Below are 144,179 nucleotides of genomic sequence, written 5' to 3' on the forward strand. Positions count from 1 at the left end.
CCATCCATCGTCCCTTTGATGCGGTGCAGTTGTCCTGTCCCCTTAGCAGAAAAACACCCCCAAAGCATAATGTTTCCACCTCCATGTTTGACGGTGGGGATGGTGTTCTTGGGGTCATTCCTCCTCCTCCAAACACGGCGAGTTGAGTTGATGCCAAAGAGCTCGATTTTGGTCTTATCTGACCACAACCCTTTCACCCAGTTCTCCTCTGAATCATTCAGATGTTGGCAAACTTCAGACGGGCCTGTACATGTGCTTTCTTGAGCAGGGGGACCTTGCGGTCGCTGCAGGATTTCAGTCCTTCACGGCATAGTGTGTTACCAATTGTTTTCTTGGTGACTATGGTCCCAGCTGCCTTGAGATCATTAACAAGATCCTCCCGTGTAGTTCTGGGCTGATTCCTCACCGTTCTCATGATCATTGAAACTCCACGAGGTGAGATCTTGCATGGAGCCCCAGACCGAGGGAGACTTGTGTTTCTTCCATTTGCGAATAATCGCACCAACTGTTGTCACCTTCTCAGCAAGCTGCTTGGCGATGGTCTTGTAGCCCATTCCAGCCTTGTGTAGGTCTACAATCTTGTCCCTGACATCCTTGGACAGCTCTTTGGTCTTGGCCATGGTGGAGAGTTTGGAATCTGATTGATTGCTTCTGTGGACAGGTGTCTTTTATACAGGTAACGAGCTGAGATTAGGAGCAGTCCCTTTAAGAGAGAGCTCCTAATCTCAGCTCGTTACCTGTATAAAAGACACCTGAGAGCCAGAAATCTTGCTGATTGATAGGGGATCAAATACTTATTTCCCTCATTAACATGCAAATCAATGTATAACTTTTTTTGAAATGCGTTTTTCTGGAATTTTGTGTTGTTATTCTGTCTCTCACCGTTAAAATACACCTACCATTAAAATTATAGACTGATCATTTCTTTGTCAGTGGGCAAACGTAAAAAATCAGGAGGGGATCAAATACTTTTTTCCCTCACTGTACATATATTTCTAAATACTAATTATTATTATTGGCTATTCATACCCTGACAATCACAATTTGGGATTTGATAACATTAAGGAGTTTCTTGTAACCTTACAATAGGTTCTTAAAGGAAGGATATTCAACAAGTCCTCAGTGCAGAACCTGTAATGGAAGTGTTAAATATATTTCAGGACCTATTTTTTGGATTATTATTTATAATAGGTGTGGCATTGGTGTCTACTGTGAAAATACCCAATGGAGGCTTAAATGGTAATATGTTGTGAGTAAACAAGACTCTTAGACTATTTGATAAAACTCTCACAGCAATCACATTTTAGGAAATATTTGCATATTTTATAGAGAAATTCCCAAATATTTAACCTAGCCTGGATTATTTACATGTTGTGATAAAGTTGGGTACAGAGACCAGAGTAGCCCCCTGGTGGAAGGATGAGACCTTGTGAAAATATATTTTTCATAAACGAAATGTTGTATACCATTACATTTTATATTATGTTAAAGATAGATAATAGTAAATTAATCCTAATAAATAAATAAATAAATAAATAAATAAGCATTTAGCAACCTGCTTTTGAAAGCATTTTAGGGAATAGTATCTGGGAAACATTCATAGAAATTTTCATTTTCATAGTATTGTACAACCCATTGACTCCCCTATTTAGTTAGTTTGTTCATTTAGTGAATTTTGAATGAAAATGGCCTCAGTATTGATCAATTATGACAAGTGAGAAAAATATAGTATACCATAGAGTTATCTACAATAATGAAGCTGTAGTTTTCTCCAGGAGGCTGAACATATCTCAAACGAGAATGTAGGCTCATAATACTCGCAAGGTGTTTATTTACAGTTTATGGAGGTAATTATCATCTGTACAAGTATAAAGTCCTGTTTGTCAGACACGGTTTTACTGTGGCTTACTGCTGGATGCCGATTCATGAGCGCAGTACTGCATTAAAGAGACGGAGCTTCCTGGCAAAGACTGAATAAAGTGACTGGATAATCAAGCTGAGAAATAACTGCTTGAATTTGACCGATGGTCTGATGCAGTAGTTTTTGAAATGGGAATAAATCTCACAAACTAATTTCATTATATATACTGTACAGCAAGTGTATTTCACATAGATACTGTTACAAATGCTATTAATTACCCACACTGCAGTAACCCCACATATGTTTGCAATTAAAGGATTAATTATATGATTACATATGTGTACTTTTTATTCTGTACCCATTGATAATGTTTCCAGAAATTAATAAAAACAGCATTGTAAAACAACAACATGAAAAATACTATTAATATTATTATATTACCTTTGTCAAAAATCATTTAACCCCCCTCAGTTTCTCACAAGCAAAACGGGTGAAAATTTATAAAAAATGTATTAGTACAGTTAAGTATTTGAAAACTGGGTTTCAGACTATTTAAGCATACTAAATCTATATAAGCCTATACAACAATGGAATTAAACGTTTCTTTTAATATATTTTATATTTTGTTCTCTTTATGTAGTCATTACTGGCTGTATTTTAGGCTTACCTTCTTATTCTAGTTGTCTGTGTTCCTGATAGCCACTAGGTGGCAGAATGTAATTGGTAAAATTGCACGGGTGGATTCCACAATGAACCAAGTGTAAATTGTGTCTTACCCAGATATGCCAGGAGAATGTAATAAGTACAAAAACATGTAGATTGATATTACACTATGCAATTTTTACCCAACCTTGTGGATTCAAATTTCAACACCAATAAATGCATTATTTAAAAGTTAACAGATTATTTAAAATTTGAAATTATATATTTTTTAAATACATTTTTCTATCTTCGCCAAGTTGTAAAACTGAGAAGGTAATATTTGCGATTCTGTTAGTACACCAATAGCAATATATAGAGACCATTTATTTTAGCATTGCCATTAGTGAGGTATTTAATTATGCACACAGTCTTTCTTAAATGAAACCCTGATGATGTAGAAACAGGTTTAACCTGCCTGTTGTGTCTTAATGTGCAGTTTTAACACTTATGTGGGTCTTGTATATTCTCAAACTTGCATCTCCCATACAGGATGTGAAAACTGACTTGCTAGAAAACCAGATCACTGTATTAAAATTATTTTAGTAATAGTAATTATTTACTTTTTATTATTAATTAGGCAATTGTAGCTCATTTAAATAATTTGAAAATGTGACAGGACAGAGCTTAAACAGAGCTTATCTGAACACCTTACAATTTGCCCATGACATCATCATATTTGCAAAAAACACCTGAAGCCCTGCATCTTCAATTTCAAGACCTCTTAAATGGAAGCGAGAAAAGTGGACTTAAAATGAACTTGAGTAAAACCAAAATCAATGTTAACACCCTTGTCAAATCTGAGAAAATGTAAGTAGATCAAGGGATACTTGAAGAAGTCATGTCCACCTTGGACAAAAAATCTACCCATTTGCATAGAAAGATGTACGCTTGGAATAACAAGAAAAGGACTAGATCCGAGAACAAAACAAAAATATGTGATGTAGTGAATATGTTAAAGTGGTCACTTGCTAGAAGAACAGGTCAAAGATGGATAAAGAAAGCTATCAAATGAATCCCAAGAGATGAAAAAAGTTGTGAAGATTAAATAATAAACTTTGCTCATGTGACATGGAAAAGAGAAGCTATTGGTCGAAGTATATACATTCATACATACATACCAATTGTGATCATAATTTATCTTCTTGCTATAAATATAATGCAGTTAAAAATAACAGTGCATTTCTGTAGGAATCAATGCCCATGTACTTTACTTTTAAAGCCCATTTATTTGACCTGGATATTCACTTGGCAGAATTAAGAATATTTCCTTTTGTGGAAAAGAGAGAATCATAACTATTTAAAAAGTGTTTGATAAATTTCACACAATAAAGCACCAAGACTTTGTAACTATATTATGAAAATGCTCCTTTTGAAATGACTATCACTTTGTCCCTGAGAGTGTGCAATTCATTAAAAGTTCCCAAGGCAGTCTTGAGAACAGACATGAACCCACAGCTGCTACTGGTAGGGGAAGAAAGTTAATTAGTTAAGGCTAAGAGCTGAGAATATTGTAAAGATAATAAAATCTGACATTGTGCCCCTTTTCCAACAATAATTAAAAGAGGGGTGAATAAGATGAGTTTTCTCAATTTTGTATCTGATTTAATTAATCTGTAATGGGTGTCTACTATTCATAATTTTTTTTAGCATGTATAGATGATCTATATATATATATATATATATACAGTGAGGGAAAAAAGTATTTGATCCCCTGCTGATTTTGAACGTTTGCCCACTGACAAAGAAATGATCAGTCTATAATTTTAATGGTAGGTGTATTTTAACAGTGAGAGACAGAATAACAACAACAAAATCCAGAAAAACGCATTAAAAAAAAGTTATACATTGATTTGCCTGTTAATGAGGGAAATAAGTATTTGACCCCTTCGACTTAGTACTTGGTGGCAAAACCCTTGTTGGCAATCACAGAGGTCAGACGTTTCTTGTAGTTGGCCACCAGGTTTGCACACATCTCAGGAGGGATTTTGTCCCACTCCTCTTTGCAGATCCTCTCCAAGTCATTAAGGTTTCGAGGCTGACGTTTGGCAACTCGAACCTTCAGCTCCCTCCACAGATTTTCTATGGGATTAAGGTCTGGAGACTGGCTAGGCCACTCCAGGACCTTAATGTGCTTCTTCTTGAGCCACTCCTTTGTTGCCTTGGCTGTGTGTTTTGGATCATTGTCATGCTGGAATACCCATCCACGACCCATTTTCAATGCCCTGGCTGAAGGAAGGAGGTTCTCACCCAAGATTTGACTGTACATGGCCCCGTCCATCGTCCCTTTGATGCGGTGCAGTTGTCCTGTCCCCTTAGCAGAAAAACAGCCCCAAAGCATAATGTTTCCACCTCCATGTTTGACGGTGGGGATGGTGTTCTTGGGGTCATTCCTCCTCCTCCAAACACGGCAAGTTGAGTTGATGCCAAAGAGCTCGATTTTGGTCTCATCTGACCACAACACTTTCACCCAGTTCTCCTCTGAATCATTCAGATGTTGGCAAACTTCAGACGGGCCTGTACATGTGCTTTCTTGAGCAGGGGGACATTGCGGGCGCTGCAGGATTTCAGTCCTTCACGTGTGTTACCAATTGTTTTCTTGGTGACTATGGTTCCAGCTGCCTTGAGATCATTAACAAGATCCTCCCGTGTAGTTCTGGGCTGATTCCTCACCGTTCTCATGATCATTGAAACTCCACGAGGTGAGATCTTGCATGGAGCCCCAGACCGAGGGAGACTTGTGTTTCTTCCATTTGCGAATAATCGCACCAACTGTTGTCACCTTCTCAGCAAGCTGCTTGGCGATGGTCTTGTAGCCCATTCCAGCCTTGTGTAGGTCTACAATCTTGTCCCTGACATCCTTGGACAGCTCTTTGGTCTTGGCCATGGTGGAGAGTTTGGAATCTGATTGATTGATTGCTTCTGTGGACAGGTGTCTTTTATACAGGTAATGAGCTGAGATTAGGAGCAGTCCCTTTAAGAGAGAGCTCCTAATCTCAGCTCGTTACCTGTATAAAAGACACCTGAGAGCCAGAAATCTTGCTGATTGATAGGGGATCAAATACTTATTTCCCTCATTAACATGCAAATCAATGTATAACTTTTTTTGAAATGCGTTTTTCTGGAATTTTGTGTTGTTATTCTGTCTCTCACCGTTAAAATACACCTACCATTAAAATTATAGACTGATCATTTCTTTGTCAGTGGGCAAACGTAAAAAATCAGGAGGGGATCAAATACTTTTTTCCCTCACTGTACATATATTTCTAAATACTAATTATTATTATTGGCTATTCATACCCTGACAATCACAATTTGGGATTTGATAACATTAAGGAGTTTCTTGTAACCTTACAATAGGTTCTTAAAGGAAGGATATTCAACAAGTCCTCAGTGCAGAACCTGTAATGGAAGTGTTAAATATATTTCAGGACCTATTTTTTGGATTATTATTTATAATAGGTGTGGCATTGGTGTCTACTGTGAAAATACCCAATGGAGGCTTAAATGGTAATATGTTGTGAGTAAACAAGACTCTTAGACTATTTGATAAAACTCTCACAGCAATCACATTTTAGGAAATATTTGCATATTTTATAGAGAAATTCCCAAATATTTAACCTAGCCTGGATTATTTACATGTTGTGATAAAGTTGGGTACAGAGACCAGAGTAGCCCCCTGGTGGAAGGATGAGGCCTTGTGAAAATATATTTTTCATAAACGAAATGTTGTATACCATTACATTTTATATTATGTTAAAGATAGATAATAGTAAATTAATCCTAATAAATAAATAAATAAATAAATAAATAAGCATTTAGCAACCTGCTTTTGAAAGCATTTTAGGGAATAGTATCTGGGAAACATTCATAGAAATTTTCATTTTCATAGTATTGTACAACCCATTGACTCCCCTATTTAGTTAGTTTGTTCATTTAGTGAATTTTGAATGAAAATGGCCTCAGTATTGATCAATTATGACAAGTGAGAAAAATATAGTATACCATAGAGTTATCTACAATAATGAAGCTGTAGTTTTCTCCAGGAGGCTGAACATATCTCAAACGAGAATGTAGGCTCATAATACTCGCAAGGTGTTTATTTACAGTTTATGGAGGTAATTATCATCTGTACAAGTATAAAGTCCTGTTTGTCAGACACGGTTTTACTGTGGCTTACTGCTGGATGCCGATTCATGAGCGCAGTACTGCATTAAAGAGACGGAGCTTCCTGGCAAAGACTGAATAAAGTGACTGGATAATCAAGCTGAGAAATAACTGCTTGAATTTGACCGATGGTCTGATGCAGTAGTTTTTGAAATGGGAATAAATCTCACAAACTAATTTCATTATATATACTGTACAGCAAGTGTATTTCACATAGATACTGTTACAAATGCTATTAATTACCCACACTGCAGTAACCCCACATATGTTTGCAATTAAAGGATTAATTATATGATTACATATGTGTACTTTTTATTCTGTACCCATTGATAATGTTTCCAGAAATTAATAAAAACAGCATTGTAAAACAACAACATGAAAAATACTATTAATATTATTATATTACCTTTGTCAAAAATCATTTAACCCCCCTCAGTTTCTCACAAGCAAAACGGGTGAAAATTTATAAAAAATGTATTAGTACAGTTAAGTATTTGAAAACTGGGTTTCAGACTATTTAAGCATACTAAATCTATATAAGCCTATACAACAATGGAATTAAACGTTTCTTTTAATATATTTTATATTTTGTTCTCTTTATGTAGTCATTACTGGCTGTATTTTAGGCTTACCTTCTTATTCTAGTTGTCTGTGTTCCTGATAGCCACTAGGTGGCAGAATGTAATTGGTAAAATTGCACGGGTGGATTCCACAATGAACCAAGTGTAAATTGTGTCTTACCCAGATATGCCAGGAGAATGTAATAAGTACAAAAACATGTAGATTGATATTACACTATGCAATTTTTACCCAACCTTGTGGATTCAAATTTCAACACCAATAAATGCATTATTTAAAAGTTAACAGATTATTTAAAATTTGAAATTATATATTTTTTAAATACATTTTTCTATCTTCGCCAAGTTGTAAAACTGAGAAGGTAATATTTGCGATTCTGTTAGTACACCAATAGCAATATATAGAGACCATTTATTTTAGCATTGCCATTAGTGAGGTATTTAATTATGCACACAGTCTTTCTTAAATGAAACCCTGATGATGTAGAAACAGGTTTAACCTGCCTGTTGTGTCTTAATGTGCAGTTTTAACACTTATGTGGGTCTTGTATATTCTCAAACTTGCATCTCCCATACAGGATGTGAAAACTGACTTGCTAGAAAACCAGATCACTGTATTAAAATTATTTTAGTAATAGTAATTATTTACTTTTTATTATTAATTAGGCAATTGTAGCTCATTTAAATAATTTGAAAATGTGACAGGACAGAGCTTAAACAGAGCTTATCTGAACACCTTACAATTTGCCCATGACATCATCATATTTGCAAAAAACACCTGAAGCCCTGCATCTTCAATTTCAAGACCTCTTAAATGGAAGCGAGAAAAGTGGACTTAAAATGAACTTGAGTAAAACCAAAATCAATGTTAACACCCTTGTCAAATCTGAGAAAATGTAAGTAGATCAAGGGATACTTGAAGAAGTCATGTCCACCTTGGACAAAAAATCTACCCATTTGCATAGAAAGATGTACGCTTGGAATAACAAGAAAAGGACTAGATCCGAGAACAAAACAAAAATATGTGATGTAGTGAATATGTTAAAGTGGTCACTTGCTAGAAGAACAGGTCAAAGATGGATAAAGAAAGCTATCAAATGAATCCCAAGAGATGAAAAAAGTTGTGAAGATTAAATAATAAACTTTGCTCATGTGACATGGAAAAGAGAAGCTATTGGTCGAAGTATATACATTCATACATACATACCAATTGTGATCATAATTTATCTTCTTGCTATAAATATAATGCAGTTAAAAATAACAGTGCATTTCTGTAGGAATCAATGCCCATGTACTTTACTTTTAAAGCCCATTTATTTGACCTGGATATTCACTTGGCAGAATTAAGAATATTTCCTTTTGTGGAAAAGAGAGAATCATAACTATTTAAAAAGTGTTTGATAAATTTCACACAATAAAGCACCAAGACTTTGTAACTATATTATGAAAATGCTCCTTTTGAAATGACTATCACTTTGTCCCTGAGAGTGTGCAATTCATTAAAAGTTCCCAAGGCAGTCTTGAGAACAGACATGAACCCACAGCTGCTACTGGTAGGGGAAGAAAGTTAATTAGTTAAGGCTAAGAGCTGAGAATATTGTAAAGATAATAAAATCTGACATTGTGCCCCTTTTCCAACAATAATTAAAAGAGGGGTGAATAAGATGAGTTTTCTCAATTTTGTATCTGATTTAATTAATCTGTAATGGGTGTCTACTATTCATAATTTTTTTTAGCATGTATAGATGATCTATATATATATATATATATATACAGTGAGGGAAAAAAGTATTTGATCCCCTGCTGATTTTGAACGTTTGCCCACTGACAAAGAAATGATCAGTCTATAATTTTAATGGTAGGTGTATTTTAACAGTGAGAGACAGAATAACAACAACAAAATCCAGAAAAACGCATTAAAAAAAAGTTATACATTGATTTGCCTGTTAATGAGGGAAATAAGTATTTGACCCCTTCGACTTAGTACTTGGTGGCAAAACCCTTGTTGGCAATCACAGAGGTCAGACGTTTCTTGTAGTTGGCCACCAGGTTTGCACACATCTCAGGAGGGATTTTGTCCCACTCCTCTTTGCAGATCCTCTCCAAGTCATTAAGGTTTCGAGGCTGACGTTTGGCAACTCGAACCTTCAGCTCCCTCCACAGATTTTCTATGGGATTAAGGTCTGGAGACTGGCTAGGCCACTCCAGGACCTTAATGTGCTTCTTCTTGAGCCACTCCTTTGTTGCCTTGGCTGTGTGTTTTGGATCATTGTCATGCTGGAATACCCATCCACGACCCATTTTCAATGCCCTGGCTGAAGGAAGGAGGTTCTCACCCAAGATTTGACTGTACATGGCCCCGTCCATCGTCCCTTTGATGCGGTGCAGTTGTCCTGTCCCCTTAGCAGAAAAACAGCCCCAAAGCATAATGTTTCCACCTCCATGTTTGACGGTGGGGATGGTGTTCTTGGGGTCATTCCTCCTCCTCCAAACACGGCAAGTTGAGTTGATGCCAAAGAGCTCGATTTTGGTCTCATCTGACCACAACACTTTCACCCAGTTCTCCTCTGAATCATTCAGATGTTGGCAAACTTCAGACGGGCCTGTACATGTGCTTTCTTGAGCAGGGGGACATTGCGGGCGCTGCAGGATTTCAGTCCTTCACGTGTGTTACCAATTGTTTTCTTGGTGACTATGGTTCCAGCTGCCTTGAGATAATTAACAAGATCCTCCTGTGTAGTTCTGGGCTGATTCCTCACCGTTCTCATGATCATTGAAACTCCACGAGGTGAGATCTTGCATGGAGCCCCAGACCGAGGGAGACTGACAGTTATTTTGTGTTTCTTCCATTTGCAAATAATCGCACCAACTGTTCTCACCAAGCTGCTTGGCGATGGTCTTGTAGCCCATTCCAGCCTTGTGTAGGTCTACAATCTTGTCCCTGACATCCTTGGACAGCTCTTTGGTCTTGGCCATGGTGGAGAGTTTGGAATCTAATTGATTGATTGCTTCTGTGGACAGGTGTCTTTTATACAGGTAACGAGCTGAGATTAGGAGCACTCCCTTTAAGAGAGTCTAATCTCAGCTCGTTACCTGTATAAAAGACACATGAGAGCCAGAAATCTTGCTGATTGATAGGGGATCAAATACTTATTTCCCTCATTAACATGCAAATCAATTTATAACTTTTTTGAAATGCGTTTTTCTGGATCTTGTTGTTGTTATTCTGTCTCTCACTGTTAAAATACACCTACCATTAAAATTATAAAATTTCTTTGTCTGTGGGCAAACGTACAAAATCAGCAGGGGATCAAATACTTTTTCCCTATATACACTCACCTAAAGGATTATTAGGAACACCATACTAATACTGTGTTTGACCCCCTTTCGCCTTCAGAACTGCCTTAATTCTACGTGGCATTGATTCAACAAGGTGCTGAAAGCATTCTTTAGAAATGTTGGCCCATATTGATAGGATAGCATCTTGCAGTTGATGGAGATTTGTGGGATGCACATCCAGGGCACGAAGCTCCCGTTCCACCACATCCCAAAGATGCTCTATTGGGCTGAGATCTGGTGACTGTGGGGGCCAGTTTAGTACAGTGAACTCATTGTCATGTTCAAGAAACCAATTTGAAATGATTCGACCTTCGTGACATGGTGCATTATCCTGCTGGAAGTAGCCATCAGAGGATGGGTACATGGTGGTCATAAAGGGATGGACATGGTCAGAAACAATGCTCAGGTAGGCCGTGGCATTTAAACGATGCCCAATTGGCACTAAGGGGCCTAAAGTGTGCCAAGAAAACATCCCCCACACCATTACACCACCACCACCAGCCTGCACAGTGGTAACAAGGCATGATGGATCCATGTTCTCATTCTGTTTACGCCAAATTCTGACTCTACCATCTGAATGTCTCAACAGAAATCGAGACTCATCAGACCAGGCAACATTTTTCCAGTCTTCAACTGTCCAATTTTGGTGAGCTTGTGCAAATTGTAGCCTCTTTTTCCTATTTGTAGTGGAGATGAGTGGTACCCGGTGGGGTCTTCTGCTGTTGTAGCCCATCCGCCTCAAGGTTGTACGTGTTGCGGCTTCACAAATGCTTTGCTGCATACCTCGGTTGTAACGAGTGATTATTTCAGTCAAAGTTGCTCTTCTATCAGCTTGAATCAGTCGGCCCATTCTCCTCTGACCTCTAGCATCAACAAGGCATTTTCGCCCACAGGACTGCCGCATACTGGATGTTTTTCCCTTTTCACACCATTCTTTGTAAACCCTAGAAATGGTTGTGCGTGAAAATCCCAGTAACTGGGCAGATTGTGAAATACTCAGACCGGCCCGTCTGGCACCAACAACCATGCCACGCTCAAAATTGCTTAAATCACCTTTCTTTCCCATTCAGACATTCAGTTTGGAGTTCAGGAGATTGTCTTGACCAGGACCACACCCCTAAATGCATTGAAGCAACTGCCATGTGATTGGTTGGTTAGATAATTGCATTAATGAGAAATTGAACAGGTGTTCCTAATAATCCTTTAGGTGAGTGTGTATATATATATATATATATATATATATGTTTTTAACCAACTGAAAATGTCTTGTTTCAATATTTGACTAATGTGCATTTATTTTCTTTGGCATTACATAAAACCTGTTCAAAATCCTAATCAGCTTTTCCGTTTTTAATGCGAGTATGTGTAACAAAGCCTTCTACCCCTCCCACGCTAACAATCCCTCCTCCTTCAATCCCTCTGTGCCTCTGTGTTTGCCTTCACCACAGTAGTGACAATACCCCAGTGAGGACAGTCAGTAATGTGTAGGTTGTGTCTGAAGTTGCAGAGGATTGAAGATATGTTCGCTAGCCAAGAATTCAAAGGTAGTTCAGAGCCTTTGAAGGGTGGTCCAGCTGGCATTCACACAGTGTCAGTTTTTTCTCTGAACAGAATCATTTACTAAACATGGACAATGCAATCTTTTGATTTGTCTAGGGCCCGTTACTTTTCATTACCTATTGTACTGGAACAAACTGAACCAGCTCCAGCTCTGGAGTGGCTCAGGTGCAGCTCCACACTGCGGCTCCAGCTCTGGCTGCTTTTAACCAGCTCCAGCTCCGGAGCCACAAAAACAGTGCAAACTATGATGCGATCATTATTTATATCGTTTCCATTTTTACTTTTATGTAAATAACTAACAAAACCAAAATATGAATAACAAGCTTGTTTAACCATTCAAACATGAAAAAGTAGAAAATTGTAAGGATGTCTGTGGTAATTAGGGTTGCCAGTCGGCCAGTATTTTAGCAGACTGTCCTGTATTTGTACACTACATGGCCAACAGTATGTGGACACCCCTTCTAATATGTGTATTTGGCACGTGGGAGACTGAGACCAAGTAGAGGAAGATTCTCTGGTCTGATGAGACCAAAATAGAGCTTCCTGGCCTCAACGCTAAGCGCTACATTTGGTGCAAGCCTAACACCGCACATCATCCTGAGAACACCATCCCTACCGTGAGGCATGGTGGTGGCAGCATTACACAAAATGGATGCAGCAAAGTACAGAGAAAAACTGCAAGGGAAAATGAAGGTGTCATGTAATTACAATTAATAAAAAATGATGTATTCTGTACTAATAGCTGGAGTGAGACCTGATTGAATGTGTTTTATAACCCCCAACACACAACAATACCTATGAAGTTATACATTTTGTTAATTTAAGAAAACTGGACTTAATATCTGGTTGAGTTTAATGGAGGTGGCGAATGAGTGGAGCAGCTCCATGACCTCAGCTCCGGCTCCAGCACTCCCAGATCCAGCTCCAGCTCCTCTCTGGCTCCGGAGCACAACTAACACAAACTGTCTAACTCCACTCCGGCTCTGGGCTCTGGAGCCGGTGCACGGCCAACCCTACTTTGGACATAACTGATCATGCAGTCCTACCCCATCACCTGGATGTTTTATCTGGCACTGCGTGTACCTGGGAGAGACTAGCTGTATACCCAGAAGGAGGCTCCTGTGGAGTTCCCCAAGGTTCCCTTCTGGGGTCTGTGATTCTTAAGTACTATATACTTTTACTCTGAATCGTGACTGAACTCCTACCCAAGTCTCTGGCAGCATGTCTTTGGAAGGTTTATTTTTTTATTGGAAAGGAAAACCGTACTTACTATACAGTAGTCCCTTACATTCAGGTGCAGAACTTTTGCATTACATACATAAGATAGGTGCCCCATTTTCAGCCCTTACAATAGCTGGAACCACAACCTTAGCAAACATGAAAATCTGATTCTCTGATCAATCAATCTGGCAATGCTAACCAAGCAGAAATGCTACTCTAATATTCATGGGAGTCTGAGTTTCTGAACCTGGCCAGAGTTAAGTCCTGAACCAATCCTGAATAAGATTATTAGACAGGATAAGGACAAGTTTATAAATGTTAATTTCTCATTTCAAACATCCACATGGGATCATATACACTCACCTAAAGGATTATTAGGAACACCATACTAATACTGTGTTTGACCCCCTTTCGCCTTCAGAACTGCCTTAATTCTACGTGGCATTGATTCAACAAGGTGCTGAAAGCATTCTTTAGAAATGTTGGCCCATATTGATAGGATAGCATCTTGCAGTTGATGGAGATTTGTGGGATGCACATCCAGGGCACGAAGCTCCCGTTCCACCACATCCCAAAGATGCTCTATTGGGTTGAGATCTGGTGACTGTGGGGGCCAGTTTAGTACAGTGAACTCATTGTCATGTTCAAGAAACCAATTTGAAATGATTCGACCTTTGTGACATGGTGCATTATCCTGCTGGAAGTAGCCATCAGAGGATGGGTACATGGTGGTCATAAAGGGATGGACATGGTCAGAAACAATGCTCAGGTAGGCCGTGGCATTTAAACGATGCCCAATTGGCACTAAGGGGCCTAAAGTGTGCCAAGAAAACATCCCCCACACCATTACACCACCACCACCAGCCTGCACAGTGGTAACAAGGCATGATGGATCCATGTTCTCATTCTGTTTACGCCAAATTCGGACTCTACCATCTGAATGTCTCAACAGAAATCGAGACACATCAGACCAGGCAACATTTTTCCAGTCTTCAACTGTCCAATTTTGGTGAGCTTGTGCAAATTGTAGCCTCTTTTTCCTATTTGTAGTGGAGATGAGTGGTACCCGGTGGGGTCTTCTGCTGTTGTAGCCCATCCGCCTCAAGGTTGTACGTGTTGTGGCTTCACAAATGCTTGGCTGCATACCTCGGTTGTAACGAGTGGTTATTTCAGTCAAAGTTGCTCTTCTATCAGCTTGAATCAGTCGGCCCATTCTCCTCTGACCTCTAGCATCAACAAGGCATTTTCGCCCACAGGACTGCCGCATACTGGATGTTTTTCCCTTTTCACACCATTCTTTGTAAACCCTAGAAATGGTTGTGCGTGAAAATCCCAGTAACTGAGCAGATTGTGAAATACTCAGACCGGCCCGTCTGGCACCAACAACCATGCCACGCTCAAAATTGCTTAAATCACCTTTCTTTCCCATTCAGACATTCAGTTTGGAGTTCAGGAGATTGTCTTGACCAGGACCACACCCCTAAATGCATTGAAGCAACTGCCATGTGATTGGTTGGTTAGATAATTGCATTAATGAGAAATTGAACAGGTGTTCCTAATAATCCTTTAGGTGAGTGTATATTATGAGAAGGTAATAACAAGAAAAATCTAAATCCCTGTTACATAAATATTGTTATTTCTCCAAATTATGATTTATTTAAGTTGGTTCCTGCAGTGACGTGGTCAGCAGGCCTACCTTTGCACATCTTGCTTATTGTGCAACCTTCTCTCTATCGCCATTGTGAATAATTCCTGCTGACTACTCTACTGTATTTGGTGACACCAAAGTCCTAAACACACTAAAGGAGATTCTTTGATTGTGGCAGCTCTCTCCTGTACACTTGAGGGAGGCCCCTTCACGTTTATTACCTCGTGACCTTGCCCCCTCTTTGCCAAATACTGTTAGAGAACTCTCAACCCACTCCTTTCTCAAGTCAAATATTAACCACATTTCTTATCCCTGGCCTTCCCATGGTCCCTTAACTGCCTCTTTCTGATTGGTCTCTTATTTAGTTGACTTTGCAATTTGCACTTTCCTTGACAAGACTGTGACCTTTATGTAAAGCTAGATTTTTAAAGTGCTTTGTCCTCTAGCTATGGCTTATGAGCCTAGTGATGCTGTAAGTTTGTATAATCAGGGGTGGTACATTTTGTATGTTCTACTCCGTTCTGCATTAGTTTGCTAGCTATCTTTCTATAATGTTTGTGTGTGTGTGTGTGTGTGTGTTGGGGAGGGGGGGGGTTGCAGGTTTAATATACAATTATTTACATCATATACCGTGTATAATAGTAATGCACAATGTATGCTACATAACTAGACTTTAGTCTATATGAATGCATAAATGCTTAAAATTATAATCACAATCTCTCCATCACACCCTACTATTTTATATTCTCAGTTGAAATGACATGATCCAGTTCCTCATTTTCCACCCATCACACCCCCCCCCCCCCCAGCAGTCCAGCTCAGAGATCCACTCCGGTCCTTAGCAGAGGCCCGGCCTGTCTACTGCAGGGAGGAGCGCTGTCGAGCACCCGGCGAACTGCCTCCCAGAAACGGGCAAACACAGCACTTTCATCGCTGTACCGTTAGGCATCTGCAAAACAACCCCCGGCGCCGCGACAAAACCAAAAATGATTTCGAAAGAGAGCAGTTTGACATCGACGCCCTGCTCTTAACACCAGACCTGAGCCCTCAGACTACAGTGGAAGCGCCAGACAACCAGTTTCCTGCAGCTGAAGGCATGCACCAGCAGATCCATCTCTGGTAAGAAAAAATACTAGCTCTATGTAGGTACAACACAATCCTTCATTACTCTGTGCTCAGGCAGCGGAGAGTGTATTTGAAGGCGAAACTAACGCAGCCCAGGTGGATGGAGCAGCTTGGAACCCTGTGTTCTAGACTGGTGTTCTAGAATGTTGTTCTTCGATACGTGTGATTTGGGAGACCTGTCGAAGGGCTGGCACTGGCAGGTGATTGTGACATTAGGTCATAGAGGGGGTAGGGACGGATGCTACCGAAGCAATGCTGAATTTTAAGAGGGTGCAGGTGCTTGTAAAGGCATATATCATGAGGCCAAATATGTGTATATGAGCTAGTTGCATTCTAGTACACTAGGGGGGGAAATCAAGCAACCATGGCACATTTTCAACAGAGGCAATTACCTACAGCAAAATGAGTTATGCATCAGCCATTGACGGAGGTTCTGTTTTGTATGTGTATGTGTGTTTGTGTGCATGTGATAGAGAAAGTGTATGTATGAATGGAAGTCTGTGTAGGTGCATAGAGATCATGTGTGCTCTATAATATTCCACAAGGTAGTGTAAGTTACATACAGGAACACTGATTTATTTATTTATTTATTTATTTATTTTTTACTGCATTCCCCTCCAAAATATTTAACCTGCATTTCTTTTTTAGACGTGTGTGTTTCTAGTTCCTGAATGTTTACACTATATGGAAAAATGCTACTTTGTTTATTCTGTGTTTTTGTGTTTTTAATTATTTACAATCAACAAAGCAATGAATTGTTCATTTGGACTACTTATGTATTTAGTTTATCTCGATTTATGTCATTTCTGAAACTGCCATTTTTATATATCAGTATTATTGCAGTGCCAATCTTGGTGGAAAAGGAATAATCAAAGACATTTAATTTACATATTTGAATGGTTAGTGTACAAAGCCCTTCAAACTGACAAGAAAATACATTAGTGCTGTATGCTTATGTTTATACCAAGGTCAAATGAAAAATGTCAGTCTAATATAACAAAACTGAGCTAAAATTTCAGATAGGCTTTAGGCAAACTTTTGAAATCAACTTATTTGATCAATTTAAGAATTTATAGACACATTCTGTAATCATACAAAAACTTGCTCTTCTATTGTGTCCAAATCCAATGAAGTGCTGCAGAAGATGGATGTTCTCAATATGTGTAATTGTGGTTGGAACAGCCCTGAAGCATTTGTCTTGTATAAATCATCACATGATGCATAAAATCCAGAAGGTGACAAAAATAAACATAAATGTTTCCTTTTCCTACTCTTTGTGAAATTGAGATTATAAGCAGTACATTTCATTTTTCTCCCTATGTTGGTCTAATTCTTGTAGCACCATGTCATTCTCATTCACACTTTTTTGCTAAGCATGATTGTATTTTAGATTGTATGTATAGGGTGTTATTGTATACTGTAAATATCATTATGATAGGTGATAGACAGATAAATTACCCACAATGCAAGTGGATATCGCAAGAATTTCCTATTCCAGCTTTCCAACTGCTTTACACTTCAGTCATAAGCCGCATTTCTCTAGTTGGTTATTTATTTGCTTTTGCCTGAAACATTAGTAAATTGTGCCTTATTTAATCAAATTGTGCATTAACATTTGGATGCATTGAGATCCACAATACAGCAGGCTATACTGGTCTCTTTAAATCACCACTTGCATGAGACCTAAGAAAGGGGTTAAATTGGTTCAGTTAAGTGAATAATTAGTTCAGTTAACTCATTAGGAGCTCAGGTGGAATGAAAACAAGAAGATACTTTGGCCCTTGAAGACGGGATTTGAAGAGCACTGGCTTAGAAGCTTCGGCCGTCTCCATCTGGCTGAGACTCTTAACATGTCATGTGATTAGATTGAATGCATCCATCTTCCTAAATAATTGAGATTTGTTCAGAAAGCATAGTTTCTTTAACAAAGGTGTAAGGAAAAAATGACTCGTCATTTTCTCTGCTTGTGGCAAGGCGTTATTGTGGTGTAAAACTCCAATGTGTCATTCTACGCTAGGATTCTGAGATTCATTTCATGAGACAGCAATAAGCAGCGTATGCTACCCAAAACCTGGAGATCAACACCATCTTTCATGTATTTTTGGTCACTCCCTTACTTCTGGGATGCAGAGACAAGACATGGGAGTCTTTGCCGTTGGTTTTGGTGGAGCCTTTTTGGTGCTGGCCTAGAATTTTGTAAAGTCTACTTAGGTAAAGTACTTATTCCTAGATTAGTGCTAATCTGGGTGTATGGTACCTATAGACAATATGGGTTAAGACAATTACTAAATCAGGAAATGGGGAGCAAAAGACATTCAGGGGCATTCAGACTTCCACTTATTTAGAATTAGTTTTTTGGTATTCGTTTCATTGATAAATTGGAAAGCAAGGTCTGCCCTCAATTTTAGATTATCCGTCTGTGATTTGTGTTTCTACTCTTGAAAGAGAGATGCATTTTATTTCAAAGGGTATTATTATCAATATGGATATGTATAATTACATTTTCACACGTTACTAAATAGTATTGTTAAAATGTGGAGAATAACTAAGCACTATAGGTTCAATAATGCCAGTGAGAAACATGTCCAACATTTTATATTTTATCATTTAATGTATTTTTACACTTTTGAATGGATTCAAGTGTTTTTAATTAATTAACTACTGCTGACCTTGAAATAGCATTATTCATTCAAACTGAAAAGCTTAGGCCTATATAAAAGGTTTGTCACCTTTTAGTCACAAAATGTTAGCAGTTCCCTTTCAATCAACTATTAGGTAATGAGCTTTAAAAATAGAATTTCTCATGTTTCAGACCGAAACAAAGCTATGAGTCTTCGTGTAATTTACTTGTAAAGTGATCCTTAGGCTGGGAGTCTGGTTATTACATTTAATTATGCAACAGAAGGATAATCAGCATGAATTGAATAACAGACAGTCTGGCCTTTGGTGTAATATGAATTTTGATGGAATGGTATCTTAATTCTCTCTAATGCTCTGGATGGATATGGATTTATCTGAACTAAAAGCATATTTCTGGATACGGTTAAAGAGAGATGTTATTAATTCTGTTCATTGCTGTTTAATTTCACAGGAAGTGTGACTGAGTAAATAATCCTTCGTTTGCTGCTGAATAGATCTGTAGTGCCATACAGTACACTGCTGGAAAGACTACAGTCTGTATCGGGCAGAGTCGTTAGCCTTATTTCAAATGGGAAGAGCATAGTCTTTGCTGAGTTTGCAGTTAACACGGGTAACTCTGTATTTAACGTTACGTGGCAATAATTAACAATAAATATAGAAGGGGAAACAAAAAAGCCCCTTTCATTGCCTGTAGACACCGCAGCCTTATTTGACTATCATTTTAAGCTGCTTAGTGAGCTATAGGTTCTCAAGGTATTTGGAAGGAGCAGCTATTTTGAGCTCCTCTCACAAGCCCTGTCCCTACCGTGGGGTTGGAAAGCAAAGTTTAATCCAGGGATTTTTTGCTTGAACTGCAGACAGAACTCTTAGTTCACTGTTATGTTCCATGACAACATTGATAGGGAACCAAAAGTGGCTTCAGTTGAATGTAGGCTATATCCCCTGCAGAGGTATGAGGTTTCTACAAGAGTATAATACTCTCAGCCTGGCCTACATAGTAAATTATACTGTAAATGGCTTCTGGTTGGTATGGCATTTGTTTATGCTTACATTTTTTTAATTATATTTGTACGATGATTAAAATAATAGTAATAATATTATTATTTAGCAGACACTAGTTATACAAATAAAATGACTGAATATAAGTCTTCAGTTACTTGCAGTTACAGACTACAACTGTTTAAAACACTGTACAGTATCGTTATGTTCTGATAACAAGACTTATAGCGGATTGCACTTAAACAATAGATTTACAGTACCTGTCATTTTTATTACCTAATGTTACATTTGTGTCACTGTATGTTCTCATATTCATATTTATATTATTACATTAGTTCATAAAGTGATAAAACAGTGTATGATATAAACTGTATATACACTGTAACAATACATCAAATGATAAAACAGTGATTCTCCCTGTATATATAAAGGAGTCAATATTCTGGAGCCACACACACCTTATTGAGACTACAATTGTGCATAAAACCTTTGCTTAACCAGTACACATTACTCTCCCAGTCAGGTTTACCCGTGACTCATTTCTCTGAATTATTCTGCAGTGTCTCCCCAGGGAGTGTGTTTAATGCTAATTGAAGAGTGAAATGGGATTTGATCAAGACTGATATTCCTTAGGAAATTATCTGCTTTCTCTAAGTCAGAGAAGCCACTTTTGCTTTTGTAGAAACCTGTTTCTAACAACACTGCATTGTAATGGACAGTTAAATGTGCATTTCAAGACATACAGTAGATATTAACATATTCTGAAATCATGCTTCATATACCAGCATTTATATCCATATGAAGCATACATATCTAGGGCAAATCATAGATCCCAGAAGTGTATCCACATATTTTTTGGTTGGTGGCAGAAGGTGGAGTTTTACGATATAAGCATATGTATTTATGTATGTAAAATATATTTGAATGTAAAATTATCTGTATTTAAAATGTTCTGATTTGCTTTTTGAAGTAGCATCTGTACAGTATGTATTTGAAAGAAGTAAAGACATACTATTTACAACATGGGAATTAAAACACATTTAAATTGGATGCATTGAACATGTATTGAAATGTTCCTAAATTTAATTATTATGAATAACTATCCTTTTATTTCTCTAGAAAAATAACCTTCTTGTATTTGTCTTCAATATTTAAGGGTTTTATGAGGAATAATCCTCTCGGTTTTAATTTAATAAATTATACAATTATATTCCTTGCATAATGAGCAATAGCAGGACTTTAATTTGATGGCTAAATACAGCAGTTCATTTGAATCATGGTCTGTTAATCTGAATTTCTCATCTGTTTCCTGTTGGCAATTTCCAGTTTTGTGAGCGATATCTTAATTTTTCAAAGCAGGGAAGTCTTGGGGCCTGAATGTCTATTCCTCTTCCTGGTTCAGCCGTCCACTGCAATTTTACAGGGCCCTTTGAATACCCGGCTTGTGATGCAAAAACTCCTTTGAAATTTGAATGTTTTTTTGTGTTTGTGTTAATTTTAAATTTTAAATTTTAAAAAACAGGAGAGATCATACAAACATCTGACAGTGGTGCGTTTATTTCAAAAGGGTCTAATCACAGGATTATACATGGATGGATAGGAAGTCGTATTATTATTTCATAGACATTTTAATTAAACCTTATTTTGAAATTAGCGAATTCCTGTCTGAATCAAATTGAGGCACAGAGGTTATCAGTTGAAGGTTATTATTATGTTTAGTCATAAGTGTTTGTGCACTCCGACGTGTTGCTAATGGGAGACAATCAATTCTGATTAGCCCCCCCTCCAAACAATACACAATAACATGTAAGTACATTGCATTGTCTAAGGCCTAGAACATCCAATGGAATATCGTGTTTCACATTCATACAAGTACATCCACTTTTTCTTTGAGCCATACTTGTGTTATAATCAGTGTTGAATTAAAATTCCTCCTTATATTCTTTCACACACACATTAACAGTCTGCTGCAGAACAAGTCTTTTGAAAGAGCCTATATGAAATGCGTCTCATGCTACATAAAAGTCAAATAGCTTGAAAAAAAAGACAACCTTGGTGATCAGTTGGCTGCTTTTAAAAATAGACTGGGATAAAAAAAATTCTGCACCTTATTTATTCATCAAATGTAATCTGTCTGGAATGCCAGCAGTCATCTTTAAAATGCAATTGTTTCGAATGTTTATGCTGTGCCGTATAATACTGCGCCATGTTTCCCAGTAGGGCACGTATGAAAACAAGTAGCTGGAGGTCATACATTCATTCATTTATTCGTTTTATTGTTCTGGAAAAACACTGTAAATCTTATACACTCAACTGTGCAGCAGAACTGACTGCGTGATTCACCCATTACACAGTTTCTCCAGAGAGCCTTCCTGAGTTCTTTTGCAAATTGTGCTGAGTCATTGAGTAACTCCCAAACGGAGCCTGTCCATGTGACACTGTGTGCATTACAAAAGTTTATATGCAAATGGAAACAACAATGCCGATTTGTAGGTAATGTACAGCATCATTTCGTGATCGGAACCATGGTCTTTTTAGGATAATTAGTTCCACTGCAATAGATGCAGTTGTTACTAAGCAACCAGTAAGGTGACAGGTGGCTCCTATAGTTGCAAACCAAAAAATTTGCAGCTGAACCTATAACATCCAGAACAAATGTATTTATTATGATGACGATTTTGTATTTATCCATGTATTTATTATGCACTTGCTTGTTTACCAATAAATTAGGCAGGCAGCATTTAACACCAAGTTGAATGCTTAATTTGATATGTATATAGAATCCACAGCATACAGTAATATGAATTCTTGTAGGTATATTATTAAAAAAAGAACACAGTAAATTAATTAATCTCTGTTTTAATCTCGGCAGTATGCTAATAATTAAGGATTTTGACTGGAATGGGAAATTAACCACTTTATTCTTGTTTCAAATTTGAAATGTGTGCTATTATAATAGAAATAAAGAATATCTAAGGTTGTGAACATCCGAAAATCATCAGAACATCATTATGTGAACAGTGAAAGCTTGAAAAGTGTTTTTTTACTTTTTCAAGCCGTGTTATGTTTGGACAATACAAGCCAGCTCCCGTGTCCCCTTCAACACCCATTCACAAAGGAAACCTTCTGCAGCTGTAATAAGCCCAGGTGGTCTTTGTTTTGTGTTTGATCATATTTTGCAGGCACATCTGAAAGGACTTCCTATCCATCCATGTATAAATATTATATTTTGATATTGTAAAATGTCATTTTTAGATTCAGAATGCTATATTACAAAGCTCTATTACAATTTTGAGGAAGGTACACTTTAGAGGGTCATAAAAGCATAGAGTTCTCTAACATGTTTGTTTGACAATAAGTCAAAAAAGCAAGAGTTGTTCTATTTTTATCTATATTTTTTAGAGTGATTTGAATATGGCTGTGTGGCTCTACTATAAACATTCAATATTATCCATTGTAGCCAGTTGTTAATAGGAAACACTTCTCAAGAAACCCACAATGGTGGTAAATGATGAACACTGTAGTAAGACACATGACAGCACATAGTTATTCAGCATAATTATTTGTCGTGACATTTTACAGGCTTCAAAATACTGTAGTAGTCTGTTACTAGACGGTGATTCATTGATACTCAACTGCAAGGCAACAACCTTTATTTCATGGGAACAAGACTGCAGTGACAGTGTTTATAATCAGCGTGGTCGTCTAATATACACAGGCCTGCGGTTCAGAGCCAGGGTCTCGGTTTCTTTTCCCCCCCCCTTTCTTTCTCATGTGAATCGAGTCTTCGCTGATTCCGTGATGCACAGTAAAACGTCTTGAGTCACATTCCACTGCAGTCTGAGGCGGGGGATGGGCGGACAAACAATGTAAGCAGTAGAGAAGGTCAATGTATGATAACAGTCAGTCACAGACACATTTTTGTTTTTGAAAGACAGTACAATATGCATTTTTCCTCACGCATATTGATTTCCCTTGAGCCTACCATATGCACATTACAAGAGTTGGCATACAGGTTCCATTTCCAGTGTATTGCCTTAATTTTAGGCAGTTATAATTCATGCACACACTAAGGAGAAATTGTCCATAGTTATGTTTTATGAATGCACAATGTCGGTGCATGGCTAATCTCAGATGTTTCCTGCTAGAATTTGTCTGGATAGAAACTGTAAATGAATTCACTTAGCATAACTAATTAATTATTTTCAGGATGGGAGTGCTAACTTCAGCTGTGAAATACAAAGTACAACTAAAATATTGCACTAAAATATAATATTTATGACACATTATGAAAGGCTTGATTTGACTTCTTATGCTAGGCATGTCTCAATAATCAATTGTAAAGAAAAAATACAAAAAGGATTCACTAGAGGAACACTGACTATTCCTGCTCAACCATGAACACAGATGCTACAAAAACACCTTGAGTGCCTAGTTTGCAGTATTTTGTTCCAAACAAGTCGGAGTACTTGTACATTGGGGCCTTACTCAAGAGGTACACTGAGGTACTCTTCGATTTCACAAGCAGTGGCCCCATTGCTTGTGGTATGGTTATAAACCTGTTTTCTTTATTTGTTCCTTTCTTACCATTACATGGGTTTAAAAAGGCAGCATCTGACTCTTTTGATACTGTGACTTGTCCTCTACTGTATGCATGTGCAGCCAGTATTTGAAGAATTACTGTAAAGCGTGTCCAAGCCCCAGTTCACCATCACCCCCGGCCACTGACTCGCTGTCCACGGCTCCGTGGGGGGTTTCAGTTCTGCAGGCGGAATGAAATACCAGGTCTCTGATTGGCATCCCTTCCAGACTTTATTACATCTCCCCTCAAGGAGTTTTAGTAACCATCTGCATCCATTGTATATTACCATTTCATTAACCTTCGGGACAAGGTTTAAGAAAGTTGATGACTCACCGCTGATTCAAGATTTTTTTTCGTCTTGCAGTAAATCGGTTGCTGAGGCATTCAAAATATACGGGCGTTCAATGCACTCAGCAAATATTAAATACCGGGTTGTACCCCTTCCCGGACTTTGGGAGCAAACCATAACCCACCTGATCTATACCTAGCATTTATTTTGTGTGTTACTACATTATTACGTATCATGCCAAGTTAATGTACTTTTGGATTGGGAACTACTGGGAAGGTCTTCCCTTATAAATTTAGTTGTTTAAGGCTACCCTTCTATTTAACCATGATAATTAAGACATCCACATAAAACTGATTTAATAACTAACAAGTGTAATAAAGCAATTGTATCTGACAGCTATGGAGGATTTCTGTAAACATCATTAAATGTCTCTTAAGCACTAACAACTGTTGAGCAGAAGAATATGTTGAAAAATGTGTATTTATTGCTGTTTAGTGTCAGCTCTAATTACATAGGCATGTCTTTGATATTGTCTTACAAGGTTTCTTTTCTATTCCTGTAACACTTCATAAGGTGTATAGGAAACTTAAATATCACCGGCTTTTTTAACGACTGTACTCCACCTATTACAAACATTACATTACGTGGGTGGATACCAAATTAAACCATTCTTTTCCATCTATGTACAAATAAGCCTGAAGTAGCTCCGTTTGTGTTTAAATAGTGCACTACACTTCTATTCCTTTTGGCACATTCTGTGCACATTTTGAGTGAGGTTGTAGCAAGTGTACAGGCTCCTGAAAGTTAAAAGCAGTCTCTATCTTAAGGACATGGATGGAGTATGTAATTTATATTCTTAGCATAGGCTTATATATTCAGAGGCTATCAAATTGATTAATTATGCATGCATATGCAATGCTTAGTCCAGTCTCACACAAGGACAAAGTCGAAAACATTAACATTTCCTTCATACCACCAGTTTACAGTAGATTAATTCCGTCAAAAACTGAATTTCATACATTTGGTTAAAAGTAACTTGTGTAATTCTGATTTAAATAAGTTGGTTTTAAATGTAACATGATTTTATTTGTTCTTTTAGTGTATAAGTAAGATGTATAGCATTAGATCTTCAAAATTTTAAACTTACCAAATTACGGCGGATGTCAAAAGCCAGCATGTGATTTCAGGATGTGTTCTCATAACTTCCTAGGACTGCGTAAAAACAACAAATTTACCGGATTTGTCTTCTCATGATTTCATCATGCATATTATTAGACTTATACAAAGCAAGAAAGCCTGATGTTCTTACTCAGTGTCATCCATCCAGGTCAGTTATACTAATTCTAGGAAGTTAAGGCCTGATTTTACAATACTACCAGTTTATCTTCTATAACTGCCATTTTAAATATGTTTGAATCTTTGAATTGCTGCTCAGTTGCATATCTCCCAAATAACTTTTTGTAATGTGTTTTGTGCATTGGCCCATTTAAACAATGAAAGAACATTTCCTAATCCAACTTTGACTTTGAATTTTGCATGGAGCATTCCACTGTCTTTCTCTTCTCTATAGGTCAGTGGCACAGTAGTAGTATTGTCCAAGCCTGACAGAGGGGACTGAATTCTCAGTGAAGCAGAACTCATGAAAGACCAACATTCAGTGGTGAATTTCACATTAATGTGAATTAGAAAAAGCACTTTGAATCATAGCTTAGTTTTACAATTATAATGGATTTTTTAGGAACTGAGAAAAAGTGTGTGTGAATGCTCATGGATGACTTTTATAGAACAGCGTGCAGCTGAGTTCATATTTCTAAAAGGAGGTAGTGAAGCTAAGCTTGTTAAAGCAACAATTGGCAAGCTGGGGGTTGCGACTCAACAGTGGGTCATTGTGAAAGTAACATTATAAAACAATTGCCAATCATGATTCATAACTGTGCATTAGGGGTAACATATGCAGTAAACATTTTTGTACTGGGCCACATCGCTGTTATTTGGGTTCAGATTACCCCCACCAACCTAATCACTATTGAATATATTGATGTACAAAAATGTAAACAATAGAATTGCCTTTATTTGCAGCTACAGTTAAAATAAGGGATTTTCCACCCTAATGCACTCATCTGATATAGTCCGTTTTTCTCTGCACTGCCTACTCTGTGAAATATTAGATCATGTAGGTAGTAAGTTATTATCAAGTGATAATTTGGCAGATTTGAATTTGAGTTAAAAAAATAAGGAACAAAATTCATTAATATGGACAGATCTACTGAAAGAACACACTGTTGTTTGAGTCATAAAAGATGTTGTATTTAGTTTTGTTTGTTTACTATTTGGGATGTCGGGTTAAAAAGCTTGAAAAGGATTGGCTTGGAGGATTTGTTTGTGTATGCTACACTCCCCTCCTGATGTATAATTTGGGTATAAGTCGGCAAGTCCCAGCACACTTTTAAACCAAGTCAGCCAAATATACATGCTAGTAATGCAGCGGACGGTCCAATCATCCAACCACTCCTTAACTAAGCACTAGGGAGGACATCTTGGGTCTTCTTGACTCTTCATTTCTTGTCAGGAGAGACTTACCACTGCAGCTGTATGTGGAGATGAGACGCAGCTTATTTTTGCTGGAATGTAGGCTGCACCCTTTAAAATCCTGCTAGCCAGCACAGTGTACAGAAAGAAGGTAATATAAAGAAAATATGCCAAAGTAGAACTAATAAAACAAAGGCATTTGCTAAAAAACATTGCAACTTGAGTGGTACTGATCAGACATACTGGAAGACTATATATATATGTGTGTATATATATATATATATATTTTTTTTTTTTTCTGTTTTTCTGTTTGTAGACAGATTTTCCTTTGCGCAGCCGGAGATAAATATAATCAAGGGAATTATAAGATTACCCGTGAGCCTAATTGAATATGGACAGGCGGGCTTCTAATGAGGACACACGCGTGTTAGTCACTAGCTTTTCTTGTACTTGCTTCAGGTCTTCCCCTGGTCAGCTAAATCTTACTCTGGAAAAGTAAGTAGTTAGGTTGTGGTACTTCCTTCTTATATTGAAGTGGTGTAAATACCAAAACATACTGCTGTTTTTTCTCCTTTAAAAAAAATCTTAATATGAATATATAATGATAGGGATTACATACCATGGTTGTTGGCTCCATATTATGTTTTTTAATTTAAATACCATTTTACTGAATGCTTCATTATCACACATCCACCCTGCTGTTAATGTTTCAGAAGTGGTTGCAGTTTCCTAGTCATTTATAGCCTTGTTCATTTTCTCTCCTCCTATAATGGTGATACTTATTTGTGTCTGCTTGGTCATAAAAAGAAATGAAAGAAAGGGTGGGAAGGGAGCCTATCAGGGTTGAACAGAGCAGTACCTAAAGCCACAAACGGCAGTGATGTGTGATGCTAACTCACTTCCTGTAAAAACTAAAGATTAACATGGGAAATAATGAATGCATAAACAAGGCACACAAGAAAGCCAGAACATGATGCAATAAGAAAGAGTGAATTTAAACAAAAAGAAAGCCAATATTATATAATTTAATCCTGGAAGAGTGATCAGACATTAAGAACTTGATGTCATGGATCACAGACTTTAATTATTTCTGTCAGAAGAACGAAGTGATCCGAGCATCCTGTGCAAGGCATGACATTCACACCGAGAAGTCATAATTTTGTAAGCCTTAATCAAATTATTTTATCTGCATTAGGTGTCTTGTCCATTGTTCCTTTTTTAGCACATTTACTGGTTAATTAACAATTAGGCTACATTATCTGAACTGCAAGGCAAATGAGCGTGATATTGTGTACAAAGTCACAGACGGTGATACATTTCTCATTAGGGAGGTATGGGCGATCATTGCACCAATTTAAAACCAGCAGATGTATTTAATTTGCTGTTTCACTTATGATTTTCAGGAGTTATTGACTGAAAGCATCATGAGAGCAAAACAACTTGTGTTTTGTGGTATCACTGTTTCCGAATATGGCTTACATTCTGTTCAATCAAACCCTTTTTAAAAAGAACAATGACTCTTTAACATTCTGTTGAATTTGTGATATATTTAGTATCTTACATTTTTCCCTAATGGACATTGAAATAGAAGAATGCCAACCTATTAGAAGGCAGCCAACAGCTCGCCAAAGTTTCCAATTAAGAGGAACCGTGTTGCACATTTTGAAATGTCTGTTAAGCCCGTGGAATGCAAATGGATAATGTCTGGGTCCCGTATATAGAGACAAGGAAAACCTGCACCCTATACTTATTTAAAATCCTGTTTGTCTAATAGGGAAGGTGACTCTTTGTTATGAGCAGATATATTTGTGGATTGCCACCACAGCCACACCCTCCAGCTGTGTGGCGTGAACCACACCCAGAGGAGATGCATCTGCATTTGGGCTGTGTTTGTGGTTCTTTATCAGAGAGCTTAGCCTCAGCAAGGGTCTGAAACACTTTGAAAGTGCGTTTTCTTAAGCCTAAATATATTTAGAGAAATGTACATTTACTGGTGGGTTCTGGTTTGGCTTACCTCATATTACTTCAGCTTCCGTGTGTGCTTGTGCAGTTGGGGAGGCAGAAACACGGATACATATCTACCCTGCTTTATCTGGAGTTGTTCTGGTATTCATGTAAGTTGTGCTACTTGTGGTAGGAACCTCACTCAGCCAGATGTATCCTGTTATCATTCATTGTTGTCTTAATTAAAATATACACCATGAGTCCGAACAAAATGTTTTTATTTTAAGGACAAAATTGGAAACTAATGGTCTTGAAAATGAAAACCAAGAAATGCTTGTTCTACATAAAATAAATTCAATACGCTGGTGGTTGTAGCGTATAGTTTACAGATGCTCTGCTTCTGTCATATTGTTTGTGCATTCACTGATTCAGAAAGCATTGTGCCACAGGATCCTGCACATTTCAAATATTTTCATTATACAATTCCTAGACATTAAAAATATTTTACCCATTCAGTTGAAATTTGCTTTAAGATGGTGTGTGAGTGAGTACTACCAATGAAGTTAGAAGCTGATATCCTAGAATCGCCTTATGTATTCTTCTGGCTCTCATGCCCTTCCAGTCCTATTGCAGACATTCCAAGTATTTCCAAAAAACTTAAGTCTGTTTAGAGCAAAATGTGTTTTGGTTCATAGCTTTATTTTGGTTTTATTTATCCCAGTGTAGCGCTTAAGTTTGAACATAGAGACTCATAGATCGTTTATTATTCAGTCTGGTATCTCAAGTGATCTTTTTTTTGTCTCTTTTCTATACAGGAATGGCCTTTCATGATAATCAGAGAAGCTCAAGTTTAAGTAGCTGATCTGACAGGAAGAACACATTTAATTGCCTTTCTTTTTCATTTTCTGCAGAACTTATTGCCTTATCAAATAATTAGCAAAAGATACGTGTTATATATTGAGATGTAATTTCACATTTCATTTTAAAAGCTGGTCTTTCAACAGTTTTTATGTTCTGGGGATATTCAGTACACACTTTACAGGTTTTTGCACCTTAAAGGAAATCGCAATTTGAGGAATAATTTAATGAAACAAATATCAGAAAAACTAACAACAAAACTAAAATCTACCTTTTCAAAAGAATGACACATTCTATGCTTATTTTTAGATGATAATCTTTAATAATGCTATGGCCCTTTGTAATTTATTCTTACACATTATTTTTTCTCTTTCTGTGTTAATTAGCTAGCACCAGTTTAGTTTTTTCTTTCAGGAATCGTTACACTCTTGGCTTGAGAAACCTACTACGTGTGCAGTACTACAAAGATTGCACCATGCAAAGTTGTTTGCTTTCCTTCAATTGACCCATTAATAAAGTGACACCTTTACTTATTATAGATTGCAATAGGGTGAGTGTGCTGTATAAATACATGGTGCATTAATCACATGCCAAGATTGTAAGACTGGAAACGGATCACTGCCAAAATTCTTCCTGGCATTAGAATGCTGCCTAAAGCACTTTCTCTCTGCTATTGAAAGATGTTGTAACACATTGGGGTATGATATGCTGATAAAGACCATGACCTGGATACCTTGCATTTGGATTTTGAGAATGAGGTAGGCGATAAGCCAATGTACATTCCCCTCAAACCTGTCCAAGTTTCAGAGATTTTACAATATAATTGAAAAGCCTGATAGTTTGGAACGACTGCATTTAAAATCTACTATTGTATGATTTTGCATGTTTGTGTGTGAAGTAATTCCGAGCTTAAATACTGGTGATTGTTTTATAGCTCCCATTTAATTTCCACATTTCTGCACATTTAATGTTATTGTGTTTGGAAGTGTTTTTTTTTATTTTGCAGATTTTCTAAACGGTACATAAATATGTTGTATTATAATAGTGGTCTACTGAATGAACTCTAGGTATAAACTGTATATATCAGTAATCAGTAATCTGTGGGCTACGTTTAAAGTGATTATTTTCAAGCCTTTGATGAGTAGAAATGCTAATTTTGACCCTGTATCTTATTCTCTGAATAACAAAACAACTTGAAATCGTAGCCAGGCATCGGTGAGTCATTCATTAAAGGCGGGCTGCTGGGGGAGATCTGTGCGGGTTATGGATCGGACTGCTAAAGAAATTACAGGAGCTCAGAGCTCAGATGGCATCAAGGATGATAGAGATCTAACTTCAAATGAAAACCAACAAACACTAATTGCAAGGCTGATTCAATAACAAATATTATAATAATACATTACTAGGATGCACGTATTAACTTATTTAATATATTTTGTCTCTCTTTGTTCTTTTTTTTTTTTTTTACGTACTGTACCCCAACACCATGTTTTCACCGATTTAAGCCGACTTGGAAAAGAAAGGGTGTAGTGCTCTGGGATTTCTTAAAATAACTCTGCTGTTTATTTCAATATGGATTAGTTTCTGTTTATAAACATAGGGTTTATATAGATAAATCCATGGTATCCTGTTCCATTCCATTCCTACACTTCCTGTAAACTGTTAGAATGTATTTTTAATTTGCTTTTGCTTAATGTGTATTTCTGCCCTATCCAAATCGTGTCTGCCTAAGAAAAACGACGTTCCCAGGATGATAGTATTGAAATGTCATTAAAGACAAGTAAAGCTATAAGCAGAGCTGCTGGCGAATGGCACGCTGATGACTTTTCTTCTCCCTCTGCCTTAGGTAAAACAAGTGGGAAGGTGGCACACCGTGAGACGGGATCTTCTTTCCAAGCAGGATAATGCTCTTTAATTTTCAACGGGCTTCTTGGGATTCAGTCTTCTGAGGCAGGACCTTTGTGGGATCAATGGCGTACCAGCATCGTGGCCCCCACCCCAGGGCCATGAGCACGGAGGAGAAGTCGTCCACCCCCGTCCACAAAACATCCACGCCAACGCATAAGAGTGCCTCGTCTTCGTCCTCCTCCCAGAGAGACAGCAGGCAGGTAGGGAGATCCCCTTCTGATTGGCCTGAAAAGGCTTCCAGAATAACAGAAGTGCAGCAGCGGTTGACAAATTGACACGTTTTTATTTCACTGGCTTTCAGAAAGGGAAGGAAAAGTAATTGGCAAGAGCTGCTTGAAATCCACTTCCCTCTCTTCACTGCAAACTAAGTCACATATAATAAGGCAGAGCGGTACTTTTGTGTCGAGAGAAAGTAATAAGCTTTTAAAATAACAGAAGCAGTAGTTTGAAGGGATAGTTTGCTGTGTTGAGAAGCAACATGTGTCTCAAATCAGAATTCATTATTATTAAAAGTCAAGGCTGTGCTGTGCTAATGGTGGGTTCAGTAGTGTATTGTATTGCATAATGGCTTTTGAATGAGTTCCTCATCCTCATGAGGGACATAACTAGCTTTTTTTTTTAACATAATAGCATAAGAAGGAATAACAAATGAGAGGAAACCATTTAACCATTGCTTGCTTGGTAACTTTTTGATCGATCTGTTAATTTTGTCAAGGAACTCTGAGAATGTGATTCAGGAATATGGCTGGGGAACAAAGGACAACTTCTCAGTTTCCACATGTGTCCTTGAATCCTTGTCTCACTTTTGATCTTGCAGTAGATGTTGGAGGTTATTTTTGTCAGTAGTGTTCAGGATTTTGAATTATTAAATTATTTAATTATTATTATTTATTATTTTATTCCACTTGCACTCTCCTCTATTCAAGACTGGTTCCTTTTATCGGTCCACATATGACATTCCTTTAAATATTACTCCTCTTTGCATTGGTTACAGTAATGTCCTTTTTGTAATGTGGTGGTCATGACTATCCATAGACATGGCTTTCTGGAAAACAAAACAAAAAACATAAAACATTTTTATTGAACAAGGCCTCTAAGCCCCCTTTGCTGGTTAATATTGTAGTAGGTTATTGATCCAAAGACCTCATTAAACTACTTTTGATTGATCCATGGGAATCTGCTTCCACATCTTATGAGTTACTCTCTTCTAAACACCCGCAACTCTTTCTGTCAGGCCCAAAGTCACTTTGTAATTTCCTCAATTTGAATACCAGGTTCCAGTCCCTGTTTTTCTTTCTTAGTATATCAAATCTAGCTGTGCTTAGTCACCAGAATGAAGACACTCTTTCAGGAGGTTTTGGTGCTACACACAGGATTTCCGAGGATAATCCAGAATTAATTTTTCAAAAATTCCAGGAAGAATTAATATTTTGAATACTCATTCCAAATACGCAACATGCTGACTAGCAAAAGGATTACCAGTTGCTGCCAAGAAATGCACATCCGAAAAGTTAATTTCCATGATGGTTAAGACCAGTTGCTGCTGCTGCTGCTGCACATGTTAAGGGTCTTTATTGAACCAGGAATATACAGTTACTTCAAATTGGTACATTGAGATCTTACCTTTTTATATCCAGCCAATGAGGCTAAAAACCTGAGCTTCAGCTGAGGATGTACTGTCTGCCGTATCAGTCAGACTGAGAATTTGCAGTATGTATAGGAAGCTTCCCGGCAAGGAACCGAGGAGCAACTGGAGGCTTGAATAGAAGCTCTGACATCACCACTTTCCAACGCCTGCCTCTGAATCATTGATGAAGGAGCAAGAGAACCCTTCACACACAGCCATGAATAAGTAGTACGGGTTTTGCATTTCAGGTAACCATGGGAGATTTATTCAGACGAAATCCCCTGTGGGAGGTAACATGTAAACTGAACAAATAGTGTGGGCTGAAGGCAAACTACAAACATAAGCACTGATTATATGTGCCCGGTTTAATAAGATATATTTAGGTTATTTACATTTCCATGTTTTCATCCTAAAGCATGGAACTCTATAGAGGTTTCTTTTGCTGCATTCACGACATTTAAAAACCATTTCTCAAGCACTGCAGCCGTACATTTTGCTGAGCCCCTACAGCCAAAGAAGAGAAGCCTTATTCATCTAATAATTATAAATGTAGTCGGGTATGTCTGCTATGCTTTGTGAAAAAGAGGACTTTACTATTGTATCTGTGGTGCCACAATAAACAGGGGAACTGTGCTTTCTCAATACGTGTTAACAGACATTACAGACATAACGTGCTGTACATCAGTGACCTTGTTTGGAGAGTTGAATTGCACTCGAATAACAAATATTCATCGGGGAGGATTATTTTAAAATATATTTCCTGTCAGAGTCAATACTCAGTGTAATGATTCAACTGCCTGTTTAGTTTCTGCCACTGTAATATGTATTAAGAACACTAAATATTTACATAGTATGTTGGCACCGAAAGCCATTTCCTGAGTTCTTGGTAACATCTGGAGCCTGAGAGCTGTAATCTAAATCCTTTGGATGTGTGCTAAGTGGATTGAAAATAAGAGAGATACCCTACAGGAAAACAGGGTTATCTTTATCATTATGAGCTGAGCTCTTTTGATAGCTCTACAACAGGAAAATTTACTCTGAAGGGTCCGTGGGCAGGAAGTTGTCACATCTTTCCTTTGGCTAACTCTACTGCGGGAGGGTGCACAGCCGCGATCACTGCAATATGAATGTCTGCTTCTTCCGATGATAGCTGAAAGCTATAGTGGTTTAAGTGATGTGAAATTGACAGTCTTAAGAGGAGGAGTACAAGGGATTGGAGATGTGTAGGATATAAGATTATGCATTTAATCTCGTTAGGAGCTGATGGACTTCATGTGGTGCACAATGGCTGACAATATTACAGCAGTTTTGAATGTGGAACTGAAGTTGTATGATAATTGACAGTCTCGGTCCCTCCACTGGGAACCGAGGAACTGGGCAGCACAGCTATTGTCATCTTTTGTGCGGACTTTGATTGTCAAAAGGGTTTATTTAGAAGTGTGGAGTTAGAGCGATGATGTGTAGGAATGTCTTGAAGCAACAATGGAATCTAGGTCTGTAGACATCAAACATTAAGTCTCGGTGTTTATGCACATTTTTTATTTTATTTTAAGCAGTCAAATTTCAAGCTCAAGATTTCTCATTTAGAGAGACAGAACAAATGCATCGATCGTACAGAAGTGCTTCAAGGAAATTGCTTACATCAACAATAGTTCACAACACATGAATGCCATTAACGGAAAATGATCAACTCATTCAGTTAACGTCTCAGTTGACTGCCTGACAGAAGCTTTGGTTGACTGTCTTTTCGCAAGTTACCAATTTATTACATAATGATTTATTCCGGAATTTGTTTAAGAAATCAATGACTTGCTGATCTCTGTTCTGAATAAATGTTGCAGAGGTAGAGTCTTTTATTGGTAATATCCAGAACACGTGTATGACACTAAGATTTCTGAATGAGGGTTATGCAGGTAATGCTACAATAAAGGACATCCTAATTTCTGTCGGAGGCATGCAACACTAGCCCCTTTTACTACAATTATCTTACTGCAGTCAATGAAAAAACAATTATAGATGTGTGGTGTGCCAGAGTTGTTGTAAATAGGCTTCCTTTGCCAGAGTTGAGTAGCACATCGTTCGGTTAGTGTTATTAATTTCACTTGGTATGTACACACAAAGCCGCTGTGCACACCTCCTAGAATTCATTCACAATTGAAAGCAAAGCAGACCTATGCTAAGTCTCCGTTATGTAAGTGCAGTGGGATTGTTCGAGAGCGCGGTGACGAGGTTATCCCCATCATGTGCCAGGTACCAGCCTTGCATGTATAATGAAGGGCAGGACAACCAGATGACACATTACAAGTGTTCAAATCATTGTTTCAGAGACTGATTTAGCACTGTGCATGCATTAACTATGAAATGAATGATATGAAATGGTTATTTCGAAAAACTGGTGTAATGTATTCAGAGATTCATGCTAGTATGCTTTCATTCTACCTCACAAACTGGGTGTGCTGAGACACTGTGACTTTTCTCATTATACAAAAACAAAACCACAAAAAGCTGTACCTATAATATATTATAATCTGGATTTAACAGGGATTTAAATGCAATATTACTAGTGTAATTTTAGTTTAAGCCTTATTTCTGCAACCAGATTAACACAGTTTTATACATATACTTTATGCATATACTTGGGATATCTTTAATTATCCCCCACCGTTGCTCTGGCATAATTTTACGTTCTTCCACTGGTTCATCTATTAATTCATAATAACTCTATTTTTTCCTTTTTTTTAAATAAATCATAGCTGTACTCATTGGATAATATCTGGTTATTATCACTGGACAATGTTGGTTCCATTTCTACATTTATTGTTACCATAGTAACAAGGTTGCAATGTTGTCTTGGCAGAGATTTGGGGATTTAACCTACGAAAAATGGCAGCCATTCAGAAATGTTGTATCTGTATTCCCCCAGTATACATTGACTGAATTACAAAAAACTAAAATTGGTTTTAATGTATTTTATATTTTGAGACCAGTTTTTTTTTATTTTTATGTTTTTTATTATGCTTCATTTACAAGAAAACCAATACACAAGTTATTTAATATTATAAAAAAAGCCAATTTTCAAGGTTAACAGACTTGTATTGGTCACGAAGTACATACAATTTATTTTTCAATTCTGCAAATCATTATTTGACTGCAACAATGAAAACATTACATTATTAGCAAGTCATAAGTGTTTTTGAATAATTCTGACTGTCTAAGATCTGCTTTGGGGTTTCTATATTTAGACTTGGTTTGTGAGGCACTGGCTTTTGCTATATGCACTGCAGTAGTACAGGCTGAGCTGTTGCCTGGGGGATGTGCTTTCTGGCATGTAATTTGAAATCCCTCACATTGCCCCAATCTCCCTTAGCTTTGTGCATGTGAAAGTCACTCTAGGGAAAACATTGCCCAGAGTTTTGTTTCTTGTTTATTCAGAGACACCCTTCAGCCATTATTGTGTCCTTAATGGGGTGTAATGTCATTGTGGTGCAGTTCCTAATTCCTGCAGCATTCTAGAAAATGAATATCATACATTGACTAGCAATAAAAATGTGATATACTCTGGAAAATTTAAGAGACCACTTAACATTGATTTCTGAACTTGGAGTGGTCTCTTATTTTTTTCCAGAGCTGTATTTCAATGTGTATTTACCTTACTGTGCCTCTTTTTTATGACCTGTAGTTGGTTCCTTTTGAGGTTTTTCAAAAGAAGTAAACAAACCATAATGCTAAATGCATACATTTGTTAGTAGTAGCTAGAGCAGTAAACAGGACTATAACCAAAGTAAATTAATCTTCTGTGACAGCAACTGCAAATGCATGTTTTTACGGTTTAGTGGTGTATATTTAAGAATACAGGTCACGTGTGAGCTACTGCTGCACAGAGAATGAAAAATGAGGTTGCCTTTCGTGAAATCAAAGGCCAGTAAATACACCAAGTGCATCATGGGTACCTCACCTGTGCTATGCAAATGTTTATCTATTGCTGATGTCAATCATTTCTGCTGATGAACTTTGATTCCGTCCCTTCATCACAATTTATACTGTATTTTCTTAAATGTACAATAAGCAGTTTTTAAAGCATGGATGGTAATTCATAGATAATGCACTTTCCGCAATGTCTGCATGAAAGATGGATCTGCTTATTCTGTGCTTTGCATGCTCTGTAAATAATTGATCATGCAAGGAGCATTTTGGAGATCATGGTCTAGTGTGATGTATGAACATCTTTCTGTACCTCTAGTTTGTTATAAACGTCCTCTAAATACAATTTCTCACCATATGTCTCTTATTAGTCTCTCTCACGGTGTGTTACAATACAACAAAACAACAAGTTGATGTCAAGCATGGTACTTCTACCATTGTGTTCGTAAACTGCAACACAGTGACTCTAATTATTTCAGCTGAATAAGTGATTTGATTTGTTGTAAACCATCTCAATTCTCTTCTTTGGCTGCTCCCGTTCATGTTAGTGTTGAGGTCAGGTGGCACTGAGCAGCACAGGAACCTGTAATTATGAGCTGTCTGATGAACAACACAGCTACACACCTCAGAGCTGTGGGTCAGCTAGGTTAGCAACATTTCCAAATAAGTATTTATGAATCTGGGCATAATGGGCGGAGTGGAGGAGAAATTGTGGCTGTCTGTCTTTATTCTGTTTTACTCTGCTGAATCTGGTTTTTGACTTTCGACATTTGACATTGGAAGTTCTTTAGACTCAGCCTCTTCAAATTAGACCCTTTTCACAGAACTTTATTTGTATGAATCTGCTTCTTTGACTAAACCTTTTCCTTACCCCAACCCTTGAACACTAACCATTTATTTCTGTGGTCAGGGCCGGGAATGTTTCATCTCTAGTGGCAGATCCATTAAGTAACATATTGTGGTGGAGAGGTTTTTGGCCTAACATTATTATTTTTTTTTTACAGTGAATTAACCTTATGTAACCGTTCAGTGTAAATGATGGAGACCCTGAAGATTGTTCTTTAGGCGTGTTATTGAGCATTGTGTGAATAATCCATGACTACCAGATAACACGCTCAGTGTGAGGAGTTTTACTTTAATGGCAAACCATGTCAGGGGGTTACAGCACTTGGTTTGCCTTGTATGGTCCATAACCTCGGCAAATATAGCAAGCATCTAACAGCCATGTTTTCCTCTTATGTTAATACACTTGTTTGCTGTAATTACAAAGTTCAGAAACCACACATGCCCAAAACAGACGTAGTTTTCTATTTTTAAAGTAAATATCACGTGAAAAGAAAAACCAAAAATAACACTGATAAGGGAAATTACATTTACAAAAGTAATTTTCAGGACAGATTTTCTTGAATGATTTGAACACACTACTATCTTATCTTGATCATGATACTGACTAAATAACAAGGGGTTGTTTAGGCCTGCTGTTTCGTTGCATAATAGAAGCCAAGTTGAAATATAATCTTGCAAAAGCCACATCAGGTCAACGCTTGCCTTAAGCACACACCCAAGGTTGTCAGCCCTACAGGAGGGTGTATCTAATTATACAGCTTATGTTGTTAGTTTGTTAGAGCTTATTTCTTACAGCTAACCTAGGCAGAGGTTTTAAATTAGCCTGAGTTCGTAGAGTACCTTTCCTTAATTTATTCACATTAAATGCCGGTTGCTGGAGTCTAGCTTGGTGCAGTGGAGTTGCACATTCATTTTCACCTCCACAGAAGAAGCTAGCAGACACTCCAAAAACGGCCGTGCCGAGTAAGGGAAAGTGTAATGAAGTGTAAATGCTGAAAATACACTATTGTGAATGATGGATTGGATCGCATTTGCATCTCTACATAAGAACGCAAAAGCAGTAGTATCTCTTACTAATGCGTGCAGGTTTGCAGAGTGGAAACCCTGTGATCTTTTTTTTTTTTAAGTGGATTTTGATGCTTATCTGTCTAATATCGTTATTGGTTTTGTTGATTGTTAAAATTTTTATGTCCGTCTGACATTTTGTCTGAATCACAAATTATTTATTTAATCTCCAAAGGGTTCATACAATGTTGGTCCAGGATTTTCACATCTGTGGGCTGCCTGCTGAGGGTCATAAATAAAGTACCTTTCTGTTTGCTTCTTAATTTCCAGGAGGGGGATAGCTGGGAGATCATAGAAGGGCTGAAGATCGGCCAAACAAATGTACAGAGACCAGACAAACATGAAGGCTTCATGCTGAAGAAACGAAAATGGCCTCTGAAAGGATGGCATAAGGTGGCATTTATTTTTAGGTGTTGTTTTAAGCACCTTATAGTATAAAAACACTGTACACACACACACTCACAGCTTATATTTTTTTGTTGTCCACCTTTTTTAGACAGTGCCAAAATGGAAGACAAGTTTCTTCCATAATTAATTCCAGAATTTTGCTCCTTTGTTCAGATCTAATAATTCGTGATGTGCAAAGGTAAAATAAATAAGACCCTGATTATATCCACACTTACACTTGATCACAGATAGATATTTAAGTCATACACCAGTGCAGTGTGATACAAAGCCAACATGCAGACTTCTCAGTGTTTGTTACTCATTGACTAAAGCCCGTCTTTCTTTCCACAGCGCTTTTTTGTTCTGGATAATGGAATTTTAAAGTACTCAAAGTCGCCCATAGACGTAAGTACCTCTGCTAAAAATGTCCCTCACTGCATGCATGATTTTTCTTTATTTGACTATAGATCACAGGAGGTGTGGAATTGTGCTGAGCAACGTTAAAAATTTCACCGATTCAGTGCATTAGCTAAATTAGCTGCGGGTCACACTTGCAAGTTTTTCTCGAATGCAAAATACCTGCGTGGAAGTATCTGGAGGTGACTAACAAGGTTTCACCATGGAAACTGGTTTGATATATTCCTGAACTTGGATTTGAACCTTGTCTCTCTGGGGTTAATAATGTCTACACTGTCAAGTTGAAATAATGAGAAATAGCTTCTAGAGTTCAGATTATGAATATGTTAGGGAGTTAGGGAATTTCATATTAAAAAGCCTACTTTATTTCCATCCATCTATATCCATAAGACTAAACAAACTAAAAAAATGTCAAAATCAAATGTTTTATTCCTTGTAGTAGTCATGTACCTACTGAAATCTGAACCTTTAATTTAAAATGGCAAATTTAAATGTTAAATTTAAACCTCAAATTATTTTAAATGCTGACCCCACCGATCGGTGTACCTTTAAAGTCTAACTAAAAACATTGCAGTAAATAGTAATTAGCCTCATAGGTTTAAATGATTGTTTTCTGCCATTGTGAACCAGAGCAACCCACCATTCTGCTCACACACCAGCATGTAGCCTTTGTCCACAAATCCTTTTCGACAAACTCGGAATCAATTAGGATCGATTATGAAACTACAGAATTTTTGACGCAAGATATTAACTCTACCGAAGGAGCGCTTTGGAAACACGGCAGCCTCTCAATTTTCTTCTCATTTTTAAGATTCAGAAAGGCAAACTGCACGGAAGTATTGACGTGGGTCTGTCGGTGATGTCAATAAAAAAGAAGGCACGGAGAATTGACTTGGACACAGAGGAGCACATCTATCACCTGAAGGTGGGTGAGAGGTTAACATGACAGGCCAGTGTCTTGTCTCGAGCCGGGGAGGTGGCCAGGAAGCAGCTGGGGGCCTTTTTTACGACCTTGTTTCTGCACTGTGGTTCACAGGTCAAATCACAGGAGGTTTTCGACGCCTGGGTGGCGAAGTTACGGCACCACCGTCTGTACCGGCAAAATGAAATTGTCCGATCACCGAGAGATGCCACCTTTCACGTGTTCCCTCCTTCCCCTAATGCAGAGGCCGCTCTGCCAAGCGCTGCAGCAGGGCTGGAAGGAAAGGTAGGCTTTATTCAGTTGTTTCATATAAATTATTGTAATTGGTTTTAAGGATTCTCCGTGCCACTTTCTCCCTGTTATTTAATTGTGTTATTTTTACTGCTGGCTGGTAAAGGTAAAAACGCACATGAAAAGCCCACGGCAATGTAACAAAAGTTTTTTTTTGGATGTTTGTCATCTTCAGTGCAGTAAAGTTTATGAAAGGGTTGGTGTAGTCCAATTCACAGAGTATTGAAAACGGTGAATTTGTGGTAAAATACTTTACGTTGTTATTTTCTTCACAATATTGAAGGCCAAGCCAAACACCTTACCCTGGCAGTCCCCGGTTCCCACCAGCACCACCTTACCAGCATCCTACAGCAATGGGCAGAGCAAAGTGGCTGCCTGGCTTCAGGAGTCCGAGGAGATGGACAAATGTGCAGAAGGTGAGTCTTAAAATAGATAGATAAATAAATACAAAATATATAGTTGTTGTTAATGAAATCTAAAGTGATACAGAGTCTTTATCTTAATTACTTCCTTCGAGATGGGAAATGAAGCATGTTGTTGTGGGAACGGTGAGAGAGATTAGCTTTTTAGGTCAAGGGCCAGGTGGAAAATAACACTCATGTGCCACACAAACTTGCAGATTTAACCCCTAGGAGCAAATACTTGTTTCCCCTGTGTCTAATTTTAAATGAAAGCAGAGCAGTAAAATCTAGGTACCCACTTGTCTTATACTTGAACAGTTATCTGCATTTAATATAGCATATATAAAAGTATTGGTCATGACTGTATATATATATTTATCAAGTGTAAAATAACATTATATATATATAATGTTATTTTACAATATTGATAATGTGTCTAAAGATTAGCTGTATCTTAGTTGCAAACAAAGAAATCAATAGTTTTTTTTTTTTTTTTTTAACTGGGATACTTTCTCTGAGATCACAGCAGCATTCCTGATCTCTGCCTTTATCCAACTTTTGTGATTGAATTGACCCCAAACAAGTTTTCTCTTGTTCTCTTGTGTTTCCGATGTGCTGTAGAGCTCGCCCACTGCCAGTCCAATCTCATAGAGCTGAGCAGATTGCTCCAGAGTCTGGAAATACTGCAGCGGACTCAATCGGCACCCAACTTCACTGACATGCAGGTAAACCTAAACCTGCAGGAAACTCCTCCTCAGTCAGGGGATTAGGGGGATTACAGGATCTGGTTTCCTCGGAAATTGTTCTGAACAGAACATAGTCTATATAACCTTGTTTTTTGGCTTTATGATGAAAGTATCAAAGCAAAGTTCTAAAGACAATACATTTATATGATTTATTCATTGACGTTTCTGCCATACACCTAAATTAATAAAAAAGGATTTCTGCCTCTAATTAAATCAGCGTTGACACAAACAAGATTCAGGCTTCGTTGCAATTTATGGTAACCATCTTTATAATTGCATTTTTCAGTAAAACAAAACATGACATATTACATATTACTTAGTCTGCAGTCAATATTTATATAAGCCTTTTTTAATGTATTATCACGGTTTTTTAACATCGATTAATAATGCAGTTGGGTGATTCAAAAGATCTGGCTAGTCTAGATTAAATTGATATTACCAGGCCTATTATTAAAAGGTCCCATAAAAAAATCCTGCTAACCTGCGTGTTGAATTTTAATGACATTTCATTACCGTTTAATCATTTAACCTTGTTTTAACATCGTTGCATACTAATGTTTATCATTATGCATTCCATAGCTGACCTTGCAATAGTTTTCTTTACTATATAATAACTGCTGCTTGAATTGATTCATGACATAGACAATTAGCTTTGGCTTTTTCTCTTTTATTAACCGCATCTTTGTATATTTTAATCCATTTGTGTAATATAGGCTAATTGTGTAGATATATCAAAGAAAGACAAGCGAGTGAGCAGAAGATGGAGAACAAAAAGTGTCAGCAAAGATGCAAAAATGCAACTTCAGGTACCGATTTTGTCCCTTTCTCTTCTCATTTCATAATCGACTATCTCTCAGTCACAGGGTGATGTCAGTGTATTGAACAGTGACTGTCATGGGTCTCGTAGACAGTATCTTCAAATCTGTAACATTCTTTATGTGATCTGCATGGGGCGACTGGTAGGTAACCAGCCATTCAAGCCATTCATTTTTGGTAGTTCTTTTAAATGAAGCCTGGTTCACACCATACGTTTTTTTTTTTAATTATTATTATTCCAGAGAAAGCCCCAAATAGATGTTACTTCATATTCCCACACAATCAATTAATTTGCCTCTTTGATTAGATTGCCTGCTCTGTGTGTAAGGCTGGCTTCAGTAACTTATCAAACCTGCTTATAACATAGTGGAATGATACTAGAGTCATGTACATACTGCTTAAGCTTTCAAAAGAACACGCAAAAATACATTTTCTTGCTTTTTTTTTTTTTTCCCCCCTCACCTGTTTAACCATTATTTTAATATGAAACTATGGGTATAAACCTCAATTAGTTATTTAACTTTTACTTCTTTAAACTGCTCCTTCTAAAACATGTTTATACACATTTCATAAGTTTAAATGATCGACACCTTCATGAAGTTAACTTCAGTCCAGAATTTTGTTTTCCGTTATCACTTTCACAGTCCGGGAATGAGCAGATTTTCAGTAACAGTACGTCTAAAAGTTGTTTTCTAAAATTTGATGTGGAGAACAAACAACTGAACGACAATGGACACAATATTCACACAGAATAAGATTTTCACACATGAGCATGACTAGAAGTGTCTCTCTCTTTCTGTCCATCTGTCTCTCTCACATTTCAATTTTTCAATTCAAGGTGCTTTATTGACATGACAAACAAATTTGTCATGTCTCCCTTTCCTTCCGTCCGTCTCTCTTTCTGTCAGTCTCTCTCTTTCTATCTCTCTCTCCCTCTGTCTGTCTTTCTTTGTCTCTCCTCTGTCTACTGACTTACGTCTTATACTTACAATAATGTTTTAAAGAACAGAGTGGGTTTCTGGTTTCTTTACCTCTTAACTGCCTGTATCAAGTGAATCAAACTTCTACTATAAACAACAAATACATTGCAAAAAGCCTTGATAAATTCCATCTCTACTCTAGGATGTATCTGCAATACTGGCAGAGACGAAAATGGGATTTTGCTGGTGTAGTAAATCGGGCACTACTACTGTGTCAACGTTCATATTGCCATTGCAGATGAAAAGCACTGTGGTGGAGTTGTAAGCATTGTGACTGAATATATATGGATTCTCTTAACTCAAGATAGTTATATTTTGAATGTGCTTTCAGAAATGGCCTATAGAAAACTGAACCACAATTCATTAAACCATAGTAAGCAAATAAGGGCTGATTAAATAACAGTTGCAAGTCCAATTGTTGTATTATGTAACTAAAGAACAAAAAAACATGGCAGTTAGCAGTGAAAGAAAAGCCTTTTCATTGTTCCAATGCTTCCCACGATCCCCTCCTTGTTTCTCCATTTATCCGTTTCTTTATGTCCTCCTGTCCAACACTGTGATAGTGTACAGTTCTGGTATATATGTGTTATATGGACTTTATAATACCTAACTCTCATACCTGTTTACAGGTTTTTCGTTGTCCATTTCCACACTCAAGAACTGTTAAAGTAAGCATGATACCTGCCCACATCCCTTCTTCCCAATAGAAGTACATTTGGGGTTGAATCTTTTAATCTGAATCTGAGAATCAAAAGTCTGTGTCTGGAAGTGGGACTTGTTCATTTGTAATGTGGAACAGAAAATTTGGTGTTACGGTATATATAAAAAAAATCCTTTTTTTTTTTTTTCATATTATCTTTTGATTCTCATTTGTGGACACCTGTATAGGAGTGTCAAGATTAGATACTTGGAGCGTGTAGTTTCTTGTGTATTTTACTAGTGTGTAGTATTCACTCATGGAATACACAAGCAATACTTCTGTGCTACAGAAACATTGCTCCATAGTACACAATTTGAAAAATTTCACACCACAACCACAACTGATAAAATAGTGAATACACATGAATGTACTAGATAGTCTGTATTTTATTCTGCAGTCTTTTAAAAAGTAGCAGCAAATCCTTAGGTAATAATCCCAAAATGGCATTTCATACTTTAATGTCCGAGAGAAAAATGTAATGCTTGCTTAAAGGTGCTGCAGAATAAAATAAAACCCTGTATTTTAGGATGAAGTTCACATATCTCCAGTGAATTGTCTAGCATGAAATGTTGCAACATCCCTGAAACAATTTATTTTCCCTGACTGTCCTCCCTCAATTGTTGCATCTTAATTGTTCATTAGATCTAATCCATGGTATATTAATTTATTTGTAAGATTGTTAGGCTTTTAATTTATATTTTTGTTTTGTGCATTGCAAGGTTCTTGCTATTGTTCATTCCTGGGAACTGGGGATTTTTTCTTTTTTTTTTTTTTTTGATCTAATCACAAATAATGCATGAAGCAAGTGTATTTGATTTAATTCTCAGGACTTCAGCTGCTTTTTTAACAGTTGTAGTTTTATCCAGCCTCCGCACAAGCCAGCAGAAATGTTAAATTGAGGTTAAAATAGGTGATGTTATGTATCTAATGTCTTGATAAATAAATATCCCTCTCCTTTGTTTTTTCCTTGGATAGGTCCCTATAAGTGCTTCAATGTCACCAGTCCGTTTGCACTCCTCCAATCCCAACCTCTGTGCAGATCTGGTAGACTTCCAGACTCCTGTGAGTCGGCTAGCTAACACAATCGAGTGTGCCACTGACTACATCAAACTGCAGGAGGAGTTCTGTCACATTGCGCAGAAAGGTAACATGTGCAGCCGCCTCTTAGAAGCATATTATAAATGCACTCATCAATGAATCGGGATAGGACTGCAGAACAGAAGTCAGGACAATTCCATGCAAATGAATTGTACTCTGCAGTCCCCTGTTGTGAAATCTAAGCCTCAAATGAATAATTTCAACCATAATGCGCTTAATGCGGCATAAAGAACTACACATTCAGTTTGATTTTTGAAGGACTTGTTTGGAATCATCAAAGCACGATAATCGAAGACAGATCTTTACTCAATTTTATCCGTCTTTGTCTGTATTGTGCCAGAATTTCAGTTGCAACTAAGTTAAGATGTTAAAGTCACCCTTGGGCTAATGGAGACTGTAGCGCTACAGAGCATTGTTATGTTCAGTGTAAAAAGATACCCTCAGTCTCCAGCTGTATAGAATGAAGAGGTTTTCCATTTTCTCTGGCGTTATTGAGTTTAACAGAAAGGTGGGAGGTTGTTGTTTTGATTTTGTTCTTGTGTTTTCGCTGTTAAAACGGTTGGGTTTCCTTCTCCATTGCAGTGCATTCCCTCTTGAAGTCAGCCTTCAACACAGTAGCAATCGAGAAGGAGAAGATAAAGCAGCTCCTCTCTGAGCAGGAGCAGTCTGGACACACTGCTCAGATTATGACCCTCAGAAGGTCACTATCGCAGGTAAACCACCCGCCTACTCAGCCAAGCCAAGGAGCTCTCCAGAAAGATCTAGAAAACATCAAAAGCCAGTCATTTGTAGAGCATCTTTCAAAACAAGCATCATAGAATTCTGTATAATTTTGGTAGGCAAAGACAAACGCACACAAAAAATAATTAAAACCCGTTTATCTACAGCAATTAATTCAAACACCTGTTGTTTTTCTTGTCGACATTCAAATATGTCCCGTTTCCCATGCTTGGTTGGACAGCTACATTTGTGGATAATTCTTCTGTACTTTTTGATGAATACTGTCAAAAAAAGATTGTGATATAGAAATCTCACCCCAAAATGTGTGAGTTTACCTTAATTGCACACATTCATAGTTATTTATTGCTTCAGTTGGGTTTAATTGGGAAAGGTGTGAAATTTCTTAATGTGCTCGAAATAGAATAAATTGATGCAATCTCCTTTTGTTGATCTATGATCAGATATTGTTTTCAACACATTTAGCACAAAGACTTTTTAAATCATGTATCAGTGTCTCAAGAACTCCTAAAAAAAAATAACTGTCTAAATATTACATACAATTTTTAAGTTGTGTTAGAATTTACATGTATATCAAATTAACTCTTCTCCCTTAAGTGTCTCCTTATTCAACTTTTATGTACTCTTTTTCTGGGTTTAAAAAAGAAGCCTAATGAAATTGTGATGCCCGAAGCGTTTGAGATGGTTCATGTAAAGACAGTTGGAGAAAAGCTTTGTTTTATGAAAAGGGTTAAAGAAACAAATCCCCGTTGGCTGTTTTAGCTTAGTGGAAAACAATATTTTATTGTGGCAGAATTCCTCTAATAGCTTGAAGGTGAAACTGGGTAACGAGAGCCTAATTCTGTATTCTGTGGGAATAGTTATTTCTGTAATTTTAAAGAAACTTAAGTGAAGCTAATTAACTGAAATCCTTTGGGCTTTCTTTGTATCGTAGTGATTAAATTTAAGTAGACCGCATGAGCATTGGTAGTTTTACTGTGAGGAATGTGTATCCAGATTTATAGATAATTAATGTGCGTTGCTTTTTAGTCAAATATTCAATGTACACACACACAGTTTAAGCAATACTGGTGTTGATATTGTCATGATATATTTTGTATAGGCTGTATTTGGTTTTGTAAAAAATGGGAGGCAATGAAAGATTAATCACTACTGTCTGTTGTTGCAGATAAGTTAAAGTAAGGGTATTGTTGTTTTTTCCACAAATAGCAGTGTGCTCAGGGAAAGAAAATGACCTTGCTTACTGCCCTTCCTGTTGGGAATGCAGTGAAAGCAAAGATAGAAACGAGTGCAAAAGAAAACTTCAGTAGTAATTGACGTAAACAATTATGCATGGGGTTATACTGCTGTACCTGAGGCCAATTGTGTATTTCCTTTTGTACCAGCAGTGAGCATATTACTTGCAGCAGGTAGTGGGGGTCCAGTCATGCTGTAAACAGTTCAGTCCAGTTCTTGTCCGAGATTTGTTGACTGGGTCAGTCATTTACTAACCTACAGCTTCTTCCAGGTGTCTTTGGAAAGGTTAAACCCGACTTTCTCATAGATTTTTGTTTTATAGTTGTCAATATTTAAGATGAACTTTTCTTTTTCCCAGGCTTTGACTCAAAATGCAGAATTGAGAACTCGTCTCAACCGAATACATTCAGAGTCCGTTCTGTCTGACCAGGTGGTCAGTGTAAATATCATCCCCAGCCCTGATGAGGTATGTGATTAGTTTTGGCTGCGTTTTAAAAAATATTGTCACAGTTTTTCAATGCTCTTAAAATTGCCGGCATTGAATTCATCCAGATGCCTTTTAGGACAGCTGCTGATGAATGTATAATTAAGAATAAAGCTTATTTTCTGATGCAGTCAATTATAGGTTGGGTTTATTTATTAAAATAATAATAATAGGGTTGGCTCAAAATATATTCTCCCCATCTGAGTGGTATTTTCTGCTTCAGATAATTCAGCCACTGGTTTGATGTACTGGAACCTGTTTTTTGTGGTTACATTGAAATAATACTGGTGTATTTAAGTTGTCTGTTTTTAAATTGTGTTTTCCCTGTTTATCTATTTGAAATATAAATAGCTGAAAGCACACAGTAGTTAAGAATATGGTATCTATCACAGCATTGTTTGGCAATCCTTGCTCCCTGAAAATTGCAGTGCTTTTATTTATACTTTAGATTAGAGTATGGTTGTTATGGTTGTTAATGTGTAGGTTAGCTTACTTGACAGAGAAAGGGTTTCAGATTTATTTTTGTAGTGTTAGTTAATTTAAAGAACCTGAAAGCCATAATATGATAGATGTCTTCTTGAACAGATATGGTCACCAGAATTGTAATACACACACACTTACAGAGCTAAATTAAAAGACAGATAAGAGGTGGATATTAAGGCTCAACATCTGAACAAAAGAAAATAACCACAAAGCTGTACCCAGGTAGAGAGAATGGTAGCAATCTGAGATGGTTTTCGTGTTGCCAACAAGGGGCCTTTTCATTAAAGTGACAGTTAAAATCCTGTTGGAAGCTTAAGACCAGTGTATTTACTGCTAGTGTTAGCACAAACCTTATCTGCACAAGCACACCCGCAGAAACGAAGGCTTGCTTTTCAATTTAGCATTACCTGGACATGGGAGTACTGTAACATGATATCACCAGTGCATGCATGAGACCCTGCAAATAATCCATGGGACTTGTTTACATGAATTAAAGCCTGAAAACATAAATTAATGAATGGTGTTAACTACATTGGTCAGAGGACAATGGGATTCATTTTGTTAATAAAAAATTGATTCCGGTTTACAGATATATCCACACATGCTAGATTATTTTTCTTTTACAAGTTATGCAATGTTTCGCACAGATACTTCAGTCTAAGCATGCCAAACCAGTATCCTTTATATATTTCAACTCAGTTGCATTAATAGCAACATTAGTCAGTGGCAAAGGTTAATTAATTAAAGACAGATTTTCAAAAAGTACAGTTGACTGGCTTTGAAATGAACTCTTTTTAGATAGAGCTAAAAGATGGCCCTGATGCTAAAAGCTTGTGGTCTCATTTGGCTGTTAAAACCTAGGAGGTTAACCACTATAGAAATGGATTGAACATCTTCTAAAAAGATGATGAAGCACCCTACTGAAAGCTTGTAAAACAAATTAAGCACATTTTCCACCATGCTGTGAAATTAAGAACAGATTGATTTGACAAGTGAAATATAAACCAGTTTGATCGATGAGTCAAAATCCTCTTACTTTTAGTTTAGAATGTCAGTCAACTTGGCCTTAGGTGACTGCGCCGTATCTTCCTTACTGTCCATTGGTCTACAGTGCCTTCTTGATTGTGGCATTGACGCTAACTCAAGGAGACTGAAAGAGCTCTGCAGATGTCTGCTCTTGACCAATCAGGCTTTCTCCAGGAATGGCTCCAGAAAATAATCCTGCTTCCCCCAACACATTTTTGTCATTTATACTGAGAGTCACCTTGCTGCCTTAATCAGGAGCACTTCTTCAGGCACATATCTGTTCTGATTGGTCCGCAGCCCAACGAGAAGCTGCATGTGGGCATCCCCCTGACACAGCAAGTCTCCAACGAGAGCAGGCTCTCCATGTCCGAGTCCGTGTCGGAGTTCTTTGATGCCCAGGAAGTACTTTTATCGGCAAGTTCGTCAGAGAACGAGGTAGGAAGGTTAGAGGTCAGATGAAGCAAATGATGGATCACCTGTGGTCTGGGGTTAGTCAGCGCTTAATGAGATGTGTGTGAAGAACCAAGATCAAACTAAATTGAATTTAAAAAGGCTTTTCTCTTCATCTATGTTAATTTGGATTAGATTTTATTTTTGTTGCCGTTTTTTTGGGCTGTTTTTTATGCTTTATTTTAAAATGTCTTTTCACATGTATGTTGTTCCCAATGCATTGATTAATCTGTATTCTGTACATTGCAGTGGAAGTTAATTTAATTTGAGCCTCAAGATTATAACCACAAGCATTTGCTCCGTAGGTCAGATGAGTATGTAAATCGTTTAAAGCATACGAAAGTTGGCCCAGCCCCCTTGCTGAGCTTTTTCCATTAGCTCTCTGAATGCCAGGGATAAGTAAATACAGCCAGAGACTGTAATTATGTCCAAAAACGGATTACAAAGCTTGACAGTTGCATTTAGTCTGACTTTGCTTCTCACTAACTGAAAAACTGAAGCAGTGACTTTCAAATCCTTAGGAATATGTTGAGAATTATTGAATCATTGTATAATACGTATGACTCTTAAGGGCTTAATTCCTCGGAACTGAATCAAATATTTGAAGTAGGCATTAAACCTGGGGAAATTGTAATTGTGCAGAGGAATCCAGAGCGCATTATTGAAGTGAAAATACTTTAAATGTGATGAATACATATGAACATAACATTACATGCCAAATGGTTATGAAACTGCAATATAGTCGGAAATATACAATAGTGGCAAGAATTCTGTGGGTTATATGTAATGCACATCACTGCTTTATTTCTCCCCCTCCATCTCTCCAGGGATCCGACGATGAGTCATATGTCAGTGATGTCAGTGACAACATTTCCGAGGACAATGCCAGCGTTACAGATAACATTTCCAGGCAAAGTATGCATTACACGGCAGCGCCACCCATTACGACACAGCACTAATGTAATGGCATTCATGAACTTTGCGTGTTTTACCCACTTTAGCATCGGCTGAGAGGATCAGGCCTGTTTGTCACTCGCTCCATTGAGAATCAGCAGCCTCTGAATACATTATTTGTATCAATAGAGTAGGTTTGGTCTCGAAGGTCACAACTGTATGTCATCAATGTCTAAATCTCTTAACATGGCTGTGTGGTTTGTCCTTAATATTGTAACCATGTCATACATTTCTACAGCTAAATCTGGGATCTGTTTTGTTGTTGTTGTTTGGTGTGTGTTTTTTTTCACTAGCTTAATATTCTCTTTTTCCAGGAACTATTTATGACTAAATTACAAACCGCCTTGACACAGTGTTAGTATAATTATTGCCCTTTTATTGTTATTGTCAGTTGTAGCTGCTGTAGTACTAGCACTAGTATTAGAAACAGTGGTTGCTGTGGGACACAATTGGCTGATATGAATTGGAGCTGGCCAAGCCAACAGTTAGATATCTTCTGTTGTTTGCAGATAGAAAGCTGTGAAAACATTGGCTGGCCTGGTCTAGTTCCAGACAGTTATCCGTCCATATTTGATATTGAGTGATACTGCTTCAACATTAGTTTTTTTTTAAGTCTTTTCGCTCAAGAGCATTCACGATCACGACAAACAATCAAAGAAACGTGTGTTAGCCAAGATGTTGTGAAATATAAAAGTACCTTGATCAGAGTGGACTCGGAGTGATACAATAGTTTGACTTTGCTGTAATTGCAGTGCCAAATGGAGACATAGCTGGAGGTGCCTTCCGAAACGGTAGACGCACGTGCCTCCCCGCCCCGTCCCCCGACACCAGTAACATCAACCTGTGGAACATACTGAGGAACAACATCGGCAAGGACCTGTCCAAGGTGTCCATGCCCGTGGAGCTGAACGAGCCCCTCAATACCCTGCAGCACCTCTGTGAGGAGCTCGAGTACACCGAGCTACTTGACAAAGCGGCCGAGACAGACGACCCGTACGAGCGCATGGTAACTTCGACTTTTGTGTAACTAAACACAGAGAAATGACTCCGGACACCGTTTGTGTTTACAGACATGGATGCTGCTGTATTCACGGCCCGTGCCTTTTTGTTTCAGGTCATTGTTGCTGCTTTTGCAGTCTCGGGATATGCCTCAACGTACTACCGAGCAGGAAGTAAGCCATTCAATCCTGTACTTGGAGAGACCTATGAATGTATAAGGGAAGATAAGGGGTTTTGTTTTTTTTCAGAACAGGTATGTATGTAACAGTTTTTTTGTTTTTTTTTGGTCTGTGTTGCATGTTATCATAAGCTGCAATTAAACTTCAAATAACTTAAACGCCTATCAAACAATAATAGATTTACAGATTGTCATATAATCCATTTTAAGATTCTCATTGTAGTATCTTCTGTTCATATTGCACATTTGAAAAAGGTAATTTAGTGTTAAATACTCAAAATCTTCATACATGGTTTGATTATTTCAGTCCCTGTACTTTGATAAACCACTTGTGAAAGTACAGCACAGGAGTAATTCACAATGGCGGACAATTCCAGCAGGCAGTTGTATTGTGCAGTAATGGAAACTTCCTAAGGGTCACAGCTTGTTTGGTGATTTGCTCCACCTGCTCCTTGCTTTAAAACTAAGTACATAATATAGTCCGCTCCTCTCTTCCTTCGGCATGTTCCTGTTGTGCTGGGAGATTCAACCCAGCAGCGATTTAATTTAGTTTAAGTGGTAGTGTCAACTGTGTCATTGACTTCAGCTCACCAGATACCCTCAGACCAAGAGATAATGGATACATTTCATGGGTTTTATGGGTTCATTCTTCCATCTGAATTTCAGTCATCCCAGCACCCTCAAGCATAAAAGTGATATGATATGAACAGCACTTTTCTTTCCCTCGCCGAGCAGTGTTATTATAAATTTATCTCAAACTGAACATCACTTGTTTTGGAAAGGGGCAAAAACATAATGATAACACAGTTTCTCCATCAATTGCTTTGAGTCGAATTTGAAATTCCTTTGGGTTTGGATGTCTTGCTTTGCTCTGCAGCTCACAAAGTGTTGACACTTGCTTAAAGTTTAATTTGAACAAACTGGATCATCCTTTATTTTGTTACAATACATCTTTTATCTCACTTTGGTAGGTGAGCCATCATCCACCCATCTCCGCTTGTCACTGCGAATCCAAGAAATTTACTTTTTGGCAAGGTAAAGCAAGAAATATTGCATGACTTTAATGACTTTTTTTAAAAGAACTACAGATTAATTTGTTCAAAGGGGAAATTATATATATTATTACTTGTCTATTAATATAAGGTACTTGATGGTAAATCAATAATTACTGGATTTCTACATCATAAGGTGCTTAGCCTTGATAATAACACTGATTTATCTAGACTCCTGCCTTGAGCTAATGTTAAACCTATATAAAGTTGATGACTCGATAGTGAACTCTGTGTCAATGTTCAGTAAAACATACATTTGTTTTAATAGGAGGATTTTTTTTTCCATTTCAAAATATACCTACATGACTTTTAAACATTTTTATTCTCTGTCATTTTTTTAGATATACGATGGAAAAATAAATTCTGGGGGAAATCTATGGAAATTCTCCCAATTGGAACAGTGAATGTCATGCTTCCAAAGTAAGTCATTCAGTGCCCGAGTTTGACATTTTCCTGTGCGAATAATTTATTTATTTTAGAATATAATACGTATTCCATCTTTGGTGTTTTTGTTTACCGTATAACATGCCCTGTTTTCTAAATGTAATGTTTGCTTCATTTCGAATGCATCGCCTTTGTGTTTCTGTTTTGGAGTGTGTAGCAGCTGCTGGTGTTTAACCCTCATTAATTAGCTCACATGGCAAACAGCCAATCCCATAGTTACAGTAGTAATTGCCTTTGGATCTAGAATATTCTTGGGGTTCTTACCTGTTATATGACAGTTTTGAAAGCTATTTCCCTGAAAAACTCTTCGTTGTGATACTAATAAGGAGGATCATACAGATTTGCAATACTGTCTATTGCTGCTACTGTAAGTAAGATCCTGAAATGGACACGGATTCCCCTGCTGTCTGGCTAACAAGATGATATTCTTGTTCTCATCTCAGCTGCAGCATGAATTTGATTATTGCTCCTTCAGTTTTAATTCCTCCAGAGAATTGAATTTTCTTGCATTACAAGAAATCTATAAAACTGCAGTCTTTCTAGTTGCCAAACCTTTCGGTGAATCAAAAGTCATGACACAGTTTAGCACACAATTTTTCAGAAAGAAAAATACCAATATTTAGGCCTGATGTTTAATTAATTTATGATATTTACCTCAAGTGGGAAAGAGGTTGTTAATTTAGCCTAATGGAGTGAATGACTTTAGTAAACTATACTTTGATAATGTACATGTATTAATGGCTACTGTGCAACATGCAGGTATGGTGATATCTATGAATGGAACAAAGTCACTACCTGCATACACAATATTCTGAGTGGAAGACGATGGATTGAACATTATGGAGAAATCACCATAAGAAATACAAAAAGCAGTTTCTGCATTTGTAAACTCACTTTTGTTAAGGTAAGATCCAGAAAATAAGTATCTGAAGTGCCGGTGTCATTATGCAACTAATAATATAATAATTACATTCAGTTCATTAAGTTAATTTCCTTATATGACTGTTAAACGAGAGAGGCATATAAATAAATTTTCCATTTACATAGCTTTGGCTATTTTGTTCAGTGAACAGAAAATGTAATTTTTTTTTTTTAATCTATAATCTATATTGTGTTCTGCTGTCATTTTTAAAATAATTTGAGTTGTAGATTAATATCAATGTGTGCTGTTTGTGTTTAGTGATGGTTAAGAGGTATAAGATCCTATGTTTATCTCACGCTTTTTTCTCAGGGAAATTACTGGAGTTCCAATGTGAATGAAGTCCAGGGCTTTGTGATGGATCAGGAGGGAAAGGTGGTTCACCGGCTGTTTGGAAAATGGCACGAAGGACTGTACTGTGGTGTTCCCCCTTCGGCTAAGTGCATATGGAGGCCAGGTGAGATGTAGGTTTATGTAAAGGCAAGGCTGTCTTTACATGGTCTTTCAAAGTGGAGAAAAAACAATGATTCATCATTGGGTAACATGTTTTTGTTGAACTATTGTGTTAATAAAATGAGTACATGCACAACTAGTTGCCGTTAGCAACAAATTTGCATCTACCTGCAAAATAAACATGTATTTTGATATATTTGCTTGGTAAATACACACAATAAATAAATCCGATTGCTAGTAACATGGTGCAATACAGAGGTATGACCCTTTGCCTGTGTTTTTTTTCCTTTGAGCGCATTTCTATGGGGACAGTACAATGACGAAGCTACCTGCTGTCATGATGTCGTCAGCATTTCTTCTTTGGTCCAACAGGTTCCATGCCCACGGACTACGAGTTATACTACGGCTTTACCAGGTTTGCTATTGAACTGAACGAGCTGTGCCCAGAGATTAAGGACCTGCTTCCTCCTACGGATGCCCGCTTCAGGCCTGACCAGAGGTACAGACTTCTCATTTGTGTCATTGTGTGTTAGAGTCTCCTATTTAACTGTAAAAGCTTGAATCATTTTTCAGTAGCTGCTTAAAATCCATAAAAACGTCATATGAGGTAGAGGGTTTCCTCAGAGAGAACAGGTCCCCTCATTCATTCTCATGGAGATGCACCATGTAGCTTCTTTTGAATGATCTCTGAGCATTACTGACACCTTCTGGATGGTTTTTGTAGTTCTTCATTTGGGCAGGCAGAATCTCTCTCACGCTCCACCTCCTCTTGCAGCAGCCGACACCCCACCAACACACACTATCACATGCATTTCTTTAGTTTTTTAATATAGCATGTCTTGTAGTCTACATTCAGTAAATTCAGTATGGTGAAGTGACAGCTGATATTGTAAAGCATCCACTGTTTCAACATAGACAGGCATAAAGAATATATTTTCTGTTCATTTATTCAAAAATTATCCTTAAATGTCAGGAAGTAGAGATAGCAGATCATTTTTATATTAAACAATATTTATGGTCTGACGCTTGAGTGTATTTATAGTGTTTCCTGGGCCAATCAACAGCTTATAAACTGTTCACAACAGCAATTGCCCCAGGGTTAGCTTCACGAAAAAAAAAAAAAAAACTTGGTATATCATCTTTATTTCAAAATAGACACCTAGAGGAAGGGAATGTGGAATCTGCAGCCTCAGAAAAACAAAGGATAGAAGAGTTGCAGAGAGGGAAGAGACGGTGGCTCGAAGAGAACAACATCAAGTATCAGCCACGGTTTTTCAAGTACGTAAAAAAAAAATATATATATATATATATATATATAGACCCACGAGACTGAAGCAGTAACTTCAGAGGCCACAGTTAGTCTGTCTGTGCTTGAGAGTAAATCAACTCTGAAACCATTTGGGCCTGTACGGGATTTCACAGACCAGTAAAAAGCTTGACAATGCAAGTGTGTATTTATTCACTGCTGTTTAGTTGGCATTCTGGGTGCCACTGAATTTAAATGCTGCTTATATCTCAAGGAATATACTGCTGTGGTGTATTTAGATTTTAGAGGAAATTAACGTGAATGTTTTTACAATTTGACATGATATAATTGATCCTTTCTTTCCTACATGTTACTTGCAGGAAAGTCATTGATGCCAATCAGAGGGAAAAGTGGGTCACTAACAACTCCTACTGGGAAATACGGAAAGTCCCTGGCTTTAGCAAACTGGAAAACCCTCAGCTTTGGTAAAACTCGGGTAGCTGTGCTCAACATATCATCATTCCCAACAACGAAGCTTTTACCTATGCACAAATTTTGCCATTTCCTATTTTCAGCAGGTTCATTTTTTGATTATGGTTTGCAGGAGTAAGAAAGCTCTTTACTCTGACATTCTGCTTTTTGAAACGGGGGACCTACGATCTGCAATAGGAGGAGAACACGACCGCTGCCTCTACTATGTTGCTGTGGCGATTCTGTTCTTACTCTAAAGCATTTTCTGGGATGACAGAGTGCCCAGCTTTGACTTGCAGAGACCAGGTTGGCTGCGTGATGATAGAAATTGAAGATCTACCCAAAAGTCCTTGTGGCTTTGAAGTATGTCTTTGCCTTAAAACACAGTGATTGTTTTCAGCAGACTTGTTAAACACTGCTCATTTTAAGCTTTAGTAGAACCCAATGGATTTTGGAATTAGACAGATGTTCAAATCTGGCTTTTAGTCCCGTATAGCTTATAAGTATGCCAAGCATGTTTATAGGATGGCACTCATCTGCTCAAGTTGTGTTGACTTCAAGCGTGCAATGACAAACAACAGTAGTATAAAACTATAACAGATTTATATTAATGGGGAAAAAATGTCTTAAACCTCTGCTTATGGATTTTAAATTAGTTGATGGATACACCACAAAGCCAACACGTTTTTAGGGGGACAGTTCATCTGTATTTTAGAAATTAGTTTGTCTTTATAATTTCTATTTAGCTAAGTCTGTTATAGCTATACTCTCTAGGGACAGGACATTGATTTGTAAATAAATGTTTTTATATTATTTAAGAATAAATAGGATTAGAAATTAGATGTAGATTACAAACTTGTAAATGATGGAAATTATTCTAAAGAAATTTGTATTTGGTAGCTGCTTAGCTTTGTTTGTTATTTCCTGTAGAAAACCTTGACTTTATCAGTGGCCGTTTTATCAAATTGTAAAGGGAATGCATAATGCTGCTAAAAATTAGAGGCCTTTGCATTATTTGTAGCCAGAAAACAAGGAAATATGTAACAGCAGAAAATGTGCTTGAGCACTCTACTGTTTTTACTTTTGAACATGTGATTTTAACCTGTACAAACAAAGAACACTAGTCGTAGATCAACTGTAATCCTACCTTGATGTCCAAGTGTGAAACGGATATTATAAGATTTAGCCTTTATGAGGCTCTAGCGATTGGTGCACATTGAATCCATGTTTTTTATTTGATCCCATAAAATCTAAGTTTAAACTGGCTGGCTGTAACGTTTCCTCACAATTTTAAAGGATAATGAAATGAAACATAAAATCTATAAAACCACGAATATGCCGAGCTAGAAATTCTTTCTTGAAATGAAACTCGTCCTGCCTATATGTTTTGGCAAGATTTCTCAGAATTCGAGGCCATTTCAAACCTTGGTTTCAAACCTGTATCTCTTCTGTCGTACTCTTCAAGGGGCAATGAGGATTCTGGGACAAAATTCATTTTTTTTAAGCCTCTATTTTATATCCGGACAATAATACAACTACCAGTTTATAATTCATATTAAGGAATATGAAGTTCCTGTCAGAGAATAATATCATATCATTCTACTTGATATATAATTCTCCTGTCAGTGAATAGATCTGTCTGGCCACCAGGCAAAACTGTATAGTTGCTGACAGAGTGTAATTGTGATGCTCATACAAATGTTGTATTGTAAAGACCATAGCAATGAAGTTGAAATTCAATATCGTCTTTATATAAGTGTTTTACAGGGGTTGTGATGATATATTTATAAGTTAGCCGTAATTGTTTTCCATTCTCCTACATGAGAAGTAAGCCAAAGAAATGCATGATTGCATTTTGTTTAAAGTCACACAATGATGATTCAAGATTTTTAAATTGCAAATATCCCTGGAGAGTATATGGCTATGACTATATAGTTTACAATAGGAAACATGTTAAACAATTAACAACTATTAAAACTTTGCCTTTGCATTAGGAAGTTGAAAGTGGCTCATAAAACTATCCCGTATTCAAGAAATATTCAGTAAATAATTTGAACATAAATGTACGTAGTGTGAGCTCATAAAAGTAAATGAGCAGATTTTTTTTTCCACATAGTTTTCACCTTTTCTATTCAGAATTAACAATTTAACAGGAACATAGTGGCACCTGAAGAATATTATTGAGGTAAACAGCAATTGTTACAAAATGCAGCATATGTATGCTTTGTTTTGTGTGCGTGTTTGTTTTTGTATCTAGAATGTGATGGACCCAAGGGGACAATTGTTACACCAGGACTTTTTCCCTAATATATGAAGTACAATGTAACAACTGTAGATTATGTGTTGGGTCAGTAGATACGTACCATTATTTCTACTTTTTATTTATTCTACAAAACCCATGTTATTTTCCCATCCTTTCTCATGGTTCTTTTTGAAATGTTGATTTCTCTGTAACAATTCCACTTGCTGTGCCTTAACATGTTGTATAACCATCCCCCAATGATTTGATCGAATCCCAGCATTCATGGAAGGGGAAGCGGAGTGGTTAATTGTGTATTTGCACTTTATTAGAAGAAAACAACCTCCTCTTCATCCTTACTGTGTCTAGGGTTTCTTAGCTCTGATGTAGAAATGAAAATATAAATATAAAAATGAGTTTTACCGCAGATTAGATCAGAGTAATCCAATGGGCCTGTGTCCAAAGTAGTGTTCCAGTGGTAGTTATGACTTGTTCTCAGATAAATGTTGAAATGACCTTGAATTGTAATGTTTAGCTTTCTAAATGAAGTGGTTCAATCTGCTTTGAAGAAAAAAATGTTTTTTTTTTTCTTTTCTTCCCCCCCCCCCCCCAACTCTATTACAGGACTGTTTGGAGAAACACGTGAGGGGCATACCACACCCTATTATGGGAACAGTCTCAAATCCGAGTAATTATTTTAAATGTGAAGATTGTATAGCATGCATATGTTTATCCATTTACTTGAGTCTACATTTGTAGCTGCAAAGGTCCCACACTGATTTAAATCATGACTTGTAAATTGAAACTGTGAAGGCCTTTTCCAGTGGCTGGTGTTGTGCTGTGCTTGTACAAACCATTAGAGAATAAGTGAGTTGTGTTCTGGCACACCAGCTTAAAATGGGATCATTACAATCACCAATTATGTAATTCTTGCCCTGCGATTCATCACTAACAAATATGGGATGTGCACAGTCAACGCTTTGATTTGTATGAAGGAGAGAAATCTTGCGCTGGGTATTGTGAACAAATGTAAAGTAAAAAAAAAAAAGTTTACAAACAAGGTTGTTTACAAAAGTAAAATTTACTGTACCTGCTTCCTTAATACCTGGCTCTATATTTGTACACAATATACAGCTCATTGGCATTTGCCCATATTATATTTGGGATTGGAAATTATGCAATAAGCTTAATCAAATAACAATTCTAGTCAGAGAGACACCATACATAGACTAATCACTGTAGGCAGTCCATCTGTGAAAAGGTAGTTTTGTTGCCTAAATGTTTTGTATTGCAATGAAGGCTGATAGGTTTCAAGGCAAAAATACCACCTCTCTTCTATCTTCAGGTTGAACCCACAGTCTGTTACAGCCGCACAGCACAGCTTTAGAGCACTGTGCAATTCCTCTGTTGCAATGTTAATTATAATTGCATGTGCAAATGACAGCCTGCCAATGAATGTTGCAAATGCCTTACAAAAGGTTGAGTTTTGGGGAGATTTTTTTTTTTTTTGTGGGTATTTTGGGTTCTTAACGTTTTAAAACTGACATGTACCAGTTGGTGCTGTGTTGGGCTGTCAGCTTAGTTATTTAAATCCATTTTAATGGGTTTTTCTGAAGAAGTGCAATTGTATAATTACATATACATATCTTCTCATAAACACTCTGTACACTGCTGCTATATAGTGCTTGTTCTAATAAAAAATGGAATATATCTGGAGTTTCTTAAATATGGTTGTTTCGTGTCTTACAAAAGCTCAAATTGAATGAGTTGCTTTCAACAGAATGAGGAACTTTCAAGTGTGTGAAAATTGCAGGACAGTACCTTTGATATTTGAAGGCTGCATGTAGACTGCCATACCAAAATATTAATTAAAAACATGGGAGAAGACTAACAAAACGGATGAACACCTATTTATTTTTAAATGAAAACAAAAACTGACATGCCTAATGCCCATAACATTTGCTAATAATCTGTTGCCCAGAATGCATCTGGGAGAGTGAATAACTACAGCAATTGTAATACCTTTTTTTTATTTTATTTAAAAATCTTCCAACAAGGTACCATAAAATAAACATATGACACAATAAAAGCTATTTGTACAATATATTCTATTAACACAAGGCAGTAGCCTTGCTGCATTTCACTCGTAACTTTCATACACCCGACAGGCTGAATATTGCATTCACATCTAAACAATCAATGAATTTCAGTGTATTTGGATCTCACAAAGGGAAATTTCAGGGAAAACTAACACCACAACAAAATAAAAATTTCTCTTTCTAGAAAGAAACGTGCATTAGCTTAAAGGACCAATTAACTCAACATTTTTGATCTCAAAAACAAAATCTGTTCTGTTCTGCAATGACTTGTCAGTGTCATTTGGTGAGAACAGTGACTACATTTACAGGCAGCCTAATCTTCCATAAATAATCAGAATGAATAAAATTCCCTCATATACACACATAATTTGGAATAAAATAACCCAAACAGAGCCATTCTGAATGAAATTTTATTTTGAATAAAGGACCTGGTATATACCTTTGATAAACCATTCAATAGGAGAACATTAGCCATCTAAATGGTTGTTCGGATTACATTATTAACCAGAATGAGTTAACGTTTAGTGCACTTGCTCCTCTTGGTCTGCTCTGACGTAGTGGACTCATTTGCAAACATGGTGTCAGTGGCAGCAAATAGACAGAACTGGTCTAATGAAGAGACAATGTAATTTAACAACTTGGAAATTTTCAAGCGGCTTGATGGGCAAAAAGTTTGAAACAATGAAATGTCTGAATAGTAGGATGAGAATTTTCAATTGCTGTGTCTGTCTTAATCGCAACGATATGACTAAAGCCAGCAAGATGCACAGAATGCAAAGTAACACGTCTCTTATGCAAGAAAAGGCAAACTGCATGGCAAAACGACACTGTGCACGTCGCAAAGTAGCCTATTCAGGTTATATGATTGACATGCAACCCGTACCCACATTAAACCTCATGAATGTGCAATCATGTAAACTGTTGGTTCAGAATGTCCATTCGGAATAAACTGATTCCAGATGATCAAATAGTGTGCATGTAAACGTAGTCACACTGATAAGATGAAAGCAGTGTGAGCATTAGTTGTATTCAACCAATCAAGAAACATGATCTTACTCTAGTATAAAGCTGCTTTTAAGACGTAATACTACCTATTCATTTTTTTAAAGAAGTTAATAATAAAACAACCTCTTACAATATGTTTGTGCTGAAGCCTGCTCACTCCTCTGTTCTCCAGACTGCTGTGGACAAGTACTTTTATAGCTGCCTGCAGCAAGGAAGGGGATGGGGTTGCAGTAGAAGCTTCCTTAGAAAAATCAAACCTACTTTTAGGGTATTAGCAATTAATTAGGTCAGATGTATTCAAACAGAAAGCCAAACCCTACATATCAAAGGCTACAGAATTTGAATATTAAATAAACAAACAGCCCACACTACACCACACAGATAAAACAAGAGCACAAAATACATCCTCAGAAAAATAAGGTTCTGCTGAAATATAAGTCAGGGGGTGTTCAATTAAAGGACCAAACCTGTTGTTTGCTACGTCAGCTGGTTTGGGAACTAGCCAATGAAAACCAAGTTTCAACACAACTCCATCCCACACAGAGTTCCTCAGATGACATCCTTTGTGCTTCAGCTGGTGGGACTGCATCTGCTGCTATCAATGGCTGTGCCTACAACACACTGAACTCCGCAAGTGAAATTAACTCAACCATTTTGGCACCTTTGGTTTAAAATTGCTGAAAAAACTAGGAAAGTCTTCACTTACCACATCATGGCATAATTTCCTCAGTAATACCACTGACAATATATGTAAGTATGTTTAAAGCACCATATTCATTGGATAGTGTTTGTTTTAGATTACATGATACACTTTTGTTCACATTTTCTGATTTTTCACAGTTTAAGGCCAAATTCAATCAAAACTTCACCTCACCCATCCATCACGGTTTTCTGTTGCTTTTAAATAGGTTTACATAAGAAGCCTCCAAAGTTTTGATTTACAAAATGCCTAAGTTACTTGCCGATATGTAAAAACATAGGGAAAGGCAGGGAGGAATGATACTTCAGTTAAAACCATAATATGCAGTCTGTTTTCCACTGCTTGCTATTATGTTAGTTAGTTTTTTTTTTTCATATACTTGTAAACAATCTCCTTATAAACTTTAAATAATCCCTGATTACATGCGTTTTCCATAAACTTCTTTTTCTGTCCCAACCGGATCGTATACTCTTAGTCTTACTGAGAATGTTGTGGCTTATTTAGTCTCTGCCATGAATTTCACATACTGCAGCGCGCTGTGTGCCGCGTCGTTGTGGGCATTGCCACAGGAGATACCAGTGCCATGGCACACTGTGACTGGGGCAGTGGAGAGCTGTGCCAGGCACTGGTACTGTCCGTTGACCGTCAGCTCATCTGCAATAGAAATGGCACCTTTCACAATCCCATTCATAAATCAATCTAAAAATGTTGGCGGGAAATAACTAAACCAAAAAAATTACTGCTTATATCAATATATCTTTCTAAATTACCAGTTTCATACCTCATTTCATTCTTTCCATTAAACATATATCATTCTGATAGTTTGCCTGACTTCCCAGAATGTTTAATATTAGCAATTACTGCATGATGATGATTAACAGAAACATATATACAATTGGTAACAAAGTGACACAAAAATGTCAGAAGAAGCCAGAAATGTGTGGCTAGCACTGAGAAAGTTGAACAGAACTCACCAATATCAATGTAAGTGACCTCAAAACCTTGTTCCTTGGACAACTCTGACATCATCTGCACATAATCTGTGTTGGGAATGCTGAGGGGATTTCTTTTCAACATGGTGATTTTTTCTTCCGAAGAGCTACGCAAAGATTCCAGCCTGAAGTTTGTCTTGGGTAGCTGGAAGAAAGAAAGATCATAAATCACAAATATAATAATACATAAATGATGCAATGCGAAACAGCTTTATCTTTCCAATTGTTTTGGAAGCATAACTATAACAGCTACCTTTCAAAAACATTTACATTTTACACTGTTAAGAATGAAAGGAATATAGGATAATGTATAAATGTTAGTTCTGACTTGCGATGTCATGTTATTTAACAAGTTTTAAATATCTAGTGGAAAGTACTAATTACATTTTGTAAAATGAAAATGTTCTACAAAAAAAAAAAATCATCAGAACAGGCTTATATTCATCTACTCACAAGATTTTGGGAGGTTTCTGCCCCTATTTGATTGTTTTCACATTTTCTGGGCATTTCAAATTATAGAGAAAACAAATTCAGTTCAGTGTGAAAAATCCATGAGTCCATTGTCTGGATGCAGGTTGCACAATGCCTTTTAACAAGTACCTGAATGTAATAAACATACCCTAGGAATATCAGTGGTCTCTGGCAGGTTTTGAAGTTTTGCAAACATCACCTCAGCTGCAGCCCTTTTGGCAATCTTTTTGGAGCTCCCATTCCCTGCAAGAATTTTGTTTCTTTGATTAAAAAAAAAAGGGAAAATCAAAGAAAGTATATGTGACATCAATAGCGGCAGTGCAAGAAACTAATACCATCATATTTTATCTGCTTTTAACAATATACATTAATTTAAATTACTGTGCACCTCCAATTTTAAGAGAAGTAAAAAATGTCAAGACTATTCACACACAAATGTCCTGTGTATGGCACCATGTCACTTATAACGGACCATATCATTGCACCATAATCCATAAAGTACTCTTCTCTGTAGAAGTTCCAGATTTGTTTTTACATTGTGCAAGTGTCCGATACCAATAATTGGGACGCTAAATTTCCGATTACCAATATATCTGCCGACATTTCCTTTTTTGGTTAGCATGCAAAACAGACATTTTCTAGCACGGACCCCTCAAATCTCTCCCTGTCAGAGAGAAATTGTGTCAAATATGCACTGAAGGCAGGATTTTTACATTTTACATAATAAACTTAACATTCATTTTCATCACAAATAACAACTACAAATCAAACATTGTAAAAATAAATTGGAATAATATAAAAATATGCATGTTCTACACAATGTAGGATTTGAAATAGTTTTATAAATATAATGTATAGTTTCAGTTGTATCCAATATTGTCTGAGAGATGCGTTTTTCACTAATTTTCTTTATATGTTTTACTGTGATCTGAGCTTGGCTTGTCATTTGGAGACTGTGTTTGTTTGCTGATATCCAGTCAGCATCTTCAGAGAACATTTACTGTTTTTCTTTATTTTAATTGCTATTGTGAATTTTGAAAAGCAATTTAATTAACTTTTCAGTAAAAATGCGTATCTAGTATTCGGTAATCTTCAGTCATGATGAAAATAAACAATCAAAACCATGGATACTCAAATAGAGCCCAGCTTTCAGAAACACTTTCTATTGGTTAGGAGGGTTTTAGTAATAGACATGTTTGTTGGTTTATAAGCCCTGTGTTTCTCAGGTAGGTGACTGTTTGTTTCACACAGTGTTCAGCAGTGTGTGCGGCGCCGCTGCCCTGAGATTCACTGTGGAGTCAGAAGCTTCCAGCAGAAACTAAAGCACCATAACTATGTTAAAAAACAATGCTAAATAATTATAATAACGCCTGTCAAACCAAATAAACATGCATTTATTTATTGTTTGAAGTCTGACGAAGAATTTTATGTTAATTAAAAAAAAAATATGTAGCCAATAGTTTGAGAAAATATCAGTGCATTATGGGTGGAATATGTGCCGATACAGATATTTATGTAAAAGGCCATATCAGGCGATAATATCAGTGCTCCGATAAACCTCTCAGGCTCTATATATAACCCACAAATCAACAACAGCATATGAACACAAGCCTTTTGCAAATGACCAGCATCATGGGACAGCATGACAATTCATGACAAGAGTTTGCTTTTCTTAAGCCGTACCCGTTTCTACAAATCTTTCTATCCTGCATGTGACAGCAAACTCTCTCTTGTGAGGGGGGCCTGCTTCCATTGCAACAGAATATTCGGGCAGTCTCCATCCCCTCTGCACCGCCAGCTCCTGTAGCACATTGAAAAGATGTCAAACACTGTGCAGGTTTAACAACTCAATTCATGGGTGGAAAAGGCACTTTACCAATACAAATTAACATTATGTGTTGATGTGTTTGCAACTGATTTTGAGGAACTGAAAAGGCAAGTGTAACCTTCACATGTTGTTATTATAGCAACAAAGTACTTTATTCCACAGAAAATTAGATGCAGATTGTTTTTTGTTAGTTTGTGAAAGAGAAACCTTGCCAAAATTAATTGACACTGGAGTTTACAATGAAAATATTAATAAAAAATAAATATTAATGAATAAAATAGCATTCAAATTAATACAATAGTACCTGTAGTATACCAATAGGGTTGGGCTGATTTTGAGGATCTTTAGGAGCATCAGGATCATCAATCTTTGGGAAGGCAAGGCTGTACAAAGATGTTAAAAGCAATCAATAAAATTATAAATATTTTTTTAAAAAAAGAACAAGCTGGTGGTAAATGACAGGTGGGATATATTGCCCTTAGGGAGTAACACCTGAGAAGGCCTGGATAGCCATCTGTAAATATGTTTACACATAATGTGTTCTTCAGTGCAGTAAAAGATCAGTGGTACTTAGACTTGAAAACATGTAGCACATACATGAAAACACTGTGAATTACAACACATTTCCAGTTTACTTTTTACTGGGGAAGACAAAACAGCATTACCATTACAACTAAATGTGGAATGGAAACCTTTAATTAACAGAAATAAGATACTCAAACTGAATAATTTATATCATTTGTTAAGTACTGCAGTATTATGTGGATTTAGTAAAACAACCATATGGTACTGAGTAGCTTCTTCTTCAGAGCCATTATATTTGAAATTTGATGAACCCACCGGTCACACGATTCTCCTTTTAAAACGTTTAGAGCCGCTTCCGCAGCTTTGTGCTTCGCAGCCTTTTTACTGTGTCCGTGACCTGCGGTGTGAGCAAAAACATTGTTCCCAAGATGTGTGTGTAGTACATACATCTACATGCTCATAATAATCCTTTAAATTAGGACATGCTCGCTATATGCAAGTTTACTACATAACTGATAAATAATTGCCTGTGCAAAAACAAAACTATATTTATAAAATGGTAGCATGCATAACCTTGCTCTTTCATGCATTTCCTCTTCTACTCATCTCTACACACCCAATCACATGCCCCTGCTATAGTGTTACTCTGGGACTAGATACCCTTTCTTCCTCTCCAGTCATCTTCTGCTGGCTGGTTAGTTGTACCTTCCCCTCACTTTGTTATTTCCCATGCCTGCCCATTACACACACATATATGTGAAAAAGTGTACATGGGTAGTTTTACTATTTGACCCTTTTTCACATTTTTATATATGTGTATGTGTATATATACACACACAAACTGTTAGATCACACTTCAACTTTAAGTTAAGCTACATTTTTGAAATACAAAAAAAAACAAAAACATAAAAAGTTGCCTACAACATACACTTTGTACAAACGTTACAAACCTGTGCATTTAATCTCTCCTACTGCGACACTGAAAATGAAACTGGGCAGGTGGGCTTGTCCCTCAGCTTTTTCCATGACATACAGCGGGGTTTTGCCAATCTTTGTGCCGTATTCCTGAAGTATCTGAATCGGAGTTTTTCCTTCCCAGGCGGTCATTATCTCTTTTGAACTAAAATAGTCATCAAACCAAAAATACATATATTAAAAAAATGCATCTATTAATGATGTGTATACACGCATGTGTGTATAGGTCACTATCATGTTTGTAATGTTACATTATTCGTTTTAATTAGTCCAAACCAAAACCAAAAGACGTGATGCTCACAGTTAATAAACCACAATATTCAGAGGTGTCTATATATATATATATATATATATATATATATAGACATGTAAATCCTTATATGAGCAACACGTTTTTAATGACTTCACTCACTCATTCATATTTTTTAACAAATAATGGCAGTTCTGTAATGGCTAAGTTTTATCATCTTTTTGACATACAAGTCGGTTGCCTTTGTTCAGCATAAAAATACAATTTCTCAACTAGTTAATGCAAAATCTGCATGAAGGCACCGACCTCAGCTGTTTCTCAGCAGGGCTGCTTTCGGCCGCGGCTGGACGCCGCTCTTGTGACATGTCGCAGGCGGGAGTAGGGGCGCCGAAGCCGGGCTGAAGGGCTGCCGGAGTCGCCGACAACTTCCGGGTTCATTGACCAGTTCCGGTCGTCAGCCGGAAATAGGAAGTATTACATTTTATGAAAAGTTAATGTATCGTAATTGCAAGTGGAGAGGATTCTCACAGCGACTTACAGAAAATGAAAATGCGAGGTGTGTGATGTATGTTATAATGAAGAAATGTATTCTTAACACGCTACAACTCTCTCTTAAAGTTAAAGGACATAGGAAAAAATAAGAGTAATTCCTCCAACCTAAGTAAATAAAGAACATAGGCCTAAGTAAATAAATAAACGAAAAGAGTAAAGAAACAGAAAACATACACCTTTATTTCAGTCATTTATATCAAACCATAAACCCCGCATAAATCGTATCCATTACATGTCTCAACCACCAGCCAACTGTTTATTCATATAAAAAAGAAAATAATTTTAAATGGAGTGATTGTGGGTCATTGCTTGTGCTACACAAGTCAATGGGAAAAACAAAAGTCAGAATACAAAACAGTACTGACCCTAATACTCAGTTTTTTATTTCTCTATAAACAAGGAATTGAATGAAGAATGCCAACTCATTTGGTTAGGAAGATATTTCTACTTTGAATACACTGAACATAACCTATTCTGGTTAATTTTCATGATCATGATAACTTAATATTCTTATTACATTCTTTCATATTTAATGAAAGTGGACCAATATCCAATTTGATTAATATATTCATACATCAAGACAGTTTGTTTCCATATTTCACCTTAAACTGAACACAAGTCAATCAATTCCAAACTATGTTTAAGACAAAGGATGTCAAAGGTGACAGCCCAATTTTAAAGAAATACCAGTAAGTTGAAGTACAGTATTCTAATAAAGCAGTTAAAATTAAAACCCAACAAAAATAGTAACTGAAGTGAAAAGTTAATAAATAAAATAATAAAAACAACTACTGGAAAAAGCAAATACAAAACCTGCAATCAATAACAATGTAGCATTTATAGAGGTACTGTGTTAAATTGTTAATCAATGGCGTAATTGTTAAATTCCCAACTACTGTACAAAGTTAATTTTATTATAACTGATCTATTCACCCAATGTGGGTGAAAACTAGAGTTTTCAGTACATCCCAAACTTTATATATAGACACATGGGAAAATAGTGTAATATTACAGCCTTGTGGGTTGAATAAATCTTACTACAAATATTCTAACTGCGGAGGTCACTCTCGGATCTCTTAGGGTTTTTTGTTTTACATTTGTGTGTAGTCTTGTTTCTAGTAGCTCATTTCTTGGTTTTCTACTGCTGTTAAAATGTCAACAAATCAGAAATTAGTTAATGTATTTACACACACATACATACATACATACATACATACATACATTTGAGAAGACGATAGCGGCGAATCAAAATTAAAATATATTATTGCACTTTTGAAAAAATACACTTCCCCAATTATTGCATTTAGCGTGCAACTGATCACTCCCAATATTTAAATTGGGTATTTGTAGAATATTATAACTTAACATTTTATATTTTGTATTTAAGGGTTTTAAAACAAAATTGGTAGTTAATGGCATTTACAACCTAAATGGTTGTAGGTCTAATAGTTAATCCATTACATGGATGTTGTTATTTCATAATTAGCCATTTAAAAATGTTAATAGGAAGACAGAATTCTCTCCAGAAATGAAGCCCTCATACTTAGAGAAAAAAAAAACAAGTGGCAAGTCAAATAGTTTTCATAAGTATTGGATTTTCCTTTTGTCCAAATGTGTTTTGGTAAAAAAATGTTTCTTTGTTAACTGTTGATTTTGCCACTATCTGTGGTCCACTGAGAGCTGTGAGAACAGCAAGGTTAATTATTTTTTAACAAAGGGGATTAGATTGGGTTCACTAATCTACTATACAGCTGTGTAATGTGTCACAGAACAATGGGTCTCTGTATAGCAAGACATCAGCAAAATAAGTCAATTTGTCCACTGAATACATCTTGAAAATAAATGCTTGTAGTTTTTATCTACATTAAAAAGTAAAGAGTATTGTGATCTAAATCACAAAAATGCACAAAGGAGGTGTATTTCAATTTCTGGTTACTCCACATGATCGTTAGCTGGTGCATTAGACAAGGGGAGCAGTATACTTATTTTGAAGTACTGAACAGATTTTTATAGAAACAAACAAAAACAAAAAATACAAACTATGTACCTTTCGACTTTAACAGCATACACATTGTCTAGGGTCAATATTACAATATTTACCAAGGTGTAATGCATTTTAATTTACAAATTGACTACACTGTGAAAGACCCCTGACAAATACCTCTTGGATTTAAGTATAAGCATAAGTATATTAGTCTTTTAATCTCAGTTTTACTTATTATGCAAGATGTACCAAGTTAAGACCTTGCAGTTTTCACTTCTGTAACTGCACACACAATCACCTGATAACTTTAATATATTTTCCATTTTAATAATAATATTAAACAAATCTATAAAAATATCAGTGCATTGAGTTGCGTATTAATACCTAGCAGGTAAAGCACAGTGAACCAGGATTGTAAGCATCCTCAATAACACGGGGACTCAATGTTTTACTAAGTTTAAAAAACAGTGGTCTATCATTAGTCACTTAATTCTCCACCTTTTCTGTCAGTAACATGTAAAACCGTACAGTATAAAACTGCAGTTAACCAACCATTGTTATATGTTGAGAAATTGAGCTTTTAGGTTTTTACACCACCTGTCCCTTAGCGAAAAGCTTGTAAGTATTCCCAATCACAGCGGTCATAGCACTTTCGTGTTGCTCTGGGTCTCTCAGCTTCTCAATTAGCTTTTTATTAGTGCAGAACTGGAAGTGGTCATTGCCTTGGATGAAGGAATTTTCTTAGGGAAATGTTTGGCCACAACACACAAATCATGAATGCTGAAAGTCATTTAAGCTTCAGTATTTCCATCTCCATTTTCCTGAGGCTGCAACTGCTCCTTCTCAGTGCCATCCTCCTGCGGGGGGCGCACTCGTTTAAAGAATCCAAACTGGAGAGAGAGAGAGAGAGAGAGAGAAAAGAGGAGTTAGAAGACATGAAATTAAGTAGAACATCTCATTTGTGCCTCGTAATGGACAAGAAGCTAAACTTTACCTAGGTAACTTGCTTCATAAGCTAAGATGATGCTTAAATCCTTCAAGTTGGTGACATTAGCAATACTTGACTTTGTATACAAGAACCATGGGGTTTGTATTTGTTCAGGACACACTTAATTAAAAAGAGCCAGCTTCACTTACTTTATACATGACAAAGATCAACAATCCCAAAAGTAAGAGCCCGGCAACAACTGCCAGTGCAATTACCCATCCAGGCACAGGCTGTTTGTCTGTTGTGTTCACCCAAATAATAGAAGTGTTAACCTTAAAAGAAAAAAAAAAAAAGCAATACAGCTATGCATGAGCATCTCTTATCTTCTAATCATGATATTTTGACTATGCAGTTGTTCAAGTAGTCTGAAGTTTAAACAAAGCGATTAAACATGAGTAATTGCAACAGCTGTATTGACTGAATTTTGTAAATGTAATTCAAATTACCATAATTAAATAAATAAATATTTATTAAAAGTCATCCAATTCATTTCAGAATTTGGCCTTCTACCATGTTCACCTGTTCGGGTTTAAATCACTGAATTTCAACTAGTTCTACAACAAATAAAGAAACAAAGAAAAACAAACAATCATCCTGATTAAAGCAGCGGAATAACAGTCAGTAGCAGCAGGATAACACTTTATAGGAACGTTGATACACTAGAAATACAAAGCAATATGAATCCTTGCACATAATTATGGCTCATATTAAAATAACCTCAAAGATACACATATGTATATACAAATAAAACCATACATACCATAGTAGAATTAGATGGTAGCTCAGACACAAGGTTTTTATAAGGCATTTCTATCACACTAAAGACTGCTGATGATCTGGCAATATACGAACGGTTTTGACTTTCAGCCTGAAACAAGAAAAAAAAAAAAAACAATTCAGCAAAAATATCTTTGCAAGCCTTTCTAATAATACATCCAACTGCACCAACATGTGATGGTTTCCAGATTTGAATGTTTTGAAACCAAGGCATCAGACAATGGGCCACCTCTCACCTTCATGAAGGTAGCAGCCCACAGTCTGGATCTGATGTAGAGAATAGCACTCTTCCCCCTCTCCAAGCGACCAACTTGGCACTTAATTTTCAGACAGTCTGCTTTCTGACAATCCTGTGTGTGGAAGAACATTATTTTTCATCCTTTGTTGACTTAACATTCTCAAAGTGGCTGAGCACCTTTGGATATCACATTGTGTGAGACAGCAGTTTAGAACGCTGAGGAAATGAGCGGAAACTCATGCATTTTGAGAAATTGAGTTAGGTTCATGCACTGCTAATTTACTTGGCATCTCGAAGATACAAAACACACAAAGAGCAATAGATCTGCCTTGTATTGGACTAGCATAACGCACACCCAAAAGAAATATAAAAACTTTAATCACAGTTTCACTTCAATGCTATTACCGAGAGATTATAAATGAACAGAGACATTGTTATTGTCGTTAGGTCCCTTGACTGTTTGAATGCATAAAATGGCACCAGGGTGTTTTGACACACCCTCTCCTGTTCAAACAGTTCTGAGGACAACTTGAATTTACACAGCAGCTAGGACAGCTCATAGCCAGCCCAGGGCCCCGTCTGGAGTGGTCTGAACATCTCAACTGAATGGGTTTACAAAGAAAGTGTTCTGAGCTGGCTGAAAGCTGCCCTAAAAGAAAACACCCTATGATTTGGATATAGCATCTAGACTCGGCATTACCAGAGGTTCCAGGTCCCCTTCAGACTGCTGAACATCTCGGCGATGGACATGATTGCGTAGACCTCTGCCATCAGTCCGCGATTCGTCACCTGAACTGTTATTACTCTGATCTGGTACCACAGGCATCTGAGAAAAAAAAAAAAACAGCCTTGATAGTTGAATGTACAGGGATTGCAAACTACTTCTAGATCTCTAGGTATACTTACTGAAACATTCAGGGGGTTAATCTCCATATCAGTGGTACAGTTCATTGGCCCATCAATCTCGTATTTAGTAATGTAAAGTAGAGACCCATTGTGGAACTTGTACGGCCAGTCAATATCCAGTATCGCCTTGCTAAATGTACTAGGACCATTGTTTCGGAGCTGAAAATAAATAGATAAATAAAATGTTTATTCTTATCAATCTGTTTCAAAAAACATTAGCAATATGTTATAAATAAAAATAAAAAAATCATAAACAATTACTACTTAAACCAAAACACAACCAGGTGGACAAGACCCAACTTAAATTAAAAGTCAAAGTGAGATGAACCTCATAGACGTGTTGCACAAGGGGTCCGATGTCTTCCTCTAACACAGGGTGCTCTTTGGGCTGCCAGTTGGCAATGGGGAGAAAGAGCTGGTCAGGAGTAGAAACACTGGAGACAAAGACGGACACCATCACAGCAGGAAGGAAACTCAAGATTTTTCAGAGCAGTACAAGCCGCAGATGTAATACATATAAACAAGTAATATGCATTTTGTTCTACAGTCAAATCAAATGTAAATACAAAATATGAAATTATGTTCATACGTACCCTCGAATTTCCACTTTGGCTAAGACTGCAAGATTAGTAATACTGGATACATAATTGCTAGTGTTATTAAATTGGTTGGAACTGCAAAACAAAAAATAAATATTGATTAATATACAGAACAAAACAAAGACAGACAAAATACTGTTTCATGTATTGCAATATTTAATTGTGACGGAAGGTGGTGCTATAATTTAAGATACTTAAAGCAATGAGGCCAGTTTGTAAAGACCATGTGACCAAGGAAAACGCCTTCTCTCTTCCTATAAAAAAAGTCAGTCATAACTATACTCTGTGCTGCATTTCTATTGAAACAATAAGATACTGGGGTTTATAATTCATGCAGCAAAATGAGCTCCAGATTTTATAAAATACTGTGGTGTGAATCAGAACAGGTACAAGTTAGGCCATAAAAGCTCTAGTTTTAATAGTTTGGAAACTGCATCTCTATTCTAGTCCAAAATGCATCTAAAACTTGCACTTGCAAGTTACTACATAAAATAACAGTATCATGGTTTAAAACAAACTCTATACAAAGAACATATCTTAATGGCCAAGAATAGATTGATAGGCACATCCTGGTTTTAAGTCCACTGAAATTGCTCTCACATGGTATCAACAAAATTATGCTTTTTTACTTCAATATTCAGTGATTAACTTTAAACAAGGTGTTCATATGAATGGAACAGTCTCCCCCTGGTTAATCCGTGCTTTCACTGAAATCCAAATCTTAAAACTGGGCTCACGTTTGTACTGCTGTATACCATCTGTGTGAAACAGTCAAGCTATCCATACCTCTGGATCTGCAAGTCAAACTTCACTGAGGTGTCCTGCTCCGACAGCTGGTGCACACTGAAACGCAAACCAGCGACAAGCTGCACAAGAAAAGAGGAACAGAGCCAGCATGAAACCACTGGCTCCACAAATGCAACACTACTCTGTGTAGACGTTTCAGAGGTTTACAAAAACAGTACAACAAAATGTAGAAATTACAGAGGAAAGGTCTGCAGTACAAGATGCTAAAGACATGCAGGATTATAGTACCCTAGTGTAGTATATAGTTTAGCAGATTACAATATAAATACAATACACACACACAGTCAAAACATTTACAACACCTAACTTTTTCCAGTTTTTATTGAAATTTACACAGTTTAATGTCTCAATGTACTCTGAAATGAAAGCATAGAACAAATAAACAATTGGAGATAAAAAAATAAATCCTGGAATTTAACCCCTTAGGCTGACAAACCCCTCTGGTACCCTTAAAAGGGCACCAAATCCATGTGTACTCTTCACTGCTATGTTGTTTGCCAAGTGTTTTTAACCCCCACCTTCGCATTCTGAAATGGGGGGGGTGGGGGGATGCTTGATCTGAGTAGGAATACAAAATCTCAGAAAATATTGACAATTAAGACATATTCTTGAACCAGACAGTCTACTGATCAAAACAAGACCATCCATGTTTTGGTAGAAGCAACACACCCATAGAGAGCTCAAAATGTCAAGGTGGAAAACTGTTTACAGTGTACTTATACACAATGTTTTTACATAATTGGATCTGAACTTCTCTGTTTGATAGAACATCAAATAATATATACCGATTAATCATTAGGTTGTGCTGAACAAAAAAAAAAAGTCTATTTGCAAAGAAATCCAATTGAAACCGAGTGATCTGTGACCGTCTGAATGAGACCCCCCCGGAGTAGACTGCGCGTTTACCCACCGGGCTCCGATTGATTGCGGTCGCCACAGAAACTGTAAATTGGATGTGTTGGAGAATGAAACACGCTGCTACCCAAGAGAATGAACTTTCAAAAAATGTGCGCATTGTAGGAATACAGTGTAAGTTCTATGCATACACATAACACTGCCAAATAATGCTTAAGAGGGTGTAGTAACAGTATATAACTCTGAAACGTACATTATATTTCAGTTTTTGGTAACCTAAACTTTTTTTTTTAACCTCTGGCAGTTTACTGCTTACCTTTGTACCATTTCAGGTTATTCACTGGACTTGAACTGCGTAAATTTCAATACAAACTGGAAAAATGGGGGTGTTCTAAAACTTTTGACCAGTAGTTTATATATCACAAAACTACAGTTTGATGTTCAGTTCGTTGGGAACTTTATGTGAAACCTCTGATAGTGATTCAATCACACCAGGATGTGGATCAAACTAAGCAGACCAAGAACACTAGAAATGTTTTTTGTGTGACGGAACTTCCGCTGCAGTAAAATTCAAATTCGATCACGTTTTTCTGGTGTGAAACAAACCAAAACAAACAAAAAAGTTTGTAAGTGAACCACAATTCATATTATTTGCAAATGCTCTGAAAATCATTAAAGAAGGGATATGCACTCTGTTGTGGATCACTCCCAACAAGAGCATTCATTGTCCAGAAAAACTGCACTTACTTTAGTTCCACCTTTCATAGGATTTCCAAGGTCGCAGACCACAACCCTGGTCTGATTCTCAGTTTTATATGCACAAGACAATCTGGATAATATCTGTGAACAAAAAGGTTACAGATTTGTATTAATTTCCACATATTTCAACAAAGATGAATTTAAAAAACAAGAACCAGAAACAAAAACGTCATACAGCATGTGCCCATTAACCACAAATTCTCTCAGATCCTGCAGAAATAATATTTATATACTAAACAGAAAAATGATATGGAAACTACAAAGGACCCCAAGAAGCACTGAAAGATGCATGGTTAGAATAACAAAGGGAAGAAAAACAAATAAATGGATCCGAGCACAAACGAGTATGTGAACTCAGTCCGAGCCTATATGTTATCCATACCTATATATCTACACACACACACTGTTGGACCAAAACATTAGCAATGTGTTATAAATAAACAACTTACTACAATTTGCGTGAAATATAATCACACACAATTTTGTGTACATTTACACTTATTTCTTAACATCTTCTTAACAGATGTTACTTAGCAAACTGACCAGTTCACCTTCATGTTTTATATACAGTTCAATCAAATGGCATGTCCTGCAGGGCAGAGGTTCCCAAACTTGTACATTTAGGTCACAGCTCGTCCCCCACCTTTTTAATTAAATAAATGTAAAGGCTTCTGTTTTTATGAGATACGTATCTCGTTAATTATTATTATTTTTAAACTATGTGGCACCAATACACTTCCTTGGGTCCAAAGGGAATCGGGTTATCCAATGTGGTTTCAGATAATCCCGGGTATTTTCCTGCATTTCATTGCAAGAATTCATGCAGTAGGGTTGAGGTAAAAGCTGCATGCAGTGTCCTGTCACTGGATAGGTCCAGGAATGAGTCCTGGTAGCTCCAATGACAGGCTGCTTCCAGAGAAAACCACAAGTGGATCCAACAACCATTCATTGCCGTCCTGGCAATGAACGGTTGTCAGATCCAATTGTGGTTTTCGTGTTTTGTCTTGACTTTTTCCCCATTTAGCTTTCAACTCGCATCCCCCCAAGGGACACCCCCCACAGTTTGAGGACCTCTGCTCCAAGGTTCACTCATTTTAATTCACCCTAAGCTGCACAGTGCCTCAGAAGGATCTGCAAGGATGACATCGGCAGTATCGGACATTACCTCACTGTTCCGCACGACACCGATGAAATCAGCCTGGGGTGGCATTATCACAATCAGCTCAGCCTCATACGCCCCCTCGCCACTGTTCTCTGCGGTAACCGTCAGAGTCAGGGGGGTGTCGTCCCCAATGTAGATCTGCTTCTGGTCGCTGATAAACACGTCAGAGAGGTTGTCATTACCACAGGGTGCAGTCGTTTAATTACTGCATGTGTTAGCTGGATGTCAAATGTACCACTTCTGAAAACTGCTCAATCCTATCAAGGCTGTACACACACACACACACACACACATAAAACAGGAAGGCACTAAGAAATTGTACACTAATCGAGATTCTGTCAGTGTGTAGACTGTGTATTTTACAATTGTATAAAAGTAAAGATTACTTAAATAACTTTCAATACTATGAGTGTACTGCAAACACAACATTACTTCAACTGTTGCCAGAAAGAACAACATAGGCCTTCCAGACACATATCAATATCTTTATATGATAGAATACACACACACAGCTCCTTTTGAGCAAACCTTTCTTCTCTCACACCCACGAAATTGATCTAATTTTCCAACTCACCTCACCAAAGATAACCTCAGATTTGGCTTACAGATATTATCATCACCACAGTCCAGCAAGATGTGTGCCTGGAAATGAAATAAAACATTAATATTTTAAACAAACTAGGCCCATTCCTCTTCTCTTCTCATAACCCCCAAATTAATTATTTTTTGTTATGATTATTCGAACACTAACCCTCAGCTGTATTTTAAGTTCAAATGACGTTTCAGGCTTAGACTAGGGTTAGGGTTTAGGGTAGCTATTAAACTTGGACTCTCATTAGTGTTATGCTTTGAAGGAGTAAATGTAAACAAAACAAGCGATGGATTGGGTATAGCTTCACATTTTTTGTGTTGGCTAGGACTGGGCATCTGGTTTTTAGAAGATTAGCCATAGCAATTGCCAAAACCCTCTAGCCAACAGAAAAATATGAAACCCCCTCTCTTCTTGTCTTAGTTTAGAAGGTAGAAACACATTCCTACAACTAGTGGCAGTCTGTTTTCTGTGTATTTTGATCCTAACCCTAGAACTGAGTTTAAAATGAAGTGTAGATTCATAGGTCTTCTCACAGACACAGAAGTGTAAATTCCATTAGCAACTGTTATATTGGCCACACGAAGGTATACAAGTTTATTTATCCTTAATATTTTGGTTTTACCATGAGTTTTCATTCCATATACACACATCATGCTAGCCTGTAGTACTAAGATAAGGGTACACAAGTTTATTTCTTATTTTCTTCACAAAACTAGAGAGAAACTGCTAGAAATATAAGAAATGCTGTACCTGTCTGGATACATTAGCTGGGGTAAATTGGTTCAATATTGGCAGGAGGCCAGTTTTATCAGCAGCAGTTTTGTAATCCAAGCTGTACTCCATATATATAGAAATGGGTGTGATTTTGTCCCTGAAGTCTCCCTCATCCTACATGACCAAAAGCAAATGTAATTAAACAATGAGGTCTTATCTGGCTGAAAGAGGAAATTCAAAATTCAAAAAGCAGAAGAGAAAATTCAAATTTCATTCATCAATTAGCTTAATTTTGCCAAACTATCAAATGCATGCATTTATTTTAGGGCTGTCTTCGGAGGTTCGAACATTCAGATGCCCCACATAGCCTATCTAAAATTAAAACATGACATTTGTATAGAATAGAATAGAAAGCAGTGAACTGGAGAGGATATTTATTATAGTTCACCCAAACGTTAAGGTTACCGTGTTGCGGCATACACTTTATTATGAGTAGTGCTTTTACAGGAAGGTAAACATGTTTCATGCAAGTAAAATCAATACATATACATAAACCGTGTGCTTGTAAAAACACATTTCATGAAATGTATATAATCTTTAGTGTTTGTATTTATTAGCTACAAAAGCAGACTCATTTATAGGGTTTTTATTAGTGTATCATTGGGATATCAGTGATTGAAAAACGTCAAGCATTTAAGTCTGTCAAGTGTACAAATATTATATTCAGACTTGCACAAGGTGCTCAACTGCGTACTTACCCTTAAATATGCTACCAACTCTTCGCATGAGGGTGACTTTCCAGTTGACACAGTCATGTTTTTTGTATAATTAGAAAGACTGTTATGTATAAAGAGTACTCTCTTTATCGCTCCTTTGTGCTTGAGTTTATCCAAGAGTAACTCCACCTGAAAATCTAAATACAAAGACAAATATTACTTACTCACACATAACTGCCCATGACATCTATATAAAGACTTTACCCTTTCTGTATTAATGTTATCTTTTTTAAATGATTGGTGCTGGGAAATGTATCACCAGTGTGAAGATAAATTGCAGAATGCTACAGTGTGAAAGATCAGTACACACTGAACACCGTGTCACGAATTCCTGTCCACATCTAAGCGATACATTTTCGAGAAACAAAATGGAGTCCTACATTAGCCCCTGTATAAAGTTAAAGGCATAAACAACGTGTTCTGAACACACAGATTACCCAAGAGGTCTTTTAAGGTAATGAAACAGTTAATGTAATGTTCAGTCTGGTGTCTAGAAAGCACAATATATATCTGTTAGCTATTATACACACCCTATGGTTCTGTGTAACCACTGTAAATACTGTCTTTACAGCCATCACACCACACTGCACCTCCTTTTAGAAAATGATGCCTAGGTTCCCCAAGCAGCTTGAAGAACCTGTGAATTAAGTGTGGACAGAAAGGGGAGGCCAATTTCCTAAGAGGCTGTGTGGCTGCCTGGTCCCAGATAACACCCTTTAAAAGAATGCACACTTCCTCACATAAATTAGTCATAAATTAATATAAAAACTTACGCAGTACTGATGGGGCTCCCTTCCCATTTGCCCTTAGACAGAATTTAACTGTAAAACTGTAAGGAGAAGAATACATTTTAGTGAAGGAATTATTATTTTCTCGTACACAATGTGCATACTCATCAGACCAGCATATTTTACTGTGCACGTCATATGTGACCATACTGCTTACTTTCAGAGAGTCATAATTACAGCACTTTGTAAACATTCTGCTCAGTAAGCATACATTAAATATTTCTCAGACATCTATTGGTAACAACTAAGAACAGTTCAAACATACTGCATCTCGCTGTTTATATTTTAAAGGACAGGAATGCTAGTTTGAGAAATGAGGAAGTGGCCGATTCCCTTGATACACTAGATTGTATAAAATCTCAAGTACAGTACACTCACTGGTAGAACACTTTAAATTGCTATGAAGTTGTGAATTACATTTTAACAAACTAGTAAAAACAGAGGTAAGAGGCCTACAAATTAAAACAGTGCTGGCAAGCATTTCATTATATCCTTTACTTTCCATACAACCAAACTGTGTTAAAGAAATAAATGTACAGATTTGATGTGCAATTTAACTTTGCACGATTATAAACCCAAAGCATGCCGAGCCTGCCTAGAAAGCTCCCAGATGCCGGGGCAATGACATGTGAAGAATGTTAATGCACCACCTCCATGACAATTAAAACCAAACACAAATCTGAGTCACTGGAAAGTCTCATAAATAGATTTCAGACAACAACACAGTATGGATAGACACAGATATTGATTTTTAACAGCTGGAAATAAAACACAAATCAGGGTCAGACAAGACTCAGCCCTGTTGAACGCCATTAAAAAAAAAAATCAAACTGTTCTGGCAGCACAGACAGACAAGAAGGGATGTAGTCATCTTTTAATATTATAATATGCAAGTATTTCTGACATAACATTATTTTAATGCAAGAAATCTTTTGACAAAATAACCGCTGAGTTTTACCAGAATCATCCAGCTTTTTATGACATTTGTCACCGAATCTCAAGAGTAGAGAACAGATGTAAATTTTAATTCCATATACCGAAAGAGAATGACCACAATTATGCCATTTTGAATCTGCCTTAACCAAAAACATGACAAAGATTTATTTTAATTTTCCCCTCAAGTAACAACTCAAAACATACATTATTTATGGTCACTGTCTGCCAAACAAACTTCATTGTCATCAAGGAAAACTGTAGTGTAACTCACCATGACACTGTTTTTGAAGTGCCAGGTAATGAACAGCTCTTGTTCTCGGGATTGAGGATTAGAGGGTTGAGGTCCAGGGTAGCGTTTACACTGATGACTGGTCTTGCTCTGTGAAAATATTAGATGTACCGCTCATGTCAATATTTACCAAAGCACTGAAACAAATTGACTAAAATATCATACAAATGTAACTAATAAACCAATGTAAAGTTACAGATTATAATGTGAGTTTTTCCATGAACAATTACATTTTCTTTACTCTGAATTTAGTATGCCTATATGTGTATGTCGAGTATTGGTATTGATGCAAACATGGAAATACATGTGCATGTTACTGGTAAACCAACTTCTCATTTGTAGTAATTATATAAAGTCTATTTCTAAAGCCAATCTATCATACCTGTACAGTACAGCTTTGTCTGCTCCAAAAACACCAACAACCAAGTCTAAAAATAAAAAAATAAAGATTAATCTCAGCTACTGCAATATCACAGTTTAGACATCACAGTTTTGTAGCAGCCAACAAGATTGTGCCATTCACTGGAAGAAAGGATGTGCTTCATTTTGATAAATCAGATACCACCTCTGGGCAAGTGGAAATTATCAATGCTATAGCCACTTAAACATCATCTGCTAGTAAAAGCTGTATTGAAATTCAATTTTATAAATATTTATAAGGCAAAGGAAAGTCCTGTTCATGAAGAACCAACCACACTGTACCTGGGTATCCATTTAAATCTATATCTGTGGCTCCGTGCAATGAGTAGCCGAAGCTGGGTGGCATGGAGGTAGAAGGCCATTTCCCTTCCAGGACCTGGGACGCAGTGGGGTCAGGACCTGTAGATCTTCCATTGTGGATATAGACGAGGCCTTTGTGGTCAGGCCCTCCATAAGGAGCAGCAATGGCAATATCTGAAATAAGTGAATGGTCATGGTTTACTGCTAAGCACAGCTCTATCACTCATTGTAGATTGTAAAGTAGACACACAGAAACGTGATGAAAAGTACTTTTTCCCCACAATTATATTTCCACACAATGACTTGCGTTTGATGCAATGTATTTGAGATAAAAGCAAGTTCCCCCCACAACATTTGCAACAGATAAAACATATACTGGGACTCAGAGTGGAAAAGAACGTTTCTTGACAAAAGGAAATACATAAATAAATAAAATAAATAAATAAAAGATCCAGACAATTTCACTTAAGTCATATACCATTAAATCCATCCATGTCAATGTCCCCCAGGGGAGCGATGGAGCTGCCAAATCTTGAGTAGATCTCCGTGCCTGTCAGTTTCTGGAGCTTGTGGAAACTGAACGGACTCTTGCTCAGATAGACATACACCTGGCCCACCTCTCTGAGTTTCCCATCAGAGCCACGGTCCATGAAGAGGGGAGCGCCAATAAAAAGATCGATAAGCCTAAGGAGAGAGCATTTATAATACAAGTGAGCCAAGAGCTAGAACAGATTTTCAATTTAAATATAAAATATTTAATCTTCCATAGACCATGAATCAAATCGAATTTATAAGTGGAATGGGCAGGATTTAAATCGGGTGTTTTCCATTTTGTAACTGAGAAAAGCAGACTAGAGATCAAAACTGAACATCATCCGAAGACGTTTTAATGCATTCTCAAAGTAACCAAACTAAAAAGTCCTAAAACAACATGTCAATCAAAATTTAGGAGGGGGGCATTTTTGTATGTGCATTTCTGTGTTATCCTTCAAAGAATGCTGAATTATAGTTGTACATGTACAGGACTCTTACCCATCATTGTTAATGTCTGTGGCTCCCACTGAGTGCCCAAAGTAAGCTGCCATCTGTCATACAGATCAAGAGATTATACAGTCAGTCTGTGGCTTTTTCAGGCTATTCAGTCCAATCTTCACACTTCTAGGTTACTAGGATTTAAAATACCGTATGAACTGCACTCATATTGATGCGTCTTGTGGAAGGCTGCCTATGAAAGACTAGGCCGCAGTAGTTAGAGGTTTGGATCTCAAATCCAAGGTGTCTCAACCATGGAGTTTAAATACATGGGTGTTTCCTAAAGTCTGTGCAGTCACAGTTAGTCAAGCTGTACAGAGAAACACTGGAGGATCACTGACAGTTACAGAGAACAGATCAGTTATGTAAGCACTCCTATAATCTCACTGGCTCCTTCTACCTTTCTGCATTATTCTCTAGAGCTTTCGACAGGTGCTTTTAAGAGATTGCAGAAGACAACACTGCAATTTTTGGGCTGATAAAAACTCTTAGCTCTCAATCTTTATAACTGAGAAAGTATACGAACAGATTCCAAAGCACTGAATCCTGGGCAGCATCTGGTTTAAGTGTAAAAATAAGAATAATGAGCTTGGCAGGTTAGCACAATTATATTTTAATTGAGAAAAAAAAAAAAACAGACATTACACATTTGGCATTGAAAGATACAGAAAAACTGATTCAAAGACTGAAGGGAAAATTAGATCAGTTAAACTTCAGCCTCTATCAGAAATATTTTCTTGCCCTACAGTAGACCATTCCTAAAGATCTGAAATTGAGCCAAGCCAGAACATACACAATGATGAGGATGTGAAAAAATATTGAATACATCACTGCCTCCAAGACAACTTCTAACTCATGTTGTACAAGAAACGTACAAATCCACAAATACTTAACAGCCAAGAACACTGAAACATATCCTAGAGAAGACAAAACCCAGATTCTCTAATTGTCCAACACTCGTCTATAAAAGCACAAATGTACTGTGATTTAGTAAAGCAAACACACACAAAAACACAAATTTCACATTCTCTGATATTTTCCCATGTGAAGAGTATCTCTGCATTATTCGTGACAAAACCACACTGCTATGATTTATTGACTCTTAAATTTGATGCGTTAGGTTCTGGTTTACCCATGAGGATAAAACTAGTTTTTACACTGTAGCTGAGAATTGTTTTGGCTTTTGGGTACAAGCAGTATGTTTAAAATAGGCCTTTGCTAAGGAAGAGTCTAGTCACTTTCCAGAGAATATGCCACGGTTTTCAGCCAATCAGACTGACTCCTACTGACCCACAGCTCTCTGGCCAAACTGCCTCAGCCCCAGGCCTCCTAACACCCACATGCTGACTGTGCACTCTGCTTTGCCTTTTGCGTCTCTGAAATGGTACTGCTGACAGGGCTCTAAATGAGTTCCAGATGTGTAAGTGGATTTAGGACATGAACTCCTGGCTTGTAAATAAATGCCTTATAAAAAGATTAGTCTGAAGCCACAAGAACATTTTGTAGCATTCTCAGAGCAATTAAATACACATTTAGCCACAATAACTTTGAAAGCCAGGCTTACATTAATAAATGTTACATTCTAAGGTAACATAACTATAGCAAAGGTACTCCTAAGACAACAGACTTTTTCTCCATGACAGTCTGCTCACACCCTATCATTTTTGTGATTTGCAGGCATTGTGTGACCAGCTGTAAAAGGATCACATTGCACAGGATATGACAACATGACTTGGCAAAGGAATCCAGGCAAGAGCTTGTGATTTTGTATTCTTAGTCTATGAAGGTTAAAATAATAATAGTAGTGGTTTACCTGCTCTCCTGTGAAATTGACCTCCGATTCCATACTTTTGCCATTTAAAATGGTTACCTATAAAAAAATCAAAAATAAAAAAAATCATGGGGAATATTTAGTTTATGAATTTCTTGAAGTGTATTGGTTTTGGCTCTAAACAAGAAAGTATACTTACATAGCCAAGAGCTTTTGCCCCTCTGGGAACTCCCGTTACATAATCTATCAAAAGAAACAAAATTACAAGCACTGCATTAAGCACTGCTCTGTGATATGAAAAAGTACATTGAAAAAATTAAGGTTTACAGAGCTCAATTAACAAAGATTTTAATCTTCAACAAAAGCATTACCAGACATGTTTGAACTCATGAATATCAAGTTAATTCCTCTGTTACATAAAGACGTTGTGTGGTTATTAACAAAAAGCCTTTTAATCTAGGATGGGAACAGGCCCTTTGGTCATGACAGCTTGTTCATACCCTATCCTCACTCCTGATCCACAGGCAGTGTCAAGCCAGCTGCTGATGCAACCCGATGTATAGGCTATGACAACATGACTTGGCAAACTAATCCAAGCAATTAGCCAAGCAAGGCACTCTGTATTAAGAACTATTATAACCATATTGTATATTAACTGGATTTACATTGATGTAATGTTCATGGATGAAACAAATAGATTTTTAGTGCAAACTACATAGTAGACCTGTATGTTTTCTTTTAATGTACAAATTAGCCGCCTCAAACACCTATATTTTAAGTGATACCAATAACCCACATACTTAAAACTTTAAACCACATTAAGAACACCCAGTCATAATGCCATTACTAAAATAGTAGGAGTTTCCCCAACACTTCAGCCATGTCTGTGTGATTCATCACATTAACCTTTAAATTGAAACTCTTTTTAAATTTTCTGTCTGCAGGAAAAGTTTAAAAGTTCAATAGACATGTATAGTTTTAATATTTGTTATTTTCCGTTAGTTCCCTCGTGTTTACGTCCTGAAGATCACTTACACATACATGTACAGCTCCTTATTTTAACGAAAATACATATAATACAAAAAAAAAAAATCTTACCATCCGTTCCATCATTATTAAAATCCCCCACAGTCACCGAGTAGCCTAGCAAATACAGCAAAAATACAGAATTGTAGGTCTTAGGAAACTGAGCAACAAACATAAGGACCAAGAAAATATGTAGAAAGTTGTTAAATCAATCTGGTCATTAATAGGTGTTGTCGCTCATATTTAATGCATTTAATACTATTACTGACAGCGAACATTAAAGCAAGCTAGAGAAAGAAAGAATTTAAAGATTTGATTTCCTATCTTTTGTGTTACATAACATCTGCCGTACACATACACATAGTAGATCCCTGTGTAGCTCACAAGGTACTAGAGATATTGTGTAAGACTGAAGAAGGACCTTTGTGTACATCTGCACATAGTTATGAAACAAAACTGACAATAACCCCAAAACATAAAACATGAAAAGTCAGAGGCTTCAATGCTACTGTGAGACAGAGCCAAGAAAGTGAACAATACTTAATACTTAAGAATATTTAAAGTGTAAAATAAATAAATAAATAAATAAATAAATAAACTTACCCAAATAGCTGTCATCAAACTGAGCATTGGCTGCTTTCGTTGCTAGCTGATTATTGTAATTTATGTAGAATTTGTTGTTGTAGTTGTTTATAATTTCAGAAATCTCATCAGAGATCAGTTGACCTGAGGAAACAATATTAGGTTCCCTTTCAGCTTCAGGGCAAAAGAAGAACCACCACCAGATGCATTTAATTTTAGGAACTCAAAAATACTGCCTAAAGATATAACTAATAAAGAATGATATTAAAATGATTTAAAAGTTTAGCATCACATGTTCAAATTATTTATTAGCAGACACCCATATCCAGAGTGACATACAGTTTACACATCTTGATCTGGTATTAAGATATTTGATCTGGTATTTGGAGTCTTGTGAGGTTTAATTTGACCCCTTTAGCATCACACAGTAAAATGACAAGACAAGACTCAGAGAGTATTTTACATAATCTATGTGACGCAATGGGGGAGCAGATTTAATCCCTTCCTCAGACTTGGTTTCATCAAAAAACCAAACACATACTTTATAGAAGAAAAAGAAGAAAAAAAAAAAAAAAGGGAGCTGAACAATTGCACAATCCTATCATATCTGGATACAATCAAACATTGCCTCTGTTTAAACAAAAGGTCACACGCCTGATGACAAATCCTCAAATCTCTCCATGTGAGAAACACTTAAATTATTCTGAACAAATACCACGCATCCATTTCACACATTGAGCAGAAGCCCCAAACCCAATGTGTTATTGCTCTTGTAGATATTCAAAGGTAAAGTCTCCTCTTTTGTACCAGATAATTCTGCTTTAGTGTACAGAAGTAATTAAATAATGTTGGCAACTGGACAACTGATGACAGCTGCAAGTCAGACCCCACCCTTCAGTGTAACTGGACTGAGCTGTAATGCTGGGAGCGGTTGTTATTACACTACAGCAGACTTTCAGGAAAATAAAGATGTTCTTAGACCTTTGATTTTTAAAAACAGATTAAGGAATTATGAGCTACACTGATAAAATGCTCCAAAAAGGGACAACTCAGTACTACAAGTAACAGAAGACATGCAGCATTTTATATTGTTTAGATTTTATTAAATAAATAATTCCATAGTTATGTTTTTTTCCCCCCTAAGACCAGCAACAGTTGCTTTAGGGGCCTTTCTACAGTATTAGATGACCAATGACTGTAAGCTTACAGTGGAACACACAGTTATTATTGCTTCAGCACACACTTACTAAAGAAAAGCACTTGAACTTGCAAACACACTGGTCTCATTTGTGTGTTCCAGTGAGAAAGAAGAACCACATTTCAGGATAATTGGCCAATGTCAATCAATGTTCATTTGGTATAAAACAGGCACATTTTCACAAAACTTAAAAAACACAAATTCTGTCCATGATTCTTCACAGCTACATAATTGTAAAGTCAGATTATTTTTTACCCCCAACTGCTAATCCTTTTAAAAACTCTAATATTTTAAACAGCTTTGTACAGTATGCATGGTGACATTTCTTACCTTGCCAGTAAAAGCTACCAGGGCCCCCAACAACAACTCGGTTATTCTGCTACAAAATATAGAAGAAAAAGGTAAAGTGTCTTTCAAATATATTTCAGTGCATCCTTTAATGATTTAAATTTAAACATGTACATTCCCTAACCTTCACATTATTGCTGAACTGCTGAAATAATACTTTGGTACTGGGATGGAATCATTTTGATATGCTTAAAACAAACAGAAAACATGTTTATGGTCATAGCTATAACAAAAGTATGTTTAAATAAGGGGCAGTCTTTTTAATTCAAAGTCTCTTATCTTGAAACATTACATACCTTTACAAAGTCAGCGCTGAAACCTGCCTGGCAAAAGCCTTGCCCATCTGGGTTGTTTTTAGCTGGAAATATATACACACACAAATTATGAATACATAATACATGTTAATGAATAATCTGGTAAAAGTCTAACACATACTATTGTATGTTGGCCAAATCAGAAAACTATGATTCTTGTGACACATATAGTTTGGATAAAATAATAATAAAATGGTTGATTTAGTCTCTTCTGAGCCCGGATTTTCAAGGGCCAGTGAGAGCTCACCGGACGCCGCCGGAACCGCGACAAGGCGTGGGCCCCTCTCTCGGGGCGAACCCATTCCAGGGCGCCCTGCCCTTCACAAAGAAAAGAGAACTCTCCCTGGGGCTCCCGCCGGCTTCTCCGGGATCGGTACCCTATTTTGACTAATGATAATGTTCAAGGTAGGAAGAATGTAAGCAATTATAGATGGGGACTGTATTGTTTGGATGCTACTGACTACGGCCCATATTTTATCAAACATTTGACCCACCCACCAATCACAAATTACATACCCAGAACTTGATTATGGGGTTATAATGGGTAGATGCAAAAAGCCTCCATTAAAATAATAATAATGGGGAACTACCATCAGTATCAAATTTTGTAAATTGCTAATCATGGTTGTGTGGAATTATGATCGTACCCAGGCCTTCACTACGCATGCACGCACACCAAGATCATTCAGCATGAATAATGGCAATACCTCTGTCATGCCCAATTTAATAACTTTCACAATGTGAAATTCAAATCCAAAACGGAAAGATCAAATCAACCAGTTGTTGCATGCACACCATTCTCTTGCGTCACAGGAAATACACAAACGCTGAGACTTCAGAAAGAATTAACTCGGCCCCTTAAGTTTCCAAATCAAGGCCATTTTCATCTCCAAGTAAATATTATTCCTGAATTAACCACTGCCTTGCTAGAGATTATCTAAAGCTGAAAGAGGAGGTTCTGCTACCCATCGAAAACATGAATTGGATAATTAAAAAAACCTGGAAATTGTTTGTAAGCAAACTAAGACGCAGAGGCAATGATTCACTACTTTCAGTGCACATGGAGAACATTTAAGTGAGCAGTCACACATCACTCCATACATTACATGACTTTGGTTTCATCGCTTTGAATTCTAAACTGCAAGCAACTTCAAATGTCTTTCAAATGCATTTTCTATTACACAACCCACTTGTTCGACACGGTGAATATTCCACGATCTTCCCTCCTTTTTTCAGGAAACAGGTTCCAACAGGCTCCCTCTCAGCATTCCCCATAGTCCTCCACTGATATAGTGGAGCACAGGCCTAGGTATAAGGAACACAGTGATACAATACAATTATATATGTAGCAAACTCTGTGTGCAGTGATGAGAACGAATGATAAACAAAATGTTTCTCAATCCACAAAACAAACAAAAAAACTTAATACACACAGCCAATTATATGATCTGCAACAGAGGAATGTAAATTGAGTTTTAACCAGGAATCGCTTCAGGGTGCAACACAGCGAAAGAACACATGGAGGAGAAAAAGGAACAAAAGCCTACCAAGATCTGGTCACCATTCGATCGCACAGAGGCTCCAAACCATTGGCTGGATTTGAACTCCATCGGCTTTCCATCCTGGTCTAATCTGTCGCCTTGAGAATGAAGGACAGGCAGTTGAGTTTAATATAATGAATCCGTTAATTTCAGAAAGTATCAAAAGCTTTTACATTTGTGTAAACTCGTTTAACTTTCTTAAAATAAACACATGAAGAAATATTTATACAATTAAAATGAACAACAATAGCAAAACAATTATGTTTTAAACAAACAAAGCAGGATGATCTCAATATGCTTTGAACTGGTAAACAGTCAAAGGATTACTGTATATGTTAAGTAAAAAAAAAAGTGTTTGATGTGTTTGAACAAAAAAAGGCAAAAGCACAGCATTTTTCTTAAGGATAATTACAAAACATTGACATCACTGTACATTTAAATAAACAGCCTCCTGTAGCCTATATAGACTCCTAAAACATGTAATGAATGCTGAATGCACCAGTAATATATAGTAAAAGGATTATGTCCGATTATGAATCATTACTCCAGGACTTACATTCAGTTTATGAGTGAATCGAAGTGAGTCGATATTACCTTAAGTATTATTTTACGTAAAATTGCATAAAATGCTTCCTTAACTTATGTTATCTTTTAAATATTCTACTTGCATGCTTTAGGATCTTACACTTGGTGCGTATCTAGCTTTAACCTCATGAAAGTTTAAACCAAACTTCATGCACAGCACTGCAGTTTTAATATGTCATATACCTTCAAATATGAAGACTCGTTCCAACAGACTTGCCTGCAGGTCTTGTAAAGGGTGCAGCTTTACACATGCTGAGGCAACAGTTTTTGACACAGGCAATAAAACGGTTGATCAAAAAGCCAACATCCATGCAATACCAGAACACCTTTAGTAATGGTCAAAGGATTTGGCTTTTCAATTATGTGTCCATTACAGCATAATGTGACGTCTAATAACAGGTTTTGCAAGAGGATGATGAGATTAAGCAACTGCTACAATTTCAAAAACAGTCAGGTCCATACATTGTGGTGGCATACAGAGCCAAAATGATGACAATTATGTCACTGTCCAAATATTTATGGACCTAATTGTGCCTTTTTTTTTTTTTTAATAAATCTCAGCTAAGAAAGACCAGAAGAAAGAAGATACGTTTTATTTCAGGTGCTCAAAAAGTGCAATCTTCAACAACATCCGTTACAATTTACACAGGTTGTGTAATTGCAGATCAGCCAGAATATATTTTGAAAAAAAAAAAAGCCAACCAAATCATCTAGGCCAACAAAATAACCTAATGTTGTGTCAATATATATTCTTTTAACAATAAACAAAAGGCTTTCAAAAAAGGTTTGCAGAAGAGTAGCAACTGAACACATGAACGATGTCACCAGCATTAATGATCAAGGTCTGAAGAAGCTGATTACCGGATAATGAGTTAGCACAGCCATTGTGGCACTAGACTTTGAGGTCCTTTGAAGACTCACAGAAAAAAACTCAGAGAGGAAGTCATTGCTCTCCCAACCTGGATTTTCATCTGCAATATAACTTCCTTCCTGGAGTGGCCCAACTCTATAAATGTTATTGGATGCCAAAAAAGCATTTAGTTCAGACACAAATAAGTCATGACATAGAAGCATGTTTTTAGAAAACTAGTGGATACCTCACAGTAGGAATTAATCCTGTTTTGGTACTTTGTTTTCTCAATAATTTCCCCATTGTCATGCTTGTGGTATTTAAATTTAAACAACTCTTCAGATCCCAATGTCCCCAACCACATACTGTCTGGCTTGAAATACTGTGATTGTTACTCTGTGCTGGCAACACAGGTATTAAGTGCCAGGTATGTTTTACGTGATTGTATTCATGGTATTAAGGTGGTTGTGTCAATCCAATAGCAAAAAAGCTTTTCCAGTCAAATAAAGCTATTTGTCCTTTTTAATGACAGAGACTACTTTACATTGAATTTGATGTGCAGTACTAAACTGGAGGGAAGAGAAATGTGATACAGTGTCTGAAGTAACACAGATGCACACATCAAGTACATACAGGAAAATAACCACCTTATTGTAAAAACAGCTCTTTCATAACTTCACTCAAGGTTGATTACCAGATTAGTCAGGCGGAAACCAGTGAGGGTGACTAAAACTGAGCAAAAGGCACTCTGTTAGCCATTCCTGATTACTCAAATTCTGGGTTGAATTTCAGATGCTGCTTTAGTTTTCCAACAACAGCTGTTAAAACAAAACGCACTATAGTTTACGACTAATTAAATACTTAATTGTGTCTGTAAGAGGAGGAGAAAAGCAAACGGCTGAACTGTTTTCATTTCCCACATCTTCCTACACAAGACAGCATTACAAAACAGTACCACCCACAGTAATACATTCAGCACATGTTGGGGAAGCGGAATAATAAACATGCAATTCAAAACCTAAATTAATATTTCCCTTACTTCTTATTTAAACCTAAAAATCCAGAAGTAGCATAATTCCAATTCTGTAGTTCTATAATACTGTGATCTGTCCTGAAATGGGCATAATGGGGTGATTCCTGGATACAAAATTATTAAAAAAAAAAAAAAAAAAAAAAAAAAAAAAAAAAGTGTGTGTGTGTGTGTGTGTGTGTGTGTGTGTATATATATATATATATATATATATATATATATATATATACACACACACACACACACACACACACACACACACACATATACATATATACACACACACGCACAAATTACATGTTCTTTTGAAGAATTTGACCAACATTTGGAAGTGTTTATTGTTCAATTATTGATTAGACTTCAAATAATGGCATTCATTTGCAAAATTTACAATTTTAATTTTGACCACAAAGGACATCTCAGTTTTGATATTTCTTTGTTTAAAAAAAAAAAAAAAAAAAAAAGCACTCTGCTCCAATGAGTTACTTCTGTAATCTACACTCAGTCAGGCTGAAACTCAAGGATCTGCCGTTACAAAGAAACATTGTTAGAACAAAGTTATGGTAATTTTTTTTTTTTTTTTTTTTAACAAAAACAGAAGGGGCAGCTGAACAATTTCTGGAAAGCCATGACTTAGTTTTGAGACAGGAAATTATGCGTTAGGTGTTCTGGAAAAACAAATCTCTTCAGCACTGCCTCAAATTAACATCCATTTACACATTACCACAGACTATTACAAGAAGCTTAAAACCATTTTAAAAGGTGGTCTAATATATGATATTTTAAACAGTTTTTTTTTTTCTTCAATCTACTTTCTCAGCCAACAGCTGCATTTATTATTTTAATTCGCCGAACAAGTGCAGACTCGATGTAGTGGATCAAACTTACAAAGCAAAGAAATATCATGGCTTATGTTTTAACAGGGCAATCTAATCAATTATACATTTTTAGAGCATGTTTGTATGTGTGCCAAATGCACTCCTATAGCCGAGCAGCGTTTTGGTTTTTGAGGCTTCATAATATAATAAACATTGCAAATTACGGTTAAAGCTTCTACTGTATTAAAAGCCGAACTAGACACTGGAAAACAAACTGTAATATAAACCAATTACATAAAATAGGTTACAGAGGCACACAATGGATAACGCTTCAGGGATTACTCTGTAAAACTGAATAGTTGAAGCTTGGAGGAGCACAACACTTTTTTTTTTAAATCTTAAAAATGCATGTAATTTAGGATTTCAATATTGTAAATGAGAGGGGAAAAAAACAAATCTTAAACTAACGAATGTTACTGAAAGGAAAAGATCAAGGCCTTTTTCTTGTGGGAACTCCAGCCACAGTTAGACAATCAAAATTAAATATGTTTTGGGTCACTTATGTGTAGCTAGGCTTGCAATATTTAGTTGGGAAGATCTTTTACAACAAGATAATTTAAATGAAAGAAAGGCCACACTAGGTTCCCTTTAAATTATTAAGACATCAATTGGAATTGTTTTGTTTGTTAGACTTAAGAGAAAATTAGGAGAAGAGGAGTTAAGGCTAAGTATTTTTTAGAAGTGTGTAAAATATACAAAGTGAGCTGCTTGCTTAATATGGGAGTTTACCTGCTAGAATATAAGGCCACAATTAGTGTATTACCCTATAATAAACATCGAATCATAGGTATACAACTAACATGTTCAGATTTGTCCCTAGTACAGTAATTATTAGGATTTGCAAGTAATTACATAGCCAACTAAACAAATAATGCTGCTGCCCATGTATTATTGTTATTCATTTATTATACTTCACAAACTAAAAAAACATTTAAAAATGAAAACTTCATAACATAGTCTATTACTTATGTCTAAAGAAAAATGAAGCCTTTAAACTAATGTTCTGAACCATATAAACACACTGTGATTCCCATAACATTTCTGGCCCAGAAAAACTACACAGGCCAACCACCCATATTATAAATCAAACCCTATACTATATACTATGTAGGAATGTTTCTGATGTCAGAGGTTGTGTATTAAAATGGGAGATAAATAGCAATGGCTGCTGAAGGATTGCTTTCAAGCGGTCAAAGGTTATCAAAGGTCAGTCACACAATCTTTCAGATTCCCTGTAAACCTTCTCATACACTGTACTAAAGCTAGCCCAGAAGTGAAACCTTGTAAAAGCGTATTATCCTAAACCTGGTGTTCCCATCAACTGCATCAGCACTTTTAGCTGCATGACACTGTAGTAACATGTGTCTGAAACATTGCATTGCACATTCTACATTCCAGGATGAGCCCAGACTTGAGTACAAATCCCTGGCTCTTTGTTCAGAATTGCATTTAACACACCTATTGAAAACATTTGGAGCAGAGATGATGCACACAGCCTCACATTTTAGTCTATGCTGCAGGCACTCTTTTCTTAGCCTCATTAAAACACAACCAATACAAACTCTGCTCTTTGTATTGTCATACATTGGATAATGGTGCATCAACTTGTGGAAAACTGGAACACCGATTATATTAGAAAATGTATTGATTTTACTACACATTTATAATGAGGGGAGAACGGTTACCATTTTCATTTCCCTGTTGTTATGAAAGCACTGAAAGTGATCACAGGGCCTTTTTCATAACATTAAAACTTGTTTGTAAAAATAAATAAAACGCAAGCGAGACTTTCTGCAAGATAATGCAATCAATCCTGTAGATACGCAATTAGTTTTATTCACATTGAGTCTTTTATATGAATTTTAAAGCTACAGTAGATGCAATTACAGTACACTTCCAAAAGACGTAGGTTCTTTGAGTGCATCTCTACAATAAACTTATCTGTTACAAAATGGCTTTTCATTATATATATATATATATATATATATATATATATATATATATAAAGACTAAGATGCAAATGACAAAACTTACCTGTATCATCAAAAGCTATTTGCTGACATGAACTGCCCGTTTTCCAGGGGCAGCTGTACACAGCTCCTCTTTCCAAAACTGAAGAAATTGTAGACAGGGATGTGTTCGCCTTAGGGGCGCCTATTAAAATATTTAACCTAATGACAGAAAAAAAAAGGAAAATAATATCTTAAGGTAACAAAATCTAAATGACACAGAACTATCATTTGTATTGGTGATCATAACCGACTTCCAATATGTTTAGCAACTGAGCACAACCCCCATAAATAGCTATTTATTTGCTCAATCTGTACCACAACATAATGATGACGAAGGGTAGAGAAGGGGAAACCTCGTCGGTAACTTTTCAAGCAACACTTTAAAGTCTGTGATGGGAAAACAGCACATTGAATTCTGAAAACACACAGCTGGTCATATCAGACACGTCTGTTCGTTTATCTCTGTGAAGTGTGCCACCCTAGTAGGACTACAGACCAGTTTGAATGTTCATTTAAACCATTCCTTGAATTAAAGAATGACTAAAATAAAATCGAAGTGGAATGTTCGCTTCGATTAACAGAGCGATGAATTCGATTAGATCTCTCAGAACATTCGGACCATTCTACATTCTACTAGTACAAGTAGGCCGACTTCGATGTCTGGCTTGCTTGTTTTTACACAGATAACACGTTCAATTTAATAACTTACTGGCTGGCATCCGGGTTGAAGAAATCCACTGAAAATCCAAAATAACTCCCACTGGGGCCTGAATAGACGGAAGGGTTATCCGTATCCAAATTGAAGCAACAACCGCTTTTAAAACCCGAACAGAGAACAAGCACACATAAATACAATTTACGACGCAGTCCCTCCATCCTGACGTGAATGTCTTGTATTACAAAAAAAAAAAAAAAAAAAAAAAGTGTTCTGGAACTCGTCAAAGCAGCAACAACAAAAATAAAAGCTGGCGATGATGAGCTTTCTGTCTGTCTGTCTGTCTGTGTCTACCAACCCGCAATGCTTTCACACTCTCTGCCCACAGATGATGAATTATTTCTGCCAGACACAGAAAAGCCACAAACAGACATGGCACTCATGTACACATCGTCTCGCCACGCACAACAAGTATCGGGAGTCTCTCTCTCTCTCTCTCTCTCTCTCTCTCTCCTTTTCCCCTCTCAATCTAGCCAGTTCCGTGTAAACTTGCATCTAAGCCCAACTTCCCGATCTCTTCGGTTTTGTGGACTTCAGAGAACAGGAAGTGAAACAAATCCTAAACCTCAACGTAGCACAGACTTCCGCAATCCGTTTTTTATCAATGGAAAACCTGGGCCGGGACTTTCGTTTTCTTGGGAATCTACCGGGCGAGATGAGGAAAGCATGGGTGTCCACTCGTCCACTGTTTGACAAAGAAAGACAGCGGTGTGCGATGGTCAGTGGTTGGGATGTCCATGTTCACCACACTGGGATCGGCGCCTTTTCAGGATCTGACACATTGTGATGCGGCAGCTCTAACGTTAAGAAAGGAACATTGTATCCATATTTCTCTACAGTGGATACAAAGTATGTGTGTTCGCAAAGGCGGGTCTTTTTCAATCAGATAATTTCCAGACAAAGTGCAAACACATTAAGATGAGTAAGTACAAGTATATACAGGGGGCATAGGCATGTGGATTTGTTCATTTAATCACAGGTTTCTCTTTCAAACAGATTTAATCCACACACTTTTAATTTAATGTAGTTGATATCTGAGCCGTGGCATACTTTTTTTTTTTTTTTTTTTTTTCACGGTTAAAACATAACGTCATGTGCTAAAATAACCTCGTTGGCGTCTTTACCAAAGCAGCCCTGAATTATCTCACAGAGTGGCTGCTAAATATTAACATGTCACCCAGTTCAAAAAAGTTTTCTCATTTATTGTTCACACTGATTGAGCACTACACTATGTACACACTATCATGGGAGGTCACAGCTAATTAAATCCCCACATAACTAGTTATTAAAAAAAAATGCATTTATTGTTATTGTCGTTCATTATGGTGTTCCACTTTTGTTCATTTGCAATCTGTGATGCCCCTTTTAGGGATTTAGGCACATATGGGTAACAATCATCTCTGCATACTGATCATATAACAACCAGTAGTACACATGTGCCTTTGGTGTCTATAATGCTAGACTGGGTTACGCTTGTTACAATTAGAATATTTTCAAGACATTTTTAGACTTGCCTCAAACCTCTGCTTTTCTTTCTACTGGGCTATTGAAATGATTTGTATATAAGAGGTTTCAATTTACACATTAACCCTCTCTCATTATGTAGGCAATGATAACTCTCAGGGCAAAAACCTATTGTTCCTTAATTCCTCAATTAAGGACTTGGTACAGCCAATCAGCAGTGCACTTGGCAGGTCCTGTATGTGTCTTTGCTGTGAATCACAATACCAGTTTCTTAGAAAGTTATATCAGGATGTATAACACCATACATGTCTGATAATCAACATCATGGAAGGATGTCGACATATAAAAGGAAGTCATTGATTGTGTCTCAGCTTGGCCCAGTCACCCATACATAAAGTTAAATATTATCAGCCACAGCAATTTGAAACATCAGTGTGTAAACAACATGATACAGAATGCTTGTGTGGAAATCTTATCAGACATACGTACAAATTACACATATACAGACCTGCTCATTAAACATATTTCTACCAAAATATGTGGCTGGAAAATAAAGGAGTAGTATGTATCTGATAAGGCAGCAATGAGAAATCCCATTTTTAATTACATTAAACAAGGACTTTACATGGTATATTTCTGAAGGATAGGTATGTTGAAACAATACATTTAAAGCACTTGATTGCCTGTGTTGCTACTTTGCTGATTCAGCATTTAATAAGAGCAGACAGGAAGCACCCCCACAGGTTTCAACTTAGTCATGTATTCCTATTGTGTACAGCCAGTGAGAAGCCGTGTAGACATTCCCATCTGAAAGCTCACTGAGAATTACTTATAAGGGTTGGAGATACTTTGTTCATATTTGGCCTTGCTCATGACTCTCAGCTCAGTGTGCTGTAATGAAGTATGTTCTAAAGAATGCGAGAAACAAATCCCAAAGGTCCACTGCATAATTTGAATGTGTGGGTTTAACATACAGAACAATCATAAGGCCTGTGCTGTTTCATTTGGCTGACCTTGGAAGAACCACACAAATATACATTAATATAAGTTCAGAAATATGGTTTTAAACAATATGCCAAACATCCATGCCCCCTCTTTGGTTGAACTAATGTTAACTATCAAAAGAAAAGGGTGAATCTTTTAATTTACGTCTTAGACAAGCAAAATCAATTTCACTCACTGTAAGAACGGATTTTATTATTATTATGAAATAAAACACAGCAAATGGAAACCACAAAGGAGGACAAAAATAGTTTTTATAGTCTGTTTTAGGTGTGGGATTTCTGTGTCTGAAAATGAAAAATATAAGTACAAATGATGTAATGCCATTACAAAAGACACAATTTTAATAAGTGTTATAGCTGATTATGCCAGAATGTATGGGAAATAACTGACAACTCAATTGTAAAATGTTACCAGAAATAGTTCTGTCTCAGTCTACCTTCATATCACTAATAATAGCTACAGTGAGACCATCATATCCACACTCTTTCCACATAGGGTATGGCTCACATTGTTTGGGAACATATATTTTTTGACAGACTGACTTAATTGACTCTAATTTGCCATTGGAAACTTTAACTATTGGTCATGCAGGTCTGTGTGACTCAAGCTTCTGCCTTTAGTTTTGCGTTACTTCACTTTAGAAAGATTGCTTTTTTTATCAGTGCAGTTTGGTAAAGGAGGACATTATTATGACTGGATAAGATGTAGCTCAGCCTTCATCACACATGAGAACAGTTTAATCACACCATGTTTTTTTCCCCAAGTCCATTCCAACAAACAATAGCATAAACCTTGAATAAAATCCCCCTTTCCATATCTAATTGTTTGTTCTAAAAACAAATGAGATAATTCAGGATCACAGTGTTCCAGCACTGAACAATAGCCTGCAAGCCTTTGTTTAATCACCTGACTAACATTGTGTCCACAGCTTTTGTGAATCTTGGTTGTTAGCAGCTCTATATTTTGCTAACAATATAAATGTATATGCAGTGCTATTAAAACAGTGCTAAATAAAAACCACCAGCTCTGCCACCATGCCATGTTACCAGGTCCCTAATAAATAGTAAATTCTGGAAATGCTTTGAGTGTCCTATGTAAGGGTATACTGCATATTTAAATAACTACTACAGAGGGAAATTAGCAACAAAACAGCAAGTGTGTTGATTTTTTATATATGTGATGGGATGTCAGTTTTTATCAATGCATTCCCTTTGTGTTGTTAGTTGTTTGTTGTTCCTGGATTCCTTTCGAAACGAAAATCTGCCTGCAGTGGAACTAATCCTTTGCAAAACAACATCGAGACCTGGACATTTTAAAAACAAATCTCAGAATCTCAGAACAACCCCTTGTAAATTTAAAACCTACCATGCAGTTGCAATTCCTCTGAAAACATGATCTTAACCGTGATATAAAAGTTGCTTCCAATCTGAAATTAAAAACGAGAATTTGTATGTTTTTTCTTTCTTAGTTTTTCTCAAAGAAGTAGCATACTGCATTCTTAAGAATCTAAATCCATCCACTGTGTATTTACAATCGTACTCTTATCTTATTAATTGGATCTGGCTATGCAAGGATTAGCTTGCATTTCCGTTTTTGAATGCCAGCGATAATTTAGACTTCTAATTGGAACACTTTTGCAGCAGAACAATTGTTCTTTTGTATCTGCTGCTGACAAGACTTGCTTGTGGTGACTCGGTTTTAATACCACGTGACACAGCAACACGGGAATGATTTAGCTTGTGCAAAGCTAACTGTGTTTGTGATGAACACAGCCTGGGGTGTAAGATCACCATTTGTTAACTGTGCCACATTTGTATGCAGCTATAGATCAGAAGGCTGAACACACACAGTAAGCATGCAGAAAAAAAACAAAAAAAAACAACATTTATATCCAAAGACTGGTATTTCAAAATAAATAAATAAATGATGGTAGCAGTAAACATGTATTTGCTCATGTTTGTCAGAGGTCGACTGAGTCTGTAACAGTTAAACCAAGCTCGGAGTTTTAAACATGATTAATCAGTACAATAGGATGTACTTACTCCTTATTTTCTATTCAGCTTGCAGTGAATATTTAGGGTTTAGTTTCACCTTTTCAAATTTTAAAGCACAGACACAGATCACCAGGAAGTTGATCATCTTAAATAATTACAAAGGAACCCCAAACGTGTTCCAGCTTGCAATGAATCAGACACCAATGAAACCTGCCTACATTTCTCCAAGCTTGTCAAATGTATTCTGGGGTTATTCACTGGTCATTATGTACCCATGGCAAATACAAATCGTATCACCCTTCATTATAAATTACTTTGCCAATTATTAGAACTGACAATGGGTGTATATATATACTAGACAAGGGAAGCAAGGGAGGTTTTCAAGTCCTTCCGTTTTAACAAGTCAGCAGTAAACGTTTTCCTTATTAGCATTTTCAGAATAAGGAAACGGTCATTATAGTTGTGTCATCTCTGCCCAGTTCCAGTAATTGCCATTTTAATGGTATAACTGTGAACTTTGCAGCTATTCTATGTTCTTTACAGGCACGTTTTTTTTAATTAGTGGTCTGCTTTAGAGCAAATTTTATTTTCTATTTTTAAACAGAAAATTGGATAATGTTTTTAGGGGATATCATTAGGCATACCACAGACAAGATCTGCTTTGATAGACAATAATACAAGAAACAAACACCTTAAAATGACAATTTAATCCAGTGCACCTCCAAATGATTCAAGATTGGATGACAGACTATAAATAGTGCTATTCCAGTGTGCTACATGTGGCAAGCAAGGACCCAGAGGAAAATACAGGCCAGCCTCCTGGACAGGGAAAAGGCTAACATCACAGGAAATGCCTATGTAATGACAAAATCCAACGAGCCAATTAATTGTGACTGTTTAAACATTGGAAAACAAACTCAAATTTAGTTTAGAATTAATTTATGTCGTTAGCCACAAGAGCATGCAGATAAACAAATACTAATCTAGTGCTTTTGTTATGCAGAAAGGAAACTATTTAAGAAAATGTGATTATTGTGAAGTCTCAAATAACGCCGATTTGAGCAAATGCAAATGACTTCTACACATTTGTGGCAATGTGGAACACCTTCCTAGCTCAAACACAGCTTGATCACTCAATAGTTTTATATGCTCTTTTGGCTAACAAATCACATCAGGGTCAGGAAGGATCTGAACTGAAACCCAACTCGCATTTCTTTGGAATTTAACAATATGACCCTCTGGGACTCTTGAGTGGTGGTATTATTAGTCCCATAACTATCATTCACTTACCAGATGGCCGAATTGTAGGCTGGTGGCCTAGAATGTTTTGATATCAGACTTAAAATGAATGGTCCCATATTTTGTATGCACTACTGTTATCTGGCCTCTCAACAGACTGTGAAAGTACCACTCAATTGAGACATTATCTGATGCACAATTACACAATGGAAGTGCACACAGCCTTCATTGACACAATTGCACTGCCTCCTGATGACAAATAGTTAATAATGACAATACTTCCCAGGTCTCAAATACCATGTTTAAAGCTCTTCAGAACACTTCAGAAGTTTTGCGATTGATAGCAGTAAATGCTGAAACAACATATTTAAACCTGATAATCTTTATTTACAACTTGTCTTGGCATAACGGTGATAGGGAAGTTTAAAACCATTTAATACAGGAGACAAATGCATTACATTTTTGAATTATCTGCTCATTTGACATTGTTAAAATGTTTTGCCTTGAAGATTTGCAGTGGAAAATTAGTCAGAAAGTGACCAAATGATCTTGGGTTTTCCCTTTGATTTCAGAATACAGTTCAACATTTTTTTTATCCCAAAAGTACAAGAATTTATTTAGCACTCTGTTCTGTTCCTCTGTTCTGGTGTTGATAGGCTTACTCTCTCAGTATTTAGGGTACTGAGGCAATCTCATGGAGTCACCCAAAATACAATCTTTTGAAATTGCATCACTGAAGCAAACCTTTGGCTTCCATAATTAGGCATCAATTTCATGTCAGCAAAAAAACAAAACAAAAAATACTGTTATTATGATTCAGCAGTACTACTGCACACATCACTCAGTGACCTCACAAACTTGTTTTTATTCAACATCTTTCAGAGAATATGCACATTTACAGTTTGCTAACATAAAATTAAGGCACATGGATCTTTAAAATGCTTCCAGAGAAAATGAAATAGGTCTACACCTTAAGTAAAATTATTCCCATCCAAATTGAATCTAGAACCAATAGGATTTTAAGACTGTTACATAGTCTTTTATTTTGAAGAATTCTGATCAGAAATTAACAAAAAGACACGTAAACCAGCTTATTGAAATCTAGCAGTGCCTTAGAAACCATTACCTTTGCATGTGCTTTTGAAATGACAGGTTGCTCCAATGAAAAATCATTAATTTGAATAAGCTAAAGGGACAAAGAAAAGACTAGAGATGGTAGATATTCAGTTTATCTACTCCTCTTTGATTCTGTAGCTCCCAGGAACTGTAGGGTAAAGGGCTGCAAAAACTCCAACATGAGGATGTGTTTTGTGAGACACTGTCATTCACTTCAAGCCTGGGGTTGTCCATGAAACGCAGTCAAGGGTCCAAATTTTATTCGTCCAGATCCAGTGTGTTTAGCTCCTCTTCAAGTTCGTCCAGGTCCTCCCCAGTAAAGAGATTCTCATCCACGGGCACGTCTTCCGTCTCCCTGTCTTCCTCGCTCCCTCCCTCGGATCCACAGTGATCCCCATTTTCCTCGCTGCCCCCCGAGGCCTCGCTCAACTTATTGTCTGAAAAGCAAGGGTAACTTGATTAAGAATTACAATTGCCAGAATAACATTATGACTTGGATTACTTGGATTTGGGCTGCTTTATTATTTATATACTATAAACCACATACAATAAAGGATCAAGTACTATGGCTTGGAGATGTATTAAGTATTATTCAATATTCAAAAAGCGTCCACACTCACCGTCCATGTCCTTTGGTGGCTGAGGCGGTGCTGTGAATCTGTCGACGGATGCCACTGTAATTCCAGCATTATCTACTTCTTTTGGAACAAACCTGGCCAGATCAATGTCATTGACTTCACCTAGGTCTTCAACCTAAATATAAAAAAAAACACCAGAGATTTATATTTTGTTGTTTGTTGGTTAATTCATCGGCATTTTAAATTATAATTGTATTTTGGATTTGGTACCATAAGCTAGAAATATTAGTCAATTAGATGTTTATTCAGAAAACTGCCAAATTCTGCAGACTATGACCACATGTGGTCATGCTTGCAAAACAGAAGGCATTTCACCACATGATAACTATGAGAAATAATGAGGTGGGAATAAAAAACATTTTACCTCTTGGTAATCTTCTTCACCCTTTTCATATTTAGTGTCATCAGCTTCTTCATCATCGTCGTCAACCAGCTCAGGATGGAATTCAAACACTTCACGACCACTAACCTGCACACACAGGAAAATGCAAATATAAATCCCCAACAGTCAACCTTCTGCATGGAAACACTTTAAAAACATCATTGTGCAGAATTAATATTAGATGCACTAAACTCCCTTTATTTGTTGCTTACCATTTACCATCTATTCAGCAATGGTGAAGTGAGTTAAAAACAGATGAGGATCTATTCATACTGCATGTACCTACAACACTACTCTGCAGTTAAAAGTAGGAACTTTTTTTTTTTTTGGTCTGACCCCCTTTGAACTACTGTACTTGAAACCAAGGAATAAGGAGATTTGTCACCACCTTCTGGTATGAAAATCAACAAACATCTGTTGTAGGGTAATGCATTTAATTCAAATAACTTGATCTTAAAAGGATTGCAATTATATTTTAAAACCATTTAATTGCCAGTTAGGGTATTTGTAATTCACCACAAGCTTGTTATACAAGAAAAGCTACCAAAATAAAACATTTCATTCTTAATTTTCTTGAAATGTCTCATTTGGACACTGGGAGTAATTCCATAGCAAAGAGTTAGGAACTTACAGCAAACTGAATTAAATAATGGCTTTTCTTACCCCAAATGATCTCCCAGCTTTGTAATCTGCTCTTCTCTTCTCCATCTCAATCTCTGCTTTACTGATCTTATCTTGCCTCTTCCTCTTCTTCCAGGTCAAGAAAGTTTCCAGGGTGATACGAGTCACGTTTGGTCCCAGGGCAGATCGCTGAAAAAAACCCATGTCTGTTAAAATATGACCTCAGTGACTTCAATATCAAGCACTGCCATTATAGCTGGACACTCCCGTCCTTCAGAAATGTTCTCCGGCGAGCAGTATGAACAGAAAGGAAGACTTCAATATACCTCTTTCTCTATAAGCTCTTCCAATGAAATTTCATCCTGCTTCTCTTCCTTTTTCTTGTCTTTCTTGAGCACAAACCCAGGTGGGAGGGCATGGCGGTACATGCAGACGTCTCCTCCGCCAGGACAAACCCAAAACCAGCCATATTTATTGTTCTCAATGGCATCAAGAAAATATCTGCAAACCTGCACAATCAAACAAGATGTGACATCAAATTAATTTACAGCATACTATGACATAAAATAAAGCACATTTAATAAAATTGGATTTGAAACCTTTTTATTTTTTCTACTTTAGTTCCTAAAAAAATATGTGCATGTGTTAAAAACTATAATTTGATTTTATTAGAGCATACAGGTCAATGAAATGATTATGTGCCATGTATAAACTAGAGCATGCAAGTATACTTAATGTCACACATTTGTTGACTAATTTCTTAATCATTAAGTTCACAATAAGAATCACAATAGATTACCAGCTTTACTACAGTTAACTGTTTTTATGTTATTCTTGTTGATATCCAGTTGCCTTCTACAAAACCACAGAGAAATAAAAAGCACATCTTACAATTTGCGTTTTTGCTTTCTTCTTCTCTGCCTCTCCGTGCTTCTTGTTTACAACCTCTTGCAACTTATTTTCATCCCAGTTGTCCATTGTATCTGTAAATCAATTAGGATATTAATAGCCTGAAAACATAACTACATAAGGGCACAATGGATAAATAATAATTATAAAAATCTCCCAATACCTACAGAAGACGAAAAAAATCAAATGAGGTGTAAATGGTCAATTCTGTAACAGGGACTACCTCTCAGCAGTGTAAATAGGGCTTAATCAACACATTTATTCCAAACCATCTGGATGTCAGGCAGCTAAATATAAGAATAAACCATATAACATTAAATCTTTAGTACTGGAAATCCTTGATAGGGATAGACGGCTGCACTTTAAATTTCTTTCACTTTTTTTTTTTTTTTTTTTTTACAAATAAAAGATAGTTGTATGGAATAGTTTAGAGTGCTTAGAAAGTATGGAAATTCTACAACTCTTCTTATGCTGTTAGATTACAATTTATCTTATAGATTTTTGTTTTACCTTTCTCCAACTCATCATCTCTGCCGTCCACATACAAACTGCGCTTCTCACACTTCCTTTCCAGTGTCAGGTCATGAGAGAACTTGCACTTGTCCCCCTTGGTACACTGTCCTTGCTTGAAGAAAGCGCACACCACTGATTTTGGGTCGGCTCCTACAGGGAAGACACAAGAGTTGTCACATTTGATTTGTATGTTGGAAAGATTCTGGAACATATTAAATTGAGAAAATAAAATCTACAATAATCTGTATACTGGTATCTTTAAGGTGTCTGCAAAATGCAATTACTACATTTTCCACAACAGCATATTACATAATGAAACAGAAAGTGATGTAAAACCTTGTCATTGAGAACAATTATAACTGTTGCAAAAAACTAAACCGTTTGGTTTTCTGTCCATAAAAGTGGAAAACACCCCTAAAGAGACTGATATAATTTTAAATGTGTTTTTCCAATGATTTAAAAAAATGTTCTTTCTTCTTATAGGACATGTACAACTTACACTGTACATTCACATACAAGAAAAGGAAGTTATTGGCCTTTTGTTAGATCATTTATCCTTGTTAGATGGTTAAGCAATATTGTCATACACACCACTCCAAGCAATTGAAAAAAAATGAATTAAAACAAAAGAGCTGCATGAATAAAAAGCTTGGAAAAAACAGCCAACACTTAACATATAAAATGTGTTTTTGCTCATCTTAACACATTATCTACTTGGTATAAAGAATATACACCTCATGTACAAAAAGCAACAATAGTCCTGTTCTCCTGTTCTTATGAATCAATCTTTGTAGACTGTTACTTCTTTTACAAATCCTAACTTGTTTATCTCTGTTCACCGTACTTCGTACAATCCAAATTCTCATTTAAAGGGTCGCTGCACTTCCCCAGGGTCGATTTGTAAAATAAATTATCTTCAGCAGCCTATATAGATCCACTGCTGGTTGATGGACCTCCTAAGATGTTTGCACTTGTTTAGATCTACAGCTTCTCTTTTGCATTACACACCTGCAAAGTTCATGATTTAATCTTCCCTTCTTTTATTTGGTCATCTTCTAGGTCTTTTTTAATCTCTCGGGATCCATTCAATACCTTCCTTTGTCCATCTCTGATCTGTTCTGTGTCCGGCCCATTCCCATTTTAATATTTCACACTTTCAATGGTGTCACATTTTTGTTTGTTCTGGATTGTGTGATTGTATGAAATGTTCCTCAGAAATTATTAAATATAGCCACAGAGATTTCACCTAATGGTGGAACAAAAAGATGTCTCAAACGTCCATAGAGTTTTTTGGGCATACTAAGATGCATCACCTACTGCACAGATTATTGCTATTGCAGGACTTTGAAGGGGGATTATATCTCACAGATGCAGAAGGCATTATTTCTGGGGGAAATTGTGGCAGAATAAGTCACTTTCACAGTAAAGGAATCAATTTTAGGAGGAAAATGAAGATGAATGGGTATCATCTCTACAGCAAATGACCTGTTCTTTAACTCAAACATGGGCAAAAGGCATTCCCACCTAAATAATGTACAGGGAGCATTGAACATCTCTAAAAACACAGACTTGCATCTAGAGCTGCAACGATTAGTCGACTAGTAAAATACGTTGACTTCTATTTCAGGGGTTGATTTGTCATTTAGCTACGTTGCCGCTAAGCCGTTCTTATCATTGATCTTAGCCCTTTCAACTAATATCCTAGCTCTGTGCGAGAACAACGGTTTCATTCCAAACAGCAATAGAGGGCAGTAATGCATCACTTGGTGTGTCATCCACCTGTGCGCCTCACTGGAAAAATGTCTGAAGCTGCACGTCGCAGCCAGCCACCACACGAAACAAAACTCGGGCGACTGCATCGAAACTGTGGGAGTATTTATAAGAGAATAATAACCATGCACGGTGCTTTGTGGACCGTGTAAATCAGAATTAGGTTTCCAAAAGAGCACATCCGACAAGCTTAAGCTAAAGTTTTTGCAATGTTGCTAGTAATAGGGCAACTGTGGTATTAATTTATGAAATTGCGCTGCCGAAAGCGTTGCATTTGCTGTAAGGTTCTCTCATGCTAATCTATGCAAAAGTCTATATCCAAAATTCAACATCGAAATTGACATATACATGCACGTAATTCTACATCTGTCTTCAATCGTGGTGCATATAGACGTGATTTTCCAAAGGTACAGAATAACTTAAGTGACTTCTGAATACAAGCACACTAGAATTTGTTAGTTAAAATCAATTGGTTTATTGCCAATGCTTGTACCACCGACAGTCACAGCATCGAACAAATGAATTGATTTAAGCTGGGAAACTCAGGTTTTATGTGTGAAGTAATTTTTAAGTTATGCTGTAGACGTGGGATATTGCGCATACAGGCACCGCAATGGAGGACACGTGGATTATGTGCATGTTTCAGGCATGTCAAATTCTACGTAGAATTTTGGATATAGACTTTTGAAACATTTGTAGGCTCTGGGCACTATGGAAGACAACAGTACTGAGCATTTAACCACAATACCATGATGTATGAATGCACGTCAAATTAAAACCCTCAGTACCATATAGTTTCATGTCATTCCCAAAGCCAGTGTTGATACTGTAGAATGTGAATTGAAAGTCAGATACTGGATAAAAACATGGCATGATCGCAATCACATGTTGTTTAGAGCCTCCATGTACCTGTGTGCGTCTAGAAGTCTTCAGTCTATTGCGGCAATCCATTCGCCTTTTACAAGTACATAAATACAGTTTTATATTATAATTGGTAGTTTTATTATTAGTTGTACTTGTGTAGTTATAGTTTATACCAAGAGCTATACAGTGCTGTGGCGAGAGATGTTCAGAAAACAGTGCTGAATAGAAGGCAATGAAGCAGCGTTTGTGGCAGCCAGATCCATCACAATGCTGCGCGGAGCCTGTAGCGCATCTGCAGCTCTGTCTTCCAGCTTATTGTATTTCATTATTGTAACATTTCAACACATTGCACAGAGCAAGCTGCTGATGGCACAGGTTTTAATAGATTAAGTTTTATTAGTTGATAATTACTGTTCATTGTTTATTATTACAGCGTTTCAGTGTGTTTTCATTTGCCTTTCAGTGTATTGTGTATTATTCATGTTTCAGTGTATTGTTTAATATTTTTATTAAGTTCGTTATTTATTATAAATTAAATTAATCATATATTTACATTTTAAAGCAGTTTCAGGCATTTAAATCATGATTAAAATTATTTTCTAGATCTGGTACCTAGGAAGGGTTTTCATTTTTTTATTTGGAGTTGAAGTGGTTAAGTAATGTAAAATGTCTAGTCCTACTCAGGCAATCAGAGCCCTGTATTTACAGAGCCCTGCGAACTCGAGAATAGGATGCCATGTTTGCGTTTGCGATGCATTGATAGTACAACATTTTTGTTGTTGCGATTATTTGAATAATCGATCGTTTTATGTATATAATAATCGATTATCATATTAACTTACTTGCACAGCAATCAGTCAGTAGAGGTCTCTAATTTCTGCCCAGTGATTGTATGCTATTTAGTGTTCCATGATTTATATCTAGAGAATGAAAATGTTTAGGTGACCAATAGCTTAACAGAGTGTCAAAAGCATTTGGAATACTTTCTATTGTCAGTCCCGTATTTTGTTTAGATACAGTGTATCCAAAATGTGGCTATTTTTTTCTTCCAAAATCTTTTCCAATTGAAAGAACAAAACAAAAAGTAAAACCGTATCCCAGGGACTAAAATTATTGTTAGCAGTACTGATAAACCTTTTGGAGTCTTGGAAGTGAGGAACCCCCCGTTACATCAGTCCCTGAATTTGGCCTGTCTTCATCAGTCAGTCGCCAAAACAGGCCCCCGGCTTTGAGACAAGAGAGGCACAGAGAATGTCAGAACATTGTATTTATGTACTGCAGTGGGCAACTACCTAATGGTTTGAAGACGACTTAGCACTATTCCATTGGATGTTGTATTATGTATAACTAGAATGTTAATTTAATAAAACTCTCTCCTTAAAAACACTGCTTAATTTACCTTTGCTGATTTTCTGAGCAGCAACCACTGGTTTGAAGAGTTCATTCAACTCGGAAAGCTCCTTCTTCTTATCCGTCTTCTTCTTGTCATCAGTACCTGCAACCTGAAGGGAAGAAAAAGCAGCACAACAGTTATAAGAAGCTACAGCACCACTTGCAAGGTAATGAAATGAATGAATTATAATAGAAATATTTCAGGTGTCCATAGACAATCACTTGTCCCAAAAACATACAACAAAGATACGGGCACTCTTCTGCATGTTGTGTGTGTCACAGCAACATGTAGGCATAGGCAATTTATGTTTTAAACAATGTATATACACATTTCAATTGTGTGTGTCTATTGTTGAGTTCCCTTTTCAAATATTTAGTTCAGACCAAGTGCCAATACTTCAATTATTTTAAAATGCCTGTAAAATTAAAATCACATATATTTCAGCATTACATTGTTTATACAAATAATGAGCCAGTCTTCTCCGCTGAAGACAACAAGATCTTGAATCAAACATCAAATTGTGATTGTGTTAAACTACCATGATAAAAACACCAGTGCTGTGATGAAGTCAGTAAAACAGTTTTTCAGTCTCATTTGTTATCTCGGCTTTACATATCAGATGATTACCTTCTGCTGGCCATGCTTGACTTGTTGTGTGACAGCTTTGATGAACTTCTGCTGTTTGGCTCCCTTCTTGTTCTTCAGACCAAAAGTCTTGTCCTTAAAACATACATTTAAAGAAGTATGAAGTGTATTGTATAACTGCAGTGTTTGCCACATGAAGCAGTGCAATGCAAGTCGCCCTGACTGTTATGTAACGACCTGTAAGAAATAAGACGACACATCTAAAGCGATTTGCTTTGTGCAGGTTTCCCCCATTTCCCACACATTCACATCTGAAGACCAGAGACAATACAGACTCTGACAAGATGCTCGGAAATACAGGAAGAAGGTTCCAGAAAACTCAAGCGTGTAAAAACACAGCCAGCATCGCCCTGAACAATACCCCTTTCATTTCAGTTAAACAACGTCTGCTTTTTCTAATAAACCACATAAACATGCCAATGACAACCGGGAATACATTTTTAATATTTATTTTTCACCTCCCGACACCCATTAAAACCTTTCAGACCGGCTTATTTACAGCGTCGCAAATACCTTTGATGACAACAAATTGGCCTACTTAAAATGTTCATATTATGAATAATTATTATAATGAACAAGAAAACATGTGCCAGCTGTCATTTATAAGAAGTGCTAAATCCCCACAGTGTATATAAGAGACCCGGGCGCAGCCGGCCACGCTAGGCCCTGTGCAGCATGGCTCCTGTTACCAGCTGCAATTCACCGGGTGGCGCTTGATTTCTTTTATTTTCTTAAGCCACGCCGGTTTCCTTACCTCGATAATTTTCTCTTTCTTCTTTTGATCCGTTTTCTTGTTAGCTGCTGGTGGGGCTGGTTTCTTTGGAGGCATATCGAGATTAAGGTGCTGAAAAAACGACCCCCACTCCTAAACTGTGTGGCTGCTAAGCTCGCTGAATCGCTGCCCAGGCCCCGATGACTCTCTGGGAAATCAGACCGTGCCGAAAGGCATTGTGGGTACAGCAGCGAGAGTTCACACATGTAGTGCTGGTTTCACAGACCTCCATGCTCTTTGGGTAGACTATAATAATAATAATAATAATAATAATAATAATAATAATAATAATAATAATAATAATAACAATAATATGGTAAAATTAATTTCCAAGAAGCAAGAAGAAAATGCAAGACACAATCGACCTTGAAACAGTCAAATACAAATAAACTATACAATATTATATACTATTGTTTTATATATTCAAACACATAATAAACAAATATCTTTATTTCGATACATGAAAAAAAATTGTAAGTTTTATATTTTTATAAGTATAAATTCGTTTATTTTATATATGATATTTTAGCATTAATACATTACACACGTTTTGAATATTATTTGTATACATTATCGGACAATTACTCAAATGATGAGAATAAATATCAGATATTTAATTGTTGGTAGCAGTTATGGTTTGCACACTATATTATTGAATATATAATTTTTGTATATGGCAGTATGCACAACACTGTCAGTTATAGTATGTAAGTTAAAGTAAGCAGTAGTAATAGGAATTGGGTTTGGAGAATAAATAAGTGATATATGTGACATCAAGTAGGTTAGTAACAGTAGTATAATAATAGCAGGTATGTTAGTGTCCGTAGAAGTAGAAGTATATACAGTGAGGGAAAAAAGTATTTGATCCCCTGCTGATTTTGCCCACTGACAAAGAAATGATCAGTCTATAATTTTAATGGTAGGTGTATTTTAACAGTGAGAGACAGAATAACAACAACAAAATCCAGAAAAACACATTTCAAAAAAGTTATAAATTGATTTGCATGTTAATGAGGGAAATAAGTATTTGACCCCTTCGACTTAGTACTTGGTGGCAAAACCCTTGTTGGCAATCACAGAGGTCAGACGTTTCTTGTAGTTGGCCACCAGGTTTGCACACATCTCAGGAGGGATTTTGTCCCACTCCTCTTTGCAGATCCTCTCCAAGTCATTAAGGTTTCGAGGCTGACGTTTGGCAACTCGAACCTTCAGCTCCCTCCACAGATTTTCTATGGGATTAAGGTCTGGAGACTGGCTAGGCCACTCCAGGACCTTAATGTGCTTCTTCTTGAGCCACTCCTTTGTTGCCTTGGCTGTGTGTTTTGGGTCATTGTCATGCTGGAATACCCATCCACGACCCATTGTCAATGCCCTGGCTGAGGGAAGGAGGTTCTCACCCAAGATTTGACGGTACATGGCCCCGTCCATCGTCCCTTTAGCAGAAAAACACCTCCAAAGCATAATGTTTCCACCTCCATGTTTGACGGTGGGGATGGTGTTCTTGGGGTCATTCCTCCTCCTCCAAACATGGCGAGTTGAGTTGATGCCAAAGAGCTCGATTTTGGTCTCATCTGACCACAACACTTTCACCCTGTTCTCCTCTGAATCATTCAGATGTTGGCAAACTTCAGATGGGCCTGTACATGTGCTTTCTTGAGCAGGGGGACCTGGCGGGCGCTGCAGGATTTCAGTCCTTCACGGCGTAGTGTGTTACCAATTGTTTACTTGGTGACTATGGTCCCAGCTGCCTTGAGATCATTAACAAGATCCTCCCGTGTAGTTCTGGGCTGATTCCTCACCGTTCTCATGATCATTGAAACTCCACGAGGTGAGATCTTGCATGGAGCCCCAGACCGAGGGAGACTTGTGTTTCTTCCATTTGCGAATAATCGCACCAACTGTTGTCACCTTCTCAGCAAGCTGCTTGGCAATGGTCTTGTAGCCCATTCCAGCCTTGTGTAGGTCTACAATCTTGTCCCTGACATCCTTGGACAGCTCTTTGGTCTTGGCCATGGTGGAGAGTTTGGAATCTGATTGATTGATTGCTTCTGTGGACAGGTGTCTTTTATACAGGTAACGAGCTGAAATTAGGAGCACTCCCTTTAAGAGAGTGCTCCTAATCTCAGCTCGTTACCTGTATAAAAGACACGTGGGAGTCAGAAATCTTGCTGATTGATAGGGGATCAAATACTTATTTCCCTCATTAACATGCAAATCAATTTATAACTTTTTTGAAAAGCTTTTTTCTGGATTTTTTTGTTGTTATTCTGTCTCTCACTGTTAAAATACACCTACCATTAAAATTATAGACTGATCATTTCTTTGTCAGTGGGCAAACGTACAAAATCAGCAGGGGATCAAATACTTTTTTCCCTCACTGTATATGTCAGTACCAGTCATACAACAGCAGTATTAATATTACTTCTATAGCTGAACTGATCATACAGTGGAAATAGTACCCAAGACCCATTAAGCAATTTCTTCATCATAACCATATTTAATATGCAAATAATAATAATAAGGAAAAGAGTCAAAGAGTGGTGGCCAAAAAATGTCATACGAGACCAAAAAAATGTTCTAGGTGAAAATAGTGTCACAGTCTTATCTTTGATCCATGTGGTATACATATTTTTACCTCTACACTACTGGTCTGTGTGTATGTTTGTCAGTGTCGATTTGTCAGTCAGTTTATGTGTGTTGGCTTCTGCTTTGTGAATAGACTTCCATCTCCCACTCAAAAGTGAATGTATAGAGAGCAAGAACAACTTCCTCCATATTAGTGTTGCTTTCCAGTCACGACAGGCATGCTCTCTCTTGCTAAAGGTCAGCGTTGTAGTAGGAGATGGAGTGAGGGATAAGCATTACTTTATAGGAGGGAAGCAGTACTTCATACTTAGTTACTGTATATGACCGATGTGTAATTATATTTTAAAACAAAGGCATTTGCCATTATAACATTTGTTTTGTTACAGTTTAATGTCAATAGAAATCATGCTGTTTACAATACAGGGATTGGGAACAGGATGAAAGATAGCATCATAGTTCATGTAACTAATAGTAGCCAGACTACGCCAACCCAGTGCAGTATACACAGCATACAATTAACCAGTTTTTTTTTTTAATTGTTGATGAGCAGAGACTAAAAATTTAATTTAAGCACTTAATTTTTTTAACACACAATTCAAAGGATGCATCTAAAACCATCAATACATTAAATCTGTGTGTCTCCAAGTTCACTCAATATATAATAAAATGTTAACATATAAGTAGATTTGCTGGAGTTATTTGAACTGGTTTTTGAACTATATTACTGACAATATTCTAATAAATGCATATTTTAAACACTGTTGTTCCATTATTGAAAATGTAAAACAATTCTTGCAATGCAGGTGTTTTGAGTTTATGGGCAAAAACTATTTTGACTGATACAAAGTCGGAGTAACTAGTTTTATTCAGTTATGTATGTCCTGGCTTGTGCCCCATCTGCTTTAATAACTGCAATACCCGATGCAATTTAAAAGTTTGACTCATGGTGGCAGTATAACCATTACAAAAAGAAAATGCTTATGTCTGTTCTTAAATCTAAGCTTCAAAATGAATGAAATGCAATGTTTTGTATAGATGTATCACTCTGTGATTTATTTAGACAGTATATGTAATTTATTGGTGTTTTTATAATAAACTGTAGCTTTGTGTGTCGGTTTAAGTGTATGTATTATGCACAGTACCGCACACAAAAAGCCAACTGAAAATAAAATGCTGTAACAAATCATAATTATTAGGCACAGCAACATTTACATGAGAAAAATAATGTCAGAAACTTAACTTTTTTGCAATAACATCATATATATATATATATATATATATACACTCACCTAAAGGATTATTAGGAACACCTGTTCAATTTCTCATTAATGCAATTATCTAACCAACCAATCACATGGCAGTTGCTTCAATGCATTTAGGGGTGTGGTCCTGGTCAAGACAATCTCCTGAACTCCAAAAAGAATGTCTGAATGGGAAAGAAAGGTGATTTAAGCAATTTTGAGCGTGGCATGGTTGTTGGTGCCAGACGGGCCGGTCTGAGTATTTCACAATCTGCTCAGTTACTGGGATTTTCACGCACAACCACTTCTAGGGTTTACAAAGAATGGTGTGAAAAGGGAAAAACATCCAGTATGCGACAGTCCTGTGGGCGAAAATGCCTTGTTGATGCTAGAGGTCAGAGGAGAATGGGCCGACTGATTCAAGCTGATAGAAGAGCAACTTTGACTGAAATAACCACTCATTACAACCGAGGTATGCAGCAAAGCATTTGTGAAGCCACAACACATACAACCTTGAGGCGGATGGGCTACAACAGCAGAAGACCCCACCGGGTATCACTCATCTCCACTACAAATAGGAAAAAGAGGCTACAATTTGCACAAGCTCACCAAAACTGGACAGTTGAAGACTGGAAAAATGTTGCCTGGTCTGATGAGTCTCGATTTCTGTTGAGACATTCAGATGGTAGAGTCAGAATTTGGCGTAAACAGAATGAGAACATGGATCCATCATGCCTTGTTACCACTGTGCAGGCTGGTGGTGGTGGTGTAAAGGTGTGGGTGATGTTTTCTTGGCACACTTTTGGCCCCTTAGTGCCAATTGGGCATCGTTTAAATGCCACGGCCTACCTGTGCATTGTTTCTGACCATGTCCATCCCTTTATGACCACCATGTACCCATCCTCTGATGGCTACTTCCAGCAGGATAATGCACCATGTCACAAAGGTCGAATCATTTCAAATTGGTTTCTTGAACATGACAATGAGTTCACTGTACTAAACTGGCCCCCACAGTCACCAGATCTCAACCCAATAGAGCATCTTTGGGATGTGGTGGAACGGGAGCTTCGTGCCCTGGATGTGCATCCCACAAATCTCCATCAACTGCAAGATGCTATCCTATCAATATGGGCCAACATTTCTAAAGAATGCTTTCAGCACCTTGTTGAATCAATGCCACGTAGAATTAAGGCAGTTCTGAAGGCGAAAGGGGGTCAAACACAGTATTAGTATGGTGTTCCTAATAATCCTTTAGGTGAGTGTATATATATATATATAAAACATAGTACGTAATACATTTTTATTGTTGCATGCATCAGAGAATGAATCATAATTCTGAGAAGAAAAACAATTAAGTAACCAAAAATAAACCTCCACAAAAAGTAAATTTTCAAATTCTGATGTATGTTTCATTTAGTGTTAGCACATTCTTCTTGAAAACCTTGATAAAGATGATTTAATGTTGTGACACAATTCCTATAACCCACACTAACCAAGAACAACCCGTTTTATGTATTTACATGGTGATAATTTGTCATGTCAGATGCACAAAGAAATAAATGTTTCTGTAAATTAAAAAGCAGACACACTGAGCAATATCATTTAGAAGTGATTTGATTTATCAGCCTAAGCCATAAGTATTAAGCTTGTCATATTGATGGATAGCACCTAATCAAAGAATGAACACCCTGCTGTAGATAGTTATCATTAACACTAGAGTTTTTCATATTTGAATGCTCTCTCAGCAGATTAACTCCTTGGTTCAAAGCAAATGGGCTGTTGTTGATGACTCTTCTTTTTGTTCACTGTGCCCATGGGCTGTTTGAGAAGAAGATTATTGCAGGCCATGAATGTTAATATTATAAGCAAACTTATACAGATTTTGAAAGTGGTCTCTTAAATTTAAGTGGTGTACAGATGTGAAGTGTACTTGATGATCCCAATTATACCGTATAATAGCATACATTTCCTGGAATTTTGGGCTCAGCACCAGCATGGCCCCCTTGTGCAATAATTTAAGTACTGTACTCAAATAAGCCGTGCACTTAATCCTTTCTACTTTTCTGACATACACACCATTTGAATCTTACGCAAGACACATATGAAGGAAGCAGTAAATGGGTTACTTTAAGCTGTATTCTTAAAAATCCTGCTATTTGACTTTAATCTGCCCTCTTTTTTTGTCCTTACATTCGGGACTCTTAAAAGAATGACAGGTATATTCAATATTTATGTTGACTGTATCTGGATGGATTGAATGTAGAGAAAGTATGGATACGTGTACAATTATAGTTGATATTTTAACAAATACTAAATCTTAGAGTTCTCAATATTTATGCCAGTTCAATATTATGTTCCTTATCTTTTAATGAACTATATAAATTTGTAATTTGTTTCAACATGACAAATAGGGCACAACATGGATCAGTGGTAAGGGCTTTGAACTTGTGACCTAATTATGTGATTATGCGTTAACATCCATCATCTTTCCCTGATTGGTTAGCCCAGCTTTTTAAATAGGTACCAGCCGCCTCCTCTGCGGGGTCACCCTGATTTATTGGAATTAGCATCCCTTCAAGGGGCAGTCTTAAATTCACATGACACTGGAGAAAAATAATAAATCTGGCCCCATGAATCCATTAGACTCTCATTATACCATACAAATACGTGCTAAAATTGCCTATGCACTTATCTTTTTGAGTAATGAATATGGTTATTAAGACAAGAAAAAAAAATACAAAGCTCAACTCATATATATTTGTTTAAATCAAGCTGAATTATTTTAGGAAAACAGATTCTTCAAAATAATCTTAAAGAGACATGTATCCCATCAAATACTGGGTAGAGCTCTGACGGTCAAAAACTGAAAGTAATTCATGCATCTTTGCATTACTTCAATGATTGTGCTCAGAAATGTTTCTGCTTTTTTAAATGTATGTGCATCACAAATATCCCTTATGATTATGATTTGTGCTTAAATGTTTACTTGAAGCATTTATAACTATATAAAACAAACAACAAAATACAAAAACATTGAAAAAAGAGAAACACAATCATTCTGGATATACCAAACCCAATTTGGGTTAAAGAAAGCACCTTTATTCACACAGCAAGCTCAACTGTTCATTGGAGGTTTATAATATATGTATTGAAGATTGAGGACATAATGTTTAGTTAAGAACCTAAATAACAAACAACTGTACTTTATTTAAACCTGAGCCAAAGTATTAAGTTATGATTAGGGTTGCAGCACAGATTTGTTGGCCATGTGAGCTTTATTTAAAGTACCTACCAAGAAAAAATAATATTTGAAGAAACATGAGTGTATTATGGAAATATTCAATAGAGACAGTAATGCCGAATGCTTCAAATACTTTGATTACATTTTCAGTACTATAACTGTTAACACAATGAGCTGATCAAACCAACCACATGAACCTGCCAAAGTGATTATATAAAACCATTTTATATACATTGAAACTGTAAGGGAATGTTGATTACACAATAAATAAAAGGTACCATTAGGTTTTGTTTCAATTCCCACAGAGTGCAGTATTATTGAATAATAGACACTTTGGTATGATTAACAAGCATACAAATTCCAGTGTATCCCTAGAGATCATTGAGCTTAAGTTCCTGTTGTACAGTGTTAATATGTAAAGGATTAATTGGAAAACAAAGAATTGAATTCCTAAGAAAACAACATGTAAGCAGTTGTTTTCTACTGGGCACTCTCCCAATGTATGAAACTGAACTGAATTCAAATTAATGGGAAACAGATGTCTATAACAATAGGTGTGATGCACACACACAGTTTTAAAACATGAGGTTGTCCTGTGGTACATTTGGATTTTGTGTTCAGGTTTTTCTTCAATGTTTCTGCCAGTCTTTTCAATATGAGTTGCTCTATTAGTGGACAATTTTGCATGACTTATAAAGAGAATCCCACTTCCTTTATAATTAAACTGATTACTTAAACCTTGTAAAATTGTAAATATGTATATATATATATATATATATATATATATATATATATATATATATATATATATATATACACACACACCGATCAGCCATAACATTATGACCACTGAGAGGTGAAGTGAATAACACTTATAAACTCGTTATCATGGCACCTGTCAGTGGGTGGGATATATTAGGCAGCAAGTGATTTTGTCCTCAAAGTTGATGTGTTAGAAGCAGGAAAAATGGGCAAGCGTCTTTGACAAGGACCAAATTGTGATGGCTAGACAACTGGGTCAGAGCATCTCCAAAACTGCAGCTCTTGTGTGGTGTTCCTGGTCTGCAGTGGTCAGTACCTATCAAAATTGATCCAAGGAAGGAAAAGCGGTGAACCGGCAACAGGGTCATGGGCGGCCAAGGCTCATTGATGCAAGTGAGGAGTGAAGGCTGGCCCGTGTGATCCGATCCAACAGACGAGCTACTGGAGCTCAAATTGCTGAAAAAGTGAATGCTGGTTCTGATAGAAAGGTGTCAGAACACACAGTGCATCGCAGTTTGTTGTGTATGGGGCTGCGTAGCTGCAGACCAGTCAGGGTGCCCATGCTGACCCCTGTCCACTGCCGAAAGCATCTACAATGGGCACGTGAGCATCAGAACTGGACCACGGAGCAATGGAAGTGGTCAATGGTCTGAATCATGAGTTCAAGGTGTGGACTTCGTCTCCAAATTCCCCAGATCTCATTCCAATCGAACATCTGTGGGATGTGCTGGACAAACAAGTCCGATCCATGGAGGCCCCACCTCGCAACTTACAGGTCTTAAAGGATCTGCTGCTAACGTCTTGGTGCCAGATACCACAGCACACCTTCAGAGGTCTAGTGGAGTCCATGCCTCGATGGGTCAGGGCTGTTTTGGCGGCAAAAGGGGGACCTACACAATATTAGGCAGGTGGTCATAATGTTATAGCTGATCGGTGTATATATTCTTGATTGCAATGTCTAAATGGCTAAAATGTGTTTTTGGGCTACAGTACCGAGAATTAAATATAATTTCCATCTAATTAAAATAGGATAATCAGTTGTTATTTATAAAGATCTAATTAAACATGTTTCTTAAAAAAGTAAATCTTATGAATTTTGTGAGGAATAATGTAAGCTAACAATATGTATAAACAAACTGCTTCTCATCTATCCTTGTAAGTGAGTGGGTGGCGCTTCTGCCAAGCTGATGTTTTGTTTGTGAAAAGTTTAATATCTTGTATTTATTAACTTTGAACAAGGATCCTACACACACAAGAATGGCATTATTCATTATTTCGCCCAGTTTGTACAAGTAAATCAAGATAATTTAACTCATGAACATATTAAATCGAATAGTATTTTGATGCCAACTCTCACAGTGAAATGATCCACTGTGAGATGAAGCAACATCAAGTGCTTTAGTGAAGTGCTGTATAATAGAGTATGAGATCACCCGCGCTGAGATAATGAGATTCTTCTCGGCATTCTTCTCGGCTCTGCAGAAAAGTCAAGGTAATGGACTGCAAATTCTGAAAAAAAATAAAAATCTGCACAAGAGACCAGGTACATGTAAAATGGATTTAAAAGTGCTTTAACAAAAATCTTCTTCTTAGTTAAACAATATTGAAATCCCTTTAACTTTAAACCAATGTACATGTTAGAACCACAATGCATTACTCAAGTTGTATATCAACAGTGAAAGATTACATTTCTATCAAGATGAGTTGTGGGGATATTTTTATAGTCTGCCTTGTACAAGCACTAACGTTTCTCATTTAATTATTTCAAGCAAATACAGGAAACACTGATGTTAGCTATTTCCAGATGTTGCTTTATTATGTGGATTATTAAGAAATTAACATTTTATACAGGTTCACTTCTATGTACCCAATAATTGGTTTTAAGATTATTATTGTCAAAACTATTATCCTACATTTAAAAACAAACCTATAAGAAACTGAATAGCTAACTCAGCCATTGATGTAGACAATAACAGGAAAGTAAAACAGCAGTTGTCTTCATACCAAAGCTGAAAAATCTAATAGCATTAACCAGGTAGTTTTGTTTTATTGGTGATTTGGGAATTGAGGATAGAAAGGAGAATTAATGAATACAAAAACATCATGGAATTGTGTGGATGCTTTTAATAAAGTTTTTAATTATATGTTTTTACCCATATGGAACAAGAATCAGAGTCATCAGAATACTTATCACAACACTTTTATTATAAGACACTTCGTCTTATATATTGTGTATCAAACATTTTTTTCCCCACATTTGAACAATGTATTTTACACAATAGATAAAATCATGCTCGGATTTTTGCCCCTGAAAAACAAAATCCATAGTTATTGCTTGTTTATCATTTATTGAATACATTGTAGGTTCCATCCATGTAATCCTGGGAGATATAAACGTTTGATTCAAATCTGAGTAACAGTGCTTTGCAGATACATTTTGAATTACCAAACAAAACAGATTATACAATGTAGGGAATATTTGGGTATGTTTTTTATGCATTACTGCACAATACTTGCTAATGACTGATCTCTGTACTGTGTTTTACAGGGGCACAGCATGCTGCAAGGTCTAACCACCACGTCTGTATAACTGCTAACTGTGCTATAAATTAGCAACTGCCTTGACTGAGCGCTTCACTGAGTTATCTACAAGTCCCCTTAATCACCCATTACCTGCACACATATCTGTCAGTGCCAGCATTTTTTTTAGCTAATGGGACAACTGCAATGTCAAAGTAAGCTGAGAGGACTTGAGCAAGGTGTTTTACTTCAATTTGTTTTATTGCGAAATGTCTAAAGCCTACAAACAAGTAAAAACAGACATGGTTGCATTTCAAACCAGAGGTTGAATTCTCCAAAATATTGTCACTGTCTTTCATCTAAAACTAAAGGAATTATAGGTTGGTTTTACATAGTCTCTCTAGATATCATTAAAATCACTCAGAACAATGATTTTGAGAAAAACACATGAAATTAGAAACTTGTATCCTCATATTAAGTGACACTGAGTCCAAGTGCTGCTCCCCTAGATGGTGGTGGTTGTGAATAATCTATGCCAGTCACAAAACATGTCTGACTGGACCAGAGCTCTAATCTGATCTAAAAGTGTCAAATATCAATTCACGTTGGGCATGGAGAGACTTATAAAAAACGGCATTGTGATGCAGTCCAAAGGCCACATCAGCAAGGTTTTTTAAAACACCCACAGAAGATTTTTCCTTACAGCACTTTTACTGCAGGGGGGTAACCAGCGCTCAATAAGGAAAGGTTACTGGTGGTTTAGTGTGGAATTGAAAGCACATTTTGACAGTTCTCGGTTTTTGAGATTCATTTATGCCTGTAAAAAAACAGATATACATTTTATAAAATCAAACTGCAAGGGATTCTTTTTTGGGGGGTATTTTTCCGTAGCCCCCTTTTATTCTGATAAAACCTACAATTTTGTACTTGAAAAAGGTCATATATCACAAAGAAGCCTGAATTCCAAAGACGTTTGAAAGCAAACCTATAAACTAATTAATATTCTTTCTTTGCAGGCTTCCTTTACAAGCTTGACGGCAGACATGGCATTTTAGCTGCTCTTACAATTTAACCTCTCTCCTTTAATTAAACAGATGGCTGTATATTTTAAATCCTGTAGTGGCAGGCTTTAATAGCTGATTCTAAATGCTTGCTTTAGTAAAAGCCTTGGGGTTTCACTCAGTGTTGCCTAAAAACTATATTTATCTAAACACTTTCACTCTGTCAAATTCGTGTTGCTTATTTAATCCTCATCAGCTCCCATAAAATATATGCTGTTTGCAATCTTCAGTTTCATTTTTCTCTCGGCTCATCCCATAACATTTTAATGGCTTTAAGGTCAGTCCGCTTGGGACGGTTGTGTGTTATTTAAGGACCTTTTCTTGTTTTTATCTGAATTATGATGCTTACCTGAGAGCACTGTATGATGCTTGAGAACAGAGGGCCATTATTCTTGTTCCTTTTAAAATCGTAAAGTCAGTCACCATTGCAATCAACAGTACCCTAAAATTCAGATATATTTTGATTGATATTGATTGCAATAAACACTTGTTACCTTTGGATTTATGTGTTTACTGAATGTACACATTAAATTTCATACTAAAGCAACTTTCAACGGGCAGTCACACTTCATCGTATGCACGTGCATATAAAGAAAGAGTGATAAAGAGATTATTAATTCCATCGTTGAAATTAAAAGGTATTGTGCTTTGGACATATCATTGCAATACTAAAACTGCTGCTTGGCCCAGATTTGCTGTTAAAGTAAAAAGACTGTGTGAATATAAATGAAAAGTGACTCACCCTGGAAACTGGATGCATGATTTGCTTCAGTCTTTTGCATAGTACTCACAGTCTGTTTAATTGCTTTAGCTTAAGCAGAATGGTATCACAATGTCTTAACATTAACATAGCATAACGACCATAGGACTTAATGTTGAAGATAGTATGATATTGGTTTGATATTTAAATGTATGATTCTTAAAGTCTATGATTGGATCGGGGGTAACAAATAATGGAATGGAACTGTGAATGAGTGTCATTTTTATATTTCCATTGGTTAGTGATTTTATTTATTAATTCAGATTCACTGGTTAGTATGCTAGGGTTGATAAAGCATATTTAAGTTTGTATTCTACCTGAACACGATGTCTGACCCCTTAAAAATGTAAAAAGCAAGGACATTTTATTCTGAAATTGATTACTTTCTGAATGTATATTATATCATCTCGGAGAAAAACACGTTTCAGTACTTGATGATGAGAGGAACCTAATAAAAAACAAGACTAATGGCTGCAGATTATAGACTATCAATTCAGCTTGATTATATATTGGACTTTAATAAGCACACTTCACTGGCCTACTTCTGCAAATATCAAGAATTAAAAAGTATAAAATATCCACCTTATTGAAGTGAATCGGAGTTTGTGCCTTCGGAGTTGGTACTTTTTAGCAGTAGGAACTGAAGCTACTTAATGTACTCCTGAGTCAGAGACAATAAATCCAGAGCTTTGCGGTTTCTGAGTTTTAGAATAGATGGATGCCTCATAACAAGCCAAATTGTTAAATAAAGTGAATGAGAACCTGCTGACTGAAAATTTTAAAACAGTTGATGCATAGAATACCCAAACTGCAAACCTGACAGTCCGGGTGAAGACCCAGGTAAAGGGAATCACTAAATTCCATGTGACCAGTCAAGTCAAGTTTTAATTATTTTGGTGTTGAATTGTATTTTATATCCACTTATAAAAAAGCAAAGTTGTCTTCTTGATTGACAACACGCTATGATATTTTCTCAGCCAGGATATCACATCATCTTCCACCAAAAATACTTGTATATTATTTAGGCAACAGAAATGTTTTTCCCATTCTTAGACTAAACACAGTGATAAACCATAGTAACTCTAATTTGAATTAATTTCCTGTCTTCAGTAGAATTGCACATTTACTTGTGTTATTAGAACTCCCTGTTGCCGAGAGGCTGCTAAGCTGAATTCTTGCTCGCTCAAATATAACGTTCAGTGCCTGTGATACAGTGGACAGGGTTACTCTTTCTAATTTTATTTCTGTCTATTGTAAAAATCCAGAAACGCTTTGTTGCATCACCATTTAAAAGACATATTATATAGAGCAAATAGTATATTTTCTTGGGTCACATTTTAGTGGGGCACATTTTCTTTACTAAAACTAAAAATAACAACACACACACACACACATGCACAGACGCACACACACAATGGATTTGATATGTACTGGTTTAAACTCCCACCTCCTTAAGACCTAGTAATGTATCTCCTAAAGCACCAGATGTTCCACTGTGTCACAAATCATTTTCTTGCTCATTACACTCTTATATTTCTTTAAGCTAAGCTGCAATATTATCTCAGGTTTCTGTGAATCTCTGATGATTCTTTTTTTAAATGCCAGTGAGCAGAGTGCTTTTCTGATTACTACCATCCCCAAATTATTAAACTCTGTCAATATCACAAAAAGCCTTATCCAGACACACATACACACACACACACACACACATGCACGAACACACACACACACACACACACACACACGCACACGCACACACACACGCACACGCACACGCACACACACACACACACACACACACACACACACACAAGATCTCTATCTGGAGTCATATCTGGCAGTTGTCTCAGAGAACACCCCCTGGCAGGATTGAAATAAAGCTGCAGTTGTACAATTAGATTTCCACCTCCATTGTTTTCATTAGTGTACTTCAGGACTATAATAGACTCGCTAAGATTGTGTTGTTTCTCACTTGCACAGTTGGCACTGCTGCATCTGATATTGCTGATACCACAAAACAGTGAGAGAAGAAATATGTACTTCGGTGACAAAAACAATATTGCTACACCCCTACAAAGCTGAATATGGGGAAATTGCGTATTGATAGAAATCCTCACAAAAACCAATGAAAGTCGATGGCAATGGTTCTAATATTATCATGGATATTGAAAGCATAGAAATCAATGCAAAACATATTCAGTCGATGACATTTGCATTCAGAGGTAATCAAATGGTTAAAGATTTGGCTTGGAACTGATCAATATTTCACATTCTGCTGTGCTGACCGGATTAAAAATAAATGTGTAACACAGAGTCATAGGGTATGGAAAAATAAATAGGTTAAGTAGTAGCATATACTGTATATATCTTATAAAAAGCAAAAATAAATATAATATAAAAACACTGGATGTATGTGTTATCAGTTTATCCTGGACCATCAGTTTGCCTGTAACAGTGAGCAAACATGTAATACTTTTTAAATAAAACAACTGGATGTATAATCAGTGGTTGCTTAATTATCTAATGGACACTTATTTATATGTGAATACCTTTAGTTACATCAATCACATTCGAACACTTTCATGAAATAATTAATCATCCTCAGCACTGCATGCCAATGATAGCCTCTGTGAAATTCTGATAATAAAATGGAGGAAGATAAATATTTCAGCTTGTGGTACCAAACTAAATTGTAATTGTTTTGTTTTCACTCAGAGATTGACGTAGGAAATTATGTGGAATTTCATTTCACAACAACTTAGACAAGAAAAGTAGTACCTATTTGTATGAGGACCGTATGTTGATGGCACTGGGGTTGTCTTCTGGCTTGTGGGTTATCATATGTCTCATTGCTCCAGCTGTCATCCTTCCATGTCTGTGTACAATGCAATATTTAATAACAGGTGATCAACCCTTGAATGCCAATCAAACTTGGCATTTGATATCAAAATGTTAGCAATAACTCCCTGGACAGACAGCAGCAAGCATGCTTTTCGGGGAGATGCTTTATGTGTTGAATATTATTATTTTAGATAGAAATCCTCTGTGTAAAAATGACTTAAAAGAAATAGCCTAAAACCTTTATTCATTGAAGCAACAACAACCAAAAAACCCCCCAAAAAAACACACTTATCATGAGAATGCAGATATGGACTGTACAAAACAAAAGGTACAAATACACTATAAATAAAAGAAAACATGGCACAGAACATACAATCCTTTTGCTTGGAGACTCAAACATATCAGCTGTGTCATTGCTGGTACTAAATTGAATTCAGACAGATTACTATGCTATCTGAAACAGTTAAAGAAAAGCATACGTTTTAGTGGGTGTATTGTTGATAAATCAATACATTATTTGATTTAAATATTCTTGTTAACTTGTAGTAACGGGTGTCATGTTGCTGAAAATTGTTTAGTTCAGCTTGTCTTAAAAGCTCATCTTGAGTTGAAAAATAAAAAAATACTTTGACCTTCTTCAAAATAACAGATGCCGAATACCCTAATGTGTGGCCTTTGCCAGCTGTTAGGTGAGCTTAGTGAAATCTGTAATGGAAATATTTAACCTTGCACACTGAACATTGTTGATACTTATAATAAAATATGCTATTCAAGGGACTTTATAATACAGAGGAATACCTGCTATAACTGCCTATTGCTTTTTTAAGCTTGTGGTATTTCAGGGTCTTTTTTGGATGTAGTTTCACTTTTATTTTGAGTCCAAAAGGAAATCTGAACAGAAAAAAAAATATTGTATTTGGAATTCCCTTGTTCTTAAAAGTGTCTTAAAAGAACTAACTGCTGCAATATAAGTTACATGTGGTTCTCACTCTACTGCAAAACTGAGGTCTTGCACTACTGATGCAATAAAGTGTTTCCCCTCAGCCACAGAGCAATGTTCTACCTTGTTACCCGGAGGACATTAAAGTTTGAATAGACCTAGTGAGTTGCTTGCTGTATAATGTCTGCATTTGATAATGTACCTGTGGCCTTGGTAGAAATCAGATCAGACCGGGTATAGGTTCCTAAAACAGGAAGCTGTAGGTAACTGTTGTTTTGTAGATACCATCATTAAGGTCATTTCTGAATAATTCAAAAACCTGACTTAAAAAGTAATATTTACATATTTGCGTTAATAATAGTGTATCCCTTAAATCAAATTACCCCCTGTGGCAATATATGCTTTTAAGAGTTTTGAAAAGAGTCAACATTTTCATCATGCCATTATAAAGGTGATGTTTCTTGATGTATTATTTACGCAGAAGCAGGTAAGTGTGTCTTTCTTTTTGACCAGCCTAGGTATCTGTCAAATCATATCACACATGACAAAAAAAGCTATGCTTGTCTGAGGACCTGGGCCTGTTGTCTGATTTGACAATGCATGCCAAGGCTAGGTGGAAAGCTGAAGGCCCCTTGCCACAACTGCCAGTCCTCAGCATCCCTTCATTGCTTGGACTTTTATCTTTGTAAGTGTTGTCAAGTTTGTTGGATGGGTGTTCGTATGTCTGTGTCTGTGTTGGGGGGAGTGGGGGAGTGGGGAAAGGCAATGGGGGGAATGCTATTGCAATTTCTTTCTTTCTGGTTTGTGAGCACATTCAATCTGACAGGCATCCCTGGAGTCACCAGAGCAGCAGATGGTTGAGATGTATTTCCCATCAGCACAAAAACACAGGGAGCAGAAGAGATAAAACTGCTGATGCTTCATGCTTATTATTGAGAACCTCATGATACTATGAACATTTTCCGACGTTTATAAAAACAGATCATTTTAATTTGGTGAAGGATATAATTCATAAACACTCAAATGGGCCTCTTACTTGTGGACATACAACTTCCCATATTATACGCACTCTTGTGCATTTTGTCATAACTAGAGTGGATATAGGATCTTCATAAGGCCAACTCCAGAACTTCATCAATAAAAGGATCAAGTGCCATTTGTTTTCAGAATGAACAGTCAGACTTCTTTGTTGATAGCTCACTCGAATCACTTACTCCAGACAGATATCCTTGAAAATGAAAAAAGAAAACATTCAACAAAAGTGTTAATAGGCAGATTGATTTAAAAATTAATCACAAGATACATTCTAACCAGGGTAAGACTGATTTTCTTTGGGAAACTGACTTTACATCATCCCTCTGTGGTTTTGGTTATGTGGGTCACCTGGCAGGATCACATAATCTCCATATTCCTCTGACTTCATGTCTGTATATATCGTTACATTATTTTCAAGTGCGTTATCAGTGGAATTTAAAGAAAGCAGCTCACCATACATATGTTGTTTCTGCGTAACAGGTTACCTGGGAAACAAGCACCAACCCTGAACATAGTGAAAGAACAGGTGAAGTACTACTTCAGTGTGTAATTCTCATTTAGGTGCCAAAACGTAAAATAATAATAATAATCAATACTGCTAATGTGACTATGTTGCATTTTTATAAGTTTCCATGCAGTTTCAAGACACACAAACAAAAGAATAAATCACCACTTGTTATTGCAAGATGCATACAGGAGACATGTTTAACGAAGTGTGCGATGGAAATTACTTCACAGATTGCAGTGCAGATGTATGAGATCATCAAGTTCAGCAATACCAGAAGACAATCTTAATGGTCATGCAGCTGTAAGAAAGGCAAAACTTCTGCAGAGACTTTAGGGAAATATATCTATTGTATTGGCTTTTAAATATATTGGAATGGTATATTTCTTACCTTTCTCATAGTGCTTAAAAAGAACATACTGTACATTCAACCAATCATCATCATATTTACATCCAGTATAGATTGTTTAATGAAATACAACTGGTTCTCTATGCTTAAAAAAACAGGAGTAACTAATAATCCAAACTACTTCCTACATGTGCATAAATTAAGATTTGATATTGTATTGGACACACTTCCTCCCACTCAGTCATGGGAAACTGTGCCTACTCCACTCAATAAAAAAGACTTCAGGCTACATTAATGTGGTATCCCATTCGTGCTCACTGTGTGAAGTAAAACGCGAAATATTTCTGATTCAAAAATAATAGTTACGTGTTCAACACAGTTATCACAAAAAAAGGTGAATGAGGGACATGAAACACCACTAGGAATTAACATGAATTACTGTTATGTGTAAACATCCCCATTTATATTAATAGAGCAAATCGGCTCTGATCAAATTGCCGTTGCGATCATGACGAACGAGGACCAGAGGCTAATTGGGGAATATTGAGAGCAGAAAATAACAGTTGTCAAGAGAGAACTGGCTGCCTGGATAAAGACAAAATGAAGCGAATTGTGTGTCAAGGAAATGCAAATGAATGTTTAATGATGGCTTTTTGCATATCAGTACATTTCATATTAGGAAAGTATGATAAGCACCCAAAACCAGAAACAATTTGACATAATGCTGCTACTTTACATTACAGACATGTGTTGCTTATTTGCCATGCTTTTTTTTTTTTTAACAGGAATTCAAATTCTTTTCTGAGGCTACATGCTATTAAACATCACATTGATTTAACATTTTTAGGATATACTCTGAGTGGCATACATTTCTTATTGCTGCAGAGCTAAGTGAGCTCTTACATAAGACATCTGTTAATAATATTTGCCAAATGATTAAAAGGTCCTGAGACTAAGGTATGTCTATTTACAAATGTCTACCTATGACTATACAAATGACAGAGAATATAGAAGAAGAGCAATACAGAAATAATAAATATAGAATTGTTCACAAGAGATTTTTGCCCTGGTAGTCAGATTTTAATTAATGCTACAATATCTGTTTAAAAGATGTTTTTTTAATATCTAATTGTGACCCTAAACAGCAATATTTGAATCTAATTATTTCAACCTGGACTGTCCTAATTTTTGTATATTTACAATATTTATTCAATCAATTCTAAGATAGAAAGTTATTAAACAGGACGGCAGTTCTTTAAGATGTAAGACTACAGCTTTCAATTAGGTGTTTATTTATGTATTTATTTATTTATTTATTTATTTATTATGTAATGGAACTGTAATAAATTACTTATATTTATAGTTTAATGTAAGGTCTTTCCCTATAATTATATAGATAGAAAGATGTTATATATTCAATAAGTTGTATAACATAATTCTCCCACCTTGTGCTTGGAAATGGATAGATTGCTTTCAAGCCCGCTAACTCATTTTCTTGATTGGCACATGTGACAAGGAAATGCTGTGCTAACTCTGCAACATCAGGTCAGTTTCTCAGAGTTAGATTAGGGGTAATCCTTGCCTACCTTTTCTTAATTAAATTAACCTAATCCAAGATTAGTGCTAATCCTTGATTTCAGGAAGAAAATGATAGACTGGCATATTTGCTCTTGGCAAGTCATGTTTGGTATTGTTTAATACCAATGAATGGAGTTCAAGAGTGGGACAGCTAGGAGATTACATTAAATAATTAGCTTTTACAGCACTGTTTTCATTGTCAGCTCTTTAAATGAGAAATGTAATAGTTTTTCAGGCACTCTTAAAATATCCTAAACGTATATCCCAAACTGTAGTAAATGATATATTACATCATCTTCCAAATATAAATCTCATAGTGATATGATTATAATGCCCATTTTTTTTTTTTTTCCTGAATAAAATGTGATTCAACCGTCTCAACCATTTTCAAAGCTCAGCTCCAGGAATTCTATAAATGTGACATCATATACTCTTATCGGTATCCTGGTTTAGTTTACATGGAAGCATTGAGACTCCTCTCCTTAATCTCACAAACTTGAATAGTTTTTACATAAATTCACATAACAGAATGCTCCATGGTATCATCAGTGGAAAACATTGCTGATTAAATTTCCACAAGTTTCCAAATATCACTTTGGAGGCAATGGACCCACTTTTGCAGACAGCTGCAAACTGACCAGGTCTATGGGGAATGGCTGCCAACTGGCAAAACTGTTGTGTGCTCTGAGCAATCCTTAGTTTCTGTTTTTTAACTTTTTCTTGCTCGCATTAAAGTAATGTCCCAATGGATGAGCAAATGGGCTGTTCCCAGTCAGAAATAACAAACAGAGAAATAACAAACAGAGACAACAACAGTCTCTAGCACATTGTAGACAAGAGCCCTAACACTGTAACCCTGTAGGCTCAACGTAGTGCAAAACAGTTTAATTTTCACAAATTATCTTGGGAGTCATGATTACAGAGCAATATTGTAAGCATAGGTTACTATAATCCATTTTATTGCTTTCTGACCCCCTCCAGATTTTGGATATAGGGTCTGTTATTTCTTATGGAAAAATAGGGCTGTACCAAAAAAAACTAATTCCTGTACACTGGTGACATTTGCAGAGTGATCAGAAAAATACATAACACGTAATATAGTTCTTATAATTTGTAATACTAGGTGGTTAGGTCTAGGTTTGCATCCTGAAATAATTGGATGTCAGTGAATTTGTTGAAGACATAAAGATAGGATGCGGAAACAAACCCTGGATATCTGAAAGAGAGACTAACACTCAAAGGGGACTATGGGAATGTGCCATCATGTCAGATTTACTGGATGATCTAATAATAACATGGTCTCGACAAATGATCACAGACACGAAATCTGACGAGCTGTGCCACTTCACATAGTCACTTTCATTGAATTGTTACCAAGAGGGTCAGGAAAGTCACATATATTTAAAAATGTTTTATTCCTTCTGTAATGGAATATAATTATCCTCGCACAAACATCAAACTTCTGTAGATTGAACAAGGGGAAAGAAATAACATTCAACAAGATAAATCTCAAGAGTACATTTAGGCCACATTGAACTGTAGAGCATTTAATCCAAGGTCACAGGCATTTTGACTGTATTTTAAGGATTTTTTATTTAATTGAAAAATTAAGACAAGCCAAATCTAAACATGTGACAATACGCTGTTGTCACCAAGTACCAGGAATGACTGCAATTAAGCAATAGAGTCCATTGATGCAAGCTCTAATGTTTGAAAAATTAGAGCAACAGGTCATCAATCAAATATAGAGGGCTCTATTGGTATTAGAAAATTATTTGTGTTTATGTTTTTAATTTAATAAAGTTAAAAATCTATATTTACCTTAATATTCTGATATTTTTTCCAGTAACCTTCCACTGTGAAAAATTGTTCCCAACGTACTTCAAATTAAAAAAACTACATACATGTACAGAATATTAATATTCTTATTTGGCTAAAATATATCCTTATTCATTTTAAGTACCATTGTGTTGTTAATCTTTCTTATAGTTGATCTGGATATTGCTAGAGAAAGTAAAATTACAGTTACTCAACAGTCCCTGTAGTTTCGTCAGAACTGCTCTTATATTTTGTAAGTTGCCCTGGATAAGGGCGTCTGCTAGTAAATAAATAAATAAATAAATAAATAAATAAATAAATAAATAAAAAAATAAAAAAATAAAAACTTGTTGCTGGAGGCAGGGCATCATTCAAGCTGGCAGGGAGAGGATTGGATGGAGCTGAAATAGTGCTGAAGTTTGACTGGTTGGTTTTGAGGCAGAATTACTTTTAGATGCATCTGAAGTTAAAACTGTAGACCAATTGCGTCGTTCCTGTGGATTTGCAGTCCAACAGCAGTTAATTGAGCTTTCATTCCCATGTCCTGTCACTGGCATGATTTCCCTCGTCTCCAGACGAGTAGCTGAACAGTTGTTGCTCTTATACAGTGGTTGGTGTATCTTTTTCTAAGCATAGTTAAAATTGACATTCATGGTATTGGTATTGAAATTGTTTTGTGTGTTATCAGTTTAGATGTAGATTAGAATGTCGATTTGAAAAGCCGGTATATGTGTATATTGATTTATTTGTTTAATTCTATTGAGTTTACAGTTGGGCATTTTATCTGGAAGCTGATTGACTGTTGGCACACATTAGTCTTCTAATATTAATTAGGCAATGATTAAATAGTTATCCAGGTAACTTTGACAAGGGAAGCAGAGAGGGTATGTTTTATGTAAACATTAAGCTTTGAAAATCACTATAGTAATGCTTAAGCCTTGAGAGATTAAGAAATTAACCATATTATTTCACTCCCCTAATTCAGTACACACAGTACACCCACACTCAGTAATAACATTGGCTGACCTCAATACTTTATTACCTGCAACGTATTCAAGCAGTGTTTTAAATCTTTTGTCTTAAACCCATGAAGCCTGTTGAATATCATGAAGAGAAAATGTCACTTTCGTTTAGTTTCCATTTACAGCTGACTCTTTTGGTAAATTGCACAGGGATTAAAAAACCTCAGAGATGGCTATGCATTCCAAATTAAAGTTTGTTCAACTGGTCTCTGTAATCCATACTTTCTTTAATCTATATTTAAATCTGGTTTGACAGAAGCTGCATATGGGGCTGTCAACTTTGTTGGTTTAAGGATTCTGATTTATCAGTGGCACTAGTGGTGGCACTTCCACAATTTCCCTGGAGGCAATTCTTCAGAAGAGTTGTCAACTTCAATCTAGGGTCATACACTAGGGCATAATGCCCTTTTCTCAGTTTTCAGTTACTTTAGATGAGCACATTAAATATGAAAGTGCTTACATGCTCTTGAAAGTAAACAAGAAAACAACAATACAATATTAAGTATAAGAGTGTATAAGTATGCACTATTATCTATTAATCTATAAGATTGGATATAAATACTAGCAAGTGAGTAGCCATAAAAACCTGCAAACACAAGGGTGACACTTTGTATTAAGGTTGAGCAGTTGTAAATATGCAATATATGTAATATTAATAGATGATGAATTACAACCTACAAAATCATTAATACTAATTGTATTACCACAATAAAATATGTATATTGTAATATTTTAACACAGTCTATATGGTCTGAGTTAGACGTGATAGAAAATCAAATCATTTGTTTGTTATCAGTGGACCATAACATCTCACGTTTGATTACCTGAAAAAGTTGTAATGTATAAACATGTTATAACTATAGTAATAATGCTTTAATAGCTTGTTGTTGCTAATCTATTAATAGCACAACTATTGTTTATTAACTCCTATTAATGTAACAATTTTTATAAAGTGTTATCTAACAATTTGGTATAGCCTCCCAATTTGGGATTGACAATCATTAATTCATGGTTATGATCTTCATACTGGAGTTGGAAAGACCAAGACAGCACACAGATGGCATTCAAAAGGTGAACTGGAAGTTTAAAAGCAAAACTAGCAGAAGCACTGTAGGGAGAGTGAATGTAGCTGATCACTGGTAACACTGCAGACCCATAGAGCCTCGGGAAGCTCCAGGGGAATTTGTTGTGTGACAAGCTGAACAAACCTAGGCCTATTTAAAGCCAACTCAACCCCCAACAGCACCAGGCTAGTGGTCCATGGCCCATTGGGAAATCCCAGTCACAGCTGACTATACGCGGATATGTGCAGGATTGAACCAGCGACATTCAGACATTAGAGTTCAACCTGCTTTGAGACTCCGGGGATTAATTAAATTTATGATATTAAAATTATATTATACCAAAGGACCAATACTGAGTGTGCAAAAAAAGTTCAGTATTACCTTGCAGGGGAATCATAATAAGGCGGTTTCATCTGCACCTCATTAATTTGAAAAAGTCAAGCCCGGTAGTTTATAAATGGATAGATCATAAGATGGTGAACTATGGAAAAAGGGAAGGTGAAAGAAATCAAACTGGCCCAAAGAATATGGCCTAATTCCTTCTCTGTTAAATGCAGATACATACTGTGGTATTCAGTTTTATAAGAAAGTCTGGCCTTTCCCCCCCAAAGAAAATCACAAAGGAGACACTCAAAAAATCTATAGAACGGTTTTAGGCATGACCAGGTTTAATGTTAAATGATTTAAACTTTTTCAGTTATTGTTACTACCAAAGGTATTCCTCAGGTTTAAAAATAGACTTTATTATTTTGAGAATCAAGCAGATATTCAAGAGCAATCACAGAACTTGACACTATGAATAAATAAGGAGAGCTGGTCCAACGGGATGAGATTATGTATGCATAACTCTCATCCATTATTTGTGTGCAGAAAGGAGAGAGCAATAATAAGGAAGCCTTTCTTCATAGGAAATGTGCGAGTTGCCACACTAATAGGGGTAACCTGAAATTTATGTGACTGTTTTAATTAGGTAAAGAGAAGTACTGGTGTATGACTGGAATATGTATTGACACATATTCCTGGCAGGAAAAAAATAATTATATTGACCCGTATATTTGTTTGTGTCAATGCCATTTCAGCTGCTTGCAATGTGAAAACAAACTAATGCTTTGTCAGTGTCGTCATACACACACTATAACATTTTTATCGGTCATTCTGAAACCAAACGAAACCAACCAAATACAAGAAAACAAAGACACCATTAAATAAGATATTTCACTGCCACAATTTAATTATAGATGTTTTATATATCTAGTCGGATAGGGAGTTAATTTTATCAGCCAAATACCCTGTGGAGATCAAAAATCTTTGCTTGCCAATTGTGTTTGTAACACTGGGGAATACTATATAGATGCATTAAAATCACTGAAAGACTAGATGCATGGCAACATTTAGCACATTTATTCATGTATTCATTTATTTATGGATTTCAATAGTTTTTTCTGATGTAGATCTTCTTCAAGGCAGGGCTGTCTTTCTTCTGGGACTTGGTGTAGGCTGTGCCAAGGAGGACTAGCCCTGTATTTCATATTGTTAACACCCGGATAACAATCCAGGTTTAGCTGCATAATACAAATAAAAATGCCACAATTCTGTGTTTGCAGGTTATTACTCTAAGGTAACAGTGTAAATAAACCAATGACAGGCGACCTCCTCCACATCCTTCGACTCGCATGGCTGAAATCTTGCTTTGTTCAGTGGAGTATTTTATACCACAGAACATTTTGAACATTCATAACGAGAAGTACATTAATTCATTTCACTATGAAATAATGATATACAAAAATGTAACCAGGAGGTAACATTGTGTAATGTGGACATAGAGACTTGTCAGATTATCTACTGGTATACAGCAATATTTTAGAGGGATGGTACCCCCCCAAAAAAATTAAATGTACTGTTCTATTATTAGTATATACTATACTATTCTACTGTATACTATCACACTATATCTCTTTTTTATTCAGACAATATATTCTTATTCCTAACCCTGGCAGTTCAGGCAAGTCATTAGCCTTCAGGAGACACCATGCAGCCCCCTGACAGGCTTGCGACCACACATTCATGTTTCAGTTACATCCTGAAGCTAAACAGCCCTCGGCCCGGTCTGTACTTGAATGGGAGACCTACAGGGACGTCCACCTGCTACATTCATATTCCTGACTTGTGGCAGTTCATGCATCGATAAATGTTTAATGGCAAGGGGAAAGAGAAAGTCAGTTATTCCGCCTGTTAAAGAGATGAGTTAGGCTTTTCTGTCCCACTAGACCGATATGGGGATTTGATGGGGCCCCTGTTCCCCACAGCTACTATCAACTGGGACAGATGCGGTTAAGGGATGGCCGGTGCATGGGCGTCAGAGGTTTGCAGCAATGTTGGCAACCCACCCATCTTGTCTTGAAACACAATCAAGGACTCTCACCCCCATATGAGCTGGAAGTCCCTGGCAACCCTGAGGTGCAATACAAGTGAGGGCTGTTTTATGGGCTTTCGTGTGTAGTAACTTGGTTCAGAAATGTTCAGATATTCACTAGTTCACTGATTTATGAAAACTGGAACGTGACAAAAATTCAAGATGATTCTCTTGTTTTATAAAACAAACTATCAATAAAATACAATTCAGCTGTCATTGATCTTTAGGGGAAAAAAGTGGACTAATTTGAATTTTGGTGTTAGAACTTCTAATACATGTATGTATTTTTAATTTAGTTTTAGTTTTTGCATTTCCAAAACATTTTAATTTTAATTTTAAACATTATTCTCTCCTCTTGAAAATAAATCTGAGCATTCTATATTTTCTTCTATGTTCGGTTCAGTTTTTTTCTGACCTATTTCACCCTATATGCTGGTGACATCAATATATATATATAAGAGCGCAAGGTATGCTGTGACACAATCTACTGTGGCATATGTTGTCAGACATTTCTCATATTCAAACTGCCATCTCAGACACAAGTGCCTGATCCACATAGTCCCAGACAAGCTACAGATCCACTATGCCATAAGTGTGGTCCCCTGTCACAAGAGCTTTAAATGTTCTTCCAAGTCTAGAGGAGTAATGCCACTGCAAAAGGCACATGTACAAGCATTACTGCAGTACTTTAAAATCCCAAGTTAAATTACCAACAGTACTTTTAGAGAAGGAATATGTTTCTGTAATGTGACAAGCCTGACTATATTGGGTTGAACCCAGGTTTTGTGAGCTTTTTTAAGGGTACTGCTACCTCCAGTGTATTGAGATGCTTTGGATGACTGCCAGCACTGATGGGTTTTTATGGCGAAGGCGCATCACACAACAGTGGGAGTATCACACAATAGTTAAAAAAAAAGAGTTGAACACGATTCATGCCCTGCTATCGTAGTTAATCTCCAGGCTGAAAAGTGCTGCAGCAATTAGACAAGGGTAGACACTTTATAAAATACACTAACGGTATTTATTTTGTTGCCCCAGTACTTTTGGTAGTACAGCATTCAGCTGAAGATTACTTATTTTGAATTATCTTACATTTGTATTATTTTACTCAAGTTGGTTATCCCCTACGGCAGGAAATGTATTGAAAAGGCTTTCCTATGGAACTGATACGGTGTATCCTTTGCACTAGAATGGCAGCGTGCTTCAGCGTATCCTCTTACAGTGTGTCAGGGTCAATTTATCAGAAACACATTTATATTCCAATGGGTGCATTTAATTGCAGCAAAGCAGATACCTCTTTTAAGGTATGGTATTCAATTTAAATGATTCCTTTTTTCCTTAACCCTGACCATTATAAAGAATATTATTTATCACACTGTGACACAAATAAGGGCAAAAGAAAATGTATGTGAATAATCCATAGGGCATTTGTCTTGTCCTATGTCAGTGCTGGTCGCTATTGAAGATAATGATTATAACACTCTTGGGGAAGATTTCTGCTCTGGTGAGTTAAATGTAAAGCCCTTTGGAAGGCCATTATGAACACCTTGCAGTGATGGGTCACTTGATGATACCCAAGCTGTAATACAGCACACATGTAAAAGTTGTAACAAATGTTATAAAGCTGTGCAAATGTCTTTTAAAACCATTCCTTAGAAATTGTATGATTCAAAACTATTATTGTATTTCAAGGTCTATGACACTGGCAAAGATTGAAATGTGTTTGGAAATAGAATGTGTATGTTATTGTGAACTCCACTACCAATGTTTAGCATTTTAATTTATGCTGTGTAATTCTGCAGGTTTATTGCAGTCAACATGTAGCTTTTACCAGTCAGTACCAACAATATGCAATTTAAACAATTAAATGCTATGGTGCTGTGCAGTGCTCTATGTGAGACCCAAGCCAACATTCACCTTGATTTATTTGCATTATAAAGGAAATCAATAATACCAAGTGTTTTACAGGAATAAAAACACAATTTTATTGTGCTAGGATGATTCATTTGCTGGAACCATATCAGCCTTTCATTCCTTGTCATGCAATTTGGCATACAATTGATAAAATGTAGGTGTCACACTACATTATGCACCTCACAGAAGCAAACATGAATTTCCTAAAGGTACGAAGACACGGATTGTTGGAATGGAGGCTGAATGACTCCTCAGGTGGTCTCTTCGGGGCAGCAGTGAGAAACGCTGACAGCAGTGTGGAGGAGCGGTGTGGAGGCACACTATGGCTTCCCAATCGAAACTTGCTGTGATGAGATCCAGGGCATCGTTTCCCTTTGTTGTCATCTCAGCATGTGTTTGTCATCTAACCATATTGTATGGAGGCTCAGTGGTTCCAATATGTAATTGCGCAGAAGATAAAGAACCATCCATTTCCATTTATTGATCAAATTAAATGGACCAGACAGTTTACATGGCTGTGATTGAATGAATCACAGCCTGGTCTCTATAATTATTCACAATGAAAGAAAAATAAATGTAATTATAAATACACTTAGCCTTCGGTGCTATTACAATTTTTTTACAATACCATTAGGCATAATTACATAAAAATGCTACAAAAAAGAACAACAAACTATTAGGATTTATTTAAATTTTTTTTTTTTTTTTTACTGAATCTGAGAAACATTTTGTACAGCTATTTATTCCCTTTTTTCCTTCAGGCCTCATTTCTAATTCCCCCAAATTTCTCTCCTATGGGGCTTTTAAACAGATGTTAATGGAACTTTTGTGCATACATTTCAGATATGCCGTATACAGATTGCCTCGCTTGATGATAACATGCTCTTATTATGCAGCATTCACGGTTTATGAAACAGGAGGACGTCACAGAGTAGAGATGAAGCTATCTAACTTGTTCATGTTTCTCGAGATTTATTCAGGCACTGTCATCTCATTCATGTTCACTGTTGTCGTTTCATATTAGTTTCTAGTAAAAGCCGAACAACTCGGGCTGAAGGAACAAGTCAATCACACAAAACTCACATGCTTTCAAACACCTGCAGGCTGTACACTCTGCAAAAGATTATTAAAAAAACAGTGGCAAAAATATATAAAGAATCTAAATGAGGATGGAGTAATGTCACATAAAAATGTTTCAGACTGTAATGTAATGAGTGTTTCTAGAAGTACACTATTATATTTTAACAAGATTTTGATGACAAAAAGATTTACTTGAAACAATAGGAGAGTGTTTTAGTAGAGTTTTAGGCTAGACTTTTATAGATTTTGGGCTACTAGTGAATTTTTATTTCTGGCAACACTGGCTATTGCTTTAACTTTGATTGTCCTTGTGTTATTTCTTCTTGTGATGCAGAACAGTGAATCAAGGTAACAAAAAGCCAAAAATGCTACACTATCATATGCAACCAAGAAATGTCATACAGGTCCAATAAATGTTATAGGTGACCATTAGAGTGTCATACTGGACCAAAAAAGTCATACAGAAGCAGAAGCGACAATGTCGTGGGGGACAGCCAATGTGTATCAATAAAAGTGGAGCAACATTTGAATGCCACAGCATATCTGAACATCACTGCCAATCAGGTGCATCCCTCCATGGCAGCAGTGTATCCATCTGCTAATGGATGTTTTCAGCAGGATAATGCCCCATGCCTCAAGGCTAGAATTGTCCAGGAATGGTTCCACGAACATGACATTAAATTCAGTGCACTGCAGTGGCCTGCCCAATCACCAGATCTCAATCCAATTGAGCATCTGTGGGATGAAATGGGACAAGCTATTTGGAGTAGAGATCCACTACCAGCCAACTTGACATAACTGTGGGAAGCATCGGCGTCAACACAGGCCAGCATACCTATGGAACACTTAAGCCACCTTGACTGGGGTGTAGTCAGTCCACTCACAAGCCTACATATGAAAACTTGTATATACACGTATTTCATGTAACTTGTAGGAAATGTTATCTGTACTGTATTTTGCACATTTTATAGCCCCAATCAAGCTATTTCCAACCCAATCACAGAGCGTCCCAATCAATTAGGTTTTATTTACATAACCAGTGGTTAATCATCATGTGAATCTTGATTTAAGGCAACAGTTGCTCTGTTTCTGCAGTTGAAATGTTAGATTGAAATCCAGAAGACCTAGTTGTTTCTCCAGGACCAGGGCTGGGAAACCCTTTTTTAAAAACAGACAACAGAAAAACAAGTTCCTCCATGAAGCATGGAACATTTTTAGGAGATCATGATTTCATTTATGCTAGTAAGAAACATGGCCAATGTTAAACCACACTGTGTCACTTAATACAGAATCTTGTTGAATGGACCACTAGAAAAGAATGTTACCAGCAAACACTCCACAATAGTGAACCAGTCAATATGGGAGGGTGTTGCAGAAAAACGAGTGTTGCAATCTCCACGGTAGATAACGAGCAGAGGTTGAAGAAGAAAAGTTAGCAGCAAATGTTCCACAGTAGTAAAGCAGACAATAAGTGTTGCAGCAAAACGAGTGCCACAGTATATAACAAGCTGAGGTTGGAGGAGAAGCTGTACGATGTGGTAATAATGATGGACGGCACCGTGTTCAAAGCCCACAAGATCATCTAGTGCGGTTGTACCTCCTACTTCCGGTGAGCACACCGTATCTAACATCTAACATCTAACTTACGGTGACTGCTAGGTACTTATAAGGTAACAAAGTACCCAAAACTATTGTAATATTAACACACATTTCTCAGCAAGTTGTTAAAGCTGTAGTGAAAATCAATACATTTTTAAAAAGGGTCTGATTTTTCTGACCAGGGAAGACAGAACCAAATGAGGGAATTACAGATATCCCAATAAAGGTTTTTTTTTCTTAAAGGTTTTAGTTCCAACTGAACTCATAGTAACTGAAGCATATGCTAAAATAGACTGCAAAATAAATGTTTCCAGCACTTAAACATAAGCCAATACTGGGCCCATGCTGAAATATGATTACAGATACAGTGGTGTGATGTACCTTTATGGTAAATGAAGAACCTTGCCAAACAGTATACTTGCATTTCAGTCAGTTCATTATTTATTTACGTTTAAAAACTCAGGTAGCACATCAGTCAAATGTAGCATGTCTAGTTTGCTGACCCCAAAACAAAATTATATATAAATTAACTTAAATACATTATCCTGAACTGGATTCTAGAATTGAACTACCTCTAGTGAGCCAAATACAAAACAAGAAATTGATTGTTTCCTGTATTCGACTACATTACAAGTGGGAGTTCAATACAGTGTAATTCTCATTCAGAACTCATGAAAAACAAATAGTGTAAGGTAAGGTTTTGATATGCTAAGGCCCCCCCAGACCTCAGCTGGAATGAAAATCAGATACAAAGGGAGATGAATGAGGAGCGCTGGTAATAACTGGTATTATTTGTTCACATTACATTTCAAGGAACAGATAATAAAGACTCTTTGTGTGGCAGTGTGATCCATTATTTTATTACTACAGAATTTGTATAGATGAAGTGGAATGGAATATAAGTCAGTGTCCACATATTGTAAACATATAAGGAAAACCAAAGATCTATGACTCTGCTGCACAAGGGGACCTCACATGCTATGTGGTGCGGTTTGTGGTGTCCCAGGATTCCTCCATCACCACTTAAGCAGAGAGGGGGAATGAGGAAGAAGTTGTTTGTCTTGCCCCCACAGAGTCCTGTTCAAAGAAGAAGGAGTACAGCATCCCCGTCCTCTCCCCAGAGATGATGAATCTCATCATCCAGTATGCCTATACCGGCGCCGTATCCATGAACTCCGAGAATGTGCAGGAGCTGCTGGTAGCGGCTGACCAGTTTGTGTTGGTGGGCCTCGTGCGGACCTGCTGTGACTTTCTGGATGCTTAGTTGTGCCCAGAGAACCACTTCAGCGGGTGGCTGAGCTCCAGCGGGTGGCCTACCGCTACACCCTGCAGCATTTCAAGCCCATGGTCAAGGCCTCCGCTGAGTCTCTGGCGCTCTCCCTGGACCAGCTGCTGGACATCATCACAAAGAAAGAACGTCAAGCAGGAGGACATGGTGTTCAAGGCCATCCTGCGCTATACTGCCCACGCACCCAGCGAGCAATGCAGCCACATCTCCGTTCTGGTACCCAAGGTCAGAGTCTGCGGAAGGACATAGTAGTCCCCAGTGCACAACACCAGAGCACATACAGAATATCATACAAAGTCAAGTCACATTAATGCAACTGCAACAGAGATGCCATAAACAAACCCCTGAGAGGCTGACCAGAAGCCTGAAGTTTTGCATTTATGTGGGGAACAAATAAAACACCTTTAATATTTTAATTTAACATTGCTGTACCCAAACTATTTCCCACTGCAGCCTGGCTGTTGGTGATATTAAAGATCACAGATCACCACAATATGAACTATATAGCCAACAAACATTTTATTGCATTTAA

General features: G+C 36.8%; 4 protein-coding genes and 1 pseudogene across 7 annotated transcripts; 2 read left to right on the forward strand and 3 right to left on the reverse strand.

Moving 5' to 3' along the window:
• Window positions 1-15,933: 15,933 nt before the first annotated feature.
• Window positions 15,934-61,262, forward strand: osbpl6 (oxysterol binding protein-like 6). 4 transcript variants are annotated; one of them, XM_066688614.1, is made up of 25 exons: window positions 15,934-16,192; window positions 31,886-32,147; window positions 39,677-39,799; window positions 40,145-40,198; window positions 41,022-41,135; window positions 41,247-41,417; window positions 41,707-41,839; window positions 42,446-42,549; window positions 43,284-43,376; window positions 44,996-45,034; window positions 46,042-46,210; window positions 46,747-46,877; window positions 48,497-48,604; window positions 50,429-50,566; window positions 51,409-51,496; window positions 52,288-52,541; window positions 52,650-52,787; window positions 53,684-53,747; window positions 54,106-54,184; window positions 54,968-55,112; window positions 55,440-55,584; window positions 55,953-56,079; window positions 56,736-56,858; window positions 57,207-57,311; window positions 60,161-61,262. In XM_066688614.1, the coding sequence occupies exons 2-25, from the start codon at window positions 32,010-32,012 to the stop codon at window positions 60,180-60,182; spliced, it is 2,805 nt and encodes a 934-aa protein (XP_066544711.1). In that variant the 5' UTR covers window positions 15,934-16,192; window positions 31,886-32,009; the 3' UTR covers window positions 60,183-61,262. The 4 variants fall into 4 exon arrangements, with proteins under 4 accessions (XP_066544711.1, XP_066544713.1, XP_066544715.1 ...); XM_066688616.1 differs by lacking the exon at window positions 44,996-45,034; XM_066688618.1 differs by lacking the exons at window positions 43,284-43,376; window positions 44,996-45,034.
• A 769-nt stretch (window positions 61,263-62,031) lies between these two features.
• prkra (protein kinase, interferon-inducible double stranded RNA dependent activator) lies at window positions 62,032-68,806 on the reverse strand. The gene is made up of 8 exons (XM_066688619.1): window positions 68,688-68,806; window positions 68,107-68,276; window positions 67,472-67,553; window positions 66,936-67,014; window positions 66,487-66,604; window positions 64,952-65,046; window positions 64,315-64,477; window positions 62,032-63,994 (listed from the first exon to the last, which is right to left on the reverse strand). Exons 1-8 carry the CDS (start codon window positions 68,744-68,746, stop codon window positions 63,837-63,839), a joined length of 924 nt encoding a protein of 307 aa, XP_066544716.1. The 5' UTR covers window positions 68,747-68,806; the 3' UTR covers window positions 62,032-63,836.
• A 286-nt stretch (window positions 68,807-69,092) lies between these two features.
• On the reverse strand, window positions 69,093-97,463 carry itgav (integrin, alpha V). The gene is made up of 30 exons (XM_066688613.1): window positions 96,700-97,463; window positions 96,013-96,149; window positions 90,642-90,733; window positions 90,285-90,399; window positions 89,077-89,138; window positions 88,763-88,811; window positions 87,256-87,378; window positions 86,725-86,769; window positions 85,826-85,869; window positions 85,669-85,725; window positions 83,856-83,908; window positions 83,302-83,507; window positions 82,806-82,997; window positions 82,486-82,531; window positions 82,086-82,193; window positions 80,864-80,919; window positions 80,073-80,227; window positions 79,351-79,488; window positions 78,583-78,650; window positions 78,012-78,159; window positions 76,835-76,927; window positions 75,212-75,291; window positions 74,420-74,500; window positions 74,155-74,260; window positions 73,827-73,985; window positions 73,621-73,746; window positions 72,919-73,032; window positions 72,666-72,773; window positions 72,055-72,177; window positions 69,093-71,807 (listed from the first exon to the last, which is right to left on the reverse strand). Exons 1-30 carry the CDS (start codon window positions 96,864-96,866, stop codon window positions 71,709-71,711), a joined length of 3,150 nt encoding a protein of 1,049 aa, XP_066544710.1. The 5' UTR covers window positions 96,867-97,463; the 3' UTR covers window positions 69,093-71,708.
• A 5,310-nt stretch (window positions 97,464-102,773) lies between these two features.
• zc3h15 (zinc finger CCCH-type containing 15) lies at window positions 102,774-112,187 on the reverse strand. Its single transcript, XM_066687594.1, has 10 exons — window positions 112,013-112,187; window positions 111,241-111,333; window positions 110,620-110,722; window positions 106,584-106,736; window positions 106,056-106,147; window positions 105,491-105,673; window positions 105,207-105,353; window positions 104,526-104,630; window positions 104,144-104,276; window positions 102,774-103,960 (listed from the first exon to the last, which is right to left on the reverse strand). Exons 1-10 carry the CDS (start codon window positions 112,085-112,087, stop codon window positions 103,782-103,784), a joined length of 1,263 nt encoding a protein of 420 aa, XP_066543691.1. The 5' UTR covers window positions 112,088-112,187; the 3' UTR covers window positions 102,774-103,781.
• Window positions 112,188-143,482: 31,295 nt separating this feature from the next.
• The window catches only part of LOC136711928 (kelch-like protein 10), a 3,583-nt pseudogene continuing 2,886 nt past the window's right edge, over window positions 143,483-144,179 (forward strand).

This window comes from Amia ocellicauda, chromosome 16 (assembly GCF_036373705.1).
Source record: "Amia ocellicauda isolate fAmiCal2 chromosome 16, fAmiCal2.hap1, whole genome shotgun sequence".
NCBI lineage: Eukaryota > Metazoa > Chordata > Actinopteri > Amiiformes > Amiidae > Amia > Amia ocellicauda.

Excerpts from the sequence above, each read along its gene's own strand:
- osbpl6 (XM_066688614.1), top strand. The coding sequence starts at position 32,010 with ATGGCGTACCAGCATCGTGGCCCCCACCCCAGGGCCATGAGCACGGAG. Across the intron at positions 42,550-43,283 it reads CCAACTTCACTGACATGCAG|GCTAATTGTGTAGATATATC; the intron begins GTAAACCTAAAC and ends TGTGTAATATAG. Across the intron at positions 54,185-54,967 it reads GTGAATGTCATGCTTCCAAA|GTATGGTGATATCTATGAAT; the intron begins GTAAGTCATTCA and ends TGCAACATGCAG.
- prkra (XM_066688619.1), bottom strand. The coding sequence starts at position 68,746 with ATGTCACAAGAGCGGCGTCCAGCCGCGGCCGAAAGCAGCCCTGCTGAG. Across the intron at positions 66,605-66,935 it reads ACCCTATTGGTATACTACAG|GAGCTGGCGGTGCAGAGGGG; the intron begins GTACTATTGTAT and ends AATGTGCTACAG. Across the intron at positions 65,047-66,486 it reads AGAAAGATTTGTAGAAACGG|GGAATGGGAGCTCCAAAAAG; the intron begins GTACGGCTTAAG and ends AAATTCTTGCAG.
- itgav (XM_066688613.1), bottom strand. The coding sequence starts at position 96,866 with ATGGAGGGACTGCGTCGTAAATTGTATTTATGTGTGCTTGTTCTCTGT. Across the intron at positions 75,292-76,834 it reads CTATGAAAGGTGGAACTAAA|CTTGTCGCTGGTTTGCGTTT; the intron begins GTAAGTGCAGTT and ends TTTCTTGTGCAG. Across the intron at positions 74,261-74,419 it reads GCCAAAGTGGAAATTCGAGG|TGTTTCTACTCCTGACCAGC; the intron begins GTACGTATGAAC and ends CTTTGTCTCCAG.
- zc3h15 (XM_066687594.1), bottom strand. The coding sequence starts at position 112,087 with ATGCCTCCAAAGAAACCAGCCCCACCAGCAGCTAACAAGAAAACGGAT. Across the intron at positions 106,148-106,583 it reads AGATGATGAGTTGGAGAAAG|ATACAATGGACAACTGGGAT; the intron begins GTAAAACAAAAA and ends ATTGATTTACAG. Across the intron at positions 105,674-106,055 it reads AGAAAGCAAAAACGCAAATT|GTTTGCAGATATTTTCTTGA; the intron begins GTAAGATGTGCT and ends TTGATTGTGCAG.